The sequence below is a fragment of the Delphinapterus leucas genome, chromosome 8 (genome assembly GCF_059928025.1).
Source record: "Delphinapterus leucas isolate spDelLeu-1000000601 "Yukka" chromosome 8, BTC_Dleu_Yukka2, whole genome shotgun sequence".
Taxonomy (NCBI): Eukaryota; Metazoa; Chordata; class Mammalia; order Artiodactyla; family Monodontidae; genus Delphinapterus; species Delphinapterus leucas.
This window is the reverse complement of record NC_143136.1, coordinates 66,007,737-66,136,468: the sequence shown is the minus strand read 5'-3', so window position 1 is coordinate 66,136,468 and position 128,732 is coordinate 66,007,737. Positions and strand designations below refer to the sequence as shown.

Genomic DNA, 128,732 nt, shown 5'->3' with positions numbered 1-128,732 from the left:
CATTTGCATCATTTCAGGAAATTCTATTTTAAAGCAGTTTAAGCTTTGGGGTCTTTTGTAAAGGACTAAGCTTACTAAAGAAATGAGTTGGTTTCTTGGCCGGTAGAAGGAGCCAGAGAAGTGCCTCTGAGGCAAGAGAGGGAGGAGCCCTTTTCAGAAACTGAGACAGGGACCAAGTGCAATAGGGTCCTGTGATTTCTAGGGCTCCACCCCCTAATCTGTGACAGTGCACCCAGAAGGAGGCAAAACTTCAGGAAAATGGTTGCATGGTGTGCCCAGCAGAGCTGAATCTGGAATCCTGGCCTCAGGGATCCACAGTAGTTTGGAAAATAAGGATGCCATCAGAGGCTATGATGGACTTCCTATTTTCTGAACACCACATAAGCCTCTTGGGTTCTGGTTGAGTCCTGGGAGAGAAGGTTGTAATACTGAGTGAGATTTAATTTCCTGGCAATCCAGTGAGACTAGTGCTCAGTTTTGGATTTTATTAGATTTAAAAGAAGAAGAGGTAGAAATTTGTTGCATATGTGAATTTTGGGATTGAGTTCCAAGCCCACTTAAAAAAGAGCGAAAATTGTGAAAAAATATAGTATACATATTACATATAGTATATATATATATACATACATATACACTATATATATAATTTTTTTAAAATAGTGTATATGTTTTTGGCCACTGGGGAACATTGTTGCCCTATGCATAAGACAAGGAATGCTTTGGAGCAGTGGTTCTTGAACTTGAGCACATGTCAGAATCACCCGGGGGACTTGTTAAAGCACAGATTCCTAGGCTGCCACCTGCAGAGGTTCGAGTTCAATAAGGACGGGGAGGCAAAAATATGAATTTCCAACACATTCCCAAGTGACACTGATGCTGTTGGTCTGGGGACCATGCTTTGAAAACCACTGCTTTAATAACCATTTTAAAATATGATATTAAAACTGTTTATTGACCAAACTTCCTTCATCATTAGGATATTATAATGGACACAGAGAAAAATCTGCATGCTGTACTAATAGTTGGCCTTAGTCTAGCATAGAAAAAGGTTACATGTGATTTTAAGGTGTCAATAGTAACAGCACTTCAGAAAGTCATAGTTTCTATTTAGTTGACGTTCATCCTTCTATATATATATGGCGGAAGGGGATCAGCAATGAAGTTTAAGACCAAAAAACTAAATGGCTTCTGAGACACAGCTTAGGTCTAGGCAGAGCTTGATCCCTAAACTATTGATTTAGGAGATGCTCTCAAAAACTGTACCTGGCTATGAAAGGACCTAAAATTCAGTAATTCATTTCCAAATTGTAGTTCAGGTAATACCAAGGAGACTAGATTTGTCAGGGTAATTCAGAGTTAGGTTTTATTTTAGAGTTGCGTTACAGGCTGGGACGTGGGCTGCCTGATGAAATACAGCCTCACAGAGCAGAAAGAAAATCATCTTCCACAGATTCCTAAGAACCAGGTGACCTTCTGTAATGTGGACATCTTTTCTCCCAGACAGTTGTTATACCAAAATCAATGTGTAGACAGCAGCTATCCCTCCTTATGAGAAATCCTCTGTATATTGTCTTAAAAGCCTAGAAAACTAATGTGAGGTTTACTAGATTCACCATGTCAATTATGATAGTTTATTGTTTTATGCCACCAGAAATTGGTTTTATTCTCAGAAAAACTAGAATGAAATTAATGTCTTGAAAATTCATGAAAATTTGAAAATTCATGTCTTCCAAACACTTCATTATGTCAATAAGAATCCAGTGTTCAGGAAAGTTAAATGATGAGCTTCAGGTATTATAGTTTTTATAACAATAGTATTTCTGGTCTTCTGGAAGATCAATTAAGAAACAGCAGCTTAGGAAGTTTGAAAGGTTAAGTAAATGTTTTTGCTCTAATGTTACATGTAGTAATAACTCATGAAAAAATATAAATCAAGTTTTAGCAACAGTTGTCTTTGGACTTCTTATTTTCTACTGTGTAAATTTTGTAGTCTTGACTTTATTAGGATAACCATGTTTTGCTATTGTAATAAAAAATGTAGATCATTCCTATCTTAGAAATAAATGTTCCAGTCTCCTTCAGTATTTTCAAATAAAAACTTTATTGCTGAATGAGATAGTTTCTTTTAAGTATAATTGTTCAAAGATAATTTAAATTACATTCTTTATTTCTCATTCATAGGATACGTAACAGTTGAACAGCATCAGATGTGCTGATAGTATTTGCTATACCTCCTCATTTTCATTCTCCAGTAGTCATTGTTTTTGAATACTAATATGATGCCATGCAGCTCCCACCATTTGAAATATGACATTGCTGTACATGCTGATTGTGTTGGGTTCACTGCAAAAAAAAAAAAAAAAAAAGCATTATTGGCTTTATGTGGTTGGTCCTAAATTTCAGGATATTGTGAAGGATGTTTTCAGTGCAGTTTGCAATCTCTCTTCAAGTTGGTAGGTTATTCATTTATTCAACTTTTTAAAAAGTGCAATGCAGGCTCTGTTCTATACCATGTAGGATGGTCGTGGTTCCTCCCCTTACAGTTGTTATGGTTGTAGAATTATTTGGCCTAGAAGATATGTTGGGAGATGAAAAATTAAAGAGGATCGTATGATGGCCCCTGCTTCAAGGAGAAGCACCTACACTTAATCCAGCTGTCTAAAATAAACATGGAAAATGTAAATACTTTAGACCTAGAAAATCCAGTTTCAAGAATTTATCCAACAGAAATATTCATAGATTTCACAAAAATACTGGAAGAAAGATATTCATTACAGCCTTGCTAGCTATAGAGCAAAACTAGAAAAATCTAAGTGTCCATCAATAAGTGTTTAATAAATCTATAGACTGGAATGCTACACATTATTTTCAAAGAATGGAGTAGATTTATATGTGCCAAATGGAAATATATCTAAGCTATATTAATTGTAAGGTCAAGTGTAGAATGATGTAAAAACATTTCATTATTTATAATAACAAACAATATGTTTGCATATGTATAAAACAATGCCTGGGAACTTCCCTGGTGGTGCAGTAGTTAAGAATCCACCTGCCAATTCAAGGGACAAGGGTTCAAGCCCTGGTCTGGAAAGATCCCACATGACGCAGAGCAACTAAGCCCGTGTGCCACAACTACTGAGCCTGTGCTCTAGAGCCGGCAAGCCACAACCACTGAGCCTGCGTGCCACAACTACTGAAGCCCGCACACCTAGAGCCCATACTCCGCAACAAGAGAAGCCACCACAATGAGAAGCCTGCTCACCACAAGGGAGAGTAGTCCCCACTCTCCGCAACTAGAGGAAGCTCTCGCGCAGCAGTGAAGACCCAATGCAGCCATAAATAAATAAATAAACAATAAATTTTAAAAAACAGAAACAAAAGAAACAATGCCTGGACAGTTATTCAGGAAATTGTTCTGAGAGGAGAGTGGGATAATAGTATTTTATACCTTTCTGTACTATGTTAGTTTTTTCTCCTTAAATAATAGGTAATATTTTTACAGTCTAACCAAAAAGCAACAGCAAACTTCAATGAAGTTTGCAAAGACCTATGGGTACTTGTCCCATTCCCTATCATAACTTCTTAATCCTCATGTGAATCATAATATGCCATTGGGGTGGATAAAAGCATTCCACAGCCTTGAACTATTAGAATGGCTTTTGGCCTAGAAGTTAATCTTTTCCTCTGTGATCTCTCTTGGTGTTGGTAGTTTAGATCAATAATGACAACCAGTTGTTCAGGTTGTTCTGCACAAAAGTGCCAATTGAAATCCATTTACTGTATCCTTGGTCCCAGCACAGAGCTGTTTTCCCCAGAGGAGAAAAGGGGACTTTTCCCTAATTTTTACAAAGGTCTATATGAGCTAATTAAGTCCCTGATGTTAGAACTCGTTTTCTTTTAGTATATCTAAATCATGTAGGCTGAAGGATAAGCTGTTTTATTCTCTTTATTCAGCCCATATTGCTGGGAAGTCTTTGGTTACATAACAGTATCATACTGAATCAAACTCTGTAACTCAGGGATGATACTTGGTGATGTGCCCATTCTGACTTTTGAGTATTTTATTAATTATTATAATCAACTAATGATTAGTTCCTGAAGGCCTTGAACCTTACCAGGCTACCAACCACTAAGCCAGGCTTTCCCAGACTTGCTGATTATAAGACCCTCCTAGGGAGCTTGCTATAGCTTTCTTCTACCTCATTCTAACAATACAACTCATTAGACACTTTAGGCCCTTTTATGGTGATTCTGATTTAATTTGAGATGAGACTTGGAACTGTATTTATAACTATTGCCCTTGTAGGCTTTTAGAATTAGATGAGTTTTTGTGATTGCTGTTGTTTTGTTTTTAATGCTCTAAGATTGGAAGGTAAGAGAGGTTATCTAATAAGCCCAGAGACTTGGAGCTCACCACATTGAAGTTATCTTTGGATTGAGTTGGACATTTAAGGCATAGTCCAGAGAGAATGCCATGGAAATGCCAAGATTTTGGGGTGGGGAAAGAGGAATGGTATCATAAAATTCTCATAAAATTCTAAGACGTACCTGGCTAGTTTCAGACTAAATTTCATGCAGTTAACTGCCTGATGAGTTTTATTTTAGCAAATCATAACATATTACAAATTGGAAACCTCTGCTGCATTTGAATGAAGTCCTTCCTCCTATCCTTGTCTCTGAAAGAAATATGTCTACATACTTCAACCATTCTCCATAAATCCTATTATCCACCTCCTTGCATATTTATAAGATCACAATCTTATAGTTACTATATTTTGCTCTAGTGTTGCACCTACTGACAATACCCGTCAGCATAACTCAATAGACATTTTTCCTGAGGTAGGGAGAATGGCTGCACTTATGACTAAGGTTGACCAAAGGCACAATCTGTTTGCCTTTAGAAATGTGTGTTTTCTGTGACTGCAAGAAATGCTGCTGAACAAAACGTTTCTTTACCAACCTTGATGAACGATGGACATTAATAATGCAGATGAGAATCAGGCCAAGTGATATTGAAGAGAAAACAAGGTCCAGAATCCCTAATTCCTTTTAGAGGAATAAATTTTAAATGGCAAGCTCAGTAGTTCCCTCACAGCAAAGAACGAGGTGAGTATTATATAATCTTCAAGTTCTAAAGAGTCAAAAATCTATTTATGGACCTTATACCTTGGAAATATTTATGTATATACATAATTATACATATACCCACACTTATATCTATGTCTCTTTATAGGTAACAGAGAGGTAGTATGTTTGCTCTTATGGATGTAATATATGTCCATTTAAATATTTATTACATATATCCAATATTACTATAATATGCCAAGGTCAATTTTCATTTGTAACTTTTCTGATGTTTTATTCTTTTATATATCTTGCATATGATGACAGCCCTCTGTTAGAGTATATAAGCAAAGGGCAAAATATCTTAGAGGGATAAATGACTCTTAAAAATAGAACTATTTAGAGCAATGCTAAAAATTAACTAATTTGACCTTTTACTAAATACCTAGAAAACACCTTCTCTGTACGAAGTACTATAGAGGATACAGAAGTATTTAAGGCCAGTTTCTGCCAATCATACACTTTCTGGTGTGTGTGTTCTTGTGGCAAAAATTGGAGGAGGAGGGTGATGAGAGGAAGAAAACTGTATTTTAAACCACTGCTTCATGGCTAAGTGCCATACAAATGGAATACAGTGGTGATCCTATGTCCTGCTTTGCCTAGGAGAGTCCTCATTTATGCCTATTGCTTTATTATAATTATTAATAGTCTCCTCCTTCACTCTCAAAACTGTCTGGGTGTGAACATATACATCAAAGTCCCATAGAGGTTCACAGGAGAGAAAATTCTCTTCCAGTAATAAGACATAAGAAAAATGTCACTGAATCCTGAAGGATGGGTTTGATTTCAGAGGTAGAAAGATAGATGAGGAAGTAGTCAAGGCTTATGTCTCATCATTGCTTGCCTGTATTCTTCCAGTAACTTCTCAAATTATGACCCTGCTTTCTGTTTCCTTTTCCTTAAAGTCAGAATCTACTCTAGCATCTTCACTTCTACCTTTACTTCTTTTACAAATGTCTTACTGGTTCTTCGTCACCATTATGTTGTTATGTCATATGTTAAAGCCAAAGCGCCAACATGCACTTAGGGCCCTTTATTATCCGGCCCCTGCTTGCCTCTCCGTCAGTATCAATACCCATTTTTCACTGTAGCCATATTGAACTATTGTGAATGCTCTAAACATGCCATCCTGTTTCTGATTTTTGTGTGTCTTTGGTCTTAATCATCAGCAGGGCAAACACTTATATAGTAATTACCATAGGCTTGGAACTGTTGATCTGAAAGCTCTACTTGTATTAACTCATTTAATCCTCATACAAATTATTATTACCATTTTACAGATGACAAAATTGAGGCAAAGAGGGGCTAAGAAACTTTTCAAAGTTGTTCAGCTAGTAAGCAGTATAGTTGATGTTTGAATCCAGGCAATCTGGCTGCAGAATCTATACTTTTGACCACTTCTCTGTAGTACTTCTGCTGTTTGGACTGCCCTATCCCTCTCATTCTTCAAACCCAGATCAGAGTTTACAGTTATAATTGTCCCTGAATCCACCTGTAGAGTTACTCATTCGTTCCTCTATATATTCTGTAATTTGTACTTACTTCTTTTGCTGAGAAAGTCAACCTGGAGGAGCATGAAAAGTGGTTCTGGAGGAGCAAACAAAATACCCGACTCACACATTGCAACTTTTACTATTTTAATACAGTTCTGAGGGATTCTCTTTGTACCTCAAGTGGCCATCCACCGTAGCTCTGGTTCCCATATCCTTCTTTTCCTTCTGGAGCCACCAGCTTATGCTCTAGCTTCAGTCCTTTCTCCTAACAGAGACCACATCCTACTGCTTGTAGCCCCTGGTACGTCACTTCCCCCAGCCCCATTCCTACCCCAGGTTTTCTTGCTGTCAGCCCGGGTATACCTGTGTGTGTGTGTGTGTTTAGCTCCCCTTCTCCCCCAATTTGTACAATAAAAACATCTTCATCTTGTTACACAACACCGTTAACTAAAAGTAACTGGGCAAACAATGAAATAAAAAATGTAATCTTTATTAGTTTTGCACATTTTTAATGTTGGTTAGCATCACTTAGGGTAATAGTAGCATTTTCCAGCATGCAGTTCACGAATACAGTTTAAGTAGTTTTAAGAAAAAGTGCCTATAGTTTGCTTCTGTAAGAAACACAAAATGTCCTGATATAACTGACTACGTAAGTTCACTACTCTCTGTTCTTCCAGGAAAAAAAAAAAGTTGTGAAACCCGCATTATATTTAGAGCAATCTAGAGCGGCATGACTCCAAAGAAATGAAAACATAAACAGAAGTTAGAAAAAAAGGACAAAAATGAAAAATAAGCACTATCTTCAATCAGTTAGTGTAGGAACTACCAAAAATGTAAATAAAAATTTATACCTTTTTCCAATTGCAAAGCATAATTTGGATGTGAGTTGTGAACCTATTTTTGCCCTTTAAAATTATGAAATAATCTAAAAGTAGCAAATGTAATAAAAAAGCAGAAATCTACAACTACCCCGTCTTGTTTTCATTTCTTATTTAGCAAATTTCTTCCCTGAAAAAGTACGGTGGACAGAAAGTAAGAAAGTGATTGTGATATCAACCTTAAGATAATTTCCTCTTCATATTTACATAATGCTGAAAAATAAAATAAAATGACTTTTTACAGTACTTATATTTGCTTATAAAACTCTAAACACATTTTAACAGGTTAAGCAGTGCTTTTTTTTTAAAACATGTCTGTACAGTCAGGCTATACAACATATGGGATCCACTTAAAATTTAAAAATAACCAAAAAGCTGTTAAAGTGCTGCAAACTATTGCTTAATGACTTTAAGAAATGAGATCTGTTGAGCAATTTCTTTGACTTTACCAGTGACATATGCTTTCTCATAAATGAGATTCTGAGCAGTGCGAGAAACCAGATACAGCAGCATGGTAATTAGAAACATGCATTCATAGCATCCAAGCTATCTATAATGGTACAGAATACATTATGTTACCTGTGTAAAGCTTGCACTCTACATTTCTTGTGGTACATATTTGATGCAATAAATACTGTGCTTAGGTCATTATTTCTTTGCTCAAACGTGCACCACCGGGTAAAATGACTATTTACATAATAAATAGCATTTCATTAACATATACATTGTCAACCTTGCTGCGCTGAAGATGGCTAAACAAAGTGCAGGATTAAGCAGAAATTTATAAAGCGTTCTTTTTGTCAATTCCGTCTTTAGGGGGGAAGCAATACTTATTCAGGTTTTTAAATACAAGAAACAGAAACGTAACACTTATGACTCCGGACATTTGAGTGAAGTTTTCACCTGCTTAGATTTCATGGGCTATCCCCCCCAAAATGATATAGTTGGTCTAGGGGCTGGATTTGACAAGGCCAGCAAAGCACCTCCAATTTTCACCTAATTACGCCTCCCAGAAACATGGATGGAATTTAAGAACTCATTGTTTTCCTCGTGACTTTTTTCATGCATGATCTCTGAGTGTAGCGTGCCCTCATGCAAACCACATCTCTGTGCAGATGGGAGGCCATGCAATTACCATAACCCCTGGTGGCATACCTGTTGGAGAGGTCCTTTAGTCTATTTCCCAACGGAAACCCCGTTTACAAAAATAGTCACATGTAATAAACAACATATGGACTAAAAAAAAGATGAATCCACTAACAGGTTTTGTAAAAATGTGACAAATGTGGCAGTCGAAATGCAAAGAGTGGATACAATTACCGCACTAAAGTGTGTCATGTTAAACAACCCCCGAATTGTAGGTTTGCGCCCCTTTGAACTGGTCCCTACAGTCCGAGTAGCCATTTTGTCTCTTGTCTTCAGCAGTGTCAGCTGGTAGTGAGAACAGTGACCTCCTGTCGAGGTCATCTTCCCTTTTCAGAGTCACAGTTTTCCGACAAGGGGTCACTGTCTGATTGTAGGCACTGACCTTAAGTAGATTTGTGTAAAAACAGTCAGTTTGGCATTGACCTCCTAAAGGAGTCCTGCTGACCAGAACACATCACCTTCGCAGGCTGTAAACAATTTGTCACCCAGTGATTTTGATTTGTTTTTGTTTATTTCCCTTTGGCTTTCTCATCTTTGCCTTCTTGCTCGTGTTTTTCCACGATTGGCTTTGTTACCCGATCGTAGGAGGGTGGACAAGCTGCTGTGGACATGGTCAGATCAGTCTTTTCTGTAATTGAGTTTTCATTTATTCTGTCAATTACCATGTCTTCTTTTATAAGAAGATTAGCCCCACCTTTGATTTTATTTTTGTTATATGTAAACGAAGCTTGCTTTACAGTTCGCTTTAAAAGGTGGCGCCTGTATGCACGCTGAATAATAACAGCAGACACCTCCTCTTGTTTTCGTCTTAAAGTCGTAGTTATTGGCTGATAGGAGACCTTTGATGGGTTGGAAGCCATGAATCGCTCTTCCATCTGTATTCGGAGAGCATCCATCTCTCCACTCTCCCCCAGAACCCGCTTTGTAAAAGCAAATAAGATGTCAAGACAGTGGATCCGGTCCCCACTGACCATGGGCAGATCCATGGCAATGAGCTGGACTTTGTTCGGTTGTGGCAAATTGAGTGGAGGTTCAAGAGCAGCTGCAAACTGAGAGAGTTTTTCAAATTCCATGAACTGGGTGGCATTGGGATCAAACTTCTCCCAAACCTCATAGAACATCTCAAAGTCATCCTCGCTCAGGGGCTCTGCACTTTCTTCAGTAGCAACACTGAAGTTCTCCAAGATGACAGCGATGTACATGTTCACCACGACCAGAAATGATATGATGATGTAACTGACAAAAAAGAAGATCCCCACAGATGGGTTCCCACAGTCTCCCTTAACTGAGCTGCCAGGGTTAACTTTATTAGGGTCACAATCGGGTGGTTTACTGTTGAGAATAGGTGCTAGCAATCCATCCCAGCCAGCAGAGGTGGTAATCTGGAACAGGCAGATCATGCTGTTGCCAAAGGTCTCAAAGTTGAACATGTCATCAATTCCAACCTCCCTCTTAACATAGGCGAAGTTGGACATCCCAAAGATGGCGTAGATGAACATGACCAGGAAGAGCAGGAGGCCGATGTTAAACAACGCAGGAAGGGACATCATCAAAGCAAAGAGCAGCGTGCGGATCCCCTTGGCCCCTTTGATCAGACGCAGGATTCGGCCAATCCTGGCAAGACGGATCACTCGGAACAGGGTAGGGGACACAAAATATTTCTCTATCAGCTCAGCCAGGAACATACCTATGGATAAAAGATCAGAGTATCAACCAGTGAAGAAGTTATCCATTAAAATAATACTTAAATTTCTGTTAAGGCTCCCAGGTAAAGTTCAGAGTACTGAAATTCAGTTACTTAATCTTCAATGTTATATACAGACAATACGTACATATATTATAGATAAACCTTAATTTCGGCATTCAGCATGAAATTCAACTCAGTATTTGCTGTGGACTAAATTCTCTCCACCCCCGCCCCCCACCCACCCTACCACCAAATTCATACATTACAGCCCTAACTCCCCAAGGTGGTGGTATTTGGAGATAGGGCCTTTGGGAGATAATTAAATTTAGATGAGGTCATGAGGTTGGAGCCTTCATGATAGGATTAGTGCCCTTATGAGAAAAGACAATAGAGAGCTTGCTCTCTCTTTCTCCCTGCCACCCGAGGACACAGTGAGAAGACAGCCATCTACCAACCTAGAAGAGAGCTCTCACCAGAAACCCATCATGTTGGCACCTTGACTTGGAATTCTGGCCTCCAGAACTCTGAGAAAATAAGTTTCTCTTGTTTAAGCCACCCAGTCTGTGGTAATTATTATGGCAGTCCAAGGTGACTATGACAATATTCAATTCATTAAGGATTTTATAGTACCTTTTGTCTTTGAGGGATATCTATAGACTAGTTTTAGCTTATACAAAATCCCAAGACTGAATCTAAAAAAACAAATTAAAAATTCTTAAGTCCATCTTAAGAGCAGTAGCCAACAGTATACGTACACGTGTATAAAAATTCAATGATTTTTTCTGAAAATGCCAAATCATATATACCCTCTATTCAGTCCTTCCCCATCTAAAAGTATCTGCAGTTTTTAATGCTGTTTTCATCTCTCCATGAATTTGATGCTTCCCTAAGCTTCTACTATAATATTCATATATATACACATATATATATAATACATATATATGTATATATATATGGTCTGGCGCATTTCTAAAAGGGTTTAAGCTGATGCTCTTTCTGGTTTCCTGTGTCTGACACTGGTCTCTCAGCTCTCTTCCTTAAAGCTTCTTTCTCCATTTGCCTTTAAAATAATGAAATAGTGATTGAGCTGAAAAGGATCTCAAGAAATTAAGTACCTTTGAGTTACACTGCCTCACTCTGTAAAGAGTAAGTAAGCGTGTGTGTGTGTGTGTGTGTGTGTGTGTGTGTGTGTGACAGAGAGAAAGAGAGAGAGAAAGAGAGGTGAATACAACTAAGTACCCTATCCACAATTAATTACACCACAGATTACTGTGGGAATCAAAGGCTACATACAACATATGAGTTGGATAGAAAATCAACTTCTTCAGAGGGGGGAATGGCATAAAAATCTGCCTAACAGAGGCACCCCCTATTGGATGGTAAAATATTGACCCAATCATATTATTATCTGGTTTAGGAAAGAATGAATACTTCAGGCCCACAGGCAGACTTCTTCACTTCACTGGAGCTAGAGTTGTATCTTGAATGAGATGAGCTATGGGTCACGTGATCTGTTTAACATTCCAGGCTTTGAAGTGTATGACTGATGAAATGATGTTCCATGCCACATCACTTCTTTTGTGCGTCATTACTATAAATTTCAAGGTAATCTACAAAATATCCCATACCCTGCATTAAAGAACTTACCATCTGCAATTGCTGACATTTTGTTCTTAGCTTTATTCTCTTTTCACTCTATGCTCTTCCTTATTTGCCACCAGCTGCCACTCCTGTATACATGCTAATGACTCTGTGTCTATGTCTTTGATGCACTGTCTCTCCTGAGTACCAGACTAAATTTCTAGTCCTCTCTTCAACAGAGCTATTTAGATATTGTATAGACTATTCAATCTCAACAAGTCAAAAACATTTCAATCTTAGTTAACAGCACATTTCTAGTTCAAATGAATGAGACTCTGGTATATTGACAAATAATATACCTAGTCTAAAATGCACAGAATAGGATACAATACTCTATGCATAGCAGGAGCCTCATTTTGTAAGAAAGAGAAACACACCAGTATGAAATACATCAAAATTTTCGCAGTGGTTTTCTCTGAGTGGTCAGATAACCTCTAATTTAAACTTGATTAGTCTAACTTTTACTCTTATTGAGCTGAACTTAAGAGACCTGAAATAATTCTTACCTACAATGGAGAGAATGACAACCACAAAATCAAAAATATTCCAGCCTATGGTAAAATAATAATGGCGGAGGGAGATGAGCTTCAGCACACATTCTCCAGTGAACAGCACAATGAACACCAGGTTGATACGTGACAAAATGTTAGTCACATATTCACTCTGATCGTCAGTTTCCACCATCATCGTGACCATGTTGAGACAGATGAGAATCATGATGCTTATGTCAAAAACTTGTCTGGTTACGAAGTCAAAGACCATTCCTTGAAATTTGTTCTGTAGAGAATCAGAAATGCTTTTAGCAACAGAGGTGTTTTCCTGTACACATTAGCTTCTACATAAGTATTTTCTGTACTAACTGACTGTCTAGTATTATACCTAGGAAACACTGGCCCTGAATTTTGTAAAAGATGGTTTATAGCACATTGTTCTTTAATTTAGTTACCTAAATTGCTATTTACCAAAATGTATTCCACAGAATAACAATCCCTTGTCAAAAGGGGATTTCTGATAAGAAACACTGCATACTATACGCTTCTCTGAGAGGCACAAAATGCATATTGATGTATTAAAATTATGAGAAGTTAGGAAACCTGCTTAATTTTGTTATAGCAGAATTTCCCATGATCAGTTGGACCATGAAGCAGTTTCAAAATATAGTACCTAATAACATTCCACTTGCCTTATTCTCAAAGAATTGTTAGAGGGAACTTGTCATTTTCATGACACACCTATAACATTATGCATTTAAAATCCATGTGTGGCAATACTGATGCTCTTCCACCAACCAGTCTTTGCTGACATTGTCACACACAGAATGCTGAGTCTACACAGGGATAATCAGGCCAGAATGAAATTCCTTATGCTTTGATGTCACAAATGCATGTCCCTTGTCACTGATCTATGGTTCTGCTCCCTGGTTCTGCCACTGTCATTCACTACAGGCCATTGTCTGGCCCATTTCCCTAGGCCACTGAGGAACTTTGAGGACATCGTCTATCTTACATTTTTACTACACATAGCTGACTCATTTTTACTTCCAGTGTTAAGGCTTAACAGAGGACAGTATATGTTTTTCATCATTCTCAAGAAGGCAAGTGTTGGCTAGCACAATATGAATATGAATGTTCACTAGCATTTTATTCCCTAAAGCACCCCAGGAGTTGTTTTAACCTCATAGATCATCATCATAAAAATCAGTACAATGTGGGATAAGGCTCCTCCATTTCACGGCAGTCGTCTCATTGGTTCATCATGGAAACATGACATTTGGTTATTTATCATCATGAATTGTACTTATTGACTCTGACTTCTGTAGACATTAGTAATTTCTAACTTTATAGCCTTATATATGAATATTAGATACTAGCAGTCTTTCCTTCTCCAAAACAACTGGTACCTCTAATGAAAAATAAATGGAAGTAAGGTGTTCTTTCACTCAACAATTCATCAACTTGTTAATCTATCAGAAAACTGCATGTTTTTAAACTCCATCCAAGATTACTCTTCTCTCTAACATTACTTGGCAATTATTCTTGAGTTATATGATCAAATTCCTTGTGCATATCACACTGCCTATGTGTCCTTGGCCATTTTGTTTTTTTCCTTTTCCATTTTGTTTGGATTCTAGTTGTGTAATTCTAAATGGCTTGAAGATAAGGGTGCATTTTCTGTTTCTTCTTTTTCCTTTTGGTCTCTCTCTTTAAAAAATAATTTTTACCATTACCATAAAAGATATGAATTAATGATGCTCTAAAAGTGGGAGAAATCTTTGCTGCTGGAAACGTTAGCTACTATCTCTTCTGTGAGAAAACCCATGCTAGTTTTGTTTTTATATTTTTTTCCCCCCATATCATTTGATATTTCTTACCCCTGGTCGAGGTATAGGCTTTTGAGGCTTTTTTGATCCTAATTTTTTCATTGCATTATAGTATTTCTTCTGTTCTTCTGTCATAAAGATGTCTTGACCTCCAAAGTATAGAAAAGAAAAATCAAAACTGGTTAAAACTGTGTCCCTTTGTACATAGTTTTTTAATATTAAACTTAAAATAGGAAAGGGACAATTAAAAAAGGAAATGCAAAATTCAACCAATTAGCATAATTATGCCTGGGATTTTAAATTTGAAAAATTAAAACTAATTTTTAGATACTATAATCTTATTTATTTCCCACAATCATCCAAAATTGACTTTATTGTTTTCACTATTATTTTATGGAGGAAAAATTCCCAGAATCTGAGAGGTTAAGTATTTTACCCAAGACCATAAACTCAGGAAGTAGTACAATTTGATTCACTGAGACACTAAATACATGGTTCCTTTCACTACACACACTGCCTTTCAGAAGGTAAAGACAATGATTTTCTTATTCATATGTAGCAAAGAGTTAGCGTAGGTATATTGCATGATGGTTTAGAGTTACTCATAAAAAGCCACTTTCACTCTGCCAAGAATTGGAGCAAAAGGATGGAAAGGAAACTGGCCAAGTCAGTAGATGACTTAGGGGAAAAGTCAGAGGTCATACGTATGGCAGGTATGTGATATGATAGGCCAGTAGGTACAGAGGATTAGACCTCAGGCTAATAAGTGAAACGAAATAGCTTGATAATGACAACAGAGTAATATCAGTAATAATAAAGGGGGCTAAGGGACAGAAATGATCCATAAGGGAGAGTCTCATCCAATGAAAGCACTCATATAATAAGAAAACAGACCGAGCAAGTGAGATGAAGGATCAGTACACAAAGGAAGAAAAATAAATGGCAAAAATAAAGGCCTCAAAAACATATTCAAACCTACTAGTCATAAAAGACATGAAAATTAAATACAATTTTCATTTTTCAAATATCAAGTACCAAAAAACAGAGAGAATGTTTGATGCCAGTGAAACAGCAGTGACCTGAGCACATCTATACGCTTTTTCTTTTTTTTTAACATCTATATTGGAGTATAATTGCTTTACAATGGTGTGTTAATTTCTGCTTTATAACAAAGTGAATCAGTTATACATATACATATGTTCCCATATCTCTTCCCTCTTGCGTCTCCCTCCCACCCTCCCTATCCCACCCCTCTAGGTGGTCACAAAGCACCGAGCTGATCTCCCTGTGCTATGCGGCTGCTTCCCACTAGCTATCTATTTTACGTTGGGTAGTGTACATATGTCCATGCCACTCTCTCACTTTGTCACAGATTACCCTTGCCCCTCCCCATATCCTCAAGTCCATTCTCTAGTAGGTGTGTGTCTTTATTCCCGTCTTACCCCTAGGTTCTTCATGACCCTTTTTTTTTCTTAGATTCCATATATATGTGTTAGCATACTGTATTTGTTTTTCTCTTTCTGACTTACTTCACTCTGTACAACAGACTCTAGGTCCACCCACCTCACTATAAATAACTCAATTTCGTTTCTTTTTATGGCTGAGTAATATTCCATTGTATATATGTGCCACATCTTCTTTATCCATTCATCCGATGATAGACACTTAGGTTGCTTCCATGTCCTGGCTATTGTAAATAGAGCTGCAATGAACATTGTGATATGTGACTCTTTTGGAATTATGGTTTTCTCAGGGTATATGCCCAGTAGTGGGATTGCTGGGTCGTATGGTAGTTCTATTTTTAGTTTTTTAAGGAACCTCCATACTGTTCTCCATAGTGGCTGCATCAATTTACATTCCCACCAACACTGCAAGAGTGTTCCCTTTTCTCCACACCCTCTCTAGCATTTATTGTTTCTAGATTTTTTGATGATGGCCATTCTGACCGGTGTGAGATGATATCTCATTGTAGTTTGGATTTGCATTTCTCTAATGATTAATGATGTTGAGCATTCTTTCATGTTCTCGTTGGCAATCTGCATATCTTCTTTGGAGAAATGTCTATTTAGGTCTTCTGTCCATTTTTGGATTGGGTTGTTTGTTTTTTTGATATTGAGCTGCATGAGCTGTTTGTAAATTTTGGAGATTAATCCTTTGTCAGTTGCTTCATTTGCAAATATTTTCTCCCATTCTGAGGGTTGTCTTTTGGTCTTGTTTATGGTTTCCTTTGCTGTGCAAAAGTTTTTAAGTTTCATTAGGTCCCATTTGTTTATTTTTGGTTTTATTTCCATTTCTCTAGGAGGTGGGTCAAAAAGGATCTTGCTGTGATTTCTGTCGTAGTGTTCTGCCTATGTTTTCCTCTAAGAGTCTGACAGTTTCTGGCCTTACATTTAGGTCTTTAATCCATTTTGAGTTTATTTTTGTGTATGGTGTTAGGGAGGATTCTAATTTCATACTTTTACATGTACCTGTCCAGTTTTCCCAGCACCACTTATTGGGAGTATGAGTGGGCATGTTACCTGGGGAAAGCAAAACACTTTACTCTTGGAATTTATCTTAAAGAAATCATTAAAGGCTCAAATTTTTTTGGCACAAAGACTTTTGACCAGGCACTATTTAAATTATTAAAGATTAGAAACAACCTAAATCATCCATCTATTGGAAAATGGTTAAGAAAATTATGATAATATGTATATGAAGACTTAACAAAATGGGAAAATACTTATGTTAACTCAAAAAAATTTATAATTATAGACCAAATAATTTCAATAACAAGGATACGTGTAGAAAAAGTCTGAACAGAAAAACATAAAATGTGAATAGTGGTTACTCCTGAGTAATGAAATATTTCTTCACTTTCTGTGTTTTTGATAATATGCATATATAACTGGGATGATAAAATGGGCTTCATAAGTGATAATAATTAATAAAGAACTGTTCAATTCAAGTCTGGAACTGATAGTTTGTAATTAACATCAGGGAGAATGAAGTGGGAATACATAAAACAAACCAAAAAAGAATTAAAAAATGTGAAAAGAAACACTAGAAGAAGCTTACCTCTCATGCCTAATTTACTGCAAAGATTTTAAACGTTTTTGCTGGAAAATATATTTCAAGGAGGTAAGTTGTAAAGGTAAAACAACAGGTTGACTCTGGGAAACAGGTGTATGCCTGGGTTCTCTTCTAGTTCTTTTTTTAATTATTCTTTTTCAAAAGAGAAAACGTGGTACCTGAGTATTTTTTCTTTAAAGAGGAGAGAGATTTTGTGAACCTATGCACAGGAGAATGGAATACACTCATTCTTGGCTTTTTATACCATGAAAGACATGGGCAGTGAATGGCAGAGGGGGAGGATGCAAAAATAGATTTTAATATATAATCCCATTTGGTTTCTGAGTTAAAGTACTCATTTGGTGTTGAAAACCCTTCAAATAATTTATTATCTCAGTGGGAGAGAAAATATTAGAAATACTTATCTTCTTCTTTTGCTGGTTGAAATTATCTATGATGACACCAATAAACAGGTTCAAGGTGAAGAAGGACCCAAAGATGATGAAAATAACAAAGTAAAGATACATGTATAGACTTTCCTCATACTTAGGCTGGAGTTCCACCTACAAAAGGAGAATATTTTGTAAGATATTACAATACATTTGATGCTGGTAGTCACTGGTGTTTTTCATGAGAATAGAAAAGAAAATTTCTAGTAACACCTAAGCAGTACTTTTCTTTATTTCCTCTAAATCAGCTACCTCTAAAAAATAAATCTCTGAAATTAGCCTTTAGGATAATTTTTTATGTGAAAAACAGAGTGTTCTCATGTGAAAAATACAGTATGATGATTTTGAAATGTATTTTTTTCTAACTATAAATACAACTAATACCTTGCCATTTGGACAGTAGTGTACTAAATTTGGGAATTTTTAAGGTATTGCATTTTAATAATTTAAAAATTAATAGTGAAAAAAATTTTACATCAGTAAATATGCATAGACTATTTCAATGATTATTTTAGAAATAATCATTCCTGATGCATGAATTTATTTAGCAAATAAGAATTGAGTTACTTATTTCGATGTTTGGCATCCTGCCTATAACATTATAACATTCATTGAATTTTTCAGATTGAGTAGACATAATTGGACATGCTATCTGCTAAATCCTCAACTGATAATTTAATCTCTAGATTGTACTCATAATAAATAAGCATTTGAGCTTTTACTTAGCACTTAGTAAAGAGGTAAAGGAGTCACTATAGATAGTGCCCTAATAGATTCATGTCCTCCTAAAGATAACAGAGTTAAAAACCAACCAAACGCACAAAACAAACACAATAAGTAACAAAGTGAAATAACTCATCTCTGGAGGATATCAAGAAAGTACTCAACATAAAACTAAAGCCACATATGGGAAATGTACATCAAGAAAGATAAAAGTGTGCTTATCAGATCAGTTTAAAGATTCCGGGGGTAAAGTTCATTCTTCATGATTATAGAAGATGGGACTTCAGAATGGAAAGATAAAGAGAAAATACTAAATTTTACAAATTTTGAAGAGCAGAGTTGGAATGAGCATGGATTTCAGTTCTCTTCTTGAAGCCTGAAAAAGACTATTGTAGGATAAATCAAAAAAGTAGGTCTTAGGTGATAGAAACTTAAAGGAAACTGTTGATCACAGAAATGATAACAGTCTCTGTAAAGGCTCCAGTAAATTTATGGATGCTATAATCATATAAAAGAATGGATTTTAAAGTGACTATTACAGAAATCTAATTCTGCCTAGACAACATCCCTAACTTGTCTAATGTGGAGGGTAAACTACTGATGGTAACCATGTATTTCTTCACATTTGCTCCAGCATGCCAATATTATTATTGATTATATAATTGGTAGATAAAAAGGAAACAAAATAGAAAAATAGTTAATAGACGGATATTTGTTAGTTATTAAATATACTCATGTGTTACATTAGTTTGACTTCCATTTTGATATATCTTACTAAGATCTTTCTGATAAATACTTGAGTATTAACTTGAGTCATACTTTTCCCTTTTTAAAAATTCACTGTAGAATCATTCCATTTAGCTGCTATGCTCTGTTAATTTTAGTGCCTAATCAATATTGTGAAAAGACTTAGGATGTAAAGAATACTTACATTTCTGGAATCAACTGCTGCGTACATTATATCCATCCATCCCTTAAATGTGGCCTATTAAAAAGGACACGCATGTTTTACTTTGGAGTAAAAATAATTCAGACCTGATGTTTAATAAATATTCTTCCTGATATATTTCTTTAAAAGGAACATTTTTAAAAGACATCTCAAAACAAATTTTACATGGATTTTGGACCAACAATATCTCAGTAAGTCTCTTCATTTCTCGACCATATAATAAACAGAATGGTCATTTGATATATCTTCCTGCTTGATAACCAACTCACAAATACTTCTCAGTTCTTTTTTTTATTATTTTTTAACATCTTTATTGGAGTATAATTGCTTTACAATGGTGTGTTAGTTTCTGCTTTATAACAAAGTGAATAAGTTATACATATACATATGTTCCCATATCTCTTCCCTCTTGCGTCTCCCTCCCTCCCAATCATGCAATATAAAGTGCTATCAAGATTTGGCGGAATACTTTTAGAAAGCTTTACAAATGCCAACACATTTGGCAATGTTTGTAGCAGCAAAACAACTACAACTTAGACCTGATGATCACCCACTAAAATCTATCTACAAGGTGACAAAACGGCTGAAAGTTTATGGTTTCTCTTTAGTGTAACACTCTAAGGATCATACAGGTATACAAAAAGTCAGTTGCAACTAACATTTTAAGAATTTTAAAGCATAACATCTAGAAATAATCCTATATTCCACTTTCTTCTCTGTAATTTTTTAAAATAATACTCCTTTTTTTTTTTTTTTCTGTTCATTTGTTTTGTTTTGTTTTTGGGGTTTTTTTTTGGCCATGCCACATGGCATGTGGGATATTAGTTCCCCAACCAGGGATTGAACCCTCGCCACCTGCGTTGGAAGCACGGAGTCTTAACCACTGGACCGCCAGGGAGTCCCTCTGTAATTTTTGATGAGAGTGAGTTAATTTGGGTAAGAAAAGTGAATAATAGTACACTTGGTATTCCAAGTGTAATAACTTACAGTAATTTGTTACGTGCCCTAGGACATGAATTTTGAGCCCTACGGGCCTGAGAGGATTATTCCTTAGTGAGCAAATCTAGCAAAAAGCTTTCAGCGTCTGTATCTCAACACATCTTTGTTTTTATAACACTAACACTTGTGAAGTGGTAGATGTCATGGGAAGAAAGCCAAGTAAGGGTGGTGGTGATGGCAGTGAAGAGAAAGCAAAGTTTCTTAGCTAGAAAATAGAACTTATTTGTCTATCAAAGAGGGAAATATTGAATGTGTCAATGGCTGAGGTCAATGATAGAACAGGTTCATCACACACTAGGTACAGGAACAGAAAAAAGTGATTCAAGGAACCATTTCAATGAATTGCTAATCAACAGAGATGATTCTGTATAAAGCCAAGAATAAATCAGTACTTCAGTAGCAGAATTTATTTAATGGCTTCATACAGGATCTTTACCCCTTGTTTAGCATTTTAAGGGACTGCTTGAAATTTTCAATGTTTCTTTCTCAATTTTATGGAGGAAGTGATATAAATTAGTGATATTTACAAGTGTGGTTATTAGTTAAGCGTTAGGATAAGGGCCCAAGGAAATATCATCATGTGTCTAGGCTAATATTTAAAGAAATCATACTTGCCAGATTATAAAAATCTCTATTTTAATTGCATAAGCGTTCAGAGTAAGTCAGAAACATCTACAAGAGAAATAAGAATTTCTAACAAGAAGGTAGAAAGAACTTGTAAAATAATCACAGTACTGACACCTCTGAAAGAGATGCAGGAGGATTTTGACCAGTCCAGGTTTGTTTGCTTAATCTCCTGGCTGAACAACTGAAAACACAACCCTGGTGAAACAAAGTAGATTTCTTCCCTAAAGACTCTGCAGAACCACAGGAAAGAACTTATGCAGCTTTTTTTTTTTTTTTTAAGATGAGTTTTCAGTGGCCAAAATAGAACAGTATTTTTACAATGTTTTTCAAACGACCTAGACTCTGTTTTTACCCACTGCTCTCTTGTGATGCAGCTGCAGTCAGAAGCAGCATCAAATGAAAATGTTTAAGAGGCCACCATCTTTTACATTTTTATAAATTGTGAACTATGTTTCAGTCTTAAAGACCCAGTAGTGAAAACATCAATATTTAGAGAAAAAAAAAAAGACTTAAGTAATTGTACTGAAGGACATTTGGGGTGAGGCAACAGCCGCTTGTGTTTGATTTCTGTGTCTGAGTGTTACCTGGTATTATTTCATTTTGCTATGAGGATCTAAACCTAAAACCTAAATATCATTTCCCAATCTTCAATCCAAATGATACAACTCAGTAGCAGTTAATTTAATTCCCACCAATTTGTTACAATCCAATCAGGTGTGTAAAGGGTGTATGTTTGCGGGGAGGGGGTGATCCATCAGTGAAACAAGCTTTCCAATCGCAATAGGAAAAATAATAGCAAATTTATTGATTTATTAATCAACTTGTTCACATGGGAAGAGAGAGTAATATGAGAAGAAAAAAAGACCTTCGGAAAGAACTAAAATACCTGGCCACTATCAACTAAAATACCTGGCCACTATCAACTATGTCTGCACTGTTTAAATATACTGACATTTCCACCCATCTGGGCTCATGAACTTGTACTAATAAATCAAAATGAGAAAAAAGGAAATACGTTATAAAATTTCTTCTTAGTAACTAAATAATAGCTGTATATCATTACTTTGTTATTATTCCAAACAATAAACACATTTCAGAGAAAAGAGTGTTCACTTACAACTTGAAGCAAAGAGAGATACCCAAATCCTACATTATCAAAGTTTACTTTCACATTTTTCCATCGGGCAGTCTCATTTCTTTCTATTAGTATTAGGCAATCAGAATGATTATTCACTTCGCTGATGTCAAACATGTCACCAGTTGTGGTGTTAACACAGTGGTAGAATTTGCCAGCAAACAAATTTACGCCCATGATGCTGAAAATTAGCCAGAATATAAGACAAACCAGAAGCACATTCATGATGGATGGAATTGCTCCTAAAAGGGCATTCACAACCACCTAATACACAAATGGAAAAAAAGAAAAGTCAGAATTCTTGTTGGTTAAAAGAAAAGACATTCCCCTAGTAATCTTTAGTCATTCTTTTTTTTTTTTTTTACTATCAAGATTATTCTAAGATATTTAAAAGCAAAGTAAAAATGTCTTAAAATGAAATACATTCTTTCATAAGCAATACATTTAGGGAAATGAATTTAGATAGTATATCAAAGATAAAAAAGTTTTTAAAAAGAGAGGAGAAAGTACTGAAAAGTTAAAGGGAAAACAAAATCAGAGGAATTTGCTGTCAGATGAAGTCAGAAAAGTTTTTATTAGAAAAAGTAAGAATTCCTAACAGAGAAAATTAACTCATTAAAAAAGGCAGTATATTAAAGAATGAAACTAAAATGTTGGGACAAGAGTTGATTTGATTGATATATTTTACTAAACTAAAAATTCAGATGTATAAATATAAAAAATTATTAAATACCTAATATAATTTTGTCCTTAATTATTCATGCATTGCTATGACTAATAATAATTTTTGCATAAGAAGCAAGACAATTTAGCATTATGTATTTCATTAGATCATCACATCGTTTATTTCAAGCTCCAGTCATATCAGTTGTTTCATTTACTGAGTTTAATTTGATAAACTTATTTTAAATGAAACATAGTAGAAATCAGTTTCTTAGGAAAATAAGAAAAGGAGGGATGCCATTTTGGGGATGATAGCTCCTAAATCTGATGTGATTATATCAAGTTCTGTGCTAAATAATTAGCTTTTTTTTTTAATGGAAGCATTTTTGCCCCTCTTATCTTTATTCCTGGACCACAAATTAAAACTCTGAGTTTTTATATTTAGCAACACTGTAGGGAGGACTGTCCTTGCTTCCTTCTCTACAGTTCCCATTGGAGATGCACATGAGTAGCTAAGAGAGAGATAAACACAGGCCCTAAAATGCTCCTAAGTGGCGGATGATGCCTCAGACTTGAACATTCATAGCTAAGTTGAATTCTACCTGTGTACCTCTAAGACTCTTGTCAATCTGAAAGTGGGCCAAAGGCAATAATAAAACCATTAATGACAAAGAGGGGAATGAGAATGAAAAAGTGAAGTCAGTTGAATTATCTAGGCAGATCCAGATGATGTGAGCTATGCAGCCTACCAAGCTGACACATGGCACCTCACCTTTATCTCATGTGGCCGTCTGCATTAATACAACTGAATGAATAAGTCTTTATTTTATACTTCACTTTAAATGTGTGGATACACTTAGATTTCTTTGGATTCAAGATATGAAAGCTGAAATCAAGTTATTATTTATTTCCCTCCTTTTCCAAACATTTTGCCTACCAGCCAGATTAAAAAGCTTTTTCTACTGTGTATACACAAAGCACATGTTAAAATGCATTTTTTTTTTTTTTTTACCTACAACACCCAATTTAGCCCATGAGCAGAACACTGGCTACCTACACCTATTTCTTGAATTCTTTTCACATCAATCTGTAGGTCTAACACTTTTTTCTTCCAAACCTTTCTCACCTCTATCACTTCTCCATTTTCATGATCGCCACCCTAGTTCTGACATCTGTTAGTACATACTTGTACCATTTTCAGAGTCTTCCAATTTCCTCCTTCCTTTCATTCATATAAGATGAATTAATCTCCAACTCTCATTTAAAATTATTTAATGGCTTCCCACTGATTATCAAACATTTTCCTTACCTTGATGTTCAAATCACTTCTCAATCTGCATTTCTAGTTTTAACTTCCCTAGCCACCTAGCCTTCATGCCAATCCAACTAATGTAATTACCATGTGCTAATAACATTACCAGAGAATTGAGATGCCCTTTCCTTTGAAATTCCATGTCCACTACCTCCCCTTCTGAAACATTCTCTCTTCTCACAAGCTGTAGTTCAAGCAGCACTTCTGTCATGGAGCCTCACTTCACCTCTCAGTTTAGCCTCCAAAAGAGAGATGAGTGTTTCCTCTTTTGAATTCAAAAATCAGAATTCCAGCACTGGACAGGACTATAGAGATACTTTACTACTGCATTCTCATTTGGCAAATGAGAAGAATGAGCTAAGCTAGGTTAAGCTCAGAATGTAGACTAGAAATGGCATCTAGTGCTTCTTCTACTCGACCTCACTAATTTTCCTTAGAGTCACTCGCACTTATCCGGTACCCAGATTGCTCTGTGTTAGAGTTAATGAATGGCATTCCCGTAATCTTGACAGATGGTAGGCTTTTTTTTTTTTTAATTTAAGATGAAAAAATATATTTGTGAATTCTCCAAGCCTTTGAGTGCCTTGAATACAGGAATATAGCAGGTGCTTTGAATACAGGACTACAAAAATGGTGATTGAATGAATGAATGAAGTAAAGGTTAGCTTAGCATTTATTGATCAAAACATAATTTTTAAATGCTATTTCTGGATATGGGATGAGAATAAAGAGCTGAACACAAAATAATTTGGGGTTAGCTAATAAGTCTGAGGGGTTTCTTTTGAAACTGGGGATTGGATTTGCACTAAAATTAACTCTATGTAATTCATGATATAAGCAGCAGTGCCTTTCAAGGTACATTTACAATGGCTGGCATACATTTGGCCCAGAGAAAACGTTTATTTTTATGAAGATAAAAGGATTTACTATACAAAGGTCCATTCATATTTAAAATCTCATTAAATTAGGCAATGAAAGATGAGAGAAAGGACTGTCTTTTCCCAAGAGCCCCAAGCCCTTCCTTGGTTCAGCACAGAGGGAGGGGTATTAACTCCTTTCTGGCTCTAGGGAACTGCAGTAATTGGTTCCCAGGTGGTGAAGGCACTAGACAGAACTGGACTAAACAAGTTGGAAAGAACAAATTGAAGTTTCAGGCTGCATAAAAGGAGGTTCTAAGAAAGGAACTATCTTAATGAATTAATACTAGAGGTTGCTTCTCACAAATGCTTTGCAAAACATCATCAAAATAGAATTTCTGTATTCTAGCACACAACTCACTCCTACAGAAACTCTTTCTGTCTCTGGTTCATTATCTGCTTTTTAAGTAAATCAACATGAAATGAGGGATTGACAATTAAATATGCAAATTAATGTTGGGAATTTTGATACATGCAGAAATGTCCTCTTGTCTGAATTAATTGTCTTTGAACTTCAAATCAATACTACTCATGGATTGCAATGTTTCTTTAATCAAAATACTGAAAAACTATGTGAATAAAAATCAAAAGTAGGCAAAGTAGAAATCACACATTTTAAAGTATGAAGAAGAGTAATAGAATCTTTTTTAAATCTAATGTCTGCATTTGTGTTGTGGGATTTAATTATGGTAATTATTTTTGAAAGATATGATACATTAATTATCCAAACAAAAATTCCAACTTTTTCTCTCCCTCAAAAATAAAAACTGTCCTCCTTGCACATTATTCCCAAACTTTATGAATAAACAAAATGTAGATTCATTTTTATTTATGTTTTCACTATGATATTTTCTAAGATACTAAAAGGTTAGTTGGGAGTGACGTAGTCTACGAAGTAAGTTTATGCATTAAATTCTATCTTAATACACATAATAAGATGTTTTATTTCTAGGTGGGTGTTCTAGTCTGTATAATTCAAATAAGTGGGTCCTTTCATATTTACTTTATTTAAAACACAAATCACATGTGCTTACTCAACTCTATCTTAATATATTTTTGCTTTGTTATATTTGAAAAATAACCCCTATAAACTTACACTTAATAAAGCATGAGAATGATCACACAATCAATACCAGTTTTATGAAACCTGGAATACTGCACCCTAGCATCTGCTCACACACGTCAACAGGCAAGGAAGCCACTGCCGGTATCTTGATGTCAATTTTCAGGCCCCGGACCAAAGTAGAAAATAGCAAGTGTTCTTTTAAATGCCTCAAACAGCATCATCATCTTGATAAGTTAAAAACTTCACGCAACCATTCTAAACCAGGGTCCCCCACCCTCACCAATCAGATAATCTCCCCATAAATGGATAACTCAGTATACACATATCTAAATCATATTGAGTGAAACTTAATAAAGATATCAGCAGTTGAGGTTCAAATCCACAGAGCGTAAATTCACAAAAGGTATTTTTCTCAAAAGAAAATTTAAGACAATTGAAAATAGGGGATTAGAATGTAAATACTGTATTTTCCTTACTGTGGTGTGATAGTACCCTTCCCAAGCCCTCCCTCATCCCACTAACACAAAGTCACAGTGAAAGGATGAAAGGAAGCAAAAGGGGTAATACAGTACCCATAATAAAGGGCTGAGGGGCGGAACCAGCGCTCCACCCCATCCAAGTTGGAGCAAGATTATCCTATATAAAATAGAAATATATAGTTTATTATTAGTTAGAAATCTGATATGACAGAACATTTGGTGTTACTTTTTGTATATGATGCTCTCTGTCTGTTTACCTATCAATCAAGGCTTGAGTTCTTTTGAAAAAGAAGGTATTTAAGATTTCCTAGACAAGGAAATTAAAAATACAAAATTTATTTTACTTAAGTTATCCATGACATCAATTCACTCAGTTCAATTTTACAAGTTGAAAATTTGGACTGGAAATTTGAAATACAATAAATGTTTCAAAGCTGTCAGCCAGAAATGTGCATAGAACATGCAAAACATAAAGGGCAGAGTGATGATAATTTATTTCTTACTCTCTAACTTCTTATCAAGCACTGTACAACATGCTTTTTTTGGTAATGTTGCACTAAAGCACATGCTTTGAAGAAGTGACAAAACAAAAATAAAATGAGCCTGATTTACGCTTTCACATAGCTATTGTGATTTTATGCTGCTAGGGAAAAGAATAAAATGAGAGTTTCTGAATATATTCAAAGCTAACTTCCCAATTATAATCATCATTATTATTTCCATCCTCACCATCATCCATGATTATATTGTTTACAAAGTCAAAAATTCCAAATACCAGAAACAAAGAAACAAAAATAGAATCAATAATCAGGTTATTTTGTCTCTACAATGCCAAATACATGTTGAAATCATCAGCCATTTTAGGGTTGTATATATGCTGTCATTAAGAGGCAAGGACCATATTCATAAATCTGACAATTTAAACGATTAGTTCATCTCCTATCAGCATCTATAAGGATTTTGTTTTTAAAACTCCAAGTTTCAAAAATTAGCCTCTCCTTATAATATAAAAAGCATTATTGATCAAAATTATAGATAAGGTTATTTCTGTAAAAATTAAAGGCCCACAGGGTCAATACTGTTATGGAAATAAGGTGTTAAATATGAAAATATCTGGCCATTTGACTCATGGATTTAATAAACTTCCAAAAGGTCAAATTTGAAATAATTACAACAGCTCCAAATGTTTAGCATTGTTCAGATTTCGAAAACTTTTCGAACGTATCACTTTGGTTCAGCAGAATCAATCAAATGTTTTCAAAAAAAATAAAAAAATGTTTAAGTAGAATGTATAAAAATTATATTTTTCTCCAGAACTGAAACTACCAGTCTAAAACAAAAGTGACATTTTAATTGGGAAATAAACTTAATTTTCACATATCCTGAAGAGAATTTCCAATAACATTTTAGTAAGCTTTGAGGATCTCTGTGAGAAATAAAATAAGACCGTATTATATTGTGTTAAATTGTTTCTAGTGAGGAAACATTTTTTATATATGTTAGGGAAATTGCAGAAGTCTTCAATTGAAGATTTCATAAGATAGTCTTATGTTCTTAAAAGGTGACATTTATAATAAATTTTATTTTAGAAGAACACATAAGGCTATCAACAAACTAGAAAATGCAAATGCAAGTCTACAATACAGCTTTGCTTCTATAAACATAACGAAATCTTAGGCAGCAAAAGAGCAATGATTTTTCTGTTGGAATCACACTTAGTTCAGCAGCTTTGTTTTAGTAAAAGGAAATTTGATTAAAACAAAGAAACTAAATTTTTGTGTTATACATCTTATAGATTAATGCTTCAGATTTTTAAAAAGGCATGGAAAATAACAAGTCAATAATGACAAAATTTTTAACCTGCTATGAATCATAGGGAATGCTGTAATATTTCCTTAAAAGGAGTAATATAAAATTTTCTGTGACTCATATAAATGATAGTTAAGTTATGGTTAATTTATGAATCATCTATGGTAATGAGTCAAAATTATATTTTCTATTCATTATGTTATAAAAGTTTAAATTCATTTTCATGAAAAATTGTGTAGATTTATATATAATCTTTAAGGTGATACTGCTATTTATATAAATTAAGAAGATTAATGTAGTTATAAATTGAAGCTATATTAACATAACAAAAAATTTTTTTAATTCAGTTAATATTTAATATCTACCCTTGAATACATTCAAATAACGCAAACTTTGGCAATGTACAGACACAATTTTGACAATTAAAAATTTTTTTCCTTTACACTTACATTTAGGCACATGTATGATTCATATTGCTTTCAATAAAACTCATTAAGTACATCTTAGACCACCACAAATGAGAAGCACATGATGTAGAATTCACTTTAGTTGATTATTATCATCATCATTACACATAGTACTTTAATAGTGCATCTGGTTTTTTTTGTGTACAGGTTTGTAAGGAAACTCCCAAAATGGATTAGGAAATAAAGTCATTTTAATGAGCACGGCAGATAAATGATATTATATCATTTCAAGGGAGGCCTAGGTTCTCTTGCATATCACCTAGAAGTAAATATGCAACAGATAAAAGGAAAAAGTAGCAATTTGCAAGGATTTGCCATTCCTTTTGCATGCATGAGTTTTCCTTTTTTAAAATTTACTTTAATAATTTTGGCTCTATACAATACTTCAGGTTCTTTCATTTTCCTTACCCTCATCCCTTCAAAACGTGATAAGGCTCTTAGAGGTCTCAGAGCTCTTAGTGTCCTGAGAGATTTGATGGCGCCAAGTTCTGAGTAACCCAAGGCATTTGCTGTTAAACTGACCAATGAAACCTGCACACACACAAAAGTAAATAAATAGAATCATTGTCATTCAATTTGTAGTTACTATGTAATACAATAATTACAATTAAAAATAATTTATTTTATTGAAGTATAGTTATTTACAACATTGTGGTAATTACAATTTTTGTTTATAATTCCTCAGAAGATGAGTGGCTACATATTCTCAGTAAACCTTTTAAAATTTTAAGGAAATATTTTTAGTTGCATGCAAAGAAAGTAGCTTTCATGATGTTAATTAAAAACTAGTTGAATAAAAAAATTAAATGTCATGTGATTTAGTAATTACTCAGTTAGTTAGAAAACCTAAGTAAAAATTGATTTTAAAAAGGAAGAAGTCCAGGTATAGGAAAATGTCATTGATTAGTCTTCCTTTATTTTATTAAGTTGCTGCTGAATTTAGGGCTTTGCCAATGGTCAGTAATAAAATACAAAAACTGCTACTGTACCAGAAAAAGCAAGAAATATCTATCCTGTGTTGGTATTTTCAACTAATTATAATTGATACCCACAGAAATTAATGCGCTGTCATATTAATTTTGAGGTTGATTTTTTGAAGATGAATTTTTGTTGTCTTGCTAATACTTTGTGTTTTCACTTATCTAAAGTTTATTCCTATGTAAATAATGTAACTTAAAAGTAATTCCATCATGAAACTTACTCAAAATTTTTATACTAATCTAGAGCTTCTGCCATGGACTTGGCCCAAAATCGCCAGTCAATAAATGTTTACCAAATAAAGAAATAAATAAACTAACTTCATCTGCATGAAATATGCAACTAAAACTAAGAAATAAAAATTTTAGATGTGTAATTCTCTAAATAAAGACCAAAACTCTGTATCCAGAGTTAGAATTTCTTTGGTTTGAGAATAGCTGGTATTGGATAGTTCCAAATACACTGGATACTATTTTTGCAAAATTTTCTATGTTTAAGTGTATTAAGTTGGCTTATGTTTAATATGCTTTTTAGTTTACTTGAGATGTGCTATAATTCCTTTTGTCTTTTTTTAGAGTGTTATGCTGATCCTTATGAAGTAATTAAAATAGAACCGTGAAAAATAAAAGTATGATTATTGCAAAACTATAAAATTCCCTTCAGAATTATTTTCCTAAAATATTTCGGAAATGGCTATTAAAAAACCAACTCGTAATAATAAATAAAATCATCATTCTTCCACTAAAAAATTCAGACATGGAATAAGCATAAAAGAGAAAAGCAAAGCTCAGGAATTTTCAAAAGGATTAAATTATATTTAGATTTAAAGCCTAGTGTGAAAAATTATGAGCAGTTGAAATATGATATAACTTCTAATGCTTGAAATCTCAAATATTAGAAACTTTCTCTTTGTGACATGCTGAAGCAATTATTCTTTTGAGGTTTCTTTCTTTTTTCTATTGAGGTATATTTGATTTACAGTATTATATTAGTTTTAGCTGTACAACATAGTAGTTCAAAATTTTTATAGATTATACTCCATTTAAAGTTATTATAAATATTGGCTATATTCCCTGTGCTGTATAATACATCCCTGTAGCTTATTTATTTCATACATAGTCGTTTGTACCTTTTAATCCCCTATCCCTATTGTGCCCCTCCCCCATTCCCTCTCCCCACTGATAACCACTAGTTTGTTCTCTATATCTGTGAGTCTGTTTCTGTTTTGTTATATTGACTAGTTTGCTTTACTCTTAGATTCCACGTATAAGTGATAACATACAGTATTTGTCTTTTCCTGTCTGATTTATTTCAGGTCCATCTGTGTTGTTGCATATGGGAAAATTTCTTTTCTATGGCTGAGTAGTATTCTATTGTGTATATATATATATATATATATATATATATATATATACACATATCTATCATATCTTCTTTACCCATTCATCTGTTGTTTTGTTTTTTTTTTACAGAAGCTGTTGTGGGTAGGAGTTTATTAATTAATTAATTTTTTTTGCTGTGTTGCGTCTTCGTTTCTGTGCGAGGGCTTTCTCTAGTTGTGGCAAGTGGGGTCCACTCTTCATCGCGGTGCGCAGGCCTCTCACTATCTCGGCCTCTCTTGTTGCGGAGCACAACCTCCAGATGCGCAGGCTCAGTATTTGTGGCTCACCGGCCTAGTTGCTCTGCGGCATGTGGGATCCTCCCAGACCAGGGCTCGAACCCGTGTCCCCTGCATTAGCAGGCAGATTCTCAACCACTGTGCCACCAGGGAAGCCCCTATTCATCTGTTGATGGACACTTAGGTTGCTTCCATATCTTTATATTATTATAAATAATACTGCTGTGAACATTGGGGTGCATGTACCTTTTCAAGTTAGTGTTTTCATTTTCTCCGGATATATACCCAGGAGTGGAATTTCTGGATCATATGATAATTCTATTTTTAGCTGTTTTAGAAACCTCCATACTGTTTTTCATAGTGGCTGTACCAATTTATATTCCCACCAACAGTGTACAAGGGTTCCCTTTTCTCTACATCCTCGCCAACATTTGTTATTTGTGGTCTTTTTGAAGATAGTCATTCTGAAGGGTGTGAGGTGATACCTCATTGTGGTTTTGATTTGCATTTCCCTGATGATTAGCAATGTTGAGCATATTTTCATGTGCCTATTGGCCATCTGCATTTTCTCCTTGGAACAATTTCTATTCAGTTCTGCCCATTTTTAATTTAGCTGCTTGTTTGGTTTGATGCTGAGTTGTATGAGCTGTTTGTATATGTTGGATGTGAACCCCTTATCACTCTTTTGAGGCTTTTTTCAATTCACTCGTTTCATAGTAACACTGTTAAGCTTTTCAAATAGCTCTGGGTTTGCCTTTTTTCAGAATTAAAGAGATATGATGTATATGCATGACCCTTAGTTCTAGAAATACTTTCCATAAGAAATCTGCATAGTTCTGCTGGATTATCATCTTTGGGTAATAAAACTGTTGCCTATGAAGTTTGTAATATTTCGAACACACTTTTCTAAAACTGAAATTATGCCAAACTTAAAACATATAACATGATGTTTACCTTTAACAAATCTCAAAGGCAGCCACTTGTTTTGGGTAGAAATATTAATCATTAGGTTTACAAACTCTGTGAAGAGCTGTTGGTACATTATGGGCTTGCTGCAAATCTACAGTTACACTGGGGAAACTCCCCATCACAGAATGAAGTAGAGTTTTTCACTACACCCCGTACATCTTACTTCCTATAATGGAGTTATAATCTATATAATCTACTCTTTAAACATATCCTTTAAAAACTTTGAGAAGATGAAAAAGAATTTTTAAAAATTGACATTCGCTTCCACCATCATCACTGTTTATTGAATGTCTTTAACTCTGTATGTACTAATATCATCATTTTACAGAGTCAAAAGCCAAGTAAGTTACTCAGTGGCACACAACCAGTCAGTGGTGGGGCTGGGATTCAAGCTTGATTCTGTCTGATTCACAACGTAAGTAATTTAAACAACATACCCTATTTCACCACTCTCCCTACAAAGTTCTGATACGTTTTTCCCCAGCTTTTTATTCTAGATAACCACCACAAATCCCATCCCCCCATGCTAAATCAGTATTAAATTAGCTTATTTCTTACAAAAACTACACTATTATTCAGTGAATTAGTTTAGTGTCTACTAAGTAGCATATCCTGTCAGCATAACAGAGTGATCAAAGATTCACTATTTTAGAATTAGTTTATAGATAAAACAAATTACCTTGAATGGAAGATAAAGATAGGAGGATACTTACATCAACAATTAAGAAGTCTAGCCAACACCAGGCATTGGTGAAATATGTCTGATAGCCATATGCCACCCATTTTAGAAGCATTTCCAGAATGAAAATGTAAGTGAAAACCTTATCAGCATATTCCAACATTGTCTTGATCGTCTTTCGCTGATCAATATATATATCCTCAAATGCCTATAAAGAAAAGTTATTCATTTTAGCTTTCTGAAACTATTATACTATTACAACTATTATGAGCTATTTTTTCTGACCACATATAAATATCTTTTCCTGATTTTATATATATGACACTTCATTGGAATAGGAGGGTAGAGGAAGAGTAGCTATCACTGTCTTTTCTTTATCTCAAAGATCTTTTAATGAATCAGGAGAAAAGTTATGCTCTCTATTGATATAACTGGAAGGAAGAAGTAAAAGCATAACTCTAATGAATTAGTTTGACTTGTTCAGGAAATAATTCTTGATGTCACATCTTGATGCTGCTACCCTAACTTGAAGTTATTTATTCCTTTTGTTTCATATCTTTTGCTTCCTCCTGTTGGCTTTTTTAATTTTTATTTTTTGCCATAGAAAGGAGGTTGAAGAAATAAAAAGTGAAGGCTTATATTTTTCATAAAGCAGAAATTGTAATTGATCATCACATTGCCTAATTTTACTATACAGTTGAGTTCATTTGTTCCCTTTGTCCCCTTCATTTTGTTGATAGTTTATATTTCTCAGCAAAGATATGGTGTGACAAGGATGGTAAGATGAATTTACTTCTCATTTAGACTCTAATATGTATTCTTCTTCTAATATGAACCTCACTTGATATTTTATATCTAAGTATATATTCATTTAAATGGTGAAAAACTATTTCTTGTCTAAAGTGCCATGTAGATAAAATTTATTTCATCAGAGAGATATGCAGAAAAATATAGGCCTGTGTTAGAATTATACACTTTTAAGTTAAAGAAACCTAAGTAATTGCATTTCAATCAGGCAAGTTCTATCATCTTTCCATCCTTTATCTATCTATCTATCTATCTATCTACATCTATCTTATGGCTTAAGTAGTCTATTTGTGTCAGCATTTTCCTAAAATGCTATCTATATGCTATACTTTATATTTTTGTAAATGATTTTCATATAAATAGAAACTGATTCTGATGAACACTTTTATATAGAGAGAAACCAGTCCTTAAATAATCCCTTAGGCACACTGCCCAATATTTATTTTTACTAATATCCATTGTTCTCTGAGTAGTATAAGAACAGTGGACCCAATTCAAAACAGACAGAGAAGTGGTTCCTAAGGACTTTTTGACTGTCCATAAAGAGATAATAATAATATCATTCATAAACACAATTCATCAGAACTTAGAAGTTATATATACCCAATCACAGGACTTTACTGTGGTTGCCATGCTTACTTTCTTGTTAAAATATGAGTAATTAAATACTCATGTTCTTTGGTTATAATGAATAAACTAGAGGGACAAATTTGGGGGGTTACTTAATAATAAGCAAAAATTAATAAATAGCTTGTTAGAAGTATATGTATACATAATAAAAGTAAATCCAGAACTGCATAGTTATACATTGTATATAGTCTGTAAGAATGAAGTGGGGTAATTAAAGATGCACTGGAGATGGGTAGAAGGGTGGGTGGGTGGGTATATGGGTGGATGGGTGTATGTATGGATGGATATAGCGATGGACATATGTTTAAGGAAGAAGTCATAAATGGAGATAACAGTTTGGGGGCTATCAAACAGAGGTGATGGCTGATTCCACAGAAATGGATGTAGAATGAGGGTTCAGGAAAAATAATGCATTGGATAATAAAACAATGCTACTGAAAGGATTAATAAGTCATTAGTATTAGGTGATTCTAAGACTTGGCATTATAGCACGTTTGCTTAACATTCACTCACCAGAGCACCACTACTAAGGAGAATCATGAAAACAATGAAGGTCTCAAACCAGTTATGTTCAACTATTCGGAAACACGTTCTTCTCAGGTTCCACCATTGTTTTCCTCTCCCTTCCTCCACGCTAATTTGACAACATTTGAATCTTTGTACACAGCCTGCAAGTATAATGTTCAAACAGGAGTAGGTAAATAACTTCTGCTGCTTCAATGATACCCTTTGGCGTGTCCTGGATTCATCTTCTCATTGCTACTGCCATCTCTATCTTGCTAGGATAACTCTCTAAGCCTGGAGTAGTAAGAGCACATCTATTAGCAGAGTGAAGTTGTGAAAATTATTCAGCCTCTTTAAACGGTTCCCTGGATAATACCTGTTTTTTCTGACCCAACTGCTATTGTCCAAGAAAGAACGTTGTAAAGTACAAGTACATGTTAAGTAGCTTTGCCTTGTACTATATCATGCTATTGCACTTTGTTGAAGTCACTCTAGGAAAGGACTTCAAAGTGAAATTAATAATAAGCAGAAAACGTCCCTTTTAAAGAGGATGCAGAGTAATAATATAGTTCTTACCCAACAATGCTGTTTATTACTGTTTAGGTTCTCTTGTGGTGCTCCTAGAAGAGCTTATAAAATTTTCAAGATTAATTTAGTCCACTAAAATGTGATTTGCCTAGTCCTGCTTTGATTTGGTGTTGCCTTCCCTATCCTGCTTTCACTCACTCTAACAAGAATTAAATCAACAGGAACCATAAAGGAAAAGAATATAAAAAAGAATGTATACATATAAAGCTGAATCACTTTGTTGTACAGCAGAAATTAACACAATATTGTAAATCAACTATACTCCAATAAAAAAATAAAATTAAAAAAATAATTAAATCAAGAGAAATTTGTGAGCACCTTTGTAATCACCATAGAGGATATTAAAAAAAAAGAAAAAGAAAAAGAGAAAAAATGTAAAAAGGTACAGAATGTGGACTTGCCCCCAGGAAACCTACAATCTGGTTTTTAAGAACAGATATAAACAAAAGAACCCTGCCTCAAGTCAAAAAAAAATCAGGTATGCTTGAAGAAAAGGGAGAAAGGAGGGGAAGGGAAAGAAGGGAAGGAAGGAAGAAAGCCAGTAAAGATATATATAACAGTTCAAATGAGAAAGAGAAGAACCCTCATAAGATAATACATGATTAGTTATCAGGTGAATTAAAGAATATCTTTATTTATAGCTGTTCAGAGGAATAAGAAGTTTTTTCCACCATGGTCGGATGAAGGTAGTTCTGAGGACTTTGAGTGATGTGTATAATTTATACAGGAAAAGAGGGAGAAAATATATATCAGGCCTATGAGGAAAAAAATCACAAAATAGAGAATATGCAAATATATTCATACTTTCAAAACTCAAATTCCCAAGAAACTCAGACCATGGGAAATACTAATCATGGAGAAAACAAAGCTCTTAGACTTATTGTCCATATTGTGCCAGGCTAAACTAGATACTGTGCAGGGATCAGGTATTGGGCAGTGCTTATTTCCTGTTTCACCCAGCAAGCATTGGAAAATAATGATTTTGTTAAAAAAATACATTTGAGCATTTGCAACTCATTTGACTTTAATAGCTAAAAATTTACTTCTAAAGTAACTTTTGTGTATGAGAATTTTGACTAGTGTTTAAGATGCCAACTTATTGGGAAATCACCATTTTATTTGAAATATTATAAATTAGTCATTAGTTTTGATTACATTAAAATGTCTTTTCTCCATGTTCATGGTCCCTTACACATAATGGGCAGATATAACCAAAACATAACATGAGATTTTAAATCTGTTGGCATATAAGAGGTAATTGAACTAGATTGACTACAAAGTTCTATTCTGAGTGGTCCATTTTGGGTGATCAACAGCTAAAAAAAACTGCACTCTATAAAGGGAAGATTAACATGAAGATCATGTTCTTTACCTTCAGTGAAACAGGCTTCAGGTTCAAGGGTTTCCTCAGGTTCCACTACAGGCTGTTCCTCGGCAGGTGCTCCAATGTCTACAGTGCTGCCTTCGGATGAGCTACTGCTTTCATTAAGTTTCTGAGCATGAGATGGACATAAAAAGTAAATCACTTTTATTTTGGTACCTAAGAAATAGCCTAGCAAGAAAGGATTAGTACAATGAACTGATTCTGGATTCTCCTTGAAATGAAGAGATTTTAAGATTAAAAAGAATGAATGAATAAGAAGGGGAAATAAGGAAATCATCTATGGTAACTCCTTTACCATAATTTGCAGTGTATGAAGTCAGACTGCTATGTTATGAAGTTACAAACGGCCATCAAAAACATGTACTAAGCAAACCACTGTCCTATGAATTAGAGAAGCCCCAGAGGGAGGGGTGGGGGAGGGGAAGTTAGTGATAATCATTATCACTTTACAAATGATAAAATTAAGGTTTAGACAGGTTAAGTAACTTGTCTAATGTCATATAACCAACAAGTGAGAAAGCCAAGATTTGAGAGAATTATTGCTGGGCCCAAAGCCCATGCTCTGACTTCTGTGCAACCACCCTGTTTCTGAAATAAAAGAAACAGTGTATTCACATGCTTATAATTCTTCCATCAATTTAAAAGTGGAAATAATCCATAGAAAAACTATCAAGATGAGTCTAACAGATGAAGAGAATCTACCATTCAATCTTGAAGTGAAACACAAAAACAAAGGCACCTTGTTTATAACATAAACCAATAATGGAATTTTACATAATACATATATTCAGTGTCTTCATGAAAATTAATTCATCAGATGCAAAAAACTAACTTTTGGATATGTGTAGACATGAGTTCTATTTAATCTTTGTTTACAGTAATTATGCCAAACGAATTATATACTTGTTATAAAGCAAATGTCATAATAGTAACTTAAGCACAAGCAATAATAAAACATTTTGGTATAATATTACTTTAACTCACAGAGAAATTTTTTTTAAAATACTGTTTGAAAAGTCTTTAAATTTCTGAACAAATCCAGCTTTTGCTTATCACAGTTCTTCACACATAGTGCTAAATATCAGGCTCCATATCAAACTTTGTATCCATTACTAAATATTATTGATAACCCAGATGTCAGTTTTCAATTAGCAACTGTGAGTACTGATGTGAACCTAAAATAATATAAAATTAATTTATGTCTACTTATTGCCTCCCTAAATATCCTCCCCTGATGTGGCTTGCCTAGATGATGATAAAATAAATTGATACCTTTTTTTATGTATAGTTACTCCAGGTCTTACTGGGTCAGACTTTCTCCAGATGAGAGCTGTCGCCAATATATCCAACTTTATTCTTAAGAATATTCTTTAAAATTATCTATTCTTGTCTTATAACCCAACTTTGTAATATGTTACCAGTTACTCTACTTCTAAGCATATTTTCCCTTTAATGCATACAGTTGGGAATCAAACTACATTTTAGAAATTTTAAAAGGATATAAAAGATAATTAAATGCCCATTATTAGTACTCAGTTGGAAGATGTGCTCCTGGCAAGTTCCCAGGTATAGACAAGTGATCCTCTAGATGTTTACAAATTAATTTCCAAGCACATCTTAAGCAATGTAATTATATTCCATGATCTGCCTGGACTATGGCAGGAAAGTAGAAGTGTGCCTAGTGTCACTTAAATTCAGCATGCTCTTAATTAAAGATGTGTTTTTTTTCCTTTTTTTCTATCCTAAACCTACTTTTTAAACCAAGTTCCTGATTCCAATTCTTTGCGATATCATTCTTTCAGCACCTAGACTCAAACCTCCTTGTCTTATTCATTTCAAATATTGACAGTAAAGTCATTTAATTCTACCTTTGAAATAACTCTTCTCTCAGTTTCATCTTCCAAATTCTTATGAACTCTCTATTGACTACTGTCACTTTTTCTTTGGACAGCTATAAATAAGTTCATCCTTATTCTCGCCTCACCTAATTCTAGACCTTTGTGGAACACAAAGCCTGAATTATGCTACGTGCCCAATAAATATTTGGTGACTGAATGAATACCTCTGTTTCAGATATTACTACCAAATGAAATTTCTGTCTCCAAATTAGCTTTCTAACCAAATTTCCCAAAGCTATCTTTCACAGAAGCTGTCCTTTAGTCAAGGTGAACTTCTTAATGTTCTCTGGCTTTTGCTTATAGTGGCTTTTGCCCATCATTGTGGAAGAAGAATAATTACGCTCTCATCTTCAACACTTTATCGGCACAATTCTTTCGGCACGTACTTCTTTTTATTTAGCCCACCTCCATACTAACTGACTTACCAAGCTAACGATGCTTGGCATTTTCTCTGTAGAACACAATGACTGATGCCGGTGGTGTGCTGATATTTTCTCAGGAGGTGGGCTACACTCTAGTACACCTATGCATCTCTTCTTCCACCTGGTGAGTTGTGTACTTATCAAAAATAAGTTATGTTTGTGTTCAAATCAACCTGTACTATTGTAAATTAATGTAATTACAGAATTTACTCTTGCATAATTTGATAAAATGAGTTTGAAAACAAAGTTAGTTATTGTATTCATAAAAACTAAGTTGAAATCATTGCATAAACTTAATAAAGACAAATCTCTCATACATAAACAAACACATAAAAAAACTTATTGTAAAATTAGGCGTGAATAATTATTTTTAAAAAGGGGTATCTAGGGACTTCCCTGGTGGTCTAGTGGGGGGCACAGGTTCAATCCTTGATTGGGGAGCTAAGATCCCGCATGCCATGGGCGTGGCCAAAAAATGGGGGGGGTATCTGGGATATAAATTTCTGGAAGGATGCTAAATTCAGGTTGCCTTATAAGGTTCTTTAAAATCTTTGTCCTCTTTGAAAAACCTAAACTGGACTCATAGATGATGAATTACAGGTGTGGCTCATGCTAAAGTGATGATGCAGAACCGCAAACAATGAACCCAGACTGGAACAAGAGGCCCAAAGGCACATTTTAATGTAAGTATGTAACAATTTTCAAAATGAAGCAGTTTAATGTTTGGGATTGGAAGGAGTTTGTATACATTTCAGGAATGGGACATGATTACAGGTTCGAGTTTTAAAGTTAGTATTCATATCTGGTTTAAATAACTCCCTAAAGCAACATTTTGCAAAAGAAGCCTGGTAAACCACATCCTCGTTGACCCCCTTGATAGACCCTGATTCTCACACTAGCGAGGGAAACTTGCCCCACCTTTGTCATACTGACATCAGATAAAATGACAAGTGACTGTTAGAAAGACGAAACCACAGGCAAGTAGGCTCAGGCCAGTTAATATACTCTAGATAAATTATGCTAACCAGAGAAAAAAGTTAGTGTTTTTTCTATAAGTCCATACATAATGTAAATAAATAGCATTAGTATGAAAAAGAAAAGAAAAACACACAAAATGAAACAGATACAGAAGTGACTGAACTGAAGTGTGCCTAGGCAATGCACGGGAGGCAACAAGGGTTTTGACTGATGAGCTAAATAAAGAACATTAATAAGTAAAATTAAATAATAAATGTATTAAACAAATAGATTAAAATACATAAAAAATTAACAAACTGAACTCTAGCTTATTGAGTCATTGGCATCATCTTAGGATTCTGCTGACAACACTAAAGTTTGTGTGTTTTATTGATTTTTTTTCCCTAAGAACCATGTGCTATACTAATATCATCTGCTACATTGATAATTCATTAATTTCTCTTTATTTATGTTCCCTTTGTTTTGTTGTTCCTTTTCTAATTTCTCAAACTAAGTTCTTTGTCATGTTCTTTCATCCTTTCTTGATCATCCTTGTTAGTAGTAAGACATTCAGTGACTGCTTGGTCCAATTTCATAGATTTTGGAAGAAAAAGTTCTTACTGTTTGGGAGGACATTTTAAATTTTTCAAGTGGTTATATTGTTCCTATCATTTTATTATTAATTTCTCATTTAACTACATTGTGATTAGCTAATAACCCTATATGATATCTTCTATCTTGAATTTATTGGTATAATAGCCCTACAATGTCTGCTTGTTTGAATTTATTGAGACTTACTTTGAAATTTGTATAAATATATCAATACCATGGGCCACTGAAAATAAGAATTCTCGTACATATAATTTTTGAGATAACATACATTTATAACATTTTTGCTATTTATATTATTCAAATTATCAATGTCCTTATTTAATTTTTCTTTGATTCATCACAGACTAAAAGAATGGTATTAAAACTCTCACAACCAATATACTTTTATCAATATATTCTTATATTTCTCATTGTTGAAATCAAAGATGATGCGGTTCTGAGTTCTTTATTTGGTTGGAGTAATAACACTATTACTCAAAAAGGGAAGAATTTTTAGATGTATGGAAAGAGTCCATCTCTATATTAGCACATGAGATAAGAATTCAGATAAAATACTAAATAAATTGGATAACAGCAAAACTAAAACATTCTCAAAAAAGTACTTGTATTGATGTAAAAACCAGTAAGGACAATTAATTTTTCCTTTTTTGGTTCTTACATTGAAATTTAATTTTATTTTGAAATTCACCATTCACATAATAAAGCAATTGGTTCTCATGGTCTTTGAGATTAACAGACTATTTAAATATCCATTTTAATGTTTATTAAGCCATTAATCAACCTTTAATTTACTAATTTCCAAATGAGCTAGTTCATTTAAAAATATGTATATTTTCACATGTAACTCTCAATAGCCCAATTTCTGTAAGGACTTATATTGTCCATGTATTTTTGGCAGGCTGACAATAAGTGAGCAGAGAGAATGCGGGAACCACAGCGTATCTGAAGCATCCACTTTGCCTTGTACATCAGGGCATTCAATAACCACTTAATAACTACAACCCTGATGGGAAGAGCATTTTTCCTCCTCAATGGATTTATGCAACATTTCATGCTTTTTAAAAATGTTCTGTACTATAGTAAATGATTTTGACCTTGAGGGTGAAGCAAAACAAAGGAAAGCAAATAGTACACTCCACAATATTTCTTTGAGTAAGTGATTAAATGGGTTTTGTTGTTGTTGTTCTCTGACTTGATCGTAGGATGTTTATGCTTTTATTTTAGACTTGGTTTGTTACAATGAGCTTATTTATAGGGTTTACTAGAAGTTCAATTTATAATGTGATAAAAATATGTTAAAAATAAATCTGGGGCTTCCCTGGTGGCGCAGTGGTTGAGAGTCCGCCTGCCGATGCAGGGGACACGGGTTCGTGCCCCGGTCCCAGAAGATCCCACATGCCGCGGAGTGGCTAGGCCCGTGAGCCATGGCCACTGAGCCTGCGCATCCGGAGCCTGTGCTCCGCAACGGGAGAGGCCACAGTAGAGAGAGGCCCGTGTACAGCTAAAAAAAAAAAAAAAAAAAAAGTCTGGAATTTAAGGGTCAAAAGGATACAGAATATGTGTGTATATATATATGTATACACATATGTATTTTTTATTTCTGAAAAAATACCTATTTTAAAAGCTAGGCATATACTATATTAAAGGTGGAAATTTTACTGTTATATATATATATTAACATATATATTTAAGATATATATCTTAAATCATACATAGTTGAGATGCCAACAACCTTAAAAATATTAGTATTAATATTTCATTGTATACACTGTGCATTAGTAAATATTTCTAGTGTACACTAAGCATATTAAAAATTAAAATGACTTCTATTAAAAACTCTCAGCAAGGCAACAATACAATATCAAAGGAACAGACTCTATACTGAGATTTAGCATTTCCACAGAGCAGTTAGAAAAGTCAAATATTAACTCATTAATTCCCATATCATCCCTACAACTCAGATGATTTCTTCATCGAGCTTTACATTGGAACGACAATCTTTGGTGGATTATTCATATTTAATAAATATAAAATTTTCTTATTGTGAAATCTACTGTTATTCAAACACTTGCCTAAGGTAGGGGTAAAGGTGAAGAAATACAGCTCTGATATACTCTGAATTCTGCTTTAAAGTATGTCAAAAGTGAATTTTTATATAGATGATTAGCTATAAAGGAACAAAGGAGGTATTATAACCTCTCATCACATAATGGACCAAGAGAAAATTATTGTGATTGCAAATGAATTAGAAGCAAAAAATTGCAAAATGGCATTTATAATTCCCAAGCTAGAAAGCAAAATTGTAAACCAAATAATTTCCATTGTTAAATTTATTTTGCTGAATGAGTGCAGAATCTCTAATATTCTTTTGACATTAATTTTTAATGTTAAATGATAACATATTTAACAAATATTTTTAAAGTGTCTACTGGATAGGGGAACTGTATAACTACAGTGAAAGGGTGAAGAGTTCTCTTTTGAGTCAGACAAGCTTGGGTTTGAATCACAAAGACTGGTTTTATGGACTTTAGGCAGTTATCTTGACCTCCATAAGCTGAAGTTTCTAATTTGTAGAATGATCCCTACTTTACATGGTTGTCATAAGGATTGAACAAGATAACACGTGGAATATGTCATTTGCTTACTGGATACATGGCAACAATTTCCGTAACAGTTATAATTTGTAATATGTGTAATTGCTGATATTTGATCTTTTCAGCTAAAAAATATTAGTATATGCTAAACATCAAAATTAGGAACTGAAAAAATAAAATAGTGAATATAATAGGCCCAGTACCTAATGGGCTCAAAATAAGACAAGACAAGCAACAATTGCTACACACTATGATAAGGTAAGTATAGGGTATTTTGAGAGCACCACCTAACTCAGTCTAAGAAGAACAGGGTAGAAAAAAGTGACATTTGGGGCCAGAAGGATGAGTTGGGGTGGGAGAGAGTCAGGTGAAGAAATATGGGGTAAGAGAATATCCCAGATAGAGGGAACAGGAATGAAGATCAGAACCTGATAAAGCATGAGGAGTTTTAGGAAACGAAAGATCAGTGTAGTTGGCTGGGGAGGGGTGGGAAGTACTATTACATGCGGCTGGAAAGGTCAGTAATGGTCACTTTTGCAGGGACTTGTAGGCCATGTTAAGAAGTATAGACTGGGAGCAATGGGAAGCTCCTGAAAGGTTAGAAAGCTGAGAGAGCTATGGCCAGATTTACCTTTTAGAAAGACCACTTATCGTTATGTGGGAACTGGACTAGTGAGGAGAATATGAATATGGGAGCCCTTTTTGGAGGCTGTAGCAGTAAAACTGAGAGATGATGGAGGTCTGACATTGGGTGGAGGTGGTGGGGATGCAGAGTAGACAAAGACAAGGTAGCACTGGTTGTATATGGTGATCAATTAGGTGTAATAAGGGAGAGGGAGTTTGGGTATCCGTTGGCTAGATGGTAGTACTCTTCATGGAGAGTAGTTGCCATCTCACAGGAATCATGGTCCTGAGGAACTATATAGCTCAAGACAAGGAAATAGGCAAGGGCTGAAAGGACACCCCCAGTCAATACCCGGATGGGACTCTACAAAGTGTTCCCTGAGCATCTGTCAGGCAATGATACAAAAATTCTGACTGTTTTCTTTTCTCCTCCATCTTCCTTCCTCCCTGCCCTCTCCCCAGGGAGGAGAAGCTTCATTAAAGATTAAGCTGCTAACTTAATTTGACTTAGGAATAGGCTTGCTTAGTTTATTCTATCTGTACACTTTCAAAAAATATAACTGATAAAAATGTATTCAGGAAAAGTGAGATTAACTTACATGATGCCAATTAACATTGATCAAGCACCTCATTTGTGCCAGGTACAGTGCTAGTTACTAGAAGTACAAAGGTGTATATGACCACAGTTCTTGTTCTCAAGTTGCTCACAAGATTAGTAAGTAGGATAGACAGATACACAACAGAGAAATAGAGTGCAATATAGACATTTCATGTTATGCAGGTAGTAATTCTACTTAGGGGAGTCTCAGAGCCTTGCCCAGAATAAGAATTGCTAGGTATCATGAGCAACAAACAACAATATGTTTGAGTGAATAAACTGACAGTGTCTTGACAGACAACTCAAAGTTCCTTTTTTTGTTTTGCTAGATTTTGCAGAGAATGACAGGGATAAGAAGAGAATTTCTAATAAGAAATTATGGAGTCAAAAGGTATAAACTTCATGGAACTATGTGATTAGAACTGAAATAAGCCATGAGATATTAGACTGGTGAAATATATCTTCTCAAGACCATCAAGTTGCTCATGATAAAGACTGCCCTTCTCCCCCCCCATGGAAATGTGTTTCAGATGGTAATTCTATTGATGCTGGTGAAATAATAGGATGAGGAGTCGGGGGATGGTCAAGATTGGAGACAGATTTAGGAGATAAAATCTACAGGATTTGGCAGTAAATTTGATGAGGGGCTTCCAATTAGAGAAGTTGAGAAGGACTTCAGGCTTCTTGTAAGCTATTTGAGAAGGAGATCATATGGTTGGGAGGAAAGTAGCTTGGACTTTTGTAAGCCAGGGAATGACGACTCATAAAGAATTAGGAAATGATGCAGATATCAAGTAAAATAGGGCCACTGAACTTGGCAATTAAGAGAACACTGGTGATTTTTGAGAGAGAAAAGTAAAGGTGGAAACCAGAGATGATGCTTTAAGATGACTGAGCAGTGGAAATGGGAGACAGTGAGCACGTTATCTTTTAAAGAAGATCAGCAATGAATTCAAGGAAGAAATTACAAAAGAAACTGAAGAAAAGGATAAAATCAAAGGAATAACTTTTAAAATTTACATGATTTTATTTTATTTTAGAATGAGAGAGTCTTGACCATTTAAACAAGCTTGTGGTAAGGGCTTATTGAGAAGAAGAAACTGTAATACAAGATGGAGGCAAAACCTGCTGTATCAGAGACCATGAGGTAAAGAGGCAGTATAGATAAAAAAGTGTGGAGGCATATATACCTATCTCCCAGTAGATTCTTAATAACCCCAGATATGTTGTCTGACATTTTTCTACAGGGAAAATTGTTATCATGATGTTCGTAAACTTGGATATTTGTAAAAGTCTTGGTATATATCCATTTGATTCAAGATTAATCAAAGACTTCCTATTCTTATTTCTTTATTTAACACACATTTACTTACTATATGCTAGGCACTGTGATGAATGTGGGCCATACTGTGTGATATGAAATAAGCTTAATTCCTGTTCTTATGCACATTTTAAAACTATTATTCACATAAGGCATTCACTGTAGACCTTTATGTGGTAGCACAAATTTAATTTGCTGATATTCAGCAATGTACAACAGGTTGAAAATTATCATGTGTTCTTCAATCTATACCATGTACAGTAAAGATAAAAGTATTAAATAAGAAAATATCGGCAAAGCAGTAAGTAAATATTATTTTAACACAGGTAATATCATTGGGACGACAAATGGGATCTAGAATTAACGTTCATTATGCATTTATTCATTCATTTAATAAACATTTTTTATGTGTTGCGGACTTAAGGTGAGTAAGACATGGTTGGTGTTTTCCCTGTTCTCAAAGGCTTCATAAGCTAATGATGTAACCATAGAAGTGTTTCCTAATTATTTGGAAGATTCTTATAGGTAGAATTAAACTCAGAAGGGTATCTTCCTAAAGCACAACTTTGAGTAACCATAGTTTCTAAGAATAAGCGCTCTGTAATTAGGAGAACTCCACAGGTCAGAAGCAGATCGGTGTAAATTACAGGCCAGCAGAGGAGGGAAAGGTCCCTCCAGGACTGAGGGAGACTGAGATTCTCCTGGCTATACCATTAACCTGTGCCCAGTGATGAGGGCTTGGTAGTCAACACCAACTCTACAGTGGACACCTATTCTTAGGTCTTCAATAAAGTGTCATTCATTTCAAATAGAGGTCAGAGATAGTACCTTTTTAGACATTGTTAAGGAAATTTAATGTAATGGTTCAGAACATAGACTGTAACTGACAGCCTGGATTCTAGGTCAGGATCAATCCTTACTATTTGTGTGATTTTGGCAAGCTACTTAAACTCTTTGAGTTCAATTTCCTTATCTGTAAGTTTGGAATAATAGTATCTGTCTCATGGTGTGAAGACTGAATGACATAACACTACATGTAAAGCCCTATAAACAGTGCTTTGTCCATGGTGAGCATCCAACAAATGATACCTGTTACTAACATGAACTGTATACAAAGACTCGAATGACATTTTTACTCACTCTGGAGTTCACTCATTGCAAAAACAAGTGTACTTTTTCCTAACTACTTTAATAATATGATATTTTTATTCCAAAGAGCCCTAAGTTTAATAATTCATTTTAAAAGTATTTATTTAAACAGATTAGAGTAGTAATTTCGCTATCAGTAGCTATCACTACCTTATGTTTTTTGAGTCCTTTTAACTTCTAAACAGCTTTTAGATCCTCACAACATTCTTATAAGCACCACAGAACAGATGTATTCCTATTATAAATTAGGAAACTGGATAATATAGAGTTAGTGATTGCCCATAATAGAGTTAAGACCACCAGACTCTTAGTCTAGTATTCATAAAAATCAGCCCAAACGCAAAAAGATATTGAGTCCTTATTATGCACCCAACATTACAGTAGGTGCTTCAGAGGATTAAAATTATATAAAACACAATTCATTGCCAAAACAACTTACTTTCTAATTGGGGAGATATGACTTTATTTGTCTTTTGCATAGTCTCAGCGATTTTGCCCAGCTTTCAAAACTCCTCAAAATCTGTCCAAGCCTCCATTCTTTACTATTATTTTTCAGTAGAAACCCATATTTCTAGCTATTTATTTCCATGAGTCAAGAAACTTTCTGAGGTTTTAAGAACAATACTTTAGGGCTGCCCTGGTGGCGCAGTGGTTGAGAGTCCGCCTGCTGATGCAGGGGACACTGGTTCGTGCCCCGGTCCGGGAAGAACCCACATGCCGCGGAGCGGCTGGTCCCGTGAGCCATGGCCGCTGAGCCTGTGCGTCTGGAGGCTGTGCGTCTGGAGCCTGTGCTCTGCAACGCGAGAGGCCACAACAGTGAGAGGCCCGCGTAACGCAAAAAATAAAAAATAAAAACAATACTTTAGATTATCTGAATGTTCTTTGAAGGTTGAGGTCCATTGTGAGTTAAAAAGGTGAGGAAATGTGACCCATGCTATGCCTTTTCTGCTTTGGGGGACCAAAAGGGGGAAAGTATAGAAAACATAGCTCTCAAGTTTGTCCTGGAATGGGGGACAGTGATGCATGAGTATGTACCTTATGGAGGAAGTACCGGCCTCCATTTTACAGTGTTTCTTCGTATCAGTCTATTCCTGGTTTCCTGGAAACAGACTATCCGCTCCTTGCTTATGCCTCTACTTTCATCTAGATTTTATGTCCCAGCAACAGCAAACTGCTAATTATTTCTAAACACACTCTATGCTTCATAGCTCTAGGTTTTTGTTCATTTATTCCCTCTTACTGGAATGCCCTTCAGAAAAATAGTTTTTTAAAATATTTTAAATGTTAACCATTATCAAGAATTTAATGAAAACAGTTTAAAAATTAGACAGAAAATACAAAATTTATCACTCTCTCCAGATAAACGTAAAACAGTTTATGACAGAGGGCAAAAAGCAAACAGCATAAAAGGACAAATAGTAGAATATGTTACTAGTAGTTCTTAAGAGAAAACTTACCAGGAACAGAGTGTTGGGAATGCTACTAGAAATAATAATAATAACAATTTATTGAATACTTACAATTTGCTAGACACTTTGCTAAGTCCTTTACATTTACTATTTCATTTAATAATATTCCCCCAAAAGTAGGTGATTTTATCCCCATTTTTGAGATGAGGAAATTGAGGATTAGATAGTCAAGTAAGGTCACAGTATGTGGCTAAAATAGAATTATATAACCCAGTATTTGACTTTGGAGAATACTCCATTACCAACAACTTTATAATTATAGCCTCACATGTCTGAAAACAAATGCTTCAAAAATGGATAATAAACTATGAGCACTGGTAATTTTAACCCAAGGCACTAATATAATTTCAATAATGCCCATTGTAGATAAGACTAATTATTGAAATTCAGGAATGGAAACATTAATATATTAAAATGGAATAGGTCAAACAGAGGTCATGACAGGTAATATTTTTAGTCAATAAGGTATGTTCCAGTATGGAAATGCATATTTAAAGGTTGAAAGTTATCTTTCTAAAATGCAAATGTATGTATGTGTGTGGATACATGTATATGTGTATTTGTATACATATATAATTATGAAGAGAGTCATCTTTCTAAATGCATATATGTATATATATAAGCAGAATCATGGCTCATTTGTATCCTTCATTATCTAATACATTTCTTAGCACATGGTAACTGTTGAATAAATTAAGGTAGGCAAAAGAGTAAACGCCAAAACCGAAAAATCAAAATGGCAAAGCTACTTTAACGTATTATAGGCTGCATTCCTAATGTAGAATAAAGAATCTTCATCTTCTGGGGTATCTATTTTCAGTTTAATTCCACTAAAAGCAGAGCATCTTATGATTTGTGCCTTGCTTTGATGAAGCGAGTACTATATAAGACTAGGGGAGCAATGAAGAGAAACAATTTTGTATGGGTTTATTTCTAACCAAAAAGGAAGACATGGTAAAGAAAAGTGCATGGTAAAAGAAAACTGGGACAATAATCTATAAAAGAATATTTATAGAAAGCCAGATTCAAAAATGAATGAAAGAAATTGAAATGTAATGGGGATGAATAGAAGTTTCAGTATTTAATATAAAAATACCAACTGGATGAGAAACAACTGTATTTCAACAGCAATTCATGGGAAAAAGATAAGGGATTATTACTTTCCTTGAAGCCCAATATAAATTGACAAGGTGAAATGTTTAACAAAGATAAAAACAACAAAGTTCAATATTGGATTGAATCAAGAGAAAAATGGAGTCTGGATGATGGGAAATAAAACTTTATTTTCAAGAATGCTCTCATCAGAGTAACTGTGATGAATACCTTCAAACTGCTTCTATTAAAAAGAGTTAAGTGAGCTGGAAAAGTTTGATTTGAGTGCCTACTTTTTACCAAGAATGCACACGTATATACGTTGCAACATAAAAGGAGAGACATACATGCATATCAGTGGTTATAATAATATGATAACTTTGTAAGATGCATAGCCTAGAGCATGAGTTGCTTATTACCCACACTTTGTGCCTTATATCTCTGAGAACCAAAAAAGAAGCCACACATTCTGCCTAGGTCAGGAAGACTCCATGATCACTACCTTTAAAGAGCTGAAACAGCATTTCTTACACTTAAGAACTCCTGAACTTCAGGCCCTACACCCATGGACCTAGTGGTTGTACTCTATTAGAAAAGCAGTGCATTATAGTTCAGCACAGGCAACAAGAGCGTCACTCACTAGTTCTTCCTAAATGTGCAATGTGCTCTGATATCATTATTTTATTAAATTAAAAAAATTTTTAAATTAGTGGTACAATAAATTGGTTTATCAACTCTTACTGGGTTATGACTCATAATTTGAGAAATAGTGCATTAAATTATCTCTAAAGTTTCTACTAAACATTTAAATTTTCAATTAATGCAGTGTTTGAAGATATAAAATGACAGAGTATGAAGAAATAGAACTTTCTCCAGTGGTTCAGTGGATGATCACTGCTTAATAAAGAAATCAGTGTTCCTGTTAGCCCTGCTCAAGACAAATGAAAATGTATGAGTGTAAATTATGTCAAATTTTTGCAGAAAAGTATTCATTATGGATGGTTTTTGTAATAAAATAGTTTTAAGTAATGAAAATCTCGCAACGAACAAAAGTCCAGGACCAGATAACTTCATAGGTGAATTCTATCAAACATTTAGAGGATAGTTTACATGTATCCTTCTCAAGCTATTCCAAAATATTGCAGAAGAAGGAACACTTCCAAACTCGTTCTATGAGGACAGCATCACCCTGCTACCAAAACCAGACAAAGATATCACTGATGAACATAGATATAAAAATCCTCAGCAAAATACTAGCAAACCAAATCTAACAATACATTAAAAGGATCACACACCATGATCAAGTGGGATTTATCCCAGGGTTGCAAGGATTTTTCAATATCTGCAAATCAATCAATGTGATAAACTAGGTTAACAAATTGAAGAGTAAAAACAATATTACCAACTCAGTAGATGCAGAAAAAGCTTTTGATAAAATTCAACATCTATTTATGAAAAACCCAATTTGTAGAGAGTTAACACATCTCAACATAATAAAGGCCATATATGACAAACCCACTGCTAACATCATACTTAATGGTGAAAAGCTGAAAGCATTTCTTTTAAGATCAGGAACAAGACAACAATGTCCACTCTTGCCACTTTTATTTAACACAGTTTTGGAAGTCCTAACCATGGCAATCAAAGAAGAAAAAGAAATAAAAAGAATACAAATTGGAAAGAAGTGAAACTGTCATTGTTTGCAGATGACATGATACAATACATAGAAAATCCTAAAGACACCACCAGAAAACTACTAGAGCTCATCAATGAATTTGGTACAGTTGCAGGATACAAAATTAATATACAGAAATATGTTGCACTCCTATACACTAACAACAAACTATCAGGAAGAGAAATTAAGAAAACAATCCCATTTACCATTGCACCAAAAAGTATAAAATACTTAGGAATAAATCTACCTAAGGAGGCAAAAGAACTGTACTTGGAAAAAGAAATTGAAGATAACACAAACAAATGGAAATATATACCATGTTCTTGGACTGGAAGAATCGATATTATTAAAATGATCATCTTACACAAGGCAACCTACAGATTCAGTGCAATCCCTATCAAAATACCAATGGCATTTTTCACAGAACTAGAACAAATAATTTTAAAATTTGTATGGAAACCCAAAAGATCCCAAATAGACAAAACAATCTTGAGAAAGAAAAATGGAGCTGGAGGAATCATGCTCCCTGACTTCAGATTATACTACAAAGCTACAGTAATCAAAAAGTATGGTACTGGCACAAAAACAGACACATAGATCAATGGATAGGGAGCCCAGATATAAACCCACACACTTATGGTCAATTAATCTATGACAAAGGAGGCAAGAATATACAATGGGGAAAAGACGGTCTCTTCAATAAATGATGCTGTGAAAACTGGACAGCTACATGTAAAGAATGAAATTAGAAGATTCTCTAACACCATATACAAAAACAAACTCAAAATGGATTGAAGAGCTGAATGTAAGACCGGATACTATAAAACTCCTAGAGGAAAGCATAGGCAGAACACTCTTTGACATAAATTATAGCAATATTTTTTTGGATCTGTCTCCTAAAGCAAAGGAAATAAAAGCAAAAGTGAACAAATGGGACCTAATTAAACTTAAAAGCCTTTGCACAGCAAAGGAGACCATCAACAAAATAAAAAGACAACCTACTGAATGGGAGAAAATATTTGCAAATGATATGACCAATAAGGGGTTACTATCTAACATATATAAACAGGTCATGTAACTCAACATCAAAAAATACAAAAACAAAAAACCAACCAGATTAAAAAATGGGCAAAAGAGCTGAATAGACATTTTTCCAAAGAGGAGATGCACATGGCCAATAGGAACATGAAAAGATGCTCAACATCACTAAATCATCAGCGAAATGCAAATCAAAACCACAATGAGATATTACCTCACATCTGTCAGAATGGCTATCATCAAAAAGAATACACATAACAAATTGTTGGTGAGGATGTGGAGAAAAGGGAACCCTTGTACACTGTTGGTGGGTATATAAATTGGTGCAGCCATGTGGTATGGAGGTACGGAGGTTCCTCAAAAAACTAACATTAGAACTACCATATGACCCAGCAATTCCATTCCCAGGAATATATCTGAAAACAACAACAACAACAAAAACTAATTTGAAAAGATACATGCACCCCAATGTTCATAGCAGCATTATTTACAATTGCCAAGATATGGAAGCAACCTAAGTGTTTGTCAACAGATGAATGGATAAAGAAGATATGGCATATACATACAATGGAGTACAACTCAGTCATAAAAAAGAATGAAATTTTGCCATTTGCAGCAACATGGATGGACTTGGAGGGCATTATGCTAAGTGAAATAAGTCAGACAGAGAAAGACAAATACTGTGTTATATCACTTATATGTGGTATCTAAAAAATGCAAAAAAACTAGTGAATAAATGAAAAAGAAGCAGACTCACAGATATAAAGAACAAACTAGTGGTTACCAGCGAGGAGAGGGAAGAGGGGAGGGGCAATATAGGGGTAAGGGAGTAAGAAGTACAAACTATTAGTCAGAAAATAAGCTATAAGGAAATATTGGACAACACAGGAAATACAGCCAATATTTTATAATAACTATAAATGTAGTATAACCGTTAACAATTGTGAATCACTATTATATTGTACACCTGTAACATATAATATTGTCCATCAACTATACTTCAGTAGAAAAAGAAAAACATGTTTTAATGCAACAGATAGCATGGAGTAGTTATTAGTCTTCATCAAATATTAAATAAAGGTATTAAGATTCAAGACAAAGAAAATCAGACTAGGAAGAATACTGCCAAGTTTAACAGAACTTCAGAACCAATTTTTAAAATATAAAGATAACAACTAAAACAATCAGCCTCCATCAGATTCTTTAGCAAAACTCAAGTTTTTAATGAACAAAGTTTGAACTGAAATAATATTCAAATTAAAAATCCTGAAAAAATTTTACAATGCTTTGCAAAAATGATGTGTAATTTTTATCTCCCAAATCCATTTTCATAGACATGTGAAATGTAATGAGGATCTACCCACAATTACATCTCTACATGCTTTCTCTCCCCCTATCATTACACAAATCTGATCTACCTAAGGAAGCCCACAGGCTGGGGTCAAGGCGGCAGCTTCCAGCTCTGATATTAGCTCCACTCTGAAGAGTAGTGGATGACTTAGCCTATTCAGAGACTTATAAAAGCTCGAAACATCTTTAAAGGGACATAAGCAATAATTTACATGCTTATGATATCTTACTTGATCAACTGTCAAAATGCATTACCTTGGACATGGTAATATTCTAGTAGAACTTTATCCCTAATAAAATATTGTTGATAGTATTTGATCCTCTGAATATTTTAAATATTTAGTATTTAAAGTATTTTAAAATATTTAGACTATATGAATTAATGTAATCCATCACATCAATAATCTAAAGAAGAAACATCACACGATGATATCAGTGGATGCAGAGGAAACATTTGACAACAAATAGCACCCATTCATGATAAAAATCTCTCAGTAAACTAGGAATAGAGAGAAACTTTCTTAACTTGATAAAGACCATCTACAAAAAACCTATAGCTAACATTGTACTTAATTATGAGAAACTAAAAGCTTTCCTACTAAGATCAGGAACAAGACAAGTATATCCCTTCTCACCACTCCTTTTCAACACTGTACTGGAAGTCATAACTAATGCAATTAGACAAGAAAAGAAAACAAAACGTAACTGATTAGGAAGCAAGAAGTAAAACTGTCTTTGTTGGCAGATGACATTATTGTTTATGTAGAAAATCCGAAGAATCTACAAAACATAAAAAAACAAAAACAAAAACAAAAACCTCCTGGAACTAATAAGTGATTATAACAAAGTTGCAGGTTACAAAGTTAATACACAAAAGTTCATCACTTTCCTATGGACTAACATTTAACAAGTGGGGTTTGAAATTTAAAAATGCCATTATGTTAGCACTGCATAAATAAAACACTTAGGTATAAATCTAATGTGTATAAGGTCTATATGAGGAAAACTATAAAATTCTAATGAAAGAAACAAAGAACTAAATAAAGTGGGAGATATTCTATGTTCATGAATAGGAAGACTCAATATTGTCAAGATGTCAGTTTTTCCCAACTTGATCTATATTGATCTATTGATCAATGCAATCTCAATCAAACTCCCAACAAGTTATTTTGTCAATATCTACAAACTGATTCTAAAGTGTATATGAAGAGGCAAAAGACCTAGAATAGCTAACACAATACCAAAGGAAAAGGAAAAAGTCAGGATTGCCACTACCTGACTTAAAGACATGCTATAAAGCTATAGTAATCAAGACAGTGTGGTATGGATGAAAGAATAGACAAACAGATAAACAGAATAGAATAGAAACCCCAGAAATATACCCACATGAATCTAGTCAACAGATCTTTGGTAAAGGAGCAAAGGCAATATTATGGAGCAAAGATAGTCTTTTCCAACAAATGGTACTGGAACTACTGGACATCTACAGGCAAAAAATGAATCTAGACACAGACCTTATACCCTTCACAGACATTAACTCAAAATGGATCACAGACCTAAATGTAAACATGCAAAGCTATAAATCTCCTAGAAGATAACAGGAGAAAATATAATGATCTTGGACAAGGTGATGACTTTTTAGATACGATACCAAAAGCACAATACATGACAGAGAGAGTTAATAAACTGGATTTAATTAAAATTAAAAATATCTGCTCTGTGAAAGACACTGTCAAGAGAGTAAGAAGACAAGCCACATTAGGAGAAAATATTTGCAAAAACAAAGCTGATAAAGGACTGTTATTCAAAATGTACAAAGAATTCTCAAAACTTAACAATAAGGAAACAAACAACTTGATCAGAAAACAGGTCAAAGCTCTTAAAAGATACCTCATCAAAGAAGACATACAGATGACAAAGAAGCATATAAAAAGATGCTCCACATCATATGTCATCATAAAATGTAAATTAAAAAACAATGGGGTACCACTACACATCTATTAGAATGGCCAAAATCCAGAACACTGACAACACCAAATGCTGTGGGGCAACAGGAGCTCTCATTCATTGCTAGTGGCTGTGCAAAACTATACAGCCACTTTGGAACACAGTTTGGCAATTTCTTACAAAACAAAACACTTAGCATACCATCCAGAAATTGCCATCCCTGGTATTTAACCAAATGAGCTGAAAACTTACATCCACACAGAAACCTGCACATGGATGTTTATAGCAGCTTTATTCACATTTGCCAAAACTTGGAAGCAACCAAGATGTCCTTCAGTGGGTGAATGGACAACTAAACATCCAGACTACAAAATATTACTTAGCACTGAAAGAAATGAACTATCAAGCCATAAAAAGACACAGAAGAAACTTAAATGTGTATTACTAAATAAAGGAAGCCAGTGTGGAAAATCTACATATTATATGACTCCAACTATATAACACTCTGGAAAAGGCAAAAACAGTTACAGATCAGTGACTGCCAGGGGTTAGCGTAGAGGGAAGGATGAATAGGCATAGCACAGAGTATTTTTAGATCCATGAAACTGCTCTGTGTGATACTATAAGGGTGGATAAATGTCTTTATACGTTTGTACAAACTCATAAAATGGACAATACCAAGAGTGAACCCAAATGTAAACTATGGACTTCAGGTGATAATGACACATCAATGTAGATTCCGCAATTGTAACAAATATACCACTCTGGTAGGGGATGGTGATAATGCGGGAGGTTATATATGTGGGGGGGGCAGGGAGCATGTGGAAATTTTTCTGCCTTCCTTTCAATTTTTATGTAAACCTAAAACTGTTCTAAAAAATAGTCTTTAAATAAATATTTAAAAATTTGGACTGTGTAACCTAAGGCACCTTACCATTTTTGGGACTTCCACACAATAAGTGGGAAATGAAGGTGGTTTGTTCTAGACTTCTTCGAAATTATCTTTTATATCCATTAGAGTTTTAGCTTAATATTTCTAAGTCAGTTACTGTGGACTGAATTGTGTTCCCTCAAAATTAATATTTTGAAGCCCTAACTCCCAATGTGACTCTATTTGGAGATATGTCCTGTGAAGTAGTGATAAAGATTAAGTGAGGTCATAAGGGTGCAATCTTAATCCAGCAGCACTGGTGCTCTTCTAAGAAGAAGAGAGACCAGAGCTATTTATCCATATGCCCATGCATTGAGGAACGGCCAAGTGAGGACACAGAAGGCAGCTATCCACACCCAAAGGTGAGAGCTCTCCCCAGACACTGACCCTCCTAGCACCTTGACCTTGGACTTTCCGGTCTCCAGAAATGTGAGAAAATACATTTGGATTGTTTCAGCCACCCAGTGTGTGGTACATTGTTATGGCAGCCTGGAAGATTAATATGCAGATCAGTGTAATTTTAATCGGAGGAATGAAGTAGACTATTTCTTGTTGCTCAGTTCTCTTCCATGTAAGTGAGCTAATGAGTATGGTGTCAGATATACAGAATGCATAAACAAAGATTATGAATTCAATTCTCAGCTATACCCCCTCATTAGCTACATGATCTTAAACTTCCTAAGCTAGTTTTCTTATCTGAAAAGTTAGAAAAGTAGCACATCCTTTTGAGGTTATTACAAGGATTAAATGTGATGATGCTTGTTCATTTCTTGGATCATTCATTCATTCATTATCTAACAAATATCCATTACTTAGGATGAGAAAACTTACACATATACTATATTATTCTTCAATTTATTAATCACCTCACTGAGCTTAAATCTTTGGTTCTTCAATGAAAAAATATTTTATATGATGGCAAAAATATTCTACGTGGAGAATATATAATCATAAATACAGGCAATATAATACAAGTATACACATATACATTTATACCCACCCACATCTATAAAATCTTACCTCTTTGCTTTCTTCCAGATCTGATTCACTACTAAAGTCCTCTGTGTTTAAATTTTCAAAGTCAGACTCTCCTACAGCAATCGGTACAGTCACAGTAAGACTGGGGTTGTTTATGAACGACATGTAATCACTTTCATCGATAATGTATTTTTCAACACTGCTGCCAGTTCCTATTCCACTTGTGGTTCCATTTACATCTTTAAGATAGTCAAGATCTTTCCCAATTTCTGTTGTATGATTGGACATACAACTGTCTTTCTTGTTGTTTAGATCATCAAGTGGTTTAATTTCATCTAAAATCTTTTGTTTTCTAATGAAGGACTGTTGAATAAATTCATATATTTTTCTCTTCACATAAGCTATTCCCTTGTGCATCCTATCCACAGCAATTTGGAGATTGTTCATTTCATTATCATCGTCAGTGGCTGCAAGGTTGTCTGCACTAAATGAGCTCAGGAGCAAGGCCAAAAAGAGGTTCAGGACCTTAAAAATAATACAAACATCATTATAATCTCACCCCAATGTGAAGAAGAGCAGATTGAGATCACTTATTTCTTGAAGTGTGGAGGAAACTATAAGTTCTAACAACTAGACAAGAAACACCACAGCACAGTGATCAGAAGTTGGGTGATCTAGGGACTTCCCTGGTGGCACAGTGGTTAAGAATCTGCCTGCCAATGCAGGGGACATGGGTTCGATCCCTGGTTCGGGAAGATCCCACATGCCGTGGAGCAACTAAGCCCGTGCGCCACAACTACTGAAGCCCGTGTGCCTAGAGCCCATGCTCCGCAGCAAGAGAAGCCACTGCAAGGAGAAGCTCACACACTGCAACAAAGAGTAGCCCCCGCTAGCTGCAACTATAGAAAGCCCGCACACAGAAATGAAGACCCAACACAGCCAAAATTAATTAATTAATTAATTAAAAAAAAAAAAAAGAAATTGGATGATCTGAATTTGTGGTCTGGTTCAATAGCTACTTCACTGTTCATCCATGGGCAAAGACATGATTTCTGTTGGTCTCAAGTTCCCCTACTTATAAAATGAAGATGCTGAATGAGCTGACCTATGGCTTTACTAAATTTAAAATTGTATGAATATAAGAAACAAGATTTATACATCTTCTATATAAGAGTTCTAAACCTAAAATTCATTAGTGTTTAAAATTATGCATTTAAATGCATTTTAGTTTCTTTTTTGATGAAGAGAGATATTAAATTGGATATTAATTGAAAAATAACCATTATGACCCAGAACGAGAATTATGAGCTTAACATAGGCACCAACACATGTTTTCTTGATCTACTGCATTTCTCATACTCCACTGTTCACTAATTAGGCAACTGTTCATAATCAGTCACTAATATTTCCATGAGACTGTAATATTAATGTACATACCCTTTGGAGTATATTATATATTTCTATACTATAACAGTAATGTTCCAAACTTAAGAGAAAGGATTGATCAGTTACTCCATTTGGGTAATCTCAGGCATCATTAGCCAACCTGTTTGGTTAATAGAGCCACTAAAGGATTGGTTAATCCAGGTTGGTTCACGCATCTGCCATATGACATAGAGTGACTGAATGCTAACTACCATGAAGGGGCAAGGAAAAGGTGAAATAACTAGGAACATTTAAAGGCACCACTTTTTAGTACTATACTGTCAAGTAAGACTGGGCTTTCTCTAAGTTTACTCTTCAGACTTCTCCCTTCCTTGGATCTGAATTTATGAAATGTTCCCAACATTTCCTACTAGACCTGTCTTCAATATGATACTCTATTGGAATTCATATAATAAATATGATGAAATGATTGACAAAATGGAGTTGAGTATAAATATTGTATGGTCACTGCTATATGGTTGTATTGCCAAAGTGAGACTGTAAGTGTATCAAAGGTAATAGACTTTCAAAATTAATAATCATAGTCTTTGTTTTGGACAAAATGGTCATCATTTCATTATGCTCTTAATGTATTTCTGAAACACATTTCTTAAATGGGTACCTACCACCAGGTTTCCAATGACCATGACCATCATGAAGACAGTAAGGCACATAGCTTGACCGGCGACCTCCATGCAGTCCCACATGGTCTCTATCCACTCTCCACACAGCACTCGGAACACAATCAGGAAGGAGTGGAAGAAGTCATTCATGTGCCAACGTGGGAGCTTACACTCACTGTTGATCTTACAGACACAATCTTTGTAGCTTTTACCAAAGAGCTGCATGCCGACCACAGCAAAAATGAAGACGATGATGGCCAACACCAAGGTTAGATTTCCCAGAGCCCCCACTGAATTGCCGATGATCTTTATTAGCATATTTAATGTTGGCCAAGATTTTGCCAACTTGAAAACTCGGAGCTGGAAAATTAAAAAAATAATGTATATTATTATGATCAATCTTTAAAAGCATTACATATATTGAGCTTTACTAAGAAGTGATTAAAATTGAATTTCTTACAACATCTGCTATGCAGATGTTATGACTAAGCATGGTGACGGATGTTAACTGGACTTACTGTAGTGATCATTTTGCAATATATACAAATATTGGATCATATGTTGTATACCTGAAACTAATATATTGTTATATCAATTATACCTCAATAAGAAAGATATATCTATAACAAAAGACATTAAAAAAAAAAAGCTAGTGGATATCCTGGACCACTACTGATTGCAGAACTTACAATCTACCCACTACTGACTGAAGAACTTACAATCTACCAATCTTCACTGGGGAAATATGCAAGAGCCACCTTGCATTCTTGCACTTTGCTTTCCAAACTTTTAAATCCATCCACCTCTGGACGTTAACCAATTAGAAATGACCTGGCGCCACTGCACTGTCATAGCACCACTCTCCGAAGCAAAAGGCATGGAGAGCAGGCTGTCTGGATGTCTTTGTGTCAGTGCTTGTCTTTACTCCAAGACACACTTCCTAATCTATCAAGGACAGAGAGCTGTGAGCAAATGTTGCACTTTACCAAATAAGAAGTAAAGGTCTTCCCATCGGGAGCTTCTTGTCTAAAAACAAAACAAAACAAACAAAAAAACCAAAACAAAAAGACTCTCTTACATCTGCCCTGCCCTTGATCACTTTCAGGTGCATGGCTAATTTTTGGACTCCTCCTAGGAAGAATCTGATTCTTCCATATTTTAACCCTGAGAGTGGATTTTTAATGATTACTTGGGGACCAACTGTCCTTAATTCGTTTTGTGAAGGTGGTTGTAAGGCATACCAGGCCTGACACTAATATTAACATGTGATCTCAATGATCTCTGCTCAAAGATACTCATTTGTCAATAGCATGCAAAGTACCATCACATTGAGCCCTGCTGTAAGTAGAGAAAAGTGTTTATTATTCATAATGCTCCTTTGGAGCACTGACATAGCTAGATGTACCTGCATTTAAAAACCTGGAATACTTCCCATGACTTTATAATTCTTTCCCTGATTTGCAAGGACATATATGTGAAGCAGTGGACATAGCAAGTAATCCTACAGATTTCTCTTGTCTGATTTTGGGAAGGAGCATATTTTCCAGAGGTAGAATTAGGAAGAGTTTCTACATACACATCTTATATCTGATTGTCATCCACCACTATAAAAGGGTGTTTATATTTTCAAAGCACTATTAAAATGTGATACATTTTCATTAAAATATTTTCTTAGATCCAGAAATATTAACTATAGTCATATCTAGAAACAATAATTAGTCAGAAAGGTAACTGAGGAATATATGAAACTTTATGTGACTAGGATTTTTGCAATAAAGGTTTTTCTAAATAAGTGGGAACAATTTTTTTTTCCATTTAGGGACTGTTTTTGACAATGCACATGTCACACAAAAACTTAAAATGTTAATGGTGTGTGGTAAAACCTATGATGTAAAACCTATGATGCTTGTTGGAAAGGTTTTTGTCTTTGTGCTGTTTTGTTTTGTTTTGTTTTACCAATCGGAATGAACGGAGAACTGATAATCCTTCCACGTTGGCCAGGCCAAGTTCTACCAGGCTAAGCGTTACAATAAAACCATCAAAGATATTCCAGCCTTCTTGGAAATAATAGTAAGGATCCATGGCAATAATTTTCAGAAACATTTCTGCTGTAAAGATCCCAGTGAAAACCTAAGATAAAAACAAAGTTACTCTAATTCCATCAGATAATGATAAAGTAGAATGACATAATATTTGCTCTTAGAATAAATGTTTATACTAGTAATGATTATATTACTAGCTTACATTTGCATAGTAATTTATAGTTGATGAAAAGCTCTCATATAAGTTATTTCATTTTATCCTCAACAGAAACGCTATTAAACACATAATGCAGGTATTATAACCATGACTTTACAGATGAGGAAACAGGTCTTCAGATGGGTGCAATGATTTGCCGAATATCAACTAGAAAACGGCAAAACTAGTATTGAGAGCAAATCTATTTTTAACCAGTGTTCTTTCCATCACATCAAACTGAATTTTCCTTCAGACTTCATACAGCACAGCTACTGACAAGATTTTCCCATAAACAGTTTTATGTATCTATAAGCTTATTCACATTTCCCTCTAATCAGATAGTTGTCATTATACATATGTAACTATATTATAATATGTGCATTACTATTATCAGTATTTGTTATGCACATGAAAAAAATTAATTTACTTCCATAGTATTGGGTTGGCCAATCCTCTTATGTAACATCTTACAGAAAAATCCGAACAAACTTTTTGGTTAAACTTATATAAATACTAAAGCTTTAAAAACAGAAATACTATAATTCAGGATGCTTTACATGTTTTGCTTTCCACCATCAAAAACCTTAAACCCTAAAACAAATATTATGGAAAATGCATACATTATTTTAGAGACCATTCTTTCAGCAAATAAAAGCTAATATTCCTATGTTGAGTCAACAGACAAACACTTTAATAATTTATGTTTTTTAAGCACAGAAGAGAAAGAATTTAGTGGCAACCTTCACCAAAAGTGGCACTGTTAATCATATAATACACAAAATGTACTGGACGTTTTCAATATTTTATGGATTTGATCTAAAATAGACGGATTAAACAATACATGGTCTACCTAGATCCTGGAAGCGGAAAAGCTGGAGACATTTCTGAGTTGTTAAACTATTGCTTACAATGATGATGACTAAGCAAGATAAAAAGATCTGCAATTTTATTTTAGCCTTCTACAGGTAGGGAAACTGTGATAACATCATTTCAAAAAGTGTGTCCTTAAACTATGGACTGCTTCTGTAGCTTGAAATAGTTATAAATATCAATATTGACTTTTCAAGTAGTACTGTAGGCCTGTGCCTATTGCTCTCTCTCTCAGTTTCTGCTTTGATCTTAAGGGCTGTTATTTTTGGTAAAAGTAGGATATATCCAGCTAGATATAATTCCCATCTTTTGGGAGCCAGGAGGTAGAAAGGGTGGTGGAAAGACTGCTGTAAGTTATTAAATGTAAAGAGTTTCTCAAACAGAAAGTTTGAAGACTGAACACATTTACCTTCCAATATGCTTACCAAGTTTCCTACTGTAAGCACATTATTGAAATGGTCCGTCATGGGATAGTGTTCCATGGCCATGAACAGAGTATTTAAGACAATACAGATGGTGATGGCCAGGTCAACAAATGGGTCCATCACAACCAGGTTGACAATATGTTTCACTTTTAACCAATGTGGCGAGCAGTCCCAGATTAAGAACATGTTGGAAAATTTATACCAACAGGGTGGGCATTTCTGCCTGGATTCTTCAAGTTCTAGATTTAAAAAAAAATAAATAAAAACAGACACCAAAAGATATTGTTACACACATATATTCCTTTCAAATCGACTAGACTTCTTTTTAGTAACCAACACATTTCCATTTGCAACAGTCAACCTCTTTTATACTTGATTTAAAAAAACTATACAATTTAATCTTTAGACGGCCCAAAATATTTCTTCACACATAAACATAGAACAGAGGTAGCAAAGAATGGTTTTCTTCTCTTATGCATTGATCCTGTGGTTCCATACTTTGCCTTAAGTTAAGTGAATGGTCTTTTAAATGAAGTCTCAATAAGAATATGGGTTGGAGTAGTGTAGACTGTGTGTAATCCTATGTTAATGTCTGGCTATGGTGTCATCCTCAGGCTGTAAGAGATAGGACAGAGAGATAGGGTAGAGCCAAGAATCATCTTTTCAATTTGTTTTTATTTTGTGAGAATGACCCACTCCTCCCCTCCAATCTTGAGAGTATTTAGGAAGTCCTACGCTAAGTGGAACAGAAGAGAGGAACACCATGACTAATGGGATTAGAAACCCCTAACAGAAATGCTTTATTCTGCATTTTCAAGGAGTTGCCACACACAGGATACATTCTTTAGTTTCAATATCACGGAATTTAAATAACTTTTTTTTAAAGCTTCTAGAATACAGGAGTAATTATAACAAATAACTCTTAAATAAGACCTGTTACGTTCTCTTTAGAATACACTGCTTCCAACTCACAGAGACATTCGTTTCGAATGAGACAATATAAGCTCAGTGAAAACAACTGAAACGGAAATGGAATTTGTTACAAACCTTCTACTGTATTTGTTAAAATGCTGGCTATGCTCATTGCTCTTTGCCTTTGAGAAGGATCTTCTAGAAAGTCCATGGAAACATGAAAAGAACTTGACCTTCTCTTTCTCATTTCAGTTTCAGTGGTTGTTCCCTGTAAAGAAAATGCTAATGTATTAAATGATTAACTTGAGCAATATGATAAGTGAACAACCAATGTGACGCTGTGAAATTCATGAAACACATGCGACATGCACGTTCATAGTTAACTGGTGATGGCAGATATTGCTGACTTATTGTATCATTAGCCTGGAATGTCCAAACTGTTACCCATTTACTCATACAGCAAAAACTGAGGGTTGTTTTTCTTTTCCCCTCTGATTTCATAATTTTATGAGACATAATGTAATTTGGATACGATTGATAAATTTGTGAGAGACATATTTAACAATTTCCTTATTTCTGAACTAATAGTAAAAAGTAGTAACTTGAAACGACATCTAAATGATCAAGGCATTTTATGTTGAGAAGGTAGCCCTTTATTTTTAAAGAAATACAAATATTTACAACACTCGTAGCTGCCATCTCATTTTCTGGACACAAGACATAGATGATCATTGACAACACAAACTGTATGTTAAAAAAATAACAACACATGCTGCATGGACAACAGTTTCATCCAGGGTACCAAAGCAATAAGTCATCTAATTCTGACTTAGTCATGCCTCACCATGCTGATATATTTCCAAGTCTAATAAGAGGCAGCATGTGTTTAGAAATTCCTCATCTGGGTATACATTCACAAACACATAACATATCTTTGTACACAGACAATTCTTTTATCTGCCTGTATTAATATTTTTATTTGTGTCTCTTCATTCAGATTAGTTTTGAGAAGACCTATATCAGCATTTTTTTTAGTAAGACAAATATGAGTACTAGAAATTTTAAGATAATATTGAAGCTATCTATTTAGGCACAGTGTTCTTGAAAATCTTCTAAACTAAAGCAGAGCTATATTGAAGAGTCCGTTGGAAAGATTTATTATACACCCTTTACAGTTAAACATAAGAATCGTTCATTTACTCTTACACCAGAGCTTTAGAGGATGTCCTGCTGTCTAAGTTCAGCATGGGTATATAGCAAATCCTCCAACTGGAAGCAGTCATTTACTATTGTGTTTAATTTATCCTTAGCACGTTTAATAAGTAAATGCATTCAGGTGTTATGCAAGAAGGTGCCGAAGCCTTAAGTTTTAGTTGGATATTCTCTTAAAGATATTAAAAGATGCAGGTGCATTCACAGCTTGACCAACCAGGTATCATTCTCAAGGGGTTCCATTCTGTAGAAACACTGGCTGGTGCAGCAATAATGAGCCAGCCATGCCTGAACTATTTAAAACTTCCTTACATTGTCATCAGTAGCTGGCTTATCTATTATCACCTCTGGTAGAAGCTGTCCAACAGGCGATGTAGGAACTGAAGGTCCACCAACCAAGGAAACCACACCATTGCAATCCACAGTGCTGTGCATCTTCCCATTGGCTGGAAACACGGCCAGCATCCGGGACGACCTACTGGTCTGACTCAGGTTACTGTTGCGTCGCTCTCCATGTCGTTGGGGCACAAATAAGGAGTCTCTGCGGCTTTCATTATCCTCGAAGGTGCTGTGTTCATCATCAGCAAAGTCATTCTCTGATCCCACATCCTTTGCTCGCCCTCTGAAGCTGAAAAGGCTTGTTCTGCTATTTCGCCTTGGAGAAAATAAGGAGCCACGGATGCTCAACAAAGACTAAAAGTTTGAAACCAAAAACAAATAATAATAAAATCATATTAATATGGCCAATTGGAATCTGCTTTTATTTTGCAAGATTAAGTTGAAGGGGACTTCAGCATTCAAAACAGAATGTGACTCATCCTTTTTTGACTAACATTCTCGTTTTATGTGCATTTGGATTAAAATAAATTACTTTTCTAAGAGACGATTTCTAGCTCTTGAGATTAATGACTGGGGAGATAGATTGCAACTTAAAGATATTGAAAAACAAAACCCTGAACCACCATATTTCATATTCAAAAGCAAGCATCTTTAGTACCTTACTATGGACATTGTAAACACTCAATAAATATCAGTAGTATGACCTTAACAGGGGCACATTTGTTTCCGTTGCTCTTTCCCTTCAAGAAATTCTAACACTTTTCACGAATTGTTTTAGTCCATCTTTCTAAAATCACTTTAAATTAATTATTGTTCTTGTTTCAGCTAAAAGGCACAGTGTTGTTGGAACTTGAAGACTTCTGAAATTCAGAGTGATGTGCTTTTTGATAAAGTATACCATGACGAATATTTTCAGAAGCATGCATGATAGTTTATAAAGTAGTCAGGGATGAAAAAACAATATAAAATAACCAAAGAGTTGTAGATTACTGAACAGTTATCTACAATTTTTTTTCTCATTAAAAAGGCTGCAGACCAGAAAGATGAAATGTCATTAGTTACAACAAGTACCAGCAGACAGGTCCAGGTGAGAATCTGGGTCCCCTGACTTTCAATGCAGTGTTATCTCAACTACACCCCACTGTAGATTTACCTGTGCAAACTAAGATTTTCTCATAACTATGTACAGAAAGGATAGGTTTAAATATAATAAACACAGCAGTCAATTCAGTTGATAAAAACTCATAAGTTGAGTAAGGCCCGCGGAATTGGCGAACTGTGTGGAAGGAGCGGGATCTGTAGAGCTCAGCAGCGGCGAGGTACAAAACAAAGAATCGCTTTGCACAAAGCCAGAAGGGATACACTGAAAGAATTATCAGAAAAGAATAATACATAGATTGCTTTGGCTGGGCTTCCGGGAAGATGGCGGAAGAGTAAGACGCGGAGATCACCTTCCTCCCCACAGATACACCAGAAATACATCTACACGTGGAACAACCCCTACAGAACACCTACTGAATGCTGGCAGACCTCAGACCTCCCAAAACGCAAGAAACCCCCACGTACCTGGGTAGGGCAAAAGAAAAAAGAATAAACAGAGACAAAAGGATAGGGACGGGACCTGCACCAGTGGGAGGGAGATGTGAAAGAGGAAAGGTTTCCACACACTAGGAAGCCCCTTCACGGGCAAAGACTGCGGGTGGCAGAGGGGGGAAGCTTCGAAGCCGTGGAGGAGAGCACAGCAACAGGGGTGCAGAGGGCAAAGCGGGGATATTCTCGCACAGAGGATCAGGGCCGACCGGCACTCACCAGCCCGAGAGGTTTGTCTGCTCACCTGCCGGGGCAGGCAGGGCTGCGAGCTGAGGCTCGGGCTTCGGTCGGAGCGCCGGAAGAGGGCTGGGGTTGGCTGCGTGAACACAGCCTGCAGGGGTTTAGTGCACCACGGCTAGCCGCCGGGAGGGAGTCGGGGAAAAGTCTGGACCTGCCGAAAAAGCAAGAGACTTTTTCTTCCCTCTTTGTTTCCTGGTGCTCGAGGAGAGGGGATTAAGAGCGCTGCTTAAAGGAGCTCCAGAGACGGGCGCGAGCCGCGGCTAAAAGCGCGGACCCCAAAGATGGGCATGAGACGCTAAGGCTGCTGCTGCTGCCACCAAGAAGCCTGTGTGCGAGCTCAGGTCACTATTCACACTTCCCCTCCCGAGAGCCTGTGCAGCCCGCCACTGCCAGGGTCCCGGGATCCAGGGACAACTTCCCGGGGAAAACGCAAAGCGCGCCTCAGGCTGGTGCAACGTCACGCTGGCGCAACGTCACGCTGGCCTCTGCCGCTGCAGGCTTGCGCCGCACTCCGTGCCCCTCCCTCCCCCCGGCCTGAGTGAGCCAGAGCCCCCGAATCAGCGGCACCTTTAACCCCGTTCTGTCTGACCGAAGAACAGACGCCCTCCGGCGACCTACACTTAGAGGCGGGGCCAAATCCAAAACTGAGCCCCTGGGAGCTGTGAGAACAAAGAACAGAAAGGGAAATCTCTCCCAGCAGCCTCAGAAGCAGCGGATTAAAGCTCCACAATCAACTTGATGTACTCTGCATCTGTGGAATACATGAATAGACAACGAATCATCCCAAATTGAGGAGGTGGACTTTGAGAGCAAGATTTATGATTTTTTCCCCTTTTCCTCTTTTTGTGAGTGTGTATGTGTATGCTTCTGTGTGAGATTTTGTCTGAATAGCTTTGCTTCCACCATTTGTCCTAGGGCTCTATCCTTCCTTTTATTTTTTAAAAAAATTTTTTTTCTTTTTTTAATTATTTTTTTTTATTTTAATAACTTTATTATATTTTATCTTACTTTATTTTATTTTACTTTATCTTCTTTCTTTCTTTCCTTCCTTCCTTCCCTCCTTCCTCCCTCCCTCCTTTCTTTCTCTTTCTTTTCTTTCTTTCTTTCTTTCTTTCTTTCTTCTACTAATTATTTCTTTTTACTTTTTCTCCCTTTTATTCTTAGCCGTGTGGATGAAAGGCTCTTGGTGCTGCAGCCAGGAGTCAGTGCTGTGCCTCTGAGGTGGGACAGCCAACTTCAGGACACTGGTCCACAAGAGACCTCCCAGCTCCACATAACATCAAATGGCAAAAATCTCCCAGAGATCTCCATCTCAACACCAGCACCCAGCTTCACTCAACGACCAGCAAGCTACAGTGCTGGACATCCTATGCCAAACAACTAGCAAGACAGGAACACAACCCCACCCATTAGCAGAGAGGCTGCCTAAAATCATAATAAGGCCACAGACACCCCAAAACACACCACCAGACGTGAACCTGCCCACTAGAGAGACAAGATCCAGCCTCATCCACCACAACACAGGCACTAGTCCCCTCCACCAGGAAGCCTACACAACCCACTGAACCAACCTTCGCCACTGGAGACAGACATCAAAAACAATGGGAACTACGAACGTGCAGCCTGCAAAAAGGAGACCCCAAACACAGTAAGATAAGCAAAATGAGAAGACAGAAAAACACACAGCAGATGAAGGAGCAAGATAAAAACCCACCAGACCTAACAAGAGGAAATAGGCAGTCTACCTGAAAAAGAATTCAGAATAATGATAGTAAAGATGATCCAAAATCTTGGTAATAGAATGGACAAACTGCAAGAAACATTTAACAAGGATCTAGAAGAACTAAAGATGAAACAAACAACGATGAACAACACAATAAATGAAATTAAAAGTACTCTAGATGGGATCAATAGCAGAATAACTGAGGCAGAAGAACGGATAAGTGACCAGGAAGATAAAATAGTGGAAATAACTACTGCAGAGCAGAATAAAGAAAAAAGAATGAAAAGAATTGAGGACAGTCTCAGAGACCTCTGGGACAACGTTAAACGTACCAACATTCGAATTATAGGGGTTCCAGAAGACGAAGAGAAAAAGAAAGGGGCTGAGAAAATATTTGAAGAGATTATAGTTGAAAACTTCCCTAATATGGGAAAGGAAATAGTTAATCAAGTCCAGGAAGCACAGAGAGTCCCGTACAGGATAAATCCAAGGAGAAATATGCCAAGACACATATTAATCAAAGTGTCAAAAATTAAATACAAAGAAAACATATTAAAAGCAGCAAGGGAAAAACAACAAATAACACACAAGGGAATCCCCATAAGGTTAACAGCTGATCTCTCAGCAGAAACTCTGCAAGCCAGAACGGACTGGCAGGACATATTTAAAGTGATGAAGGAGAAAAACCTGCAACCAAGATTACTCTACCCAGCAAGGATCTCATTCAGATTTGATGGACAAATGAAAACCTTTACAGACAAGCAAAAGCTGAGAGAGTTCAGCACCACCAAACCAGCTTTACAACAACTGCTAAAGGAACTTCTCTAGGCAAGAAACACAAGAGAAGGAAAAGACCTACAATAATGAACCCAAAACAATTAAGAAAATGGTAATAGGGACATACATATCAATAATTACCTTAAATGTAAATGGACTAAATGCTCCCACCAAGAGACACAGATTGGCTGAATGGATACAAAAACAAGACCCATATATTTGCTGTCTACAAGAGACCCACTTCAGAGCTAGAGACACATACAGACTGAAAGTAAGGGGATGGAAAAAGATATTTCATGCAAATTGAAACCAAAAGAAAGCTGGAATAGCAATTCTCATATCAGACAAAATAGACTTTAAAATAAAGACTGTTAGAAGAGACAAAGAAGGACACTACATAATGATCAAGGGATTGATCCAAGAAGATATAACAATCGTAAATATTTATGCACCCAACATAGAAGCACCTCAATACATAAGGCAAATACTAACGGCCATAATAGGGGAAATCTACAGTAACACATTCATAGTAGGGGACTTTAACACCCCACTTACACCAATGGGTGGATCATCCAAAATGAAAATAAATAAGGAAACACAAGCTTTAAATGATACATTAAACAAGATGGACTTAATTGATATTTATAGGACATTCCATCCAAAAACAACAGAATACACATTTTTCTCAAGTGCTCATGGAACATTCTCCAGGATAGATCATATCTTGGGTCACAAGTCAAGCCTTGGTAAATTTAAGAAAATTGAAATTGTTTCAACTATCTTTTCCGACCACAACACTATGAAACTAGATATCAATTACAGGAAAAGATCTGTAAAAAATACAAACACATGGAGGCTAAACAATACATTACTTAATAACGAAGTGATCAGTGAAGAAATCAAAGAGGAAATTAAAAAATACCTAGAAACAAATGACAATGGAGACACGACGACCCAAAATCTATGGGATGCAGCAAAAGCAGTTCTAAGAGGGAAGTTTATAGCAATACAATCCTACCTTAAGAAACAGGAAACATCTCGAATAAACAACCTAACCTTGCACCTAAAGCAATTAGAGAAAGAAGAACAAAAAACTCCCAAAATTAGCAGAAGAAAAGAAATCATAAAAATCAGATCAGAAATAAATGGAAAAGAAATGAAGGAAATGATAGCAAAGATCAATAAAACTAAAAGCTGGTTCTTTGAGAAGATAAACAAAATTCATAAACCATTAGCCAGACTCATCAAGAAAAACAGGGAGAAGACTCAACACAATAGAATTAGAAATGAAAAAGGAGAAGTAACAACTGACACTGCAGAAATACAAAAGATCATGAGAGATTACTACAAGCAACTCTATGCCAATAAAATGGACAACCTGGAAGAAATGGACAAATTCTTAGAAATGCACAAACTGCCAAGACTGAATCAGGAAGAAATAGAAAATACGAACAGACCAATCACAAGCACTGAAATTGAAACTGTGATTAAAAATCTTGCAACAAACAAAAGCCCAGGACCAGATGGCTTCACAGGCAAATTCTATCAAATATTTAGAGAAGAGCTAACAGCTATCCTTCTCAAACACTTCCAAAATATAGCAGAGGGAGGAACACTCCCAACTCATTCTACGAGGCCACCATCACCTTGATACCAAAACCAGACAAGGATGTCAGAAAGAAAGAAAACTACGGGCCAATATCACTGATGAACATAGATGCAAAAATCCTCAACAAAATACTAGCAAACAGAATCCAACAGCACATTAAAAGGATCATACACCATGATCAAGTGGGGTTTATTCCAGGAATGCAAGGATTCTTCAATATACGCAAATCAAACAATGTGATAAACCATATTAACAAATTGAAGGAGAAAAACCATATGATCATCTCAATAGATGCAGAGAAAGCTTTTGACAAAATTTAACACCGATTTATGATAAAAACCATGCAGAAAGTAGGCATAGAGGGAACTTTCCTCAACATAATAAAGGCCATATATGACAAGCCCACAGCCAACATCATCCTCAATGGTGAAAAACTGAAAGCATTTCCACTAAGATCAGGAACAAGACAAGGTTGCCCAGTCTCACCACTCTTACTCAACATAGTTTTGGAAGTTTTAGCCACAGCAATCAGAGAAGAAAAGGAAATAAAAGGAATCCAAATCGGAAAAGAAGAAGTAAAGCTGTCACTGTTTGCAAATGACATGATACTATACATAGAGAATCCTAAAGATGCTACCAGAAAACTACTAGAGCTAATCAATGAATTTGGTAAAGTAGCAGGATACAAAATTAATGCCCAGAAATCTCTAGCATTGCTACACACTAATGATGAAAAATCTGAAAGTGAAATCAAGAAAACACTCCCATTTACCATTGCAACAAAAAGAATAAAATATCTAGGAATAAACCTACCTAAGGAGACAAAAGACCTGTATGCAGAAAATTATAAGACACTGATGAAATAAATTAAAGATGATACAAACAGATGGAGAGATATACCATGTTCTTGGATTGGACGAATCAACATTGTGAAAATGACTCTACTACCTAAAGCAATCTACAGATTCAATGCAATCCCTATCAAACTACCAATGGCAATTTTCACAGAACTAGAACCAAAAATTTCACAATTTGTATGGAAACACAAAAGACCCCGAATAGCCAAAGCAATCTTGAGAAAGAAAAATGGAGCTGGAAGGATCAGGCTCCCTGACTTCAGACTATACTACAAAGCTAAGTAATCAAGACAGTATGGTACTGGCACAAAAACAGAAAGATAGATCAATGGAACAGGATAGAAAGCCCGGAGATAAACCCACGCACATATGGTCACCTTATCTTTGATAAAGGAGGCAGGAATGTACAGTGGAGAAAGGACAACCTCTTCAATAAGTGGTGCTGGGAAAACTGGACAGCTACATGTAAAAGTATGAGATTAGATCACCCCCTAACACCATACACAAAAATAAGCTCAAAATGGATTAAAGACCTAAATGTAAGGCCAGAAACTGTCAAACTCTTAGAGGAACACAGAGGCAGAACACTCTATGACATAAATCACAACAAGATCCTTTTTGACCCACCTCCTAGAGAAATGGAAATTAAAACAAAAAGAAAAAAATGGGACGTAATGAAACTTCAAAGCTTTTGCACAGCAAAAGAAACCATAAACAAGACCAAAAGACAACCCTCAGACTGGGAGAAAATATTTGCAAATGAAACAACTGACAAAGGATTAATCTCCAAAATTTACAAGCAGCTCATGCAGCTCAATAACAAAAAAACAAACAACCCAATCCAAAAATGGGCAGAAGACCTAAATAGACATTTCTCCAAAGAAGATATACAGACTGCCAACAAACACATGAAAGAATGCTCAACATCATTAATCATTAGAGAAATGCAAATCAAAACTACCATGAGATATCATCTCACACCGGTCAGAATGGGCATCATCAAAAAATCTAGAAACAATAAATGCTGGAGAGGGTGTGGAGAAAAGGGAACCCTCTTGTACTGTTGGTGGGAATGTAAATTGATACAGCCACTGTGGAGAACAGTATGGAGGTTCCTTAAAAAACTACAAACAGAACTACCATATGACCCAGCAATCCCACTACTGGGCATATATCCTGAGAAAACCATAATTCAAAAAGAGTCATGTACCAAAATGTTCATTGCAGCTCTATTTACAATAGCCCGGAGATGGAATCAACCTAAGTGTCCATCATTGGATGAATGAATAAAGAAGATGTGGCACATATATACAATGGACTATTACTCAGCCATAAAAAGAAAGGAAATTGAGCTATTTGTAATGAGGTGGATAGACCTAGAGTCTGTCATACAGAGTGAAGTAAGTCAGAAAGAGAGAGACAAATACCGTATGCTAACACATATATATGGAATTTAAGGAAAAAAATGTCATGAAGAATCTAGGGGTAAGACAGGAATAAAGACACAGACCTACTAGAGAATGGACTTGAGGATATGGGGAGGGGGTAGGGTAAGCTGTGACAAAGCGAGAGAGAGGCATGGACATATATTCAGTACCAAACGTAAGGTAGATAGCTAGTGGGAAGCAGCCGCATAGCACAGGGAGATCAGCTCCGTGCTTTGTGACCGCCTGGGGGGTGGGATAGGGAGGGCGGGAGGGAAGGAGACGCAAGAGGGAAGGGATATGGGAACATATGTATATATATAACTGATTCACTTTGTTATAAAGCAGAAACTAACACACCATTGTAAAGCAATTATACTCCAATAAAGATTTTAAAAAATTCATAAGTTGTATTTAATTCCTACCCCTCTCTTCAGTATTCTAATTTCCATCCATGCATCATTTAACTCAGCAGTGCCATACCTGGTGTGGGGAGGAGTACCTCTTTTCATATGTCAACCGATTCCCTTCTATGGAGAAGCGAAACCCTTTCCTCCTGATGCTGTCTTCAGATTCAGATTTATGGAATTCATCGTCATCTTTCTCTTCTCCACCAGACTGCTCTTTCTGTTTTCTTTTCTTTCTCCGATTTCTTCTTTCCTTTGCACTCTTGGAACTCAACTTGGAGGCTTCAGATGAGCTGTCTGAGAGCCCGCCTGCTGCACTAGGTTCTCTGGAATGCACTGAGGCAGTTACAGCCGCTGCCTGCTACATTGAGGAGAAATGGTCTTAGCATGGAACTAGAGAAGACTTTACCTTTAAGAAAATAGCTAAAGTATCTGCAAAGCATTTTAAAAATAATTTAGCTGACTCCAGCTAATCTTACATCGAAGAAACTCTGCAAGTATAAAAGAAAAATTTTTTCTTTCCATCTAATAAAGGCTTTTAGAGTTAATTTGGTTTTCTTTGTGCTAACATTGATTACATTTGTATGATGTTTTACAGACTGCATATTCAAAAGGATCAATCAGACAAGAACATAAATTCATATTACTTTTGGGATTTGATTTACTCTAAAAATTGGTATGTAATTAGCACTGTCTTTTTTTTTTTTTTTTTCCACTGAAAAAAAACTGGAGCATGGAAGAAAAGCTGATCAGTAACTTGGGGTCTAATCCAAAGATAGGAGGAATGAGATAAAGAGCTGAGATCCTCTTTCCAGTTATTGAAACAGGGTTGTCCAATATTATCAATAAAATTTATGGAAGGTGATAAAATCCCTTCCTTACCCCTCCACAATACTCTATTCAGAAGACTGGAGAAGGGAGGGTCAGAAGTTTCGGCTAAGCAAGACAAGATGTTCAGTTCTCCAAAGACCATCCCCAGCTTCTTTAATTCGGCACTGGTTCTTGCTGGCCACATGGTCATGGGATGAAAACAATGCTTTTTGATCACAACTTGTACTAGCCCTAGGTTGGCACTTTTTGATTATTATCATTTTTCCAAGACTACTCTCAATACAAGGACTCTTGCAAATAAATTAATACTCCCCAAATAACTTTCTTCTTTAGTAAAGGCAGTGAGTTTCGATGCTGAACGGAAAGAGTAAGGAAAGATGGAAGGGATAAGAAGGGCATTTTATTGTACTGTGAGTACTGACACCTCACTATAAGAACAAGTAATTCTTAGGTTCCCCGATCTCCATAAAAATTGGTGACTTTCATATGCTTATTGGATACTGCTGTATCAGAGAACATTACAATAGTCAATCACTTTCTTATTTATGTAAGAAAGGCAATTAAGCAACCACATTAAAAGACAACATAGTTTTGGTTAAAGAAAGTAATAGACAATCTTCTAAGAACCACATGAACATCGTTTTATATAATAACCAATAAACTTTTTTCTAAGAAAAGATGATTTCTTAGGATTTTCTTCTAATGCCAGTATACTCATTCAGTAAGTTTCTCACCTGAGAAGACCCCAAAATCACATTTTCCCTTGTATTCTAAAAATTTTAAGATGATTAAAATAGCATGAGAGAGTTCTATTGTGGTCCACATCGTAAACATCTTAGAGTAATTAAACTAAATAACTTATAGATGACGAAAACAATGTAGAAATCCTTACTAATCCCCTATACTACCAGCTTCTCTTAAGTACAATTATCTGTCTCTCACTTTCTCTCCAGTATTTTTGTAACAACCAAAACAATAAAGAAGGTTTGTACCATGAGACAGGACATATTTGATTTGGTGAATTTACCTGAGTTGATTTGGTGAATTTACCTGAGCTGCTTCCTGTTGCTTTTTAAGCTGTTCAAGCATCTGCTGAAATTCAGCCTCTTTCTGTTCTGCCTCTTCTAAGGTGGCCTGATTCTGTTCCTCATAGGCCATGGCTACCACAGCCAGGATCAAATTTATTAGATAGAATGAGCCCAAGAAAATGACCAGCACAAAAAATATCATGTATGTTTTTCCAGCAGCACGTAATGTCTGAAAATAAGAACACCAGAATTATTTTTTTCAATATTATTTCACTAACGGGTGGCTTTACCTGTCTCCAACTTACTGTGTGTCTTATAGGACTCTGATATAAATAATAATTATGACGTTCACAGCCCCTCCTACCTCGTTGACTGTCTGTTTCTTTAACATCATCCTCTTCCTTCTCCCCTAACTCATGCATTCAACATTCTGATGTGTAGGAGGGAATTCTTGGATTTATCAGGAATAAAGAAGAGTCAAATAAAGTACCATGGAGATCTCCATCAAAGAGCTGAGGCTTTGAATAAAGTTAAGGAAGAGACCAAAGTTATCCTTCTACATCTGCTTATTCATTTTCATCACCTGGAGGATGATACCTGAGCGGGTAAATAGAGTTGAGGGGAATATATGCCTTCTGTTTAGGAGGATCTGTGTCTGGGAAGGGTGGGAAATAGGTTTTGAGCCAAGGGGAAATGAGAGAGAATTGCTGCTCCTGGCATTGCTATGCTTAATATGTGTTATAATCAATAGGGTAACTGATTTGGATTTCATAACTAAGCTGGTTTTCTTATATACTTCCAATTAAACACAATATGTGTCTCTTCAGGTTCTCACCAGTTGGTAAAGATTTTCCCAGAAGTCCTGAGTCATCAGTCGAAACAGGGACAAAAAAGCCCAACTGAAGGTATCGAAGCTTGTGTAGCCATAATTGGGATTTCTACCAGCTTTCACACACATGTATCCTTCTGGACATTGGCTGTAAACGTGGCAAAAGAAAGTATTATAAGAAATTCTGCTGTCTTTTTATTCTGGTAGCGTGTTATACTTATGATATTGTCTAGCCAGGAAGATTTGCTACTTCAAGGGATAAAAGTATGATAAATAAGCAATTAATACATTTCCCAACTTTTGACTTAACATAATTTTACTATCCACTTGACGTCATCATTAAAATATTGCATAGCATTTCTAGTTATATTTTACAAAACTATTTTCTGTTGGTAATTAGTGTGTTAATATATGTGTAGTTCATTTTCCTACCATGGATAATCCAGAGTCGTCTCATAGCTCACATATACTCATCTAAGGGAAACAGCATTAAAGCTAAAGTATAACTTCTTGTTTTGTGAAACATGAAAGCTTGTCTAATATTTAAATAATCCTTCACCTTATAAATAAGCTTAATTATAGCAAATTAGTATGAATAAAGTTACTTGGCTGTTATCTGTCAGTTTGTATAAAAAAAAGAGAAAATATATATACACACACACACACACACACACACACGCACACACACACGCACACACAAATGATTGTCTTACCCAGCATCTGAGCTATTTCCACACAGTAGTGCATCTGAAAAACCCTCCAGAAAATAATGATATCCTGTTTAGGAAAAAAAGTCACATGATGAATATTTGCATGTCATTGCAAAATGAGAATAAGATCAGGATGCTCTTTTAAAGTTCATCATTTTAAGTACATTATTATAATTTTAAATACATTATTATAGTTTTAAATACATTATATAATTTATTCAAAGGCACAAGTGTTATTCCCTCTAAATATTAGATATTATATTAAGGAGATTGGATACTTAGTTAATAGTACAAAGCATTTTTTCTTTATGGATGTAAAATTAGTGATAATCACAGGTACTAACATAGTATTTTAAAAGGTATCAGTGTTTTTTTACCCTCCTCATGAAAAATAAAAACTTCATTCTGGGGGCTTCCCTAGTGGCGCAGTGGTTGAGAGTCCACCTGCCGATGCAGGGGACACAAGTTCGTTCCCCGGTCCGGGAAGATCCCACATGCCGCGGAGGGGCTAGGCCCGTGAGCCATGGCCGCTGAGCCTGCGCGTCCGGAGCCTGTGCTCCGCAACGGGAGAGGCCACAACAGTGAGAGGCCCGCGTACCACAAAAAAAAAAAAAAAAAAAACTTCGTTCTGTAAAAGTAAATAAGAATGACAGGGATTTCTTTGCTTTCTCAAAACAGCTACATATTTCAAAATAAAGGGATTTTAACTTTTCTGAACTGTCTTCTGTATTTTTTAACACTTTATAAATGACTAATAATTAATTATAATTTACATTCTACCAACTTATAGACTATATCATAGGCAGCTTAGTAAAAGATGCATAAATCATGTCAACTGCTAAAACAAGTGAAATAAAAAATAATTTTAAATATTGTACTAAAGCTAAAATAATTATTATAGGTGAATATTTCATTATCTCAAAGTTTTCTGTCTCTGGCAAATTCGTTAGATTCTTTCAACGTCCTGTTGAAGTGTCACTTCCTCTGTGAATTATTCCTTGATAGCTTCTACTTTCTTCCCACTTAAAGACTGGCAAAATTAAGAAATCCTCTCACTGTGCTACCAGTAACATGTATAACCATTATTATACATTCAATGTCTTATATTGTGATTATTTGCTTACAAATACTGTTCCTTCTTGAAAAAAATGTCTAATCATTAATTATTTCCATATTACTAGTGTTTGGGACCTAGTAGCCTTTCAATAAAGTTTATTGAATTAATAAGTAAAGGGATGACAAAAAGAGAAACACATGGAATTAAAGAGTCATTTTGTAAAAAGGACAATTTTGGATTTTGTAGGAAAAATATTTTCTAGATGCTAAATTTTCTGAGAAATTTACTCTACGTATAGTTCTGTAAGAGATACAAAAATACATAATGGAACTATTTTAATTTTCAATGTCTTTACTTCTCTGAACATAAGAAATTAAGATACAATTTCTTAACTTTTAAATGAAATTAAACAATGTGAAAGGAATATGACAGTTTCTGGATACATTTTTTTTTTAGTTTATTTAATTTTGGCTGTGTTGGGTCTTGGTTGCTGCGCACAGGCTTTCTCTAGTTGCGGCTAGCGGGGGCTACACTTTGTTGAGGTGCACAGGCTTCTCATTGCGGTGGCTTCTCTTGTTGCGGAACACGGGCTCTAGGTGTGTGGGCTTCAGTAGTTGTGGCTCGGGGGCTCTAGAGCGCAGGCTCAGTAGTTGTGGCACATGGGCTTAGTTGCTCCGTGGCATGTGGGATCTTCCCAGACCAGGGCTTGAACCCGTGTCCCCTGCATTGGCAGGCGGATTCTTAACCACTGCACCACCAGGGAAGCCTTGGACAAAGTTTTGATACCAGATATTTATAAGTGAAGTTTTATCCATTAAACTCACTGATCTAGAAGTTTAACTTGAAGAAAATATAACTTTCAGTCATAATGTTTATCTTTAATTTTAATAAATTTAATTTTCTATTACTTTCAAAAATAAACCATTTTATTTATATTTGCATTTAGTTTAAAATAATCTTTGTTCAACAAATGGAATATTATTAGAGAAAATGACAAGAAACAGATTTTTAGGGCTGAAAATAGCCTCAGATATTCTTGACTTCTTTTATTTTGAATGTAACAAAAATGGAGTCCAATAAATTTTCCCTAGAGTGAATAAATCCTAAGTGACATCCTCATAATCAGTTCCTTGATCTTAGATTAAAACAACAACAACAAAAAAAGATTTCAGGGAGTTGGTGACAGCAGTGGCCTTATAAGGATCATGTGAAGTAAAAAAGGGACATTTCATGTATTCCTCTGACATGTATTTTTCTTAAGGCATTTTTCTTAATCCAGCGATTTACAATTATTTGCAAATTATTTGTTGGCATGTCACTAACATCATGGAAGTGTACATCTGTATCAACCAAGGTATTTTCCAGATCTATAACTATAAAAAGACACTGATTAGTTTTTTTTTATTATGCTATCATTACTTTAAGAATTATCAAACCAAACCACCAGTAAGTAAACTTTATGACTAATCCTACTTCTTCCAATAACCAGTCACTAAGACTTTCTTTCTTCTTTGATTTTTTTCCTAAGAATTACTCAGCACCTTAAAATAATAGATACAGCTATATTTAAGCACATCTAGAGTCTAAGTCTTATATATTTCATATTTTCCTTTAAAAGGACATTCCCTTTCATGAGTCAGGTTCTTTCTCTCTGCTTTTGAAATATTGCTACTGGCAGATACTAAAATTATATGATAGAAAAAGATTGTTAATTTTATTGTCACTTTAAAAAGAGGATATCAGGCCAGTTATTTTTTCATCCTTCTAGAGTAGACTATTTAAACGTTTGACTATTTTGTCTAAACTCTTGAAATAAAGATAAACTGATTCTCATAACTTCACAGTTTTATGACATTTTTAATTTCTCTCTCTTAAACGTTGACTCTCATTTCCTTCTCTTTGATGTAATACTACTTTTAATTCTTATTCTACAAGTGTAAGAATAATGTTAACCTTTAGGTCTCACTTGCTTTCCATAACACAACAATAAAAATAACCTGGCAAACTATAAGCACCCTGGAATCATGTGCCATCACCATTATTCTCCCAGCATCCTGTGCACTTTCTGGTACATAAAACACATTCTGCAATTAGTGTTTAATGGGTTACATTTACATAATACTTTGGAGTTTACAAAGGGTTTTCAAATACTTTATGTCATTTGATTGTCTCAAATGAGACAATATACAGCATTGTACACTGTGATGAGAAGAATGTACAGCAACCCAATATCCTAAGAAAATTTCTTTCAAGCTGAATTTTTCAGCCTCCCATAGGGTTATCAATAAAATAGTTATTATAGTTATCAATTAAATAATTAAATGTATGTGCAAACCATTAGAAGGTGATTAAGAGATCACAACCTGTTATGCAATCATTTAAAAAATTTTCCATGCCTAGATGGAAAGACGATCAACAGTGAAAAAATAAACCTACATAACAGTAATTCTTACTTGAATCTTGAACATATGATTTCCAGTCAAACTCAATGAGAGTTTCATTTACAAGTGTGCCATTGTAATTCACAGTTATATTCTTCTCTACACTATGTTCCTCCAGGGAAGCATTGGTGGGAGGCCATTGTACACATTTATTCCGCAGGTTGCCCATAAAGAGCTGCAGCCCAATCAGTGCAAACACGCTCAGACAGAACACAGTCAGGATCATGACATCTGAGAGCTTCTTCACAGACTGGATCAGGGCCCCTACGATGGTCTTCAGGCCTGAAAGAAAGAAGGTTATTACTATGAAGACTTAGAATGTCTGAAATACCAAAAGCTTCACACAATTTTCTTGAAAACATACACTCCATGAATAAGTGTGAAAATGATTGCAGTGCTAGTGGGAGAGCAACACTTCATGGAAGGCTGAAGTGCTTATGGAAATAAACTCTGGAAATGTAAAAAAATCTAAACCATGAAATGAAGATCCATATCCCATTCGGTTGGGAGAAAATAGCTGGAAGTTCATGGTCTTCACAAAGCCTATATTAAGGTCTTGTATTTCTCCGTTTTGCTGATGAAACTTGCCCCATACTTTCTTTCATTGGGGCCAGTTGTCAGTTCTATAACAAATTACGTGAAGAAAAATATTTTTAAATTCCTATTCATAAGTAGGAAAGGTTTTGCTATAAAACTGGAAGTGGTTTGGAGTATAATTGCACTTTAGGATAATAACTCCTTGGGGAGTTCCCTGGCTGTCCAGTGGTTAGGACTTGGCGCTTTCACTGCTGTGGCCCGAGTTCAATCCTTGGTTGGAGAACTAAGATCCCGCAAGCTGCATGGCATGGCCAAAACAAAAATGATAATAATAATAATAATCCTCCATGCAGACCCATGCTACTCTTTATTATCTTATTCCCTTCTCTTTTTAAGCAATATTAAGATTTACATTGTATATACATTGTCATCAATGCCTAAAATGAACAAGAAATTACAGATTGGTACATTTGATATGGAACAAATCCTTGTTATGACTGATGTGGAGAAAAAAACCCAGGACATCTCTAAGTGCAAATCACATAGACTGTATATTACAGTGTCTCATGCAAGAAACTGTTAAGCTCCAAGGCTGATGAAAAATGTGAAAACATAAAATTTTATGTTCAAATAACAAGCCATTTTCTGAGTAACACCCAATTTTTATAATTATGATTTTGATGATTTTAATGATTATGACCCCTGATTTTCTGTAATGCTGAATGTCAAGAAAAGAGATGGCTGCTGAAAAAAACATGACGGGTGAGCCTCAGTGTTTAACCCTCACCTGGAATGACTGAAATTGTTTTCAGTGCTCGGAGAACTCTGAATGTTCTCAATGCGGAGACATTGCCCAGGTCCACAAACTCTGTCACATATCTGTAATAGGGAGTTCACACACAAACACAATAACAGAATACAAAGAAAGAGCTGTAGGTGCAAGGATCCTTATGCTTTACACTGATCACTTCTTACCTGGAATTACAGAAATAGTTTTCAAAGCTCTCAAGACTCTGAAAGTCCAAAGAGCTGAAAAATTGCCTAGGCTTACAAATTCTGTTACATACCTGTAGAATTAAATCAGAGTTATTCAAGATTTAAGCAGGATTTATATTATTTGCTTGGGTCTTTTATAAAGACCTTCTTGGTGATTTTGAATGATAATATTGTAAGTAACAATTTAGAAAGTAGGGTCTATCACTATGGTTTTCTTTACTCAGATAATTTAATGCTGTTAACTAGATGTAAACTTCATAACGTACACAATCCTGTTGCCATTTCAAAAAGCAATACAATCGATATCATGTATAATTTAGGAGAATTAAGTAAAAAGAAAATAATTCTTGGCTATAGTTTCATGGAATTAGTTTTAAAAAAATACATGAAAATCATGAAATCATCCAAGAGAAATTTAGACAGATTGACTTATTGCCTATCTGTATGTGATCAGGATTTCCTAGTGTAACTCTTAAGTGAAAGCTAGGCAAATTAAGAACAATACTTTATGGGGGCCCAATGGTTACTCCTGCCATTACTGCTATTTTATTCTCAAGAAACAGTAGCCCCAATATGCCTTCTTCTGAGCTGTGGCCAGAGGGAATGGTGAAGAATCATCCTGACTAGATATGGAATTTAGATGAGATAGGCAGCATCTGTAGCCCTGAGAATATCAGCACCATTTCTCCTCTGCCCATCCATCCACCTCCTTACACCTGTAAGAGGCCAAGAATGCCAGCTCCTGAAGGATGAGAGTGAACTGTATTGGTCCACCTTCCTCCACACTCTAATTTTACCTACTGCTGAGTGGCTTTCTGTTACTTTTCTGAGCGTCTTCTTCCTCGGGGAAGTATATTACTAGACAAAAAAAAAAATAAGCAGGACTGCAGAAATTGTGCATAATACTGAGTGTATCTGGATGGGAAATAAGGATAAGAAGGTTAATATAAAGAAAAAGATGAAGAAAATTATAAAGGGAAAGAAGAGAGGAAGAAAGGAAAAGGATCAGGTAAGATATAGGAAGAGGCAGAGAGAGTGTGTTTGTTTATATGTCTTAATTATCAATTGACTGATGAAATAACAATTTAGTATTAAATACATAATATAAAAATAACTACCTTATTTTTTCTATTAGTCTGATTTGTCAGAATGTTTTGATGTTTATTTTCTATTATTCTACCAAAGAAGCTGGGGAGAGTGTGTGATGTGGGTAAGGTCAACTGAAATCTGTAGGGTCAGCAGAATTGTTTTTGGCTGTAATTTTAAAAAGCCGTTTTCACAGATGTATTATGAATACATTTATGCTTTCATATTAGGGTGTGTGTGTGTGTGCACCTGTTGAAAAAGCAGCATGTATGAAATTTGCTGACAGATGTTTGTTACATGTGAAAATTGTAATTTCAATTACTGCAAAGCCTTTATGCCAAAGTGTAATGCCACTTTGACCTCTGTTGCGCTAAATTAAAATCCAGAGCTTAAATATATAAATCACACTGAAATATTCTACAGTTAAAGCAAGCTTATTCTTTAAAAGCATGAGCACTTATAGAAGCCAAAAATAGTCTCTTTTGAAGCTTCCAAGAAAGGCACTTACGCAAATGTAATGACAGTGAAGTCGAGCCAGTTCCATGGGTCCCGAAGGAAGGTAAAATCTTCTAAACAGAAGCCCCTTGCAATAATTTTTATAAGTGATTCAAAAGTATATATTCCTGTGAAAGTGTACCTGGAGACAAGTATCCAAAAAGAATGGATAAACTAATCATTATCTTTCACAGCAATTTCAATTACTTGTCACTCCATTAGGGGAATAGATGAATATTATAAAACGAATCTAAGCAAGTTAATATTATTTTCAGGGAAATAAAACATAGCCGTAAATTTAAATTCAACTCCCTAACACATGAAGAGTTGGCTTTAAATTGTCCTAAGAGTAGGGTGAGAACCACACACTGTATAAAGTGTATCTGAAATGTCTTAGTATTGACATACATGAAGAGAGCCTCTGAGAATTACCCAGTACATTCACATGATGGAGTAGCTGATCAACAATATTGCAGAAGCATAAAATGATTTTCCTTTAGAAAGTAAAAAAACTCAATTTCAGCCACGTTTTATGAATGAGGGAACATTGACAAATTAGTTTCAAGTTTTTTTTTCTTTAAGATAAGCTAGGTTAATTTACTTGGAAAAAAAGAATTTTGTTAACATCAAAAGTGGGTAAGTTTAATTAAGGTCATAAGAGGTGAAAATTTAGTTTAGAATAAAATACTGAGTCTTAGACTGGAAACTTAGATGTTTCCAAAATTTAAATCTTCTACTCAGTTTAAATGAGCAGAAATTTAGATATTTCCGAGTAGAAACTTAGATGTTTCCAAAGTTTTAATCTTCGACTCAGAAGTTGGAGAATGAAATCATGGCAACTAGGGCAACTTGAGACCTGTAGGCCTCACATGGTAGCTTTAATACTTTAGAAATCCTTTGTTTATAAATTTTTTATTTTCTTCAGAATTTTTATCCCTTTTTTGATTGGGTCCAACCTGGAAGTTTCCAGGAAGGGAAAAAACCCTTGGAAACACCCCCGTGGTGGTTGTTTTAAGGGGCAGCAGGCACAGAGCAATACTGGCTACCACGTCGGCCACGCAAGCAGACTCAGCAGCACTTATCACACATCTGGCCTCTCTGTCCTCAAAAGTATCCCAGAACAGAGCCCATCAATACAGTTAGTAATGCATCTGGTTTCTGAAAATCCTACCCTAACTTTCACTTCGGTTAGCTTAGCCCTCAATTAAATTTTCAAGTTTGAAAATCCCAAATTTTGTGGGCTTTTTTTTCCCAGCAAATTTTTTGGTGACCACATTTGAAACTGATATAGGCCTGTCATGGAGTGGATGTGTCTGATGGAAGTGAAAACTTTGTGAGGCTCAATATTATCCTTTTAGGGCAAGTGTAAGACTCACTGAATTCATCTGGAAATGAACTGGAACCAAGGTCTACCATATTGGTTCCTTTCTGTGAGTACTTTCATAACATTTGCTTTGGTCACTGTAGATCCTACAGGAAAAGGGCGAGTGTCCAAGAATGATGGGCTTCTGGTAACCACCAAGTACACGTGAAGGAGAGAGATTAAATACTAAATACATATATATAGATATAGATATAGATATATATGTCTGTATGTCTATTTATCTATACACACACACATATACATACTCATGTAGGTCGCTTAAAACGTAAGTTGAACTTACTCTACATTCTTTGTCCAGTCGGGAGGGTTACTCATTGTCATAAACACACAGTTCGTCAAAATAGTGCACATAATTAGCATGCTGAATAATGTAGGTCATTGTTAAGGAACACACAAAAGAAAACCCAAATCCATGTATCATATTACATAAAACTAACATTGAAAAGCTCAACCTGCAGTTTGGCCAGGACTCAGGGACAAATACCCTATGCGCAAGTCATCTAATCTCTTTAAATTTCATTTTTATCATCCATAAAATTTGGATAATAATATCACCCTCACAGAGTAATTGTATAGATTAAGTGAGATAATGTATGAGAAAGCTTTATAAAAAGTATAAAGTGCGGCTTTTGCTACTATTATTAAATCAATCTATTTACCTCCCAGAAGGCTTTAGGGGGAAACCTGTGGGCACTTTGGAGTGGTACAGCTTTTGAGCAGAGAGCACTGACTTGAACTAACTTAGTTGATTAAAATAGTAAATTGTTGAGAAAGGCACATCCTTGCAGAATTGTAACTTCTTAAATACATGTGATACAATATAGTTGAATACATTAAAATTTATGTAGTTAAAGTACAGCATGGTGTTAAGGGTCGGGTTGCTCTATTTCAGCTGAGTTTGTAAACGTGTAGCAGCACTGGATAAGATTGAAAGTGAATATTCTTCAAGGCCATGACTTAACATGATGTGAATGTAATTAAAATTCAACATAAAGGTGATCTTAGCAACATAAAAGTGACTTGGGCAAGTCACTCAGCCTCTCTGTGCCATGGAAGCTTCTTGTATCTCTACTGAATTTTATGCAGTGGAGCTAATCAGGTATGGAACTCATAGTTTGAGGTACAGATTAAATGGGTTAATATGTGTGAAGTACTTGGAACAGGTCTGTATATTAGTAGACATGATCTAAGTGTTAGCTGAAACCAATGACTAACTATGACATAACAGAATTATGGAGCTGAAAGGGACCTTAAAAAACAACTGTTTAATCCCTATATTTTAGAAATCAGAGAAATAATGCGTAAGCTCTAAAGAAATTAGATAACTTGGCCACAGACTAAAACACAGGTTTATTACTTTCACATCCAATATTCTTTCCACTACAGTTTACTGCCAAAGCAAAAATTTTCTGTGTGTGAAAAAGAAAGTTTTCATCAAATGACCACATGATGGCACTAGGAACACAAACTAGGATGATGAAACCTCCATAAATGTAAAAACCCCGAACATATAAATTTTGCGTTTCAAATCTTTGATTTTTAATAATATCGTATTTATACCATAAGAAATCTCTTGCTATCAGTTTCGAAATAGAACGGATTTTTAGGTTTTAAAGTCTTTTTTTCAAAAAATCAGGTAGTGTAAGTTTATGATAATTATAATAGTATTTCTATATTTATTATTGCCAAAGCCATCAAATGAGACATAATCAGGAGTGAAGGTTTTTGCCAATGGATATGAACAGATGAATTTAGTTGCAGAATCCTTTTTTAACACCAATGAGAATCTCAAAGCCAAATCCCTAAAGACCACTTGGAAATACAATCTTAGCGTCTTTCATTAACTTCCAAAGCCTTTACTAAGCAATCAGTTTTGCACAGCAGAGTCATAATTCAATGACTTAAATTTGAAATTAAGCCAGTATTCCAGTACTTCCTCACAGATTTCATTAGGAAAGTTCAAAAACTAGTTAAATATTGGCCAAAGCCCCCTGATCTTCTCCCATGGAAAATATGCTTAAAGGTTAATTCTAAGGCACACTAAAATGTTTTGTATTATAGATAGCTCTATATTGGCTCTGGATGGAAATTTTTTGCTATTATATCATTATCCACTGCAAATTCTAGAAAATCAGAAACTTTGTACCATATCTTAAAAATAAATATGGCTACTTTACACTAGATTTGTAGGACTTGATACATATGTTTTTAGAAAGATATATATAATGTTAAAGACTTTGATGTATAATATATATTTGAAAGATATATATATAGTACATATATAATATTAAAGACTATGTAAGTTTCAGTGACATCTATGTAATAAATTTTAAGAATAAGGCTTATATGACCAAAGAAAATACAAAATGAGGGTGATAAAACCATAGAATATGGACATTTCCCAAGTTAGTTTTATATTTAGCTACAAAGCATTTATAGATTATGTACTAATAGCTAATATTGATCGCATGAAAAGGATATGAGTGTACCAAAATCTTAATAGCTATTTTCCTAAGAGGATTGAAGGGAGTTAAAATGTACAGGGCAGAAGTGGCACTGAACCGGAAGATGGCCTTCCCTTTATTCAATACTATAAAAGTCTGTAAGATAGGAACACATAGAAGTATAAAAGTATAAACCATTTAAACTCTATTACCCACCTTCTATCATTTGTCAAAATGAATTATTCCAATGTTGCAACTTCCGACGTGCACCATGAAGACAAACTGTTACTGGATCTCTTCTTAACTAGAGACAACATCCAATGGTATAACTCACCTTTGACTTGATACTTACCTGCAATTTTATCGTATATAAGACAGTTAGCCAAGATAATTTATTTATTTTCTTAATATTTTAAATATCTGAGTTAAAGGAAAAAGTCTCAAATGGGTGCACGTATCATTTCATTCTACAGATCTTAGGACACTACATTCCTTTTACAGCGATTTCAGCTTTTCCATTTCAAATATCTTGAAAATTAATGCTCTGGAATGCGAAATCATTCAGTAAAACAAATAATATTTTTGAAATAAATATTCTTTTACCATTTCTGCTTATAAAATAAACATTATCACTCTATTTATAATAGGAAATAAAAACAGCCACCATCAAACCCAGTCTTGGGTTAAATGGCTGTAATCCAATAACTGATTTCTGGAGGCCAAGCTCCCTGGAGAGTATCTGTTGACCAGGAGTGCTAAACTCTGTATTGGGATTTCTGAGTTAGCTGACACACTGAATTCTAGTCCCAACTGGCTGCCTATTTCATGTAGTGCTTTCTTAGAGGAAAAGCTCAAAGCCCCTGCAGAATCTAGGATCCATGGATGTGAATGGAACTGGCATTCTAAAAATTAGACATATCTGAGCACAATTAGCAGTGTGTGGACAAAAACAAACAAACAAACAACAAAAAACAAAGCAGCAACATACAATCGTGTATCAAGGATTCTGACTCACTGTTTCCTAAGACCTTTGTGTACATTCAGATTGGGGGGAGTGGAACCTATTTCTCTATGAAGAACATATCTTGAGAAGGGAATTCCAAATCTTTTAAATTTAAACCCCATTCTCCAAAAATACTGTTTTTCTGACTGAGGACACATATCTGTGTAGATCACATTATGACATAGCAAGCATTAACCTTATGTTTACTTTCTACTAAAAATCTTTGACAAGGGTTTATTCTCTACATTTAGTCTTCAGGTCATTTATAGATTTCTCATTCCTTTTCTCCTCTACCTTCAGGGTTTTCTAAATTGAAATAGAGTAATTACTCCAAAACATTTACTGAGTTGCTGTTTGAAAATAGCACTTCCTCGCTGGTATATGTCAGAGTGCCCTAAATCAGGGCTGTGAAAATGGTCCCCCAACCAGTACTGGTCTCCAAGTTGTTCCTGATCTGTGACAAGATTTGAGAGTAAGTATTTAGAAACTTGTAAGACAATTTGACAGACTAATTTTACATCTGTTGAATGTAATAATTAAAAGACAGGGTGTATTTTGCAGGTCTGTTTTTCATTTTAACTTTCTGGAAATTAATTTTATTGTATTTTATAGAATAGCAACCACACCTTCACAACAGAGAGTTTGAGATGCATTGCTCTACATCTAACTTTGACTCCATATTTCCACTTTCATCTTTCATGGACTGTGGGTCCAGAGTACAAAGAAAACTGTGTCACAACGTCCATTTATAGGAGGGGAGAGTTTCACCTGTGCTTATTGGAGGAGCAATCACCCGTGCCTACTTAGTGCTCTTTTTCTCTAATTCATTCAGTGCCCCTGTCCCTAAATGGCATTGTGAGATCATCATAAAATGTGCACAGACTTCTGCAATGCAAATGCCTTTGCCCTAGGGAGTACACACATGCAAGGACACAGAAAGGCTCTGAGTGAGCTAAATCAGGACCAAATATGGTCCACCTTGAAACCAACTGCCTATGCTTCCTTTCCCCAAAAACCTGATGGAGTAAAACCTGATGGAAATATTGTGATCTGGGAGTGGGAGAGCCAGTAAAAACATAATCTAGAATATATCTTTTTTAAATAAGAATTCCCTCATTTCAAATAATATTACAAGCCTAATTTTGGAAAAGAAGTTACAGTCCATACGGGACCTAAATCATGGGCTAGAGGAAGAGGGGGATGAAGATGGTACTGATTGTCACTCAGTGGATAAGAATAATAATCCAGCTCATCGTGAGGAGATGAAGCCACGTGCAGAAGAGGTGACCTGTGTCTTTGGCTCTGTGGCCACCCTCCAGCCCAAACCATGAGCAGACCTAACAAAAAAAGAAGTAGAAGAGATGGAGGAAGAGGGTGATGAAACCAAAGGCAAAGCTGCAGAGGCCAAAAGAAAGGGTTGGAGAGAGAAAGAAATTCTGCCCTAAGGACCAAGAAGAAAAAGAAGCAATACTCAGAAGCTGAACCAAGAGGAACCCAAAAAGGCAGGGCAAAGGGTCAGAACTCAGCAGGGTAAAGCTAACGAAAGCCACGGCACCCTGATGCTGATAAATACTTCTCAATCTAAAAGTCCTTTCACATAGAGGAATTAATATTTTGACACAAAAGTGAAAGGCAAAAGGACAAAATTCCCAATTGTTCAAGCCTTAGATGGAAACTTTTACTGCTTTTAGGGTATATTCTCTTTATTTAAAAAATTCAAAGAATGTATTTTAACTTCATATTTATAAGAAGTATGTGTACAGTGTGTAAGTGCTTACAATTAGAATGTATAATGGAATCAATGAGATTTTCCTGTACAGCAATATTTGTTCTCCTTTCATTTTTCACAAGCCGTACAGATAGATAAGACATCCTTGATAGAGCTCCTGGGAAGCTGATGATAACAACGGCACTAAGGGACTATTTCAGAGGGTTTCTTCTGTGAGGACTTTGCTGTTCCCAGGTTGAAACATATATTTACATACAAACTACACAAATGTTGCTTTAAAGTGTTTATGGATTCATTTTAAACAGCTGAATTATAGAGCAGTCCAATATTAGAATCTTGACTCTGTTACCATTTTTATGTCAATAAGTTCCATTTAGAACTTCAAATTTGCTATTTGTAACTGATCTTCTATCTATTTCCTCAACTACCTGTATCCATCCTCCTTATATTTACTTGCACAGAGAAGAAGCCAAACATTTAGTTTCTAAGTGTTGAGGATTAATGAAAGGATACTTGCCCCTAAAGACTCTCAAATACATGTTTCCCCAAATAATGGTATTGATAGTATTGAAGGGAGAAGGGAGTCAGAAGGGAACACTGTTTACTTACAACTGGTCAAGTAACTCTAGAATTTTCAAACATACAGATATTTGCCTTCCTCATTTCACAGATAAGAAAGGGATCAAAAAGGAAAGAATTAAAAGACTAGCCAAGATGTTACTATTACCCCCACCCCATTTTTTTTATTGTGGTAGAATACACATAACATAAAATTTACCATCTTGTCCATTCTAAGTGTACAAGTTCAGTGTTGACTTTTTCAAAGAATGTACTGAATGGCTTATTAGAGGAAAGTATTTTAGCATCCTTTAAATCTAATTAGTTTAATACAAATTTCATTAACATAACTACTCAGGACAGTTTTTATTGCATTACGTCACTTCAGTAGAAAAGAAAAACTTCAAAATTGATGGTGGAGGAGAAACGGCTGGTATAGTAGTATCCAGCTTGAAACAGGCTTTTTATTTTTTTTACAGCCCAAGGCTGTAGGAAATTCATGAAATCATTTTAACCTGAGAATAACACTGTGCCTCAGAACCAATTTCAAAACAGCATTTTGACTGAATTAGAGATGAGATTCTATATATAAAAATATCACTTTAAAGACACATTTGTAGGAATGTAACTCTCTTCACATACTAGATACTGATCAGGCTTGTCACTTATCTCTTCATGTATAGCTACCAAACTCAAGTAGCATTTATAAAGTCCCTATATGATAAGCTGTTAATATGTATGAGCGTGGTGGACACCTGGAAAGCAGCCTGGATCTAATTCTCAGCTCAATCGTTAATTCAATTGACTTCAATGCAGAAGATTTGTGTTAATTGTTTAGCACAATATTTGCAAAGCTCTGTGCTAAAGTTTATAGGGAAAACAAAGACCCCCAAGTAGTTTGGGGTAAATAGTAAGTTATGACCCCAAGAAGCTTGAAAACTAGTAAATGTTCAACTATCTATACTATCGGAAGAAAATCTAGAAGGGTAAGTGAAGGTGTACTTAGACTGGAGCTGCCCAATAGAAATATTACATGAACTACAAATCTAAGCCACATATGTGATTTTAAATATTCTAGTAGCCATGTTTAGAAAAAGAAAAAGAAGCAGATGAAATTAATTTGAATAATGTTTTCTTTAACCCAATATATCCAATAAATTATCATTTGGGGATCAAGTCAGTATTAAAAATTATTGAGATAGTTTACATCCTCTTGTCATACCAACTGTACGTCTTCAGAGACTGAACTCACCACATTTCAAGTACATTTCAAGTACAATAGCCATACATGACTAATGTCCACTGAATTGGGCAGTGCAGACCTAGGTGTAAACCATTCATTGTACTGCCAGTTCATACTCTCTTCAGCAAGCCTTGCCAGGTAAAAGTCAATTCTAGCTTTAAAGAAAACAACAACAACGAAAACCCAAACAGGTAAACACCCCTGATAATCAAAGCTTAATAGTCTGGAAAGCAAATTAGAAAAACATAAGTAGGATTTGTTTTAACTTACGTATTTATTGAGTGCCGACTCTGGAGTTGGATGCCTGGCTCAAAATCTGGTGGTGCTGCCTTCCAGCACTGAGATCCTGGACAAGTTACTAACTTTTCTGTGACTTATTTGCCTCTTTTGAAAAACGGGAATAAGTACACTAAGTTCACAGAGGTGTTGTGATTCCAATTCAGTAGGTCAGATTCTGATGCCTAGTATTCTGTACTTTTAATAAATAACTCAGGTGAGTCTGCAATAGGAGAGCTGTGAATCTGTTTTTATTAACAGTTCTCATGTTGTGTACCTGGAGTAAAATCCTTCCCCTTTATCTAACTGCATAGTCAATAAGGAAACACTTTGGTTATAATAATTTGGTAGGATTGCTATTTATGAATCTGTACCCATTACTATTTAGTAGTCTTTTTTTGTCTCTGGGTTTTTAGAAAGTGTTTGCTTATTTTTTTTTACTCAGGATGGACACTGAATTTAACAAGCCATAGTTTTCCAGTTCCCTTTTAAAAATATGTCCATTATCTTAACTTTTCTTTCACTCTAGGGGTCTTGTTCCTTAAATAGTTTAAACCTAATGCTCAGCTTTGTGTTTATCTAAACGTTATTGAAAAATTGCCAAATCACAGGATTGACTCCAAATTTACTGCAAATTTCACTGCTCTAAAAGTAAATGAACTGGCAAAAGCAAGAAATAACAGAGGAAGGTGAGCAACGATCATGAACAATAGAAAAATGCAGAATATACTATTGGTTGATTCCACTTATGCCTTAGCCTCAAAATTTAAAGAGGCAATTTTCAACTTGTACTTACACTGTGATCCAAAAATGTGTTTGGAGGTCAATTGTTTGGAACTTCGAACATATTTTCCCAAAGAAAGGAGATACATATATATATATATATATATATATATATATATATATATATATATATATATTTACACATAGATTCAAAAACCTATGTAATTCCTAATTAAATAGAATTCTGTATAATGACAATGTGAAACTTTATCCCTGTGTATAAGCAAGTGTGACTCTGAAAATGGTAACAGACTTCTAAACTGGGTTGCAAGGTATACCTCTCTCCCCTTGATGTTGCCTTGGCATTCAAACTAGGGAAATTCCCTGGCTCTATCTTCTGCCAGAAGTGGGGTCAACTTTGTCTAGCTCTAAGCTGCTGGCTCGAGAAGAGGTTCCATCGGGAAAAGGCAGAATGAGACCACATGGCAGGAGGAGGGATGCTGCAGAGCTTTGGGTGTAAAGAATTGCATAGACAAGAGATTCCGATCAGTATACATCTCTGGGGACATCTCTTGTTCTGGGCCAATTCCAAGGCATCTAATTATTTTTTTTTTTTTCCTGTGAGCTCTCTAAATGGTCTCACCTACTTCCTTGCCTATCTTTTTTTTAATAACCTGTGGATTCAGGCCAAGGTTTTCCTCCTTTTCTGGCTCACTGAGAGATGGAAAGCTTTCTCACAGGTTCTCTACCTGACTCTGAAATTAGTGTGCAATATGTTAAAAAATGTTTTCTCTCCCAATCTCATTCTGTCTTACCCCTTAGATGTGGGATAATAAGCCTAAAGAACAACTTGTGGACTTGTGCCTCCCGTGGACCACCAAGCATTAATATCCATCCCTCATCTAATTGCACAGGGGTCTTGTAGCCAGGGATCACAAACCAAAACGCCCCACAGAGGCTAGGCAGTGTGAGAGACCTGCCAATTTTGGGCATGCAAATCAGTGATGCCAGATCTGATGTAGTATGAGAAATCCTAAATATGCACGATTATACATGTGTGTGTGCAATCTTCTGATTTATAAATCTCAGACACTAATTCAAAATTGTAAACAATATTGCATGAGGCACAAACAAAAATGTGTCTGGGGGCTCAAGGCCTTAGAGTTTTTTTATCTTTGCTTTAAGTTCATGCAAAAGAGAAAAAGTTGTACCCAGAAAAGAGTCTGTAAAATTGCTGGTCCCTAGGCTTTAGCTGGGTAGAACAGATGCAGTGGGGCCAGTGCTGGAGAGTTCCCCAGCTGGGCTCCTATCAGCCAGGGTTACAGATGCTTCTGCCTCTATCTCAGACAGAGAGAAAAAATTATAGCCAGAGGGTGAAACGATAAAATCTGGGGGTCAAATATTTCTCATTCCTGTTATCTTCAGCCCATAGCATGGGTGTGGTACACTATTATATGCTCAGCAAATTTTTCATTGACAGAAAAGGACTAACTGGCCCAGTTTTATTGAAGACTTTTCTGTGTGACAACTTTGGGCAAACTCTTCCATGTCAATTTCTACATCTGAATGAAGATTATAACAATACCAACCTCAGGGTTGTTTAAAGGATGAAATGAAACAAAATGAAATAAAACATGAGAATCCCCTTAATGAATTCAAAGTGCCATATACACTCAAGGATTAAAGGATTAAAAATGTGTGTCTCTCTGGTTCTCAAATATATACACATACAAACACTTGTGTATTTGAAAGCAACGCCAATTCTCACATTGGAACTTTGCCGTTCAGTTTCCTTCCTCCCAAATTTCATATTCAGAAAACAATGCCATCCATTTGTTCCCATCTGATAAGCATTACACCTCCAAAATAGATTCTGATCCCATCCATTATTGTCTTCATTGTCAAAAATCTAGACCAAGCCTCCATAAAGACTCCCAATTTGATCTTTAAAAATGTGAAGTGGGGACTTCCCTGGTGGTGCAGTGGATAAGAATCTGCCTGCCAACACAGGGGACACGGCTTCAAGCCCTGGCTCAGGAAGATCCCACATGCCGCGGAGCAACTAAGCCCGTGTGTCACAACTACTGAGCCCGTGCGCCACAACTACTGAAGCCCGTGCACCTAGAGCCCGTGCTCCGCAACAAGAGAAGTCACTGCAATGAGAAGTCCATGCACCTCAATGAAGAGTAGCCCCCGCTCGCTGCAACTAGAGAAAGCGTGGGTGCAGCAACGAAGACCCAACACAGCCAAAAATAAATAAATTTATTTAAAAAAAGTGAAATGAACATTGTCACTTCTCTACCCAAAGTGTTCAGAGAATTCATTTTGCCCTTAGACTTCGAACTCCTTAAGATGTCCTAAAAGGAGCCTTGATCTAGCCCCAGGCCCACCTCCCCAATCACATCTTACTCGCCTTTTACTTACTACAGTCCTGCTATATTACATGTCTTCTTATGGGCTATTCCCTTTCCCTGGAAGGTTTCTCTCCCTTCTTCTTTCTACCCTTGAGATCCCAATATAAATGCCATTTCTTTACAGAGGCAAATAATTTAAGTTTCCTGAATCTGTCCTCTTTGAAAAAAAGGTGCTTATCACCCTATTAGAATCTGGTGGGAAATGTACTTCTCTAATTATTTTAGAAGCTGATCCAGACCCCCTGAGTCTCAAAGATTTTAGTTTTTATAAAGGCGGGGGATGCCCCTGATTGAGCAGAAGTAGTAAAGCAACAAGTCAGGTTTGGGAAATACTGCCAGCCTAAGAGATGAGGAGTACAGATGGCAAAGTGGCATGAGTGGAGGGGCAGGAAAGCAGTGACAGGCTTATTTAGAGTCTATCACTGACTTCTCTTCTCCACTGGTATCATTAGTGTGACAACTGCAAATCCAGAGTAGCATGGTGATGAGCCATGGAAGCTGACGGATCTGGTTTTAAATCTAGTCTCTGTTACTTAGTAGCTTTATGATCTTAGGAAAATTAACTTTATCTCAGTTTCATTATTTTATTTTATTTTATTTTATTAGTCATCAATTTTATACACATCAGTGTATACATGTCAATCCCAATCACCCAATTCATCACACCACCATCCCCACCCCGCTGCAGCTTTCCCCCCTTGGCGTCCATACGTTTGTTCTCTATATCTGTGTCTCAATTTCTGCCCTGCAAACCAGTTCATCTGTACCATTTTTCTAGGTTCCACATATATGCATTAATATATAATATTTGTTTTTCTCTTTCTGACTTACTTCACTCTGTATGACAGTCTCTAGATGCATCTACATCTCTACAAATGACCCAATTTCGTTTGTTTTTATGGCTGAGTAATATTCCATTGTATATATGTACCACATCTTCTTTCATCATTTTAAAACAAAGAGAAGAATTATCTTGGAAGGACATGTCGGTTAAATAAGAACTGTAAATTTCCTAATGCACAGTGCATAGAGCAGAGCTACTGTTTCTGCTTGCCTAGCTGACCTTCTTCAAAGTCTCCATCTCTTCCTTTTAGAGAAAACCTCTGCCTCATTGTCTGGCCATGTGGCTTGGATGGAGCTGACCTACCCCTTGGCAACACTGGTCAACATGTGATGCTGATCTGGCCAATGAGAGCATCACAAACCCTTGGTTACAGTGATTGGTTCAGAAGAGGCCATGTGACCTAATTAGACTGAATTTCAGGACTTGTGCAAGAAATTTTGAAGAAAAAGAGAGCTCTTTTTCTTGGGGTTACTAGGCTGTAGGATGTTAGTTTCATGCTACTGGTGGCTATTTCTATCATCTTGTGGGAAGAGCCAGCCTGTGAATGCAGCCAGTATAGGTGAAAGTAGAACCAAAAATGGAAAAGGACTGTGTCCTGATGATGTTGTTTTAGGTACTGGATCCTTTGATATTAAGACCAGATTTACCCCACACATACATTTACTTGTTTGTTGCTTAGTTTGTTTTCAAAAACTACTTTCTGTTGGTTTTTGGTCACTTTCACTTGAAGGGAAACTTATTAATATGACAGGTACTTAATAAATGCAATTATTATTTTACTACCATCCTCATCATTTTGGGATTGTTTCTGAGGCAGAGACAGGGAGGTGACAAAGAAGAAAGGGACATAAGGAAGAAATAATGAATGGGTAAGAGAAAGATTTGGAAGTGAACTGTAGTGCCTTGCAAGTAAGGGAGAGCCTGGGTGACTGGTAATTCTAGAAGAACTAATGATATACAAAGAAAAATCATAAATATGACAATTCATGGAATCCTGAGCTTTTACCATCTACTTTTCTGATTTTTTTTAAACTCCTTTTTTTTTTTTTTTTTTTGCGGTATGTGGGCTTACTCACTGTTGTGTCTTCTCCCATTGTGGAGCACAGGCTCCGGACGCGCAGGCTCAGTGGCCATGGCTCACGGGCCCAGCCGCTCCGTGGCATGTGGGATCCTCCCGGACCGGGACACGAACCCGTGTCCCCTGCATCGGTAGAGGGACTCTCAACCACTGCGCCACCAGGGAAGCCCTAAACTCGTTTTTCAAGAAACACTCCCTAATCCCAATTAAAAACAAAACAAACAACTCTCCCTACCCCGTGTAACAATTAAAAACTCCTGTGGAATGACAAACCAGGCATGAATTTAAAATCACAAGTTCCTATATGATTCTTCGTGCTGCCCCAGTAAAGAGGGAGCATGCATCTCTTTAGAAGAGCTGATAAAAAGGGAGAATGAATTGTCTTTAAACATCGAAGAGACAATCAAGGAAAGAGCACATTTTTAAATGGATACATTTCTACATTCCAGAATTAACAAACATGCATTTTCACTACAGATCTAACATACCTCATTCTATTTCCAGTACCCTGTCACACTGTCAAAAGGATATTTTCTTCCATGGTACTAATGAGTCATCTGTAATTTTAAGAGAACATGAGAAGGAAGAAGTTTTCTGTAATAAAGGGTGGGTGAAGAATTTGAATGTATAGCCAAATGGTGCAAAATCAGCCGAAGCTATGAAACGAAACTGTGAAAAAAAAAAATCCCATGAGGAAATAAAGGTGTGTTCACGAGCTAAAATGGGCCTTGTCACACTGCTAAAATAAACAAACAAAAGGAACCCAACCTGGAATCATGTTCTGAAGACCATGGGACCAGAGCTAACATGGTATGGAAAATTCTGTGACTCTCCTCTGATAGCACTGTTATTTTATTCCTTACTTCTTACCTCGGACTTCTGAAGGCTTAAAACATCTGAGGGTCTGGAAGTGCTTCCATGCACCGTGAGTGTTCATGAGACAGTTGCTACTATTTCTCGAGTTACTACCACAATATCACTGACCATGGATTAAATTATTTTAACAATTTCAACAGAAAATTTGAACATTATATAATTTGTACATTTTAAGCTAGGGCAAAGAAGATAAAAATATGTGGGCATATGCCATCTGAAAATACACCATCAGCAGTGACATTTTCATAAGCTCACTGACACTCTAGAAGATCACAGAGAGCTTCACTGGGGTTTGTGTCCTTTCTATTCCTTACATGTAGATTCTTTATATATACACACCACTGTACTTTAACCTAAAACTTAACACAGATTCTGCAACCATGTTTTGTAATAGGCTTGCTTTGTTTATTCTATATATTTTTAAGAAAGAAACCAGAGACTTGGGATATACATACAAAGGACACATTAAGTATTGTACTTGAGTTTAAACTTAGGGGAGTCACTAGCCTGATTAATATTTGCATATTACAATCCACTCAGGCAATAAAATGCACATCCCCAATATCAGTGATGGTGGGAAATTTCATCCTAAGAAGCATTTTCCCCAGTAACATTTCCATCATTAGACCCTTTATCTATGCTGGGAGTACTGTGCATGTCTACTGCATTGTTTAAAGAAGATCACCCTGCCATCCTCAGATACTCAAGTCACTAAAGTGAAATTGGTCATCAAGTAGAAAAAGGAAATATTCATCATTTTTAAAAGGTTATTATTTTTCTAAGGATTCCAGCTTCAATCAGAGGAAGCTAATTCAGAATTTAAGACTATTCCTCCATACTGAAATAATCCAATTATGAACAAAAATTTAAGACTAGAAACAGTGTACACACAACCACAGAAAGTTATAAAACATGTAAATCCAAAAGAAGGAAATTTCCAACACATAGCTCAATCATGTCCTAAGCATGCCATGTTAGTTTTTAAGGATTTCAGTACTGCAAAAAGTTTCACTTGTATTTCTGTTGAATGACTTACATTTGGAGACTTGCTGGATGTCAGCTCAATGTGAAAGCAATGGATGTGCCTCACCTTGGGGAAACCTCCTTCCTGATAACAATATTTCTCTTACCAGGTTGTGCTACTTGCACTCTGTGATTTGTTCCAAAATGCCAAAATATTTTTCCTTCCTCACACAATGTACATTTGAAGATAAGGAGAGAAGATGCTAAAGGCAAGTTTGAATGTGAACCTAACAAAGTTTATAAGGGTTACTTCACCACAAGAATCTGACTGAATAGTCATTCCTTCAGGATTGGTCTTTTACACTCAGTTTTAAGACCTTTCTTTTAACTATTTGGATGGGTTTGCATCATTTTGCTTTCCATCTGCCTTTATATCCTTTGTTATATCTCATTCATTATAAACCAATTGTGGACGGCTTTGTTTGGGGACATTCCCTCAAGATGACAACTTTTATCAGTCTAAAAACTCTTTAATTTAAAGGAAAAGATTAATTGGATGATCTCGTTTCTACTTTAAGAATAGCTGCCCTTGTCAACACGCATTAGTTTGGTCTTTCTCAATGTATACATTTATTGTTTTATAGATAAGGACACAGCACAGGAGATGGGATGCTAGATTTCAGCCCTGTTTGATGAAGTGGTAGACTCTGGGTGGCTTTAATAATTTTTAGATGGTGGTTACTACTGGAGAGGTGGGAGCTGGATGTCTGGGAGTAGCAAAATGCCTGCTGAGCATGGAGCCCACTAACCCACTGTAATAGCAGCTCTAAATAGATTGGCTATGTCCAATGGCTATAAATAAAGTAACATACTTTAGTGTTAATGAATTTCTGGTTAGAACACATCAGAGTCATTATTTCAATAATAAATTTAAATAAGTTAATATGTATGAATAGTTGGATTCTCCACATTTTTACTTTTTTTATACAAATAAACCCCTCATAGTCTGCTTAATTTGGGTTTTAGCTTTTCAGATATCATATTAAATTAATTTCCAAAGGAGTGATTTAATGACAAAATTCAATTTTTCTCATAATTTAAATGGAAGTTATGAAACAGATCATGGCTTACCTACTAAGATTTAATAATACAATGTTAAAAAGCAAAGTTAAATAAAAGATAATGAATCTATGGAAAATTATTAATCTCTTCCTTCACAGTAAAATGGTCAAATCAGTTTTTAAAAAGGAAAAGTGTGTTACACTTAAGCTGGCTATATCCTGAAAAGTTTTTTAAAAAATCTGAACATTATGAGGTTTTTACCTCTGAAAGTTGTAGTAGTCAATGAGAATGTATTTACAAAACTGTCTCGAATCCAAATACTAAAATTCCAAACTTATGCACTTGATAAAAACTAACATGATAACTGTGCCAGCAACCAAAAGCATCCCTAAATGTTTTGGGGGTATTTTTAAGGCCCATGTTTAACTAAAAGATATCATTTGCTTAATTACAATATTTGTGCTGTACCTTTCCACCAAGAGTTCACAAATATATTATTCTAGGTGAAAAGGATAATAAAATATTGCAAATTAACTAGTCATAAATTTAATCTAAAATCAATACAATAATCTTTTTTGATTTTATCCTTTTCTACACTTTTCTTCTTGGTTTGGTGAAATCATGGTCATAATGAAAGGCTGGGTGCTTACTATTTTCATTTCAAGCATGGATATTCAAATATCATTTATATGTTCTTCAGAATACTATATTTTTGGTCATCCTTACCAATATCAATATATTTCCACCAAAATATTAAATAATTTTTTAAACTATAGTTTGTATAGGAATGTTTTTTCCCAATGAAAAAAGTTTCTTCAGGAAGTTAACTGATATATTATATATAACATAATATTTATATATAATATAGAAACTGAAAACCCTTGTGGCATCAAATTTTGTTCCATGAGAAATGAATACCAATATTTTTGAGGTCTTTATAATCTGTGATAATTTCAAGATTTTCAAGTACAGAAAACCCATAAATAGTAAATACAATCTTTGGGGAGATGTTTTTAATTTGTTAACTTAGCTGCCTACAACTTACATTTATTTTTAGGTATCTATTGTGCATTTGGGACAGCTCCATCTGTTATGATATAATCAATTTATTTGTCATGTATATGCATAAAACATGTGCAAATGTGTTTTATTTCCTAAACAGAAGGATACTTAGACTTTGTGCTAACTTAGCTTGTGTTGGTGCTATAACAGTCCAAGGTATACTGTAAGGCAATTAGCAGTAAAATATGCCTGATAAAACACACTTACTTTTTTATTGATATAGTACGGGTCCAGGTCCTCCAGCGGCTCTGACACCATCCCTGGAGGGATGTCTCCATAAATAAAAGGAAGGTTCTTTCCAGCTTCCAAGTCACTATTTGGCTTTGGGCCATGTTCGTCATCATCTTTCTTGTCTGGTTTGGGATTCTTAGCCTTTTCTTCTGCAATGCGTCTTTCAATAGCTGCAAGAGATTCTCTGGTGAAGAAGCTGAAGCTGTCAGGTCCTGGTGGTACAAGCACTGTTTGCTCCATTTTGTCATCCTGCACATTTTAATCACCATTTACTCTGCATATGAAAGTCCTAAAAAAAAAAAGAATACAGATATTTTAAGGAGATTAAGAGATCTTAATATCTACAAACTCCTGTCATGAAATAAGAGCTAGAGGATTGAAATGTTCGTTTCCAATTAAATCCAAATGGAATTACTAAATATAAATTCTTTTTCTGTAGTAAGAACATTTAACTTGAGATCTTTAACATTACCCTTTTAACAAATTTTTAAGTATGCAAGACAGTATTGTCAACTATAGTCACGAAGTCGTACAGCAGCTCTCTAGAATTTATTCATCTTACATAACTGAAACTTTATGCCCAGTAAATAGCAACTCTCCATTTCCCCCTTCCCCAGCTTCTGGCAAACACCATTCTACTTTCTGCCTCTATGAGTTTGGCTTAACAAACAAGTTTTCTATCTCGGGTTTGTTAAATGTCCCATGTTTATTAATTCTTGTGCTTTGCCGAGACAGGAACTGTGCCATAACTTAAGAAAGTAGTTCAAGTATAGCCTTAATTAAAGTACATTAGCTAAATACCACCCTGTCCCAGATGGGCTGTTCACTCTGTGAGCCACCCAGAAGATGAGGATGTAGCCCCATAGAGACCATGGTTAGCTCATCAACAGGCTGAAGTGGAAAGGGAGTTGTCTCTGAGAGGATATAAAATCCAACCCTCTAATCTGCACAAATGGCTCCTGGCCAAGCTGGTCAGAACAGTTTGCTGCAGCCAGACTTAATGACCAGTCAAATAGCCACTGCTGTCCTGATTTAGCCTTCATCTATTCTGAGATACAGACAATTGGAACTGTGACCTGTCACATCATCAGCCATGCTAGGGTTGGCTTACTTAAACACGTACAGAAAGAGATGGTCCAAGGTTAGACAGATGCCATTTAGATGACTAAGAATGAGAGAAAGGTGAGGCTGGGAAGAAATTACTAGATTGGGCTGCAGGTGGGAGAAGATAGCTGTATGTGCAGGAGATAGCAGGATTCTCTAATTTCAGGAAAATAAAATAATCGGAAAGAAGACGGTTCCATAAATTAAATAGGAACTGAGGTGTTTTCCTTCACTAAAGCAATAATGATATTCTTGCTGATTCTATAGTCCTATAGTGAGAAACATATGAGGACCTGAGGCAAAACACTCGACTCTGTGTAGCAGTCAGACTTGATCTGATGCCCGAGGCCAAATCCCAAATGTATTGTTTTAAGGCATATTTAATATCAGCTCAAATTTCACAGATATTACTGAGCCAAAACTTCTCAGAGCCTAAGCTATCATTTGGCCACACGTTTTATTTGGACACTGCATTAACTCATTAAACTCAGGAGGCTGGGACTTCCCTGGTGGCACAGTGGTTAAGAACCCGCCTGCCAATGCAGGGGACACGGGTTCGATGCCAGGTCCGGGAAGATCCCACGTGCTGTGGAGCAACTAAGCCTGCATGCCACAATTACTGAGCCTGTGCGCCTAGAGGCCGTGCTCTGCAACAAGAGAAGCCACTGCAGTGAGAAACCACTGCAATGAGAAGCCCGTGCACTGCAACGAAGAGTAGTCCCCACTCACCACAACTAGAGAAAGCTGCGTAGCAATGAAGACCCAAAGCAGCCAATAATAATAATAATAATAAAGTCAGCAAGCTATGATACAGTTAATTGCAGCTTTGGTGTATATGAACTGCAATAATAAAACTGCTGCCATAGCTATCTTTTGAGAGGTCTTATAGGGATCTCAAATTTCACTGAAGGAGATTCCCATTGCTGTGAGGTTTATGACCATATTTTTTAGGGGGTGACCAGAAACAAGGAGGGATGGAAGTCTAAATTTGTACTCTCCATCCATTAAGTGAACTAACGAAACTTTCAGAGGTTATTACAATCTACCTGCAATTCAGCTTAGGGCCTGGAAGAATAGAAAAATTAAATCAGTAAATTTAAATCAATGGAAAAAGAATATTTTGCCTTAAAATTTTACTGCTCCCATAAGGCATCAGAAAAATACTGGCATTTATTTATTTGGAAGTAAAAGTTTAGGGATAACAAGCATGGTGCATTTTCTAAGGGAAGTTTTATAACATCAATGTATGTATGGTTTTATTTTTAACTAATTAGTTTTTTGATAAAAAACGTGTAAATGATATAAATTCAAAACATTTAAAAAAAACAGTGTAAATTTTCCTTTCCATGTTGTTCTCCAACAATCAATTCCTGGTCCAGCAGTAACCACAGTTATCTGTCTACATATATTTTTCCAGATATGTAATAGGTATGTGCCAATCACATGGGTGTATGTATACTCACACATTTTCTGTTTAAAAACACATACATAGAATATCTTGCTATACAAACTTTTCTGCACCCTGCATTTTTCACTTAAAATATATATTAGAGTTCATTCCTTATCAGTTTTTATAGATTCAACTCTTTTTATCAGCTGCATGGTTCTCCATTTTTTGTACATACTATAATTTATTGAATCAATTACCTAGTTATGGGTATTCAGGTTGTTTTCAGTCTTTTGTTATTATAAATAAAGCTGCAATTAATATATTTTAAACACATACTTTCACATATATGTGAATGTTTATGGTATCAATTTCTAAAGTTGGAATTTGTGCAAAAAGTGAATCTTTAATTTTGATATTATCACAAAATAACTCTCTCTGAAGGCTGAACCAATTGATTCTCCTGACAACGATGTAACACGGTGCCTGCTCATCTCCATCCTCACCACATAATGTGTTATCATACTTTCAATACGTTCAACCTGACCGAGGCAAAAATGGGGTCATATAATTGTTTTAATTTGCATTTGTCTTAAAATGAGAAAAGTTGAACTTATATGAACTTATATGAGCATATGTTTAAGAGCTATATTTTCTTTTCTGTGACTGCCTAGTTAAATAACGGTCCATGTTTTCATTTTCATTTTCTTTTCCTTTTTAATCTATAGCACCTTTTAAGTACAACATGAACCATTTAATTTCGGGATATGGGGGCTTTTAAAAAACACACAGTGTATGTATTTTGACTTTATGGTGTTTTATGCTACAGATTAAAAATATTTTAATTAAAAAATGTTTAATGTTATGTGATGATCAAACTAATTCTTTGGTTTCTAGATTTTGTGTCATGCTCAGGAAAGCATCCACGTCCCTCTGGAAGTGTGGAAGGACATATCATATATCATGTTTTCTTCTTGAATTTTTGTCATTTTTATGGCTTAGTTTTATAAATTTAAATCTTTGATCTATTTGGAATTTGTTTTCTATCTGGAGTGAGGTAGAGATCCATTTTTTCTAGTTGTCCCAACATTAATTACTGAATAAGCTAACTTCTCCACTAATGCACTATATATATATATATATATATATATATATATATATATATATATATATATAAAACCCCCAAAGTCAACAACAAACTTTACAAGCCCTAGATATATTTTCATTAAAGTTAAGAAAAAAATCAACAGTATATAAACCAATCCAATTAGATGTGAGAAACAATTATACTATTTAATAAGGATGAAGGAAGTAAAATACAGTTATTTGCATATTATATGATTGTATGCCTAGAAAACTCAATAGAAACATATGAAAAATTCCTAAAAGTGGTGAAAGAATTGAGGTGTCTGAGTTAAAAGGTAACATAAAAAACTCAATAGATTTTCTTTATAGTAAGAACACAAGTTTAAAAATACAATGGAAGAAACTAGAAGCTTTCCCACTCAGATTAGAAACAAGGCAAGGATGTCCCCTCTCACCACTTTTCAACATCATATTGGAAGTCCTAGTTAATGCAATAAGCCAATAAAAGGAAGTAAAAGGTATACAGATTGAGAAGAGAGAAATAAAAATGTCTTTGTTTGATTATCACACAATTGTCTATATAGAAAAATCCAAAAGAATTAACAAAAGAACTCCTAGAACTAATAAACAATCATAGCAAGGTTGCAGGATAGAAGGTTAATATACAAAAGTCAATCACTTTCCCATATACCAGCAATGAACAAGTGGAATTAGAAATTAAAAACACAAAAGCATTCAGATTAGCACTCCCCTCAAAGAAATACTTAGGTATAAATTTAACAGATTACGTTCAAGGTCTAGATGAGCAAAATTATAAAACTGGTCAAAGAAATCAAAGTACTAACTAAATAAATGGAGATATTCCTGTTCATAAGTAGAAAGATTCAATATTATAAAGATGTCAATTCTTCCCAAATTGATCTCTATTTGTCCATTGATCTACTGATCAATGAAATCTCAATCAAATTATTTTGTGGATACTGACAAACTGTTTCGCAAATTTATATGGAGAAGCAAAAGACCCAAAATAGACAATAAAATAGTGAAGGAGAACAAAAATGTTGGATAATTGACAGTATCTGACTTCAAGAAGATACAGCAATCAAGAAAGTGTGGTATTGGTTAAAGAATAGACAAATAGATCAACAGAACAGAACAGAAAGCCCAGAAACAGACCAACATGAATACAGTCAACTGATCTTTGATAAAGGAGCAAAGGCAATACAATGGAACAAAGATAATTATTTCCAACAAATGATGCTGGAACAACTGGACATCCACATACAAAAAAAAAAAAATGAATCTAGACACAGACCATATACCTTTCACAAAAATTAGCCTAAAATGGATCATAGACCTAAATGTAAAATGCAAAACTATACAATGTCTAGAAGATAACATAGAAGAAAAAGTAGATAATCTTGGGCAAGGTAATGACTTTTTAAATAAACACAAAAAGCATGATCTACGAAAGAAATAATTGATAAGCTGTACTTCATTAGAATTAAAAACTTCTTCTCTATGAAAGACAATAACAAGAAAATGAGAAGACAAGCCACAGACTGGGAGAAAATATCTGCAAAAGACAAAAGCTGATAAAGGACTGTTATCCACAATATACAAAGAACTCTTAAAACTCAACAATAAGAAAACAAGCAACTTAATTAAAAAATAGGTCAAAGACCTTAACCAACACCTCACCAAAGAAGAAATACAGATGGCAAAAAAGCATATGAAAAGATGCTCCATATCATGTATCATCAGAGAAGTGCAAATTAAAACAATGATGAGATACAACTCCTACCTATTAGAATGGCCAAAATCCAGAACACTGACAACACAAAATGCTGGCAAGGATGTGGAACGACAGGAACTCTCAGTCATTGCTATTTGGAATGTCAAATTGTACAGTTTGGAAGAAATTTTGTCAATTTATTACAAAACAAAACTCTTCACATATGATCCAGCAGTTGTCTTCCTTGGTGTTTACCCAAATGAACTGAAATCTTATGTCTATACAAATACCTACACATGGCTGCTTATAGCAGCTTTATTCATAATTGCCAAAATATGGACACACCAAGATGTCCACAACCAGTAGGTGAACGAATAAATAAACTGTGGTACATCTAGACGATGGAATATCATTTAGCACTGAAAAGAAATGAGCATCAAGCCATGAAATAACATGGAAGAAACTTAAATGCATATATTACTAAGTGGAAGAAGCCAGTCTGAAAAGGTTACATACTGTATGATTCCAACTATATAGCAATTTGGAAAAGGCAAAACTATGAAGACAGTAAAAATCTCAGTGGTTGCCAGGGGTTAGAGGGAAAGGAAAGTTGAATAGGCAGAGCCTAGAGGATTTTTAGGGTAGTGAAACTGTTCTGTATGATATTATAATGATAGGTAAATGTCATTATACATTTGTCCAAACTCATAGAATTTTCAACACCAAGAGTGAAGCCTAATGTAAACTAGACTTTGGGTGATAATGATGTGTCAATGTAGGCTCATCAATTGTAACAATTGTACCACTCTGGTGTGGGATGTTGCTAGTGAACAGTGCTTGTGTGGGAGCTGGGCATATATAGGAACTCTACTTCCTGCTCAGTTTTGCTGTGGACCTAAAAAATAGTCTATTTAAAAGGAGGAAAATACAATTGATGAAAATTTCCTAAGTACGGTGTAAGAATTTCTTAAAAACTTTGAATAAACCTAGAAAGAAATATAAATGGATAGGAAAGCATATCCTATTCTTGGATAGGAATACTATATAATAAAGATACAAAAATTCCCTAAATTAATAAGGTAAATGCAACCCCCACAAAAATAAATTTTAGAATTATACAAATTTCTTTGAAAATTTATATGGAAAAATAAACACACAAAAATAACCAGAAAATTCTTAAAATGAACTTCAGTTTCAAGTTCCTCTTTACTGTGACAGCTGTGTAAGATAAAGGTGCTTAAAATTTCCAAATGATAGATTTTTTCAGTAATTTGTTTATTTGTGTTTAGTTTAATTGCATTATAATCCAATAATGTAGCTTGTATCATTTCTGTTTGTTGGAATATATGAGATTTCCTTTTTGTTGTAATAAAGTTTATTTTTTAAGTGACTTCACCAAGAACACAGAAAACAAGCTTATTCTTTGTTTTAAAGCTATAGAGTTCAACATATCTCAATTAAGTTTACCTTTATTCTTACTTATTTAGACTTTCTATATGCATATGTTTTTGTTCTAGTTGATCTATTATGAATTGTGAAAGGTGAATTAAAGTCTATTTTTAATGTCTTTCTATTCTGCTTGTAGTTCCTGTAATTTTTGTTCTATGAATTTTAATGCTATATTATTTGATGTGTAGACATTGCTTATAATCCAATCTTTGCAGTGGATTGAAGCCTTTATTACCTTAAATAGTCCTCATCTCACTTTAATTTCTTTCCCTCTGAAGACATCTTTGTCTGACATCATGTGGTATGTCTTTGCCCATACATTTGGTTTCATCCATTTCACTGCTTTAACACTTTCCTTAATGTGTATATGTTTAGGTTTTGTCTATAGGTGTGTTTTAAATATATATGACCATTTTGGACAACCACTGCCTTTCAGAGGGAATGCCACGTTAGAGATCATTGTCCATGAAGTGTGTGGACAGAACAAAACAGTGACTAAAAGCCTTCCTCTTCTCCAGAAATAGTCCATTTGAGAAAAGCCCTCCAGGAAAATCTCCCTGATTACTGGCTGTTAGCGCTAACTGGAGAAGTAAACAACCAGGAAGATAGAAGAAAAGCATTTTACACTGACAAATATGATCACTTCAAATGCATTACATAAAATTACAAATTAGTTTAGACACTGGAATTACATTTATATATGAGCAATTTAACCCATATTATAATGACATCATGCTGAGGTTAATGAAATTGTTTCTTCAACTCTAAGTAGAACTTATATTCAAATATTGTCTTAAAAAATTTTATATTACATTAATTACAAGAATAAAAGACATTTTAAAAATTATAATCTATCCCATAAGTTTACTTGTGGAATATCTAAAAACTGCCAAATATAATTAAATATTAATATTTTATCAGTAACATTATAGAAAAAGTTCTAAATCATATTTGGAATCTGTACATACTTTACTAAAAAATAGAGAAATAAATCATGAGTTTTTTCATTTACCCTTGAAAGGGAACTTCACTCTTCAGTGTAAACATTTATAACTGAATACTTCAAATGGCCCTAATTTATGAAATTATACCTCATGAGATATGGGGGTGGGAACTCACAAAATCTGTGGTTGTAGTTTTAGCTTACACCTTTCTCTTTACAAGAGAACCAGCATTTAAATACATCTTTGGGTTGACAGAGGAGCCCTTTCTCCTTTCAAAAGAGACAAAACAATATAACTTTCTTGGTGAGAAAAGACTTTGAAGAGACATAAATATTTTCAATATGAATATGCATTTAGACAAAATGAAAAAGAGAACTAAAAAAGAGAGAGAAATAACTAAGTAAACACAGCTGGGAACAAAAAAACAGGAAGTGTATTATAACAGATAGCATATCTGAAAGAATTTTTTTAAAAGTTGGGAATAAGTAGTGTAGCAGGCAATAGAAAAATGGAAGAAGAAGAATTCTTTAGGAAGATAAGCAAAACAAAAAGTAGAAGCCAATTAGATAAGAAATCCTAAAGAAGATAAGAAAAATCCAAAAGAAAATAAATGCAAGCCAGAGGCTGTGAAACAAAAAAGGTTGTAAAAAAGCAAAGTAGAATTTGTGAGTGGAAAGAAATAGTCAAGTAATAGCAATAGCATAAATGATATTAATTAATGTGGGTGAAAGAAGAATAAGGGGAAAATTTATTAGAATGTACAAATATAAATGAAAGAAATGATACATTCTGATGACTCCAAACTGATATAAAAAGGGGGAGCTAAATCAAAAGCATTAGAATGACATTTTAGTGAAATATTACACATTCTTGGAGGCCTTTGTAAGATTAGAGAGTTAATGATGATAATATTCTATACTAAGATTTTCTTAATTCATTACATATATTATTATAATAAGTTTTATTACTGGATGAGGTTTTGCTTCTTGATGCGTCATATCTCTCTTCCCCTTAGAAGATAACACATGCATTGCATATTGGACTTGAGTAAGCATTTATCACAGCCAACATATTTTCCTGAGGTAGCTTGGACTTGTGACCAATATGGTTTTGGTTAGCTGCATAGTACAGATAGAGGAGTTTCAATTAAAATAAACTTAACTCATGACATCTCACAGTTCAGATATCTTTGGGCATCTGAATTTTTCTACCCAAAGAGAAATATCTACAATAACTTAAATCAAGCATTTCATTTTCAGTGTGGCATTTCACATAAAAGTCTTAAACATGAAGGCAACCTTATCAATGCTTTGTACTTGAGGAAATTTGGCTTTTTATAAGTTAATTACTATGCTACTTCTTTTGGGGAGCACCTCTGTCCGTGACTACACAGTTCTGCCCTCCAAACAAACTTCTATGAAGCTATAAGGTGATACTTTATTACTTATCTTTCTTAGTCCTCTGCTAATTTTTCTCTTTGGTTCAGAATCTGGGTGAGAAAAAGAGATGTTATTTAATGTCCCCCTTAAAAGATTCCCAACTTCCACAGCTTTTCATTCTGATGCTATTGTGGATTTAGGTGAGGAATAATATAAATGAGGTAACTTCTCATGGAATTTTTTTGGTTCAACAATGGCCTTAAATTCCATGTTGTTTTTAAAGACTAAAAATAATTCGCCTCTCCACTCGCTGTGCCCCCTCGCCCCAACGTGGTAAGACAATTTTCTCACCTTTTCCTCCAAATTTCTACTGCTGCCATTATGATCTCTTAGAATAATTACTATTATTTTATGCCTTATCTGACCCTGGAAGAGATTTACAGGGGAAAAAAATCAATTGACTAATTGATGAGTAAACTAAACATACAGTCTGATGTTTTCTCAGGTTGCTGCTTTTAAGTTTTTCCTGACAGACAAGTGTACATACTATATGTATGTAATCCTTCATATAATCATGTTTTAATGTTGATGTGGAAGAGGTCCCTCGAGTTTACAGGACAGGTTTTCAGGCAGAGAAGAATTAGTTTGCCTCAACCCCTGAACTTTTCTGAAAGGTTAAGTAAGTTACTTTAAGACCATCAAAGATAAGTAAATCATAAAATCAAGAAATAGCAAACGTTGAAAGAAAAGTTAGAAATCATCTAATCCATCCCTCTCATTTAATAGAAAATAAACTGCATCAAAGCAAAATTGACATTTCTTTGTTTAGATTTTGCGTGCTTCTTACTATCAAAATAAATATATGATTTGTCCAGGTCACAAGGTTATTAATGAACTGGATTCAGAAGTTTATTTCCTGATTCCCAAACCAGTGCCTGCCCATTTCTAATAGTTATGAGATAATTTTCAAGTATATACATGATTTTAAAATTAAGTAAAATGTATGCAAATATAATACAAGTAGCCATGTTAAATTAGTATTCATTCAATGAATTACATTTCTTGGAAAAACCCAAAACAAATCTAGAAAATGAAGTATTTTGGCAGAAATGGAAACTGTCTTTAAAAATCTGAAAAACACGAGACACCAAAAAAAGGCGATCATAATATTTAAATTTAGAAATTGTATTATGCAGGTTTGAAACTTGATGAATTATCTTTCCACAGTCAATTTATATTTTACTTCTGTAACATTTTTATGTTTTGCTAAACCTATTTCTATTTACCACTGAGCAGATCACTTTGTATAATTCATCAGCCCCAATCAAAGGTTTTCTAACCAAAATTATAACATAAGTATCCAACATTACGTGCATAGTTGATGTGTCTTGACCACCTTATACTATATAATATGAAGTGGGGAAAATTCATATATTTGCAATTCTGTCTTTCAAATGGTTTGATTCTCGAACTGAGGAGAAACCAAACAGACGCTTGTCAAAATGACTGTCAGCTCCACACAGCGTCCCATTACTATTCTGGGGACATAATTCATCTGGACGTGGTAGTTCGTGAGGAAGTGTTTCAGTTGATTTTGTGGTGTTTCTGCCACTCACTTTACAAGAGAATGTTACTGTCAATAATAGTAAAAATAACTAGGCAAAATGTTATTCTTACGGTTGTGATCTCACATCATTATTTCTTAACACCCAGGAAAGAAACTGCTTTTACATAGAATTTCACAAGCCTAGGAAATACTGTTTTATGAATTTATTTTCTAGAAATAATTGGGTTTGGTATGTTTATAATTAAAGTCTTTATTTCATGTGGTTTTTAATAAGACCCATTTTTATTATTACAACTGGGATTAACTACACAACATATTTCATCTACGTGTTTAAAACATTTACACTCTTTCAAAACTTTATTAAGCACCCCTAAATTTTCATGCTATATGCAGATTACATTTAACACAAGGTCACATACCTAACATACATCTACATGTACATTCATTCATTTCAAGAGTACTTTTCAGAGCATCCTAATAAAATGAACTACAAGCTACAAAATTCAGTAAATTCCCTAGTGCCTTTGTTGATTCAATATCAATAAACTACTTTGTTCAAACTGACAGCATCATTTCTTGCTGTGTTTAATATTTTCTATATTTCTATATTTACTTCAGATGCTAATGTAAAGTTAACACAAAGAGTGCAATTAACACGTGCTGTATGTTGAACTAAAATAAAACACTGCATTCTAGGCATGTTTGGAATCAAGAAATATATAACCATCACTTTTTATTAATAAAATTGTGCAATTATTGGGCATCTTTTGCCTTGAATTAACATTGAATTAAACATTGTTTAATTAATTAATGTTTAATTCTAAACATTTAATTAAATGTTTAGAAATACAAAAAACGAGACCTCATATCACATCAGTTGGAGTTAACTGAATGTAATACCAGTTTGGCAATATGTTTGAAGCAGTATTTGATGAATTTAAAAAAATACATAGACTCATTCGTGTCAGTTCCCGTAATGTGCTTGACCATGCATATACTCCTGTAGCCCACAGGCTTATACTCTTGCCCCACAGAGAACTCACCTACTCAAATTTAGCTCTAATAGACACCATCCTGTCTTTAATCCTATCTTTCTTTGCCCAGTGGAAAATTTTATTTGGCAAAATAATTTCTTGGGTCTAGTCTTATAAGCAATTGCTATTTCTGGACTATGCCTTTATATCATTAATTTGTTTCCTAACTTCAGAAACCACTACCTAGTATAAGACATATCTTGCACTTAGTGCATTCCTGAGTAACAAGATGCTTTAACAGTATGAAGTGCTGAAATGTATGTGTCCTAGACTTGGGCTGAGAGCCTTAGCCATTAGAAAACTCATTATATGATGGCATAGTTTAGTGAAATATAAGTTTGTGTGTTCTGTTTATACATTTTTCTTTCTCTATCATTTCAAGCAAATTGAACTGTGAGGTCTTTATTACCTCAGGAACTTTAGTAGAGCAGTAAATAGGAGCTGCTTAAAGTCCATGCTCTTGGTAGAATCTTAAAGTCTCGTGGTAAAATCTTAAATTCATTGTAGACAAGAGGTTAGAAGTTCCAGAGCAGAGGAGACAGGGGAGAGAGTTGTACAGGTGAGTTGTGAGAGTCTCTAGACAGGGAAGGGGATGGCAGTGCCCCAGGCAGGTGATACAATCTGAGGGGACAGCTGGGAGGCTAGATCCTTGGCAAGGAGGCTCTTAGTCTTACCAAAAACTCCTGTACTAAGCATGGCACAGAGTAGCAGATTTTGTGAACTTGAAGGGGTGATTTGGGCACCATGATGGTATTTAATTATGGTAAGGGGATTATACATCTCCACCAGCTGCCATGTTGCCTGCAGGCCCTTCCAGTAGGTGGAGCTCCTGGAATGTACTTCTTTGCCCCATTGTCCATTTGATCATGTGACTTGCTTTGGCCAAAGGAACATGAGACAAAAACATAGCCTTCAATCAAACAGAAGTTTTCACAGCAATGTTGTGGTCAACCCAGATTCTTATTCTTTTCCCTCTGCCCTGAGACTGACATGTCTCAAACAGGGGCTGCCCCTTCAGCCTGGGTCCTGGGATTGGAGGACACATCCCAGAACCACCAGAGCCAACCTGCAGCCACTAACAAGTTTGTAAATCACTGAGACTTCGGGGTTGTTTAACACAGCAAATTTAACTAACCTGTCTGTGAAAGCCGCTAATCAATAACCAGATTGCTAAATTGATTAAACAAATAATAAAGAAACATGGTATCTCTTAAACAACTTCTGACTGAGATTCAGCCTATCAGGCTCTACCTGTAGTTCTGTCATGAAGAACATAAGTATCATTAGGATGCTTTTTTTTTTTCTTCCTCTGAGAGATGCCAGTTATAAAAAGTCAGATGGCAGATAGCCAAGATTATAAACCTTGTGAAATTCAGGTTCTCTTTTTTTTTTTTTTTTTTGCGGTACACGGGCCTCTCACTGTTGTGGCCTCTCCCGTTGCGGAGCACAGGCTCCGGACGCGCAGGCTCAGCGGCCATGGCTCACGGGCCCAGCCGCTCCGCGGCATGTGGGATCTCCCCGGACTGGGGCACGAACCCGTGTCCCCTGCATCGGCAGGCGGACTCTCAACCACTGTGCCACCAGGGAAGCCCTAGGTTCTCTTTTTGATAATCCTACTCAGAATAACTGAAGGGAATTCTTTGGCACAGCTTTGATTCATTTGTATTAAGAATACAGTAACAGCCCTAATTATGAACAAATTATTTAAGTTAAAATTTCCATGTTAGAAGTAATCTTATTTTGGTGGGTGAGTGATCTGGTCACAGAGATTTGGGTGGATACAGAGTAGAAGACTCATAGCTCACAGCTGTGTCTGTGGTTACAGATTTGGACAGACTGTGAGGTGAAGGGCACTAAGAGCCTAATGTGGGCCTCCCAGCCCCGCTTAGCTGGGAATGGCGGAGGCACACCTCAATCCAGGCTACACACAGCAGGTTTTGAACACAGGGGATTCGCTGGAGCGCAGAAGTGCAGACGCCAGTCCCGTTCCTCTGCTCACTCTTCCCTTTCTCGTTGCTCATCTTTTCCGTCCCAACTCTCCTTGATTCCCCACCCCCTTCCTTTTCCTCAGCCCCCATCTCACTTCTGTTGCTCATCTTCCCCACCCTCCCCCTCCTTTGCAAAAATGTCAGGAGTCCGCTCAATTTTTATTTGAAAACCACCACCAAAAAGTAATTTAATATAAACCCCACAAAGATACAGACAGAATGAATGTCATTATTCTTGTTGCTCTCTCAGGCAGTGCAAGCCATTTGTGCTGACAGCCCTCATCAAAGTGGGAGTTCTGTAGCTGTAAGTAGCAGCCAGGGGACATGGTGCTAGAGTCAGCATTTGTCCTTTTATGGCTATGGGACAATAATGGGAGGAAAAAAACATCAGGCTTACTTGGTATGATTCCCTTTGAAGGAAAGTAGAAGCTGGCTCTAGCATTTTAACATAAGATGTCGGGGGTGGGGAGGGTGGGGGAATGGTTACATTCCCTCTTTGCAAATATCTACCTTGATCATTATTTCAGTGAAAGAATGCAATGTTTTCTTTCTTTTCTTTTTTTAGTAGTAGAAATTTATTTCTATTTATTTTCTATTAAAATATAGTATGTTGTGCTGATATTCATAAAGGAACTACAGCAATGAATGGGTATAAACTATGAATATTACTTTATGGGGATGTATACAAATTTTTTTTAATAAGGATGTAAGATCAGAATAACCTGAAATCCACTGTTCCTGAAGACCATTCAAGCAATGACAATATTCTCTCTCAAAAGGTTTTTCTCTTAGGGATAAGACTGCTCTTTGTTTAGTGAAGTATCTTGATGAAATGTAACTATCAAGATAATATAGAAAAACAACATATCACGTATTACTATCAGATACCTGATGAATGTATTTGTACAGACCATCTATTATTGCCCTTGTCAAACTGCCTTATAATTATTTGTCTGTATGTAATTATCTCTTATACTCTCCACACTTCAGACCAGGAGATACTTGAGAGCAAGGAATGGGTCTTATCTGATTGTATATATTTAATCCTACCCTACAAATCAAACCACTCTTGAAGCTAGAAAAGGGTGGAATCAGATACTTAGTGGCAGCGCTACAGTTACTAGCCCTGGAATACCATTGTTTTTGGTTTCCCTGCATTGTATCCACTTCTTTATAACCAGTTCTCATCATTGAGTTATCCTTGAATTATCCTGATTTGTGTGGAACATCATTTCCTCGTGGGACCTTTACCGGATCAGCTCAGAGGAGTTGATCCAGCTGATAGCCCCTTTCCAAGAATGCAATGTTTTCAATCAGTATGTAAACACTTTCAGGACTCACAGCACACATGATTAGACTCTGTTCCTCAGAGAAATAGAGTCCACCTCTTCGGTCGCATCTTTACTGAATGTCTAGGTGTTCTTAAGAATTCATAGTTATGTTTATTTTTATTTTGGGAAGACTTCCACCCTTTACTCCTAGGAGTGTTGCCTGACAGCTCAGGGTATGAAATAGTTCAAGAGAAGTCCCAGAGCTGCTGCAGCCAGAAAGGTGTGGAAATGGTGTCACACAGGAAGTAGGCTGGAGGGTGGAATTCTGCCCAGGGGGCTCCTCTTTAGCATGAACTCAATTTGAAGTTACTCTTCCTGCTCAGAGAATTTGTATGGCACCATCTCTTCAGAAAGCAAAACTGTCAAGGGCAGAGTAGATATATTGAGAAATATAGCGCAGAACTGAGGGGCAGCTGGGTAGAGGCGGGATGGAACTACAGGGGGAAGAAAAAGAGAAAAAGATGGCGGAGGAGGGAGAGAAGAGTGTTGCACACAAATGAATGGCCCTGGGGAAGGAGGATCTGCTGATGGACACTTTCACTTTTCCAAACGGCTTGAAGACAAAGGGAACCGCCCTGTGTTTTGAGGAACCGAGACCAGGAGTATCAGAGCTGCCGAAATTCAGCTGAAAGAGAGTCTGTCTATATAAAATCTGAACATTGGACACTTATAGACAAAGTTATAACATTATGTGCAGTTATTACTATGGATTCTTTGTTCAAAGAAAAACCCTACCAGTAGAGGGTAAGCTGAAAGAATTTACAGAAAATAGATCTTGAAAGATGAAAGATGGGGATGATTTCCTGATTCAAGGATTCACTATATTAAATTTTCTTTATATGTTATTTCTCACCTGTGACATACAATTATGATTCACTTATTTTATATACAATTATACTTATGTTAGCTGCTTTACCTTTCAGTCTGTGGTGTGAGTTCAGTCATTCTCACTGCGATTCCTTCTGTAGTGTACTGGTCTGGGTCAAAGTGACCCTCTAGCTATTGCTATAGTTTTGTCTAGATTGAGTGCCCACCAGCTGATGATCAGCACAGATTCGTATAGAGTGGATATGACCAGATGTCCAGAACATCTGTCACAGCAGAGCCTTAGCCGGGACTATTCCTGTCTCTCTGTGCAACACATGATACGTGCGATGAATTTTGTTCATTCTTCAAATGTTTATTGAATGTATACCAGGTAAAAGTCACTGAGCAGGGCTGTGAAGGATATAAGTTCGCAAGTGGAAAAGAACAATATTGGGAATACTGGAAGGTAAGTAAATTCCCTTTATATGCTACTTTATTAAATAGACTTTAGGCCACTTGGCCCTTGAATTGAGAATTAAGCATTTTTTTGACCTTAATGAATTCACTTTTTTAGTCCCAGAGTGGAGGGAAACAGATGTTGAACATTGAAGCAGTAAAAACGGACATCTCTCCCAACCCCACAAGTCAAGAGACTCTGTGTGTGTGTGTGTGTGTGTGTGTGTGTGTGTGTGTGTGGGCAGTGAGCTGCAAAGCTGTTCTGAATTATTACCGATAAACCATGTTTTAATAATTGAACAACCATTGTGCCATCTGTATTCACAGTCTCACACAAAATTATCAGGCCAGAGTGATTTTTCTCTAATCTAGATGTTCATTTTAACACTCATTTCATTTAAGGATATTTTTGGTACATCAAACTGAATGTTAATAAACCTGTGAGACAAGAAAACAAAGTTCAATGCATGTCCTGCATTCTTTCTACCTAACCATTTTCGTGGTGCCAGTGCCTTTTATCCAGGTGTCAGTGAAGAGACAGTTAAAACAAAAATTCCTAAAGAAAAGAAAAAAGCATGCTTTTTGGATCCATTTCTGCTCTTGCATCTCAATATATTTTTTAACATTTAAGTGCTGAGAAAAATTTCCCTTTTTGTTATCCTCCATAGCAGGTGGCAGCTGAAGTTGTTCAATTATATGCTTTGTTAAATAAAACCTTATAAATAATGTAAAGATTATTATTATATTCAACTAAAGCTTACACTCAAATTATTTTTCCTTCAGCTTCAATTCCCAAATACTTTTCACCTGCTACTTCACCCCCAGCCCCAGTAAAGTCCCAAAGCCCCTGGGCTAGGCACGGTATGATTGTTTTTTAAAAGTTATAGGGTTGGTCTAGATGAGTGCTTGACTTGTTGAGAAAATTGCTCACTTTTCTGGGTAGAGTGTTGGGTGGAGGAAACATAATGGTGTTCAAAGATCAACTCATCACTGGGGCTGGGCTGGCAGATGGGGGTAGGGAGAGCCAGGGCCAGCTTAAGCCATGGTGAATACTAGTAGCCGCCATGATGATTTAAGGAATCTGAATAGGGCTGACAGAAAGAATATGTGACACCCAGTTAAATCTGAACCTCAGATAAACAACAGATTCTCTTTTTTAGTATAAGCATACCCCATACAATATTTGGGGCATACTTCTACTAAAATTTATCCATTGCTTATCTGAAATTCAAATGTAACTGGGTATCCCACATTTTTATTTGTTAAATCTGGCAACCCTAAATCCAAAGAAAGTCTTCTCTGCTAAAACTTCTTTTCACATTGCCTAACATTCAATTAATTAAAATTTTTGGGTCAGTTAACAAGCATTCTCTTTTAAAAGACCAATATCTCTGTGAAGTATATGAGTCGTTCATATGTCACTGTGAATTAAATTAAAGAGACTGCTTACTTCTCAATGTCTAGCTCATTTCACTGAATCAAAATGGGTCAATCAGTCAGACTGAGGGGCTGGGAATTCTTTTTTTGGTGGGAAGAGGTCAAGTGTGTGGTTGGGCAGATACTGTTACTTTCAGTGGGAGTATACTTATGGATGAACCAATTTTAGTGGGGATTTTCTGACGGAATTATCAAATGCCAGGGAGAGAATATATAAAAGGATGAAATGGGGCTAAGAGTATAAAGTAGTTGTACCAGAGAAAGCCCACTTATTCTAGAATTTTTCCTGAAAACAGTGCTTAACTCCTGAGAGGAATCAGTAGTGGGATTTATTTTTCAAAAGTGGATAATGGTTAACAATAATGTTATTTAATTAATAATAATGTTAAAACCAGTGGCAAGTAGATTTTCACAAATGGTGAAGAGATGGCAATAAAAATAAAATTGCAAGACAGATCAAGTTAACTAATTTCATTGTGGCCTCAATATGTGTAAATAATGATGGTTATATTAAAAACACTGGCTTCCATTTTAAGTGGACTTCTCAAATAGAAGGTTCTGAAAACCCAGCTTTTGGTGTGGATGATATCTGCTTCCTCACATCCTGTATAGTCAGATCACTAAGGATGAAACCAATAAACCTGAACAGCCATAATAACAAGGAGAAAAATGCTCTTACACATTTGCGTGAGGCATAAACCTATAAACTTTTGAGAGATAAAGCAATTATATACTCCCTTCTACCTTAGATGTGGGACAATACATTCCCAGCAAAAATCAAAGGACAATATGAATTTGGCAACATTTAGCCCTTCTTAAAAAGAATCTAGGCCATAAAGCCTTCCCCAGTCACCAGAGTCCACAGCCTGTAGAGTCTTTACCACCTACTGGGCACAAGACAGATATTTTCTTATAAAATGTAGCTAATATGCTATACTTTTAATTGTTACAAATCCCTTTCACTTCCCATAACACCCAGAAGAGTAATATGTACTTAACAGCCTTCCAAATTTTTTGACTAACTGAAAAATTGTTCATTAAGTTTCATATTTTAAAGTGAAATCCTCCATATTCTAAATTCCAAAATCTAATATTTTATATTATCTATTGGTTTGTTCATACTGCTATTTGTTACTTGTAACCAAATAATCCAAGTTTAAAATTTCATTTCCCTAAGATTTGTGTTTTAAAATAATGCAATTTACCAAAACTAATTCAGACTACAATTACATTCTGTTTCAATTACTAGCATGTTATTGTACCACAATCTGCATGAAACAGATGTTAGAACATAATGGTCTATCCTGCATTGGGGTTTTGTTTTTTGCCCCCTCTTGAACAATGACTTTTATGGGAAACACAGAGAACCAGCTGTCTGGCTGACAGGGAAAGGTATACAATGCACAGCTTTGCAACACTGCAGTAATGCAGTACAGAGATGCTGCAAAGAGGCTGGAAATAAAATCATTTCTTTCTGGAGCAGCACTGCTGGCTCTCAGCTGAGATGAAAAAGAGATTTGCTTTTCCTTTCTTTCTTTTTTAGAATTCACATAAATAATCTAACAGTAATTCCCTTAAACACTGCCTACAAGGAAGGAAAATTGTTTGACAATTTTTAGAAACTAGAGACACAGCAGTTTTAAATACTTTTATCTATCTGGTAACCAAAGCAGAGGGTCCTTACAAGAAGAACTTAGATGCTACTGATTTGAATAAAGGAAAAAAATGGATAAATTTATTGTATGCTTTATTTAGTTTCAGCTTCATTTCTAGCCTAGAAACAGGTTTATAAAAACATCAAGGATTCAACAGCACTGGTAGAGGACATTAACTGAGCTGTAGGGATGGAGTTGACAGGTCTGATATAAGTGCAGGCTTTCCTCAGCACTCTGGGCATCTTTATAACCTGACAAATCTTGTTGGCTGCGTAGATAAGTCAAGACCCTTTTTGCTACTGCTCAATTGTTGTTTTTTCTTTTTTTCCACCAAAGAGAAAGGCAGAAAAGACAGCTTCAGCATTAAGGAAAAAGGCATATTGCTCAAACATCCAATAAGCACTAAATCTCTTGGATCCTATGTTTTCTCCCAACTCTTCTAGAGGTATAAGCAAAATCATTCTATCTGATTTATGGGAGAACCAAAATGTGTGCCATTTACTGCGTTCAGTAAATGTTTTCTTGAATGAATGAATAAATGAATGAATTCAGAATCAGAGGCTGACCTCAGGTCATCTGCTCAGTCACAGGTCATTAGAAGGGTAACGCTACTGTCCTTCTCCCACATCTCATTCTAACATATATGTCATCACCAAACTAAGGGAACTCAAACATAGAGCGCTAATAAAAATTTTCAGAGCTTCATTCAGAGCTTCATTCATTCTCCTTTCTACAAAATTTAAGAATGTAACATTAAAGTTGAATTAAGTAAAGATTTTTTAATTTGTGGAGAACTAAAATAATATGGCATATTGCTTATGTATAAAATAGACACTGAACCTTGAGGATATATATGATTTTATTCATAAAAATCATCCGGGGAAGTTTTTTGAAAACACAAGTCCAAGGCCCATCCCAAGGTTTTGTTTCAGAGGTCTGAAGTTGGGCCTGGAATCTGTTTTTAAACCACCCATCCAGGTGATTAAGATGGAGGGCTTATACTTAATCAATGGGCAAGTGTTGAGAAAAATTGGTATGGATGAATGGACTAGGTCAGGCATACTTTATAAATATCAAAAGCAAGCATTTGGAACCTAAGGAATTAAGTTAATTCATGCGAGTATCTGTTTATTGATTAGAAAGGAATCCATGATTCAATAATTTAAATGGAGGAAGGGTCGTTTATAACCTGGAGGTTTATTTTGTCAACCATGAAAGTTTTGTGGTGAGATCACAGGACCTAGAATGAGGATATCTCAGTTCAAATTTTGGTTCTAATCCTTAATAAAATTGTGACATTAAAAATAGTTTCATGACCTCCTTCAGTTCAATTCCATCACTTATAAAATGTGAGTAATTCTTATAATAACACAGTTGGGGTGCTTACTCAGCCCCATGTGTAACCTGGGCTGAAAGATGAACCTAGACGAACATGTTTGCACCACCTGACTTTCCCATCCCTTCCCCACAGCCATAGCCTAGTAAGTGAAATGATCCCCCACTGATCACAGGGGGATCAATCCATAAGCTTAACTGAGCAGATAGGATTCTCTTTCTGGAGAATGATTAGATTGAAGTGGACTGAGTGAGTCAAAACATTATGGGAACCTGAACGGAGTGATACAGAGTTGAGGCTGGGAAGTACTATCTGGCAACGAGCAAGCAGAGGACAGCAGCCAAAGCAGCAAAAGACAGAGAAGCAGAGACAAAAGTAAGCATGCAAACACTGAGGAAGAGAGAGTTGTTGTGATCTGGCTCCTGACTTCTCAGTTCAGTTTAGTCTCTTTATGGCTTGGCTGTATTTTGGTCTATGGGATTTTTAGTAAATAACCCATTTGACTTACACTACCTTGAATATGTTTTTATTCCTTGAAAACAAGTGTTCCCTGACCCACCCCCCCCACCAAAAAAAAAGTAAAAACACTTTGCACATAACAGATTCTTAAAATTTTAACTATCTACCATATAGAAGAGAAAATGAAGGCTCAATGAAGTTAAGTATCACATATAATGGGGTGACTCGCCCCAGTCAGAGAGTTTGTAGGACATTTGAGATTTGAATCTGGGTCTACTGTTTCATAGTTCAATGTTCTTGTTATAAAAGCAGAAATTTAGGCAACAGGGCTGATATTTGGTTAGAAACATTTATTGTCTCAACATGTATTCTCAGTGAGAAATTGAGCCATCCTAACTTTTCTTAAAAGTAGACTAAAAGAATCCTTCCAGGCCAAATCTTCCTCAAAACATGGTCTAACATAATTTCAAGAACTTGGACAAATGCCTATTTGGGATATCAGATCTCTATGTTATAAAGAATGGATAAAAATCTTGACCAGAAAAAAAAAGGCTGCCGTTATTACTATACTTTAAACATTATAAAAGACAGAAAAGAATGCCACTTAGAGAATGACTGATTTTGAAGAGACATGTATCCTGATAGGTCTGTTAGAAAGGGTTACCTGCAAATGGCATCTCTGGGTCACTTAATGACTTGAGTGGTTGAAAGTGTCCTTTTAAATGATCAATTTAGACTTTGTAGAATGAATATCTGTCAGAATAAGTTTTAGTGCAGGTGACACTGAGTTGTGCCCAGCATATTAAATTGAGCCAAATTTACTTTCCAAATAAAGTCACAGTTTTATATGTTATTATATAATCTTTTGGCAGAAATAAGGAACAACATCCAGAACGTTGCACTTCAAAATTCAAAGAATCCTAGTACAAAAATATCTAGTGTTTTAGATGTTTCAAACTAGGGCCAAATGCAGAAAATAAGTTGGAGATGATAAAAATACCAAAAATTTCTATTCAGTTGGCAGAGACATAGAGTTGCTAGGCATATAGTAGAATGGAATTCAACAACAACAAGAAAGATCACTAAACACCAATCGACCGATTAATCAAACACCAAAGAAACTATTAAACTACAACCATGCTCAGTTACATACTAGACATTGTAGGACTAGCAGAGATTTGCAGTGGGCTCCCTTTTATTAACTTTCCGGTGTAGACACGGGGGTTTATCTATGAACCCATTATAACCCTCCACCCCTCCCCTTTAACTATTAGAAGCACAAAGCTAAGTTGAGAACCAAGTAAAACTCATTATAACACTTCAGCGTTTGTGAACATCTAATTCACCACTCCTTTTAGCTTGTTTGGTCTTTACTATTTTGATTTATATTGTATTAGATTTTGTAAGTCAGATCAAATTACTTTTGAAAGTAGAAAAGATAAACAAATGAAGTTCTCCCTTGCTACAGTTTATGCCCATTTCCAGTGATTTATCTTTCCACAGAGATAAAAAAATCCAATCACATCTCCTTGTGACAAAGTTACATACATTGAAGACAGTTGTCATGTCTCCCTTTAGTTTTCTCTTTTCCAAACTGAAAAATTTTCAACCTTTTAAGCCCCTATCATGGATACTACGTAATCATTGGCATTGCTCACTTGCTCCTTTCCAATTTCTGCCCAACTTCACTGATCTGCTTAGAGACTCTAAAGGAATAATAGTAATAAGAATAGCATAAAAATGATTCCTGACTTTTGCATACATTTTCTTTACAAATTACTGGGTCAAATGTTTCAGTAATAGGGTATCTTTATTCACTTAACCTGTATCTTGCACAAATCAATTTGACATTAAAAAAAAGGATTGAAAAAATACAATTGATCTTTAGATATAAAAATATCCTATGATCCTCTTCCTGCTATTAATCAGCAAAAACAAATACTTACTGACTTCCTGTTAAACATAAGGGTCTTGATTCCACCAACTTGTGACTAGTTTTTCTACCATCTTTTGATTTGTATAGTTTGTTCTCGATTCACAATATATTACACCTTGGCTGAACTTTACACTAGAATCTGTCTTGCTTTAATGAACCAGTTTCTAAAAGTTTCAAGGTTATTCTGTGTCCTATTCCTGTATCCCTCAGAGCTATTAATATGATTTACTATATACCATTTAAACTTTTATTCCCAATTTCAACATTGAGGTCAGTGAAAAGTTATTAAACAGTAATGATCTCTGGATTGATTTCAACAGTGTAATTAATATATTTCTCCCTGATATCATGGAATCATTCTTAACCATCTTGAATCACTTGAACATTACCCTAACAATTAACTTTAAATTAAATTAGATTAATAAGGCAATAATTGCAGGAAAGCAGATTCAGAGTTATTCTAAAGATTCTAAGACTCTATGATTTTATTCCCCACCAGGGAAGCCCCACCCTGGCTTTTGATTCATGCTGAATACATGCCATGTACACATTCATACCATAATCTCTTTTAATTGTGTATGGTAGTACTTAATAAAATATAAATTCTTTCATAGATGTCTTTTTTGACAGTCAAAGTGTATTGTTACCATCAACAGGCACTGAAAGTTCAACTCCTTTCATGTGGTGGTCCTTCATAATTCTTAAACGAAAGTTGGAAATTAATGATAAAAGATCATGTACAGATATACAAAAAGCCTCCCTGAAGCACAGATAAGTGATATCTATTATTTTTGTCTTAATCAACATGAATTTTTACTTTGTCACAGAAGGAAATTAAATTGGTCTGACATAATTTCTATTCACAAGGCATCAGTTGTTTTTATCTGTATTATTCTAGGTGACTATCAATTTTAATATATGTGTGGTTTTTATTGTTCTGTTTTCTCATTTTTTAAGGCTATCTCAAGATATTGAATTAAGACGAAGGTCCTAAAGTTCATTAATCACTTTTCTCAAACACCCCCAAATTTGCCCTTTCATGGAATTTATGAAATACTCTACATATTCACCATTACTGATGGAAATCTTCTTAAAATATTATATACTTTTTCTCTTTTTATTTAAGAGTTTATAAATATATGGTAATTACACTTTGTTTCTACTTTTAACTTATTTCCCCTTCTTGCCTGGAAGAGAATGCCTAATTCTGGATATCTCCATCTCTACTTCATCCTCTAGTCCCTATTAATTTGTTCCTTCCAAATGCCAGGGTTTGAAAGAACTGTTTTAAATAGGTGTCTATTAAAATTTTTTATATGTGAGGCCATCTAGATTTCAATTTGAAGCAAAAGATATGAAAAGATATTTGGAATGTTCAAAAGCCTATATATTCAATTGGAGGTTGAGTTCTAGAGGTTTGGAGAATTAGAGAACTTATATCCAGATAAATGGAGTTAATTGTAGAAATATTTACGTGCAATCTGCATTGTTTAGATTGTTTTCTTCTCAAATGCATATAAACAATTCTCAAGAAATATATATGTATATATATATATCTGTGTATATGTTTGTATGTACACTGAAATTAATATTAAAGTAGAGAATTACATCCTTTGAGTTAGTAATGTGGATGTGAGATTTGTAAGCCATTTACTCATTAAAGTTACATGAAAGAGAAATCTTATTTAACCTTTCTCATTTATAATTACAAGAGCCAGTAAGTAAATTTATACGTTGAATATTAAAACTATTTGCCAACCAGAACTTCCCTGGTGGTCCAGTGGTAAAGAATACGCCTTCCAATGCAGGGGATGCCGGTTCGATCCCTGGTGGGGGAACTAAGATCCCACATGCTGCGGGGCAACTAAGCCCGCGCCACAACTATTGAGCTCAGGTGCCTCAAAGAGAGAGCCCGCGTGCTGCAAACTACAGAGCCCATGTGCTCTGGAGCCCACGCGCCACAACTAGGGCAGAGAAAAAAACCTGCACTCCACAACTAGAGAGAGGCCCATGCACCACAACAAAGAGCCCGCACGCCACAATGAAGAGCTCATGCGCCACAACGAAAGATCCCACATCCCTTAGTGAATATCCCGAGTGCCGCAACTAAGACCTGATGCAGCCAAATAAAAAATATTAAAAAAAAAAAACTATTTGCAAACCAAACATCTTTTCCATTTCTATATTTTAGAATACTGACATTTCAAAAGTTTTATACTGGCACATTACATAAAATAATAACAAAAATGTACCATATTAATATTCAAAATGAGAATGACTACATGCCTAAACAGCAATCTGGCTGGCCAATCCTTAACTTGGCATATATGTTAAAAGCTAAGATAATATTGTCTGAAATTTAAAACAGTGATATAAATAAGAAATATTTGAGTTTTAAAAAGTACAACAAGGGCTTCTCTGGTGGCAAAGTGGTTGAGAGTCCTCCTGCCAATGCAGGGGATGCGGGTTCGTGCCCCGGTTCGGGAAGATCCCACATGCCACGGAGCGGCTGGGCCCGTGAGCCATGGCCGCTGAGCCTGCGCGTCCGGAGCCTGTGCTCTGCAACGGGAGAGGCCACAACAGTGAGAGGCCCGCGTACCGCAAAAAAAAAAATACTTTTGTATTACTTTGTTAATTTAAAGACAAAGTTTGAACATTTTAATGATAGTTATCTTTAAGAAAAGTATGCAAAACACTTATTCATAATGCAAAACATATATATTTGTATTCAGAAGACACAATTAAAAAACAAAATTTTTGCTAAATATATGCAGAATTATTTAGATAATGTAATAATTATAAATACATTATACCTCGTTATTCAGGTAGAGAGAAAATATTCAACAAATAAAGCTTCAGTAATTTTTTAATGCTATTTTGTGTATAAAGCAAGACTTTTGAACCTTAAGGCGTGGTTCAATTCTATTTAAGAATAATTAATTCTTGGGTTGCCTAACAAGTTCCAAGTCTGATTTCGAGTTTAGGATACACATATGAAAGAATGGCTTCTGTTCCAGAGGAGCACACAGTCTACCATGAGAAGTATAACAGGAAAGTTATGTAAGTTGTGTTAAGTATAATAGGAAATTATCTATGGGACACAGAGGAAGCACAGATGAGGCTTCTTTGATCAATTCTTTCAGGATAGGGGTAGGAGCAGAAACATTGCTAAGAGAAGTTTCCCAGGTAGGTGAGAGCTGAAATGAGTTTTCTAAAATAAGAGGAAATTTGCCAGGAAGACAAAGGAAAAGGGCTAAGAACATGTAAGGCATTTAAAATTAATATGGTCTTTTTGATCACTTAGAAAGAAGTACAAAGTAGAAG

The 128,732-nt window shown here is 35.4% G+C and overlaps 1 protein-coding gene across 1 annotated transcript; it reads right to left on the bottom strand.

The window, feature by feature from the left end:
* Positions 1 to 7,086: 7,086 nt before the first annotated feature.
* Positions 7,087 to 103,310, bottom strand: SCN1A (sodium voltage-gated channel alpha subunit 1). Its single transcript, XM_022569939.3, has 26 exons — positions 102,295 to 103,310; positions 88,294 to 88,412; positions 86,093 to 86,182; positions 84,442 to 84,570; positions 82,639 to 82,730; positions 81,327 to 81,596; positions 77,820 to 77,883; positions 77,113 to 77,254; positions 76,300 to 76,506; positions 74,495 to 74,779; positions 65,765 to 66,145; positions 64,376 to 64,508; positions 63,329 to 63,567; positions 61,752 to 61,925; positions 59,799 to 60,155; positions 57,790 to 58,272; positions 37,081 to 37,201; positions 35,130 to 35,284; positions 33,214 to 33,387; positions 29,344 to 29,466; positions 22,205 to 22,486; positions 19,444 to 19,497; positions 17,766 to 17,903; positions 14,341 to 14,445; positions 12,476 to 12,746; positions 7,087 to 10,328 (listed from the first exon to the last, which is right to left on the bottom strand). The coding sequence occupies exons 1-26, from the start codon at positions 102,556 to 102,558 to the stop codon at positions 9,151 to 9,153; spliced, it is 6,030 nt and encodes a 2,009-aa protein (XP_022425647.1). The 5' UTR covers positions 102,559 to 103,310; the 3' UTR covers positions 7,087 to 9,150.
* Positions 103,311 to 128,732: the final 25,422 nt, after the last annotated feature.

Excerpts from the sequence above, each read along its gene's own strand:
- SCN1A (XM_022569939.3), bottom strand. The coding sequence starts at position 102,558 with ATGGAGCAAACAGTGCTTGTACCACCAGGACCTGACAGCTTCAGCTTC. Across the intron at positions 81,597-82,638 it reads AACAATTTCAGTCATTCCAG|GCCTGAAGACCATCGTAGGG; the intron begins GTGAGGGTTAAA and ends TCTTTCTTTCAG. Across the intron at positions 58,273-59,798 it reads TGGTCATTGGAAACCTGGTG|GTCCTGAACCTCTTTTTGGC; the intron begins GTAGGTACCCAT and ends ATTATTTTTAAG.